The sequence below is a fragment of the Coregonus clupeaformis genome, chromosome 13, assembly GCF_020615455.1.
Source record: "Coregonus clupeaformis isolate EN_2021a chromosome 13, ASM2061545v1, whole genome shotgun sequence".
Taxonomy (NCBI): domain Eukaryota; kingdom Metazoa; phylum Chordata; class Actinopteri; order Salmoniformes; family Salmonidae; genus Coregonus; species Coregonus clupeaformis.
This window is the reverse complement of record NC_059204.1, coordinates 28273437-28417615: the sequence shown is the minus strand read 5'-3', so window position 1 is coordinate 28417615 and position 144179 is coordinate 28273437. Positions and strand designations below refer to the sequence as shown.

The 144179-nt window shown below is 43.8% G+C and overlaps 3 protein-coding genes and 1 long non-coding RNA gene across 8 annotated transcripts; 1 reads left to right on the top strand and 3 right to left on the bottom strand.

Moving 5' to 3' along the window:
- Positions 1–45260: 45260 nt before the first annotated feature.
- On the bottom strand, positions 45261–79383 carry LOC121579210 (septin-8-A). 3 transcript variants are annotated; one of them, XM_041893595.2, is made up of 10 exons: positions 79016–79383; positions 75191–75305; positions 74537–74732; positions 73459–73645; positions 62994–63155; positions 62099–62195; positions 59616–59784; positions 59285–59417; positions 55304–55473; positions 45261–46913 (listed from the first exon to the last, which is right to left on the bottom strand). In XM_041893595.2, exons 1-10 carry the CDS (start codon positions 79043–79045, stop codon positions 46748–46750), a joined length of 1425 nt encoding a protein of 474 aa, XP_041749529.1. In that variant the 5' UTR covers positions 79046–79383; the 3' UTR covers positions 45261–46747. The 3 variants fall into 3 exon arrangements, with proteins under 3 accessions (XP_041749529.1, XP_041749530.1, XP_041749531.1); XM_041893596.2 differs by having other exon boundaries at positions 45261–46910; positions 79016–79382; XM_041893597.2 differs by lacking the exon at positions 45261–46913 and adding an exon at positions 50713–51665 and having other exon boundaries at positions 79016–79376.
- Positions 69099–71820, bottom strand: LOC121579211. Its single transcript, XR_006002880.2, has 2 exons — positions 71037–71820; positions 69099–70545 (listed from the first exon to the last, which is right to left on the bottom strand). It is a non-coding gene; the product is annotated as an uncharacterized LOC121579211 (long non-coding RNA).
- A 494-nt stretch (positions 79384–79877) lies between the features above and the next one.
- Positions 79878–82348, top strand: sowahab (sosondowah ankyrin repeat domain family member Ab). The gene has a single exon (XM_041895222.2). The coding sequence runs from the start codon at positions 79993–79995 to the stop codon at positions 81427–81429; it is 1437 nt and encodes a 478-aa protein (XP_041751156.1). The 5' UTR covers positions 79878–79992; the 3' UTR covers positions 81430–82348.
- Positions 82349–88126: 5778 nt separating this feature from the next.
- On the bottom strand, positions 88127–140329 carry LOC121579208 (protein Shroom3). 3 transcript variants are annotated; one of them, XM_041893591.2, is made up of 8 exons: positions 140164–140329; positions 93974–96767; positions 93754–93806; positions 92787–93425; positions 92028–92636; positions 91559–91664; positions 90245–90517; positions 88127–89453 (listed from the first exon to the last, which is right to left on the bottom strand). In XM_041893591.2, exons 2-8 carry the CDS (start codon positions 96626–96628, stop codon positions 89199–89201), a joined length of 4590 nt encoding a protein of 1529 aa, XP_041749525.1. In that variant the 5' UTR covers positions 96629–96767; positions 140164–140329; the 3' UTR covers positions 88127–89198. The 3 variants fall into 3 exon arrangements, with proteins under 3 accessions (XP_041749525.1, XP_041749528.1, XP_041749527.1); XM_041893594.2 differs by having other exon boundaries at positions 92028–92633; XM_041893593.2 differs by lacking the exon at positions 140164–140329 and adding an exon at positions 113561–113626.
- Between the last annotated feature and the right edge of the window lie 3850 nt (positions 140330–144179).

The window sequence follows — 144179 nt, the reverse complement described above, 5'->3', positions numbered from 1 at the left end:
CCAGAAACAAAATTGTAGACCTGCACCAGGCTGGGAAGACTGAATCTGCAATAGGTAAGCAGCTTGTTTTGAAGAAATCAACTGTGGGAGCAATTATTAGGAAATGGAAGACATACAAGACCACTGATAATCTCCCTCGATCTGGGGCTCCATGCAAGATCTCACCCGTGGGGTCAAAATGATCACAAGAACGGTGAGCAAAAATCCCAGAACCACACGGGGGGACCTAGTGAATGACCTGCAGAGAGCTGGGACCAAAGTAACAAAGCCTACCATCAGTAACACACTACGCCGCCAGGGACTCAAATCCTGCAGTGCCAGACGTGTCCCCCTGCTTAAGCCAGTACATGTCCAGGCCCGTCTGAAGTTTGCTAGAGTGCATTTGGATGATCCAGAAGAGGATTGGGAGAATGTCATATGGTCAGATGAAACCAAAATATAACTTTTTGGTAAAAACTCAACTCGTCGTGTTTGAAGGACAAAGAATGCTGAGTTGCATCCAAAGAACACCATACCTACTGTGAAGCATAGGGGTGGAAACATCATGCTTTGGGGCTGTTTTTCTGCAAAGGGACCAGGACGACTGATCTGTGTAAAGGAAAGAATGAATGGGGCCATGTATCGTGAGATTTTGAGTGAAAACCTCCTTCCATCAGCAAGGGCATTGAAGATGAAACGTGGCTGGGTCTTTCAGCATGACAATGATCCCAAACACACCACCCGGGCAACGAAGGAGTGGCTTCGTAAGAAGCATTTCAAGGTCCTGGAGTGGCCTAGCCAGTCTCCAGATCTCAACCCCATAGAAAATCTTTGGAGGGAGTTGAAAGTCCGTGTTGCCCAGCGACAGGCCCAAAAAATCACTGCTCTAGAGGAGATCTGCATGGAGGAATGGGCCAAAATACCAGCAACAGTGTGTGAAAACCTTGTGAAGACTTACAGAAAACGTTTGACCTGTGTCATTGCCAACAAAGGGTATATAACAAAGTATTGAGAAACTTTTGTTATTGACCAAATACTTATTTTCCACCATAATTTGCAAATAAATTCATTAAAAATCCTACAATGTGATTTTCTGGAAAAAAAATTCTCAATTTGTCTGTCATAGTTGACTGTCACGCCCTGGCTCTGGGGACACTTGTATGTTGAGCCAGGGTGTGCATTTCATTTGTTTATCTTGTATGTGTATTTCTATGTTGGCCTGAGTGGCTCCCAATCAGAGGCAACGAGTGTCAGCTGTCGTTGGTTGTCTCTGATTGGGAGCCATATTTAAACTGTCTGTTTCCCATTTGTGTTTGTGGGATCTTGTTTCAAGTCTGTTTATGTTAGACCGTGAACTGTCACGTATCGTTTGTTGTTTTTGATCGTGTCTCTAATTAAAGAGTATGTTTGCCTGCAACGCTGCGCCTTGGTCCTCATCTCTGTTCGACGAGCGTGACATTGACGTGTACCTATGATGAAAATTACAGGCCTCTCTCATCTTTTTAAGTGGGAGAACTTGCACAATTGGTGGCTGACTAAATACTTTTTTTCCCCACTGTACATATATATATCTTTAAGTGGTATTATGACAACAAGGCACATAAGTAATATTTGGTAACCTGGCAACAGGCATTCATCAGCAGCCGCAGCGTACTCAGAGCAATGTTGGACTCAATCAAATCATGAAAAAAACTAACCTAATTTACTCCACTCACTCAAGGGCCAGCAGATGTTTGTGTTAAGATTTTTAAAATGTCATTTTAACCCAGAGAAGAGCAGTAAAACAAGGTGAAAAGCTCTCTCAGAACTAACCCTTATTATGGCTCAAGGCTGTTACGTAAGTCATTAGTGAGTAGCGGGGAAGGCTATAGTGTTCTTTCAGTCAATTAAGAACAATGACCATTCGTTTTGGAATGTCACAACATAACAGAGTACCAGAAAGACAATGACATCCCTTCAGCCCTGTCATAATACTGTCACCCTCCAGTCTACTCTGATTGGCTGGGCCCGCTCTGCAACCTCAGTGCCCGTGGCTCCAGAGGCTTCTGGGAGCTCCTCTGGTCCAGAAGGCTTGAGTTTCTACTCACTGCTCTCTAGAGAAGGTTGTTTCAGACAGCTCACTTTGGCTTGCTGCCATCTAAAGTGCCTCTCTGAAGGGCACAAATACAGAGGATATCTCCTGGGATGTAAACAAGCAATTCTGAGCTAACTAGAGCTGGATGAAGAAGGAAGGAGTCTCCTCTCTGTTTTCATTCAGATCAAGTAATGACTAGATGATGACAAAGTGATTTCATTTGTTCTTTACATAAACCATAAGGATGAATAACCAGGTTTCCATTCAACCATTTCATGCGGATTAATTACCTCACTCATAAAAAAAGTCACGACAGGGCTGATGGACACAGGAAATGTTGGTTCAATTTCATAAATGACGACAGAGAATTTGCTTGTTTTACATGGTGGGATCCTTTTGTGTCGTAAAAAGTTTTTATGCGAGAAATGGCGGTGGAAATATTGATATAACAACCATCATATCGAAGTAAACTTGGAGTCACGTGATGGTATGATACGTTGTCCTACCACTACGACGTGGGAAAGCATTAAGAGTTTATAGGCAGATGAAATACGTTATGATGAACTTCATGGTGGTGATGAACAGTGGTGAGCTTGATGCACATCACCAAGAAATATCGAGGCTATTATTAGAATTCTGGTGACACGATGATCGATGCTTGGCTCTCAATTATCAAATAAAAGTGATCTGGCTTTTATCCATATCTCATCCTATAACCTTCCCTGTCCACTTTATCAGAGAACTGTTGTCTAGAGAGCATGCGCCAAAACCAGAGTTGAAAATGCAATGGAAACACATTTAACTTACATCGGTACATGGGAAGTTAACAACAAAATAGTTTTTTATGTGCACTACGTCATCATGCACAGCCTTTTATCCTCAACAAGTTTGTTTGATGGAAACACAGCTTTGGTGAGAAAATGCACATATTGTTTTAATTCTGATTTGAGAATATTCGCATTAAAGTCTGTCGCCAATTGGATGGAAACATAGCTTTTGTTAGCCTATCATGAATTCAATAAAACAAGATTCATCAGAGAATATGGGAGTGAAGCCAATCATGCACCAACGCATGTTTTGAGAGGCTTTAGCACAGAACATTAAATACTGAAATACATTACATTAGATGTTTGCAAATATATCACCCAATATACAGCTGATTGGCAACAGCAGGAATTCCAATGCAATCCGAACCAGATTCCATTCCAGTGAAGGTTAATTGTTTTCCAGGGCAGGCAGACGTACACTACCGTTCAAAAGTTTGGGGTCACTTAGAAATGTCCTTGTTTTCAAAAGAAAAGCATTTTTTTGTCCATTAAAAGAACATAAAATTAATCTGAAATACACTCTAGATATTGTTAATGTTCTAAATGGCTATTGTAGCTGGAAACTTGATGCCTCACAGGTCCTCAACTGGCAGCTTCATTAAATAGTACCCGCAAAACACCAGTCTCAACGTCAACAGTGAAGAGGCGACTCCGGGATGCTAACCTTCTAGGCAGAGTTGCAAAAAAAAAGCCATATCTCAGACTGCCCATCTTTTATTTTTATTGGCCAGTCTGAGATATGGCTAACATAATTGCAAAACGGTTTGCTAATGATCAATTAGCCTTTTAAAACTATAAACTTGGATTAGCAAACACAACGTGCCATTGGAACACAGGACTGAGGGTTGCTGATAATGAGCCTCTGAACGCCTATGTAGATATTCCATAAAAAATCAGCTGTTTCCAGCTACAGTGAGGGAAAAAAGTATTTGATCCCCTGCTGATTTTGTACGTTTTCCCACTGACAAAGAAATGATCAGTCTATAATTTTAATGGTAGGTTTATTTGAACAGTGAGAGACAGAATAACAACAAATAAATCCAGAAAAACACGTCAAAAGTGTTATAAATTGATTTGCATTTTAATGAGGGAAATAAGTATTTGACCCCCTCTCAATCAGAAAGATTTCTGGCTCCCAGGTGTCTTTTATACAGGTAACGAGCTGAGATTAGGAGCACACTCTTAAAGGGAGTGCTCCTAATCTCAGTTTGTTACCTGTATAAAAGACACCTGTCCACAGAAGCAATCAATCAATCAGATTCCAAACTCTCCACCATGGCCAAGACCAAAGAGCTCTCCAAGGATGTCAGGGACAAGATTGTAGACCTACACAAGGCTGGAATGGGCTACAAGACCATCACCAAGCAACTTGATGAGAAGGTGACAACAGTTGGTGCGATTATTCGCAAATGGAAGAAACACAAAATAACTGTCAATCTCCCTCGGCCTGGGGCCCCATGCAAGATCTCACCATGAGAACGGTGAGGAATCAGCCCAGAAATACACGGGAGGATCTTGTCAATGATCTCAAGGCAGCTGGGACCATAGTCACCAAGAAAACAATTGGTAACACACTACGCCGTGAAGGACTGAAATCCTGCAGCGCCCGCAAGGTCCCCCTGCTCAAGAAAGCACATATACAGGCCCGTCTGAAGTTTGCCAATGAACATCTGAATGATTCAAAGGAGAACAGGGTGAAAGTGTTGTGGTCAGATGAGACCAAAATGGAGCTCTTTGCCATCAACTCAACTCGCCGTGTTTGGAGGAGGAGGAATGCTGCCTATGACCCCAAGAACACCATCCCCACCGACAAACATGGAGGTGGAAACATTATGCTTTGGGGATGTTTTTCTGCTAAGGGGACAGGACAACTTCACTGCATCAAAGGGACGATGGACGGGGCCATGTACCGTCTAATCTTGGGTGAGAACCTCCTTCCCTCAGCCAGGGCATTGAAAATGGCTCGTGGATGGGTATTCCAGCATGACAATGACCCAAAACACACGGCCAAGGCAACAAAGGAGTGGCTCAAGAAGAAGCACATTAAGGTCCTGGAGTGGCCTAGCCAGTCTCCAGACCTTAATCCCATAGAAAATATGTGGAGGGAGCTGAAGGTTCGAGTTGCCAAACATCAGCCTCGAAACCTTAATGACTTGGAGAAGATCTGCAAAGAGGAGTGGGACAAAATCCCTCCTGAGATGTGTGCAAACCTGGTGGCCAACTACAAGAAACGTCTGACCTCTGTGATTGCCAACAAGGGTTTTGCCACCAAGTACTAAGTCATGTTTTGCAGAGGGGTCAAATACTTATTTCCCTCATTTATAAAAAAATTTACATGCGTTTTTCTGGATTTTGTTGTTGTTATTCTGTCTCTCACTGTTCAAATAAACCTACCATTAAAATTATAGACTGATCATTTCTTTGTCAGTGGGCAAACGTACAAAATCAGCAGGGGATCAAATACTTTTTTCCCTCACTGTACAATAGCCATTTACAACATTAACAATGTCTACACTGTATTTCTGTTCAATTTGATGTTATTTTAATGGACAAAAAAATTGCTTTTCTTTCGAAAACAAGGAAACTTCTAAGTGACCCCAAACTTTGGAACGGTAGTGTAAATAGGTTAGAAACGCCATCTCCTATTAGCATACATGTGCAAGCAGTCGCCACCAGCTCACATCAGCATCACAATTACATTCAGTTGGAAAAACAAAATAGACGTCACGTTTGCCCTCTCTCTCCACTTCCTCCCCCACTCCCTCCCTCCCCCTGCCGCCATCTGCTGGGCCCGCAGCCATGATTAGAGCTCGGTGGGAGGTAATGGTTTAGGACGCGCCCAACAGGTGACCTCCTAATTAGTCGGCGCTCCTGCCCACCCGCAGGTCCGGCACAGTAATTGCTGCTGCCCACCGCTGCCCTCTCCCAACGCGGCCGCCCCTCTCACCTGGCCAGCCGCTCGCCGTCCCACTCCCCTGGCTCGTTAGCGGAAAGCAACGTTAGCGGGCCCATTTAAAAGCACTCAGTGATAGGAGACTCTCCTCCCTGATCCTCACGGCCCTGCAGTTAGTCTCTGTTTGTTTTATGAAGCAAGAGAGCAGCACTTTAGACTGCATTCTACCCCCCATTGGCCCTGACAGTATAATGGACACCATTAAGACATTAGGTGAAAATAGGCCAATTTGGTCAAGCCCATCAATGTGTTGTGAATCTATCACGATCTCAACCCATTTGTTCCCACATTTTTCCCAAACAGGTCACTTTGCAAATCTTATGCTCATTAGTAACCCTCCATATTGCAAAAAAATGTATGTAAAAAAGTATGTAAAAAGCATGTTTTAGGACCGATGGGAACATGCTCTGCCTATACTAAAATTAACAGACATTTACCCCTATTCCTCGGCCCCAATGTCTATATACACTGAATATACAAAAGTATGTGGACACCTTTTCAAATTAGTGGATTTGGCTATTTCAGCCGCACCCGCTGCTGACAGGTGTATAAAATGGAGTATACAGCCATGCAATCTCCATAGACAAACATTGGCAGTAGAATGGCCTTACTGAAGAGCTCAGTGACTTTCAACGTGGCACCGTCATATGATGCCACCTTTCCAACAAGTCAGTTCGTCAAATTTCTGCCCTGCTAGAGCTGCCCCAGTCAACTGCAGCCGCGAAGTGGTAGGCCACACAAGCTCACAGAACGGGACCACCGAATGCTGAAGCGCGTAGGCACGTAAAAATCGTCTGTCCTCGGTTGCAACACTCACTACCGAGTTCCAAACTAACTCTGGAAGCAACGTCAGCACAAGAACTGTTCGTCGGGAGCTTCATGAAATGGATTTCCATGGCCGAGCAGCCGCACACAAGCCTAAGATCACCATGCGCAATGCCAAGTGTCGGCTGGAGTGGTGTAACGCTCGCCGCCATTGGACTCTGGAGCAGTGGAAACGCGTTCTCTTGAGTGATGAATCACGCTTCACCATCTGGCAGTCCGAGGAACTAATCTGGGTTTGGCGGATGCCAGGAGAATGCTACCTGCCCCAATGCATAGTGCCAACTGTAAAGTTTGGTGGAGGAGGAATAATGGTCTGGGGCTGTTTTTCATGGTTTGGGCTAGGACCCTTAGTTCCAGTGAAGGAAAATCTTATCTCAACAGCATACAATGACGTCCTAGACGATTCTGTGCTTCCAACTTTGTGGCAACAGTTTGAGGAAGGCCCTTTCCTGTTTCAGCATGACAATGCCCCCGTGCACAAAGCGAGGTCCATACAGAAATGGTTTGTCGAGATCGGTGTGGAAGAACTTGACTGGCCTGCACAGAGCCCTGACCTCAACCCCATCGAACATTTCTGGGATGAATTGGAAAGCCTACTGCGAGCCAGACCTAATCGCCCAACATCAGTGCCCGACCTCACTAATGTTCTTGTGGCTGAATGGAAGCAAGTTCCCGCAGCAATGTTCCAACATCTAGTGGAAAGCCTTCCCAGAATAGTGGAGGCTGTTATAGCAGCAAAGGGGGGACCAACTTCATATTAATGCCCATGATTTTGGAATGAGATGATCATGAGCAGGTGTCCACATACTTTTGGTCATGTATTGTACCTCAGCCCACTTACACACACACCTAAACCGAATTACCCAAACACCCCAGCTCTGTTACCCACATGCTAATATCCTAATATTGATACAATCAAGTACTGATACACCCATATCCTAGCCCTAAATGCCATATTTGCTACTAATGACCCCAGTTCCTTTTCCAATACACCTCATCCCTGTTACTCGCCTAGCCCTGTAACCCACTTTCCTTACGCCTGTAATCCCCAAGTCACCAACAGTAGTAATCTATATCCAGCTATTCACTGCACATTCGAACTCTGTTATTTGCAAATCATAGTACAGTGGTATAACACATTCACTTTTTTCTTGTTGCCAGAAAGGATTTGAATGGGCAATAGACGTCCATCCAGACCCATTACCTGTATGAGCCTTGTGTATCCCTACACCCCATTACTCATATAAACCAGGTAAATCCATGGGCATACTCATATACAGTGGGGAAAAAAAGTATTTAGTCAACCACCAATTGTGCAAGTTCTCCCACTTAAAAAGATGAGAGAGGCCTGTAATTTTCATCATAGGTACACGTCAACTATGACAGACAAAATGAGATTTTTTTTCTCCAGAAAATCACATTGTAGAATTTTTTATGAATTTATTTGCAAATTATGGTGGAAAATAAGTATTTGGTCAATAACAAAAGTTTCTCAATACTTTGTTATATACCCTTTGTTGGCAATGACACAGTTCAAACGTTTTCTGTAAGTCTTCACAAGGTTTTCACACACTGTTGCTGGTATTTTGGCCCATTCCTCCATGCAGATCTCCTCTAGAGCAGTGATGTTTTGGGGCTGTCGCTGGGCAACACGGACTTTCAACTCCCTCCAAAGATTTTCTATGGGGTTGAGATCTGGAGACTGGCTAGGCCACTCCAGGACCTTGAAATGCTTCTTACGAAGCCACACCTTCGTTGCCCGGGCGGTGTGTTTGGGATCATTGTCATGCTGAAAGACCCAGCCACGTTTCATCTTCAATGCCCTTGCTGATGGAAGGAGGTTTTCACTCAAAATCTCACGATACATGGCCCCATTCATTCTTTCCTTTACATGGATCAGTCGTCCTTGTCCCTTTGCAGAAAAACAGCCCCAAAGCATGATGTTTCCACCCCCATGCTTCACAGTAGGTATGGTGTTCTTTGGATGCAACTCAGCATTCTTTGTCCTCCAAACACGACGAGTTGAGTTTTTACCAAAAAGTTATATTTTGGTTTCATCTGACCATTTGACATTCTCCCAATCCTCTTCTGGATCATCCAAATGCACTCTAGCAAACTTCAGACGGGCCTGGACATGTACTGGCTTAAGCAGGGGGACACGTCTGGCACTGCAGGATTTGAGTCCCTGGTGGCGTAGTGTGTTACTGATGGTAGGCTTTGTTACTTTGGTCCCAGCTCTCTGCAGGTCATTCACTATGTCCCCCCGTGTGGTTCTGGGATTTTTGCTCACCGTTCTTGTGATCATTTTGACCCCACGGGGTGAGATCTTGCGTGGAGCCCCAGATCGAGGGAGATTATCAATGGTCTTGTATGTCTTCCATTTCCTAATAATTGCTCCCACAGTTGATTTCTTCAAACCAAGCTGCTTACCTATTGCAGATTCAGTCTTCCCAGCCTGGTGCAGGTCTACAATTTTGTTTCTGGTGTCCTTTGACAGCTCTTTGGTCTTGGCCATAGTGGAGTTTGGAGTGTGACTGTTTGAGGTTGTTGACAGGTGTCTTTTATACTGATAACAAGTTCAAACAGGTGCCATTAATACAGGTAACGAGTGGAGGACAGAGGAGCCTCTTAAAGAAGAAGTTACAGGTCTGTGAGAGCCAGAAATCTTGCTTGTTTGTAGGTGACCAAATACTTATTTTCCACCATAATTTGCAAATAAATTCATTAAAAATCCTACAATGTGATTTTCTGGGGAAAAAAATCTCAATTTGTCTGTCATAGTTGACGTGTACCTATGATGAAAATTACAGGCCTCTCTCATCTTTTTAAGTGGGAGAACTTGCACAATTGGTGGCTGATTAAATACTTTTTTCCCCCACTGTAAAACAGGTCTTCCCCAGGGCCCACGTCTCAATATTTATACAAACCAGGTCTACACTTGTACTTCAGCCCCAATATTCTTCCAGAACAGGGGTAAACCTGCATGTCTAACCCAATATAGATTTTTTTCTGCTACATGTCAGCCCCAATTGTCATAAAAATAGGTGTACTTCTGTATTTCAGCCCCAATATTCATACAAACCAGGTCTACACATGTACTTCAGCTCCAATTTACAGACCTACAAAGTCTGCACCTGTGCTTGAATCCAATTAGTCAACTAAGCCAGGTCTAAATGTGCCGAAGCCTGAATACTCATAAACTGTAAACCAGGTCTATCCCTGCACTTCAGCTCCAGTACTCCTACAAACCAGGTCTACACCTTTGACTGAGTGCTAATACTAATATAAACCAGGTCTACACCTTTGACTGAGTGCTAATACTAATATAAACCAGGTCTACACCTTTGACTGAGTGCTAATACTAACATAAACCAGATCTACACCTTTGACTGAGTGCTAATACTAATATAAACCAGGTCTACACCTTTGACTGAGTGCTAATACTAATATAAACCAGGTCTACACCTGCATATCTCAGCCCAAATACCCATACGAACCAGAAGTACACCTGTGGCTATGTCCCAATACTCTGATAAACCAGGCCTACCCTTGTGACTATTAAGCAAGTATTTCACAAGTGTGGCTTGTGACATCTGGCATACCTTGACCAAATTTGATGTGGGCCTGCCAATCACAAGCAAGGATCTATGAACCCTTATACTCTTAAATAGATTCAGGAAAGGTCTAGAGGGGTCTTAATTAGTTTACAAATGGATGGATTAAAAGCTAAATATTGCAAATGTTGAATGGTGAAGCAGACAAGATCATTTGTCTTGGTTTTAATTACACAATGGTCAATAACTTTTCATTACAAATGTAATTACAGCTTTAATTTGGTTAAATGGCTTTGTAGACTACTTGGAGAGAAAACCTTGACTTAATTGTCTAAATACTATTCTGAGCATATGAAAAGGTTTTTATTTTTAAATGGCTTCAGAGAGGCACATAATTCCATGGTAACAGAAGGATGCTGAGACTCAGATTTGTCACTTTAAAATGTGTCAAACAAAAACCATTGATTGCAAAGTTAAACAAACCGTACAACTAAACTCAGCAAAAAAAGAAACGTCCTCTCACTGTCAACTGTGTTTATTTTAAGCAACTTAACATGTGTAAATATTTGTATGAACATAACAAGATTCAAGAACTGAGACATAAACTGAACAAGTTCCACAGACAAGTGACTAACAGAAATTGAATAATGTGTCCCTGAACAAAGGGGGGGTCAAAATCAAAAGTAACAGTCAGTATCTGGTGTGGCCACCAGCTGCATTAAGTACTGCAGTGCATCTCCTCCTCATGGACTGCACCAGATTTGCCAGTTCTTGCTGTGAGATGTTACCCCACTCTTCCACCAATGCACCTGCAAGTTCCTAGACATTTCTGGGGGGAATGGCCCTAGCCCTCACCCTCCGATCCAACAGGTCCCAGACGTGCTCAATGGGATTGAGATCCGGGCTCTTCGCTGGCCATGGCAGAACACTGACATTCCTGTCTTGCAGGAAATCAGGCACAGAACGAGCAGTATGGCTGGTGGCATTGTCATGCTGGAGGGTCATGTCAGGATGAGCCTGCTGGAAGGGTACCACATGAGGGAGGAGGATGTCTTCCCTGTAACACACAGTGTTGAGATTGCCTGCAATGACAACAAGCTCAGTCCGATGATGCTGTGACACACCGCCCCAGACCATGACGGACCCTCCAAATCGATCCCGCTCCAGAGTACAGGCCTCGATGTAACGCTCATTCCTTCGACGATAAACGCGAATCCGACCATCACCCCTGGTGAGACAAAACCGCGACTTGTCAGTGAAGAGCACTTTTTGCCAGTCCTGTCTGGTCCAGCGATGGTGTGGTCCCCGAAACTTGCATACTACGTCACAAATATGTAGATAAGTGCACCACGTCATTGCTCTTTCTCTCTCTCGCTCTACTGTGTGTATGTCTTGCTAGCTGTCACTCAAATGGCGAGGGGCTGAAGCTATTTGGCTGAAACTCGAATTGCAAGACCGTAATTCTGCTCATAGATTATGGATGTGTGAACTGCACATTGACACATCCAGCCCAAATACTACTCGCCAAAGTTCCGGAGCATGTCTTTAATAGGCTGTGTCACAAACTACTGAGTAGAGAATACAGAGAGAATAGCATACAGAATAGGGTTTGAGGTGGGCCTCAGATGCTTGAAAGGATACTAAGAACACTTTGTTGGAGATTCAAAGAACTCAGTTCAAAGAACTCAGAGCACATCTTCCCACAAACACAACCTGAGGGACCTACTATCCATTTCAGCCACATCTCTTTCCCATAACCACACAGTGTCTGTGCGTAATGGAGGGGGGAGGAGGGTGGTGATGGAGGAGGGGTGAGGGTGGGAGGCAGGCAGGTAAAGGCCAGAGAACATCTGGGGAATTGCGCCCAGCTATCTGTTTGTGTTTGCCGGCCAGTGCATCTCAGGTGCTAGTGTTGATGTCTGACAGGCAGGCAGATCATCTTCAAGGCAGCTCCAGCAGACCCCAGGCCAAGAGCTGAAAGAGCCATCAGCAGGACCCTGTCTGCGTCTCAAATGGCACCCTATTCCCTACATGGTGCATTACTTTTTACCAGAGCTCTATGGGCCCTGGTCAAAAGTAGTGCACTGTATAGGGAATTGGGTGCCATTTGGGACTCAAGCTCTGTTTGCTGCCTCTGTGCTGCCTGCCTGCCTGGGCTTGCGAGGTGCTGCAGTCTCCACTTTGATCTCCCAGGCAGAGCTCTGTATTAGACTTCCACATCACAGCACAGCCTGTGTGGTTATCATATGAAATGCTGGGCTATCTGATCATTCCACCTCTGGCTGGGCCAGGAGATCCAGCGTGATGCTTAATTGATATAGCGGGAAGATAAACCTGTCAGGGGAGAGTAGAGTAGAGGTTCCTTCTCTCTGTTTTAGTGGAGAGATTTCACTCAGGGGATGTGCTTAATGCCCTGGACTAGTGCTACAATTGCTCTTAAAGAAATAATAACATGGACGCCCATTAGTGACACACAATAAAGCTGGGTTGTATCGTCTGTATCCATATCCGACTCCACTATACGTTAGTGAATACAATGTTTTCTGGAATGGAGAGTTGGTGTTATTGTATTTTGCCTATCTTGGGAAATATAGATCTGTCATTTGAACTTCCCAATAATGAATTGTTGCCTTAAGCAATGGAACAAAACTATGAAGGAAACTATAGAATACTCAAAACATATCCTTTACTCGACTCCAATCCTACTGACACTTACTGACATTCTGATCCTTGATGCATAAGTCTACTAAAGAAAAACAAAACGTAAAAAAAAAAAACATTTGGTTATGGTTTTTCATACATAACATGGCAAGCAATATGTAGTTGGTTGTGTCACATGGGAGCTCAAAATAATGAGATTTCATAATATATGAAACTGTCACTACAAGTATAACATTCCTTTATTAGTTGGTTTCTTGTTGAAAATGTAATTCATATTCTCAAGTGACCACGTACATAGTCTGTTATTTTTAAATTGCTTTTTCATTGTTTGTTCTCTTTATTATGTAAAAAATAATAATAAACCAACAATATGAAAATTATTATTTGATGATGTGTCATATGCATGTCATATTCATTTTATTTTTCCAACAACAGTTATATCAGATAATTGGAGAAATCATTGCAGTGTTAAACGACCCTCTGAATACAATAACGGAATTTCTTCCCCACCAGACAAATACCAAGGCTGAATACAGATTGACAATAGTGAGTGGGGGAAAAAAAGTATTTAGTCAGCCACCAATTGTGCAAGTTCTCCCACTTAAAAAGATGAGAGAGGCCTGTAATTTTCATCATAGGTACACGTCAACTATGACAGACAAAATGAGAAAAAAAATCCAGAAGATCACTTTGTAGGATTTTTAATGAATTTATTTGCAAATTATGGTGGAAAATAAGTATTTGGTCACCTACAAACAAGCAAGAAGAAGTTACAGGTCTGTGAGAGCCAGAAATCTTGCTTATTTGTAGGTGACCAAATACTTATTTTCCACCATAATTTGCAAATAAATTCATTAAAAATCCTACAAAGTGATCTTCTGGATTTTTTTTCTCATTTTGTCTGTCATAGTTGACGTGTACCTATGATGAAAATTACAGGCCTCTCTCATCTTTTTAAGTGGGAGAACTTGCACAATTGGTGGCTGACTAAATACTTTTTTCCCCCACTGTATAAAGAACACTGAGGGGACAAGCAAACAATGCAGTCACCAATACAATCATCTGGAAGAAAATGCTATTTAAAAAGTGCTGGTAACCCATTTTTGAAGCTATAACATGCTCAATAATCAAATTGAAATAAGTGAATGGCCTGTTTCATGTGACTGCTTATTGAGCATGTTTCCATTTGAAAGGATAGTGTCGTATTCTGTCAACACATATACTTCCAGATCACTTTTCAAAATAACCGTGCTTCTCAGCAGCCACTTAAAGGCCATAGAGATGGGAGTAAAATTGCAGTGAACCATCTCTGGCTGGTAAAAAGGAAGGAGGATATGCAGTGCCAGACGCTTTCTGAGCACTGACAACCGGAAGCGGGGGAATAATGTGGCTGGCTCGGTAGGGAACACTGATGATTAGATGCCAGTCAGACGCAGGCTCTGTATGTGTCTTGAATAAGGAACACTGCCCACTGGGCACAGATGTCAATTCAACGTCTATTCCACGTTGGTTCCATGTAATTTCATTGAAATGATGTGTAAACAACGTTGATTCAACCAGTATACGCCCAGTGAGTGATGATGACATGCCAGTCAGACACAGGCTTGGGACTGCCTGTACCTCTTTTAATGAAAAGGCTATTTTTCATCCAATACTGCCAACTGCAATGGTTCCATGCAGAGCAAATAAAACACCTGGACATCAAACCCCAAAACTAATATCTCTGGTCATATTGAACCTCGACAAATGGCAACGAGTTCAGTTCATTTTGTATATGAAAAATTCAGAGTTTGACAGATTGAAATGGCTTTTAACCTCACATTGGATTGCATATAGTGCATTTACATGTTCAGAGTAGTAGGAGCATCATGCACAACGCTGTGGTTGCCCACACACCATCTTCACCTTTACAACCCCCCATTTTCCAGGATTTTATGTGTCAGAATATTTCTAATGTGCATAAACAAGCAGGAAATGTTGCACTGTTTGCACTGACATGAGAGGCAATTTAGCCCAAAACCCTGAATAATGCATGTAGAATGTACTCAAGTGTTTCCCCTATATTCAGCCCACCGCTGCTAAATTGTTGCCATCTCTGCAAAAAATCGGACTTAATTTATTTAGATCGCGTGCCCCTTCGATCACGTGCATTATAATATAATAATAGAGAGGGGAGATGAGGATGATTTACTGTTCAAATGTATATTATATCCTTGTGCAGGAATAATTGTTTAAACTTAATAAAAATATTATGTAAAAAAAAATAAAAAATAAAATTCAATTAAATATATACAGTGAGGGAAAAAAGTATTTGATCCCCTGCTGATTTTGTACGTTTGCCCACTGACAAAGAAATGATCAGTCTACAATTTTAATGGTAGGTTTATTTGAACAGTGAGAGACAGAATAACTACAACAAAATCCAGAAAAACGCATGTCAAAAATGTTATAAAATGATTTGCATTTTAATGAGGGAAATAAGTATTTGACCCCTCTGCAAAACATGACTTAGTACTTGGTGGCAAAACCCTTGTTGGCAATCACAGAGGTCAGACGTTTCTTGTAGTTGGCCACCAGGTTTGCACACATCTCAGGAGGGATTTTGTCCCACTCCTCTTTGCAGATCTTCTCCAAGTCATTAAGGTTTCGAGGCTGACGTTTGGCAACTCGAACCTTCAGCTCCCTCCACAGATTTTCTATGGGATTAAGGTCTGGAGACTGGCTAGGCCACTCCAGGACCTTAATGTGCTTCTTCTTGAGCCACTCCTTTGTTACCTTGGCCGTGTGTTTTGGGTCATTGTCATGCTGGAATACCCATCCACGACCCATTTTCAATGCCCTGGCTGAGGGAAGGAGGTTCTCACCCAAGATTTGACTGTACATGGCCCCGTCCATCCTCCCTTTGATGCGGTGAAGTTGTCTTGTCCCTTTAGCAGAAAAACACCCCCAAAGCATAATGTTTCCAACTCCATGTTTGACGGTGGGGATGGTGTTCTTGGGGTCATAGGCAGCATTCCTCCTCCTCCAAACACGGCGAGTTGAGTTGATGCCAAAGAGCTCAATTTTGGTCTCATCTGACCACAACACTTTCACCCAGTTCTCCTCTGAATCATTCAGATGTTCATTGGCAAACTTCAGAGGGGCCTGTATATGTGCTTTCTTGAGCAGGGGGACCTTGCGGGCGCTGCAGGATTTTCAGTTTGTTTCATTTGTTTACATCCCTGTTAGTAAGCATTTCTCCTTTTACCAAGCTAATCCATCCCCATGACAGGTGTGGCATATCAAGAAGCTGATTAAACAGCATGATCATTACACAGGTGCACCTTGTGATGGGGACAATAAAAGGCCACTCTAAAATGTGCAATTTTGTCACACAACACAATGCCACAGATGTCTCAAGTTTTGAGGCCAAGGACCTCCACATCCGGCTTCTTCACCTGCGGGATTGTCTGAGACCAGCCACCCGGAAAGCAGATGAAACTGTGGGTCTGCACAAACTGTCAGAAATTGTATCAGGGAAGCTCATCTGCGCGCTCGTTGTCCTCACCAGGGTCTTGACCTGACTGCAGTTCGGCATCGTAACAGACTTCACGGATAGATGGCAGACAGCGTGTATGGCATCGTGTGGGCGAGCGGTTTGATGATGTCAACGTTGTGAACAGAGTGCCCTATGGTGGCAGAGGGGATATGGTATGGGCAGGCATAAGCTACGGACAACGAACACAATTGCATTTTATCGAGATCCTGAGGCCCGTTGTCGTTCCATTCATCCACCGCCATCACCTCATGTTTCAGCATGATACTGCACGGCACAATGTCGCAAGGATCTGTAGACAATTCCTGGAAGCTGAAAATATCCCAGTTCTTCCATGGACAGCATACTCACCAGACATGTCACCCGTTGAGCATGTTTGGGATGCTCTGAAGCGACATGTACGACAGCGTGTTCCAGTTTCCCCCAATATCCTGCAACTTGGCACAGCCATTGAAGAGGAGTGGGACAACATTCCACAGGCCACAATCAATAGCATGATCAACTCTACGCGAAGGAGATGTGTCGTGCTATATGAGGCAAATGGTGGTCACACCAGATACTGACAGTTGTTTTGATACACGCCCCTACCTTTTTTTAAAGGTATCTGTGACCAACATCTGCATATCTGTATTCCCAGTCATGTGAAATCCATAGATTAGGGCCTAGTGAATTTATTTCAATTGACTGATTTCCTTATATGAACTGTAAATTGTTGCATGTTGCGTTTATATTTTTGTTCATTGTATATACTGTATATATATTTCTCCCGAGACTCGCATTTTAATGGGTAGTTTTTAATGGGTAGTCGTTGCTTCAATGACTGGAAGTCTATGGCAACAGCTAGCATATCATTGCGCTAACTCTAGTAGCAATGCACCCCACTTGCCACTACTGAAAAAATCCTAGGGGAAACACTGATGTACTTATTTTATACCCTTATACAAATGGTGTTCTGATTGGTCCTGGTTTCCCCTGGTTTCAGGACACTGAGCCATGAGCCATGAGCCATGGCCCCGGTTCATTAGAGGTCAAAGTGTTTTCCTCCCCTGGGGCCATGTGACCCCCTGTGTCATTCCCGCCTACAGCGCACCTGGCTCAACTCCAAATCACCCCTACAACGTCTGCACCAATAACAGAAGCCACCGGGACCATACTTTAACCAGACAGGTTTGTTTGTACAGTTGAAGTCGGAAGTTTACATACACTTAGATTGGAGTCATTAAAACTCGTTTTTCAACCACTCCACAAATGTCTTGTTAACATACTATAGTTTTGGCGAGTCGGTTAGGACATCTACTTTGTGCATGACACAAGTAATTGTTCCAACAATTGTTTACAGACAGATTATTTCACTTATAATTCACTGTTTCACAATTCCAGTGGGTCAGAAGTTTACATACACTAAGTTGACTGTGCCTTTAAACAGCTTGGAAAATGTAAACAGCTTTAGAAGCTTCTGATAGGCTAATTGACATCATTTGAGTCAATTGGAGGTGTACCTGTGGATGTATTTCAAGGCCTACCTTCAAACTCAGTGCCTCTTTGCTTGACATCATGGGAAAATCTAAAGAAATCAGCCAAGACTTCAGAAAACACATTGTAGACCTCCACAAGTCTGGTTCATCCTTTGGAGCAATTTCCAAAACGCCTGAAGGTACCACGTTCATCTGTACAAACAATAGTACGCAAGTATAAACACCATGGGACCACGCAGCCGTCATACCGCTCAGGAAGGAGACGCGTTCTGTCTCCTAGAGACAGAACTTACTTTGGTGCGAAAAGTGCAAATCAATCCCAGAACAACAGCAAAGGACCTTGTGAAGATGCTGGAGGAAACAGGTACAAAAGTATCTATATCCACAGTAAAACGAGTCCTATATCGACATAACCTGAAAGGCCGCTCAGCAAGGAAGAAGCCACTGCTCCAAAACCGCCATAAAAAAGCCAGACTACGGTTTGCAACTGCACATGGGGACAAAGATCATACTTTTTGGAGAAATGTCCTCTGGTCTGATGAAACAAAAATAGAACTGTTTGGCCATAATGACCATTGTTATGTTTGGAGGAAAAAGTGGGTGGCTTGCAAGCCGAAGAACACCATTCCAACCGTGAAGCACGGGGGTGGCAGCATCATGCTGTGGGGGTGCTTTGCTGCAGGAGGGACTGGTGCACTTCACAAAATAGATGACATCATGAGGAAGGAAAATTATGTGGATATATTGAAGCAACATCTCAAGACATCAGTCAGGAAGTTAAAGCTTGGTCGCAAATGGGTCTTCCAAATGGACAATGACCCCAAGCATGCTTCCAAAGTTGTGGCAAAATGGCTTAAGGACAACAAAGCCCTGACCTCAATCATATAGAAAATTTGTGGGCAGAACTGAAAAAGCGTGTGCAAGCAAGGAGGCCTACAAACCTGACTCAGTTACACCAGCTCTGTCAGGAGGAATGGGCCAAAATTCACCCAACTTATTGTGGGAAGCTTGTGGAAGGCTACCCAAAATGTTTGACCCAAATTAAACAATTTAAAGGCAACGCTACCAAATACTAATTGAGTGTATGTAAACTTCTGACCCACTGGGAATGTGATGAAAGAAATAAAAGCTGAAATAAATAATTATCTCTACTATTATTCTGACATTTCACATTCTTAAAATAAAGTGGTGATCCTAACTGACCTAAGACAGGGAATTTTTACTCGTATTAAATGTCAGGAATTGTGAAAAACAGAGTTTAAATGTATTTGGCTAAAGTGTATGTAAACTACCGACTTCAACTGTATATGGCAACCTAATTGCCATTTTCCCCCATCACTAACGGTTCTACAGTTCTGCATGTGCATGAATATAGAATACCCGTTTATTAACAAATTTATTGACAAAATGGAGCTATTGCAAACTCTTTCAAGTAGAGAATAAGTTACATTTAGTAATGTATGCATCCATCCATACACAACACACTTGACAGCTCATGCATGGAATGTTGCAATGTATTCAATGTTTTTCCATTCGTCCTGCATGTGTCATGCAACATGAAAGAAAATGTAATGGGGAAAATGAATACTGCTGTAAAGCTTGCTGTGTTTGTATAGCACCAGCACCAAAGGATATACCAATGAGATAATCCTCATGAGAGTTATACAAATGAGGGCTGTGGTTGGGTATCTAGCCAAGCTAAACAAGGAAAAAGGTTTCTTCAGCCCGTGAAACAAAACAACCCTGTCTGCCTCTTTCAAGCAGCTGGCATCTGAAACCACGTAACACTGCTCTGTTCTACAGTATGCGTCAAATCATTCTGACCTCACAATAGCTAACTCCTCCATATGGACAGCGTTCCATTTTAAATTTGCAGAGCTTCAGAATTCTTTGAACCCACCACTCATTAATATTTATCTCGTTTCACATCGCTTGGTAGGTTATTTTAATGTTTAATTTGGTTCTGGGCCATTAAACAATAATGCTGGAGTGCCTTCTAATTCAAATACAACCTAGACACTATGGCACAACCTGACCCCCGGCCTGTGTTGATGTATACCCCACCTTACAATGTTTACCTCCCTCGCCTCATCACTTTGCATCCAATGCACCTCAAACAGCTGTCACAGAACTACATTTACCATCAGGGGGAGGTTAATACACTGGGAAACACAGGGAGTTATGTAGAAAAGCAAGCTCTCTCCATTCTCTCCAAGCCTGATCCGTATGGTCCCTTCCTGGAATCACTCTATGGTGGAGAGGACCACTTCATGTAACATGGGTATGAAACAACCCTTTGTAATGTGCATACACATTTGCATTAATCAAACACATGTAGGATTAGATCTGTGTTAGCCGGCTGCTACCTAGCCCACTGCTGGCCAGCCTTACCCTGAAACAGGCTCTGAGTAGAGGTTCTCCACAGCCAAGACAAACACGACTAAATTGCATTAGCGGTACATGGCTGGAGATTAGTGCCTGTGTATGATCTGTCCTGGATAGTTTCCATCAGTTCCTAATCAGCCTTTGTAGGGATCCACCAGTGGTGTCCTCAGTGACAGCCAAACAGGGCACGCACCACCAGGATTCCAAATGAACCAAAGTCCCTCTCATCCCCCACAGTTAACCTTGCAGACAATACCGCTGAAACTCTGTGAATACTTCCATTGTGACAATGGCATTGAAATTGTTTATCCAACTTCCCAAAATAAATTCTGCATGGTTATTTAAACGTCAAGCTCTCTATTCAACATGATTCCTGCGTCTGGCTGTCTGTGACAAGTTACTCTTCAAGTGCCGCAACCAACAGCATTTCAGCCCACCCCTCCAAAAAAACGGTCCTAATTAAGAAGGGGATGATTTAAAAACAACTATTTGAGCTAGCAGAGTAAACAGGGTTGTCTAAAGCCTCAGAGTCCATCAGATAATGAATGAGCACCTTGCAGGCAGGTACTGCAATGGTGAGGACTGTGTTGCTCTACTCCATCCACAAAGATGATAAATTATGATGACAGCTGTAGCCTAATTATAAAGTGGGAGTAACATTCATATTTCAGAGACTGTTTTATATGGAGACTAGCTATTCATGTTATAAAAATGTTGTTGGTTCAGTTCTGACACCTCGGTCTCCTCCCACACAGCTGCGTAGTTTATTGTGACCCCAGCTTTGTCTCTGAAAGCTGATGACATCATCCACACAAAGTATCTGTTGTCAGGGTTATTGGAACTAAGCAACAATGCCTGTTCAATTGGTATGTAAAGAAAGAAAGGGTTTTATTTAGAACATGTACTGTACATACTGTTCTGCCATATTGTAATTCATTTTGAGTCGGAGAGAGAACATAACTGTGGTTCGTGGTAGCTTTTCAAGAGCGTAGATGTGAAAGATTAGCGAGACTAGGGGACGGCGGGCACTGTTCCCCTATTTGTCCGTGGCACAGGTTATCTTGACAATTGTGTAGCATTCTTTAGGGGGCTTGGTGTTTCCGATAGGGACTTCTTCTCCCGGGTGCCCGTACCTGGGCTGAGTTTGAGTTGCGGGACGTGGAGATGGATTAGGTCTTGGTTGGGTCGAATGTCTCCCGGCTCCTGTGTGCTCTGTCGTCGGTTATGGGAGGCTACTCGAAGAGAGAGGGCGGCCAGGTTCAGCGGGTATCCCCCTGCCGCCTGTGTCTGCCTTGGTTAAGCATCACTTGCCTTTTCCCAGAAGGGTCCGGGTCACACCTCGGGGGGACTTTCGAGACCAAGCTAGCTAACAAGCTTTGCATATTGTGCTAGCCAGGTTAGCTAACTCGCGGAGGTGAGCTAGCTACCACTAGCTATTCCGGCTTCCTAACGGTGGAATTGCTTGGGTAGCTCTTGTTTAGTATATGTAGCTAGCTTGGTTATTCTAAACGGACCGTGTTGCGGTCAAAAAGGCTAGCTAACTTAGCTTAAACTAGAAGCCTCATCATGGCTAACTGGGAGATTGTTATACACGCACAGTGCCCTATTTGAGGGAGGGAATATCCTCCCGTCTCCAAACTCGGGCAATCCGAATGGGTTCTATGTTGGATCCAGGATGGTTGGTACAGACTGTATTTCCTGGTTCTGAAAAGGGGTCGTTCAAGGCTTATATGACCTCAGAGTCTATGAATTCAGAATGCTCATGAGTAGCTGGATATTACAGTCGACGGTCTGGCTGGGGGCAAGCAGTGTTACATAGTTACATGCTGGTATCCCATACTCAGTCTCTAGGCTTCATAGGAAACCAGAAAAATAGCTGTCTGACTCCATCTCAGCGCATTCTGTTTCTGGGTCTCGAGTTAGAAAAGGGTGATTCGCGAGTGAGTCTACCCCCATAGGGGGTGTCCAGGTTCTGGCTCTGATTAGCCCAATTTTGGCTGGGTCACACAATGCATTTTCGCCAGTGCCTACGCCTACTGGGGATGATGGTTTCTGTGATAGAAGCCATTCCCCTGGGGCTATTGTTGATGCAGCCTTTCCAGCACTAGACGTATCTCACAGGACTAAACCGGTCATTTTGGATGTCCCTGTCGGGCCTACGGGCCCTGGCCAAGGGGTCTTCTATCCAGGTGGGACCCTCTCTCTAAGGAGTGGTGGGTACAACCCTGGGTGGTCTCCCAAACATGGGAATTGTTCGGCAGGGCCGACATAGATCTTTATGCATCACAAGGAAGCGCGCTTTGTTGTCTGTTTCTCTCGATTCGGGACTCAAGCGCTTCATTGGGATCGGACCCACAAGAGCACCAGTGGCCACGGACCCTCCTTTATGCATTTCCCCCCGTGGAGCTGGTTCAGCCCACATGGAGAGGGTGCACCTGGAGGGCTTGTTGTTGATTCTTGTGGCTCCCCGTTGGCCAAAGCAACCTCAGTTCGCAGAGATCATTCTCCTTTTAGGCGGGGACCCGTGGCAACTCCCATTGCGCAGGAACCTGTTGTCCCAGGCGCACGGGCAGGTTTGGCAGGGGCCGGTTTGGCCAGGGATTTAGTTCCTATGGGCCTGGCCCCTGAGAGGGCCAATCTGATGGCTAGGAGGTTACTTCCGAATGTTACTTCTACTATTCAGTCTTTAAGGGTGCCCTCTGTGGGGGGCTGTATGTGTACAGTGAGGGGGAAAAAGTATTTGATCCCCTGCTGATTTTGTACATTTGCCCACTGACAAAGACATGATCAGTCTATAATTTTAATGGTAGTTTTATTTGAACAGTGAGAGACAGAATAACAACAACAAAATCCAGAAAAACGCATGTCAAAAATGTTATAAATTGATTTGCATTTTAATGAGGGAAATAAGTATTTGACCCCTCTGCAAAACATGACTTAGTACTTGGTGGCAAAACCCTTGTTGGCAATCACAGAGGTCAGACGTTTCTTGTAGTTGGCCACCAGGTTTGCACACATCTCAGGAGGGATTTTGTCCCACTCCTCTTTGCAGATCTTCTCCAAGTCATTAAGGTTTCGAGGCTGACGTTTGGCAACTCGAACCTTCAGCTCCCTCCACAGATTTTCTATGGGATTAAGGTCTGGAGACTGGCTAGGCCACTCCAGGACCTTAATGTGCTTCTTCTTGAGCCACTCCTTTGTTGCCTTGGCCGTGTATTTTGGGTCATTGTCATGCTGGAATACCCATCCACAACCCATTTTCAATGCCCTGGCTGAGGGAAGGAGGTTCTCACCCAAGATTTGACGGTACATGGCCCCGTCCATCGTCCCTTTGATGCGGTGAAGTTGTCCTGTTCCCTTAGCAGAAAAAATGTTTCCACCTCCATGTTTGACGGTGGGGATGGTATTCTTGGGGTCATAGGCAGCATTCCTCCTCCTCCAAACACGGCGAGTTGAGTTGATGCCAAAGAGCTCCATTTTGGTCTCATCTGACCACAACACTTTCACCCAGTTCTCCTCTGAATCATTCAGATGTTCATTGGCAAACTTCAGACGGGCATGTATATGTGCTTTCTTGAGCAGGGGGACCTTGCGGGCGCTGCAGGATTTTAGTCCTTCACGGCGTAGTGTGTTACCAATTGTTTTCTTGGTGACTATGGTCCCAGCTGCCTTGAGATCATTGACAAGATCCACCTGTGTAGTTCTGGGCTGATTCCTCACCGTTCTCATGATCATTGCAACTCCGCGAGGTGAGATCTTGCATGGAGCCCCAGGCAGAGGGAGATTGACAGTTATTTTGTGTTTCTTCCATTTGCGAATAATCGCACCAACTGTTGTCACCTTCTCACCAAGCTGCTTGGCGATGGTCTTTTAGCCCATTCCAGCCTTGTGTAGGTCTACAATCTTGTCCCTGACATCCTTGGAGAGCTCTTTGGTCTTGGCCATGGTGGAGAGTTTGGAATCTGATTGATTGATTGCTTCTGTGGACAGGTGTCTTTTATACAGGTAACAAACTGAGATTAGGAGCACTCCCTTTAAGAGTGTGCTCCTAATCTCAGCTCGTTACCTGTATAAAAGACACCTGGGAGCCAGAAATCTTTCTGATTGAGAGGGGTTCATATACTTCTTTCCCTCATTAAAATGCAAATCAATTTATAACATTTTTGACATGCGTTTTCTGGATTTTTTTGTTGTTATTCTGTCTCTCACTGTTCAAATAAACCTACCATTAAAATTATAGACTGATCATTTCTTTGTCAGTGGGCAAACGTTCAAAATCAGCAGGGGATCAAATACTTTTTTCCCTCATTGTATAAAGTGGCAGGTGTTTGAGCTCTGGTGCCAAGATACAGGGTAGTTCATTTTCAGTGCTCTATGAAGGACATCCTTGTGTTCCTACAGGAGCTTTTTGAGCAGGGGTGGGCATGCTCCACTTTAAAAGTGTACATGGCAGCTATTTCAGCATGTCATGTGGGAATTGATGGCGCAACTCCAGGGGCTCATCCCCTCGTGGTGCGGTTCCTAAAAGGGTGTGAACTGTCTCAGACCGGTCTCTAACTCTATTGTGCTCACTAGGGATTTAGCTTTGGTTTTGGTGCTCTGTGTGAGGCCCCCTTTGAACCACTGGAGTCTGTGGATCTGAGTGTCCTCTCCTACAAGACCTCCCTGCTCGTGGCTTTGGCATTGGAAATGAGTGTTGGGGGACCTCCACGCATTATCCATACACCCTTCCTGTACTCAGTTTGCCCGGACAACTCTAAGATGACGTTGCGTCCAAATGCGGCCTCCCCCGAAAGTCATGGCTATTTCCTACAGGACCTTAGCTTTTGAGCTATTTCTCTCCTCCTTTTACTTCTGAAGAGCAACAGAAGTTAGATGCCTTGTGTCCGTTACGAGCTTTATGCACATTCATTGAGCGGTCTCGGGATATCCGGTTATGTGACCATCTTTTTGTCTGTTTTCCTAATCCAGCTCGAGGCAGGGCGCTCTCTAAGTAGCGTCTCTCCCACTGGATTGTGGAGGCTATCTCTCTGGCATATAGCGGTCTACTCTCCCACTCCACCATGGGTCTGGCAGCGTCTTGGGCGTTTTTTAAAGTTGGGCATCACCACACACTTTTGTGAGGTTTTATGCTTGGATGTCACTGCTTCCAGTGTGCTTACAGCTGGGATATGGGAAAGTCACTAGACAGCGCGCATTGGTGTGCGCAATACCCAGACTGCTGCATCTTGCGGGTCAGGTCTGGGTGGTCTGTCATGGGCTGTTTCATTTAGTATCCGTTGGGGTCAGCTTGGGGCTTGATTTTATTTCCCCATAGTATGTTGTACCGAAGTTGACTGACTGAAAGGGAACGTAACGTCATGACTATAACTACTGTTCCCTGAAGAGTAAACACCTATTTGACGCCTTCACCGCCCGTTCCTGGGCTTGGAGAAAAGTGGTATTGAAGGGATGAATCCAAGCCTCATGCTTATCACCTGTGGAAGGTGGGGCTTCCAGCGAGGCGCGGATTTCATTGGCCTGGTCAGGTGTGAATTTAGATACTACAACCGAAGTCGTGAGAGAAATCCCCATAGCATGTTGTACCTCGTTTCCCTCCTTCAGGGAACAGTAGTTATATTCATAACGTTACGTTTTTCATCATCCTTAAACCTCCTTGACATTTTTTATATTACAGAGATGAAGATTGCACAAAGAAAGTACTGAGAAAGGCTTGTAAGGACAGAGCCAGCTGATTTTGAATTGGGGCACATACCTTTGATTAAAACAAATAATGTGCATAGCTCTAAAAATACACCCACTGATTTAGTACCTAAATATCTAAATGTCCAAGCTCTATTGATTCCAATTACCATGACATAACCGAAAAGGGGTAGTGGACTAATTTAATAAACTTGTGGACTAAAAAGGTAGCACTTAAAATCCTCCAGAATACTTTCAGTGTGAGTTATACCCACACTGACAGAACTGGGCAGCGATTAAAGGGATGGTTTGGCGTTTCAGAAGTTCCTCAACGATGCTCCTCTGCATCAGTCATGATATCATTAGATAATATGCTGTTGTATAGCGATGTCCTCAGTGGTGATAATAATGATGAATACCATTAGGACAAGGTTTCTGTGCACCAACATTGCCATCCATTAGAGGAGTGATGTACTGCACTCTCTCCCAAACACTCCTCCGCAGAAGAACTCCACCCTATCTGCATCCATTTTACAGCCATGCTGTGGTGGTGAGGGGTAAGAAATCAAATCTAGACTGGATAGTGTAAAATGACATGAAAAATAAAACACAAACAGGACTATGTTGATATTCACAATAAATGATTGAGGTCATTGGTAGAATTGAGTCTGATTTAAACTTCAATAATATACATAGACTCATGGCTGGAGGGAAATGTAAACATTCCCTGAAAGTAATCAGCATTTTGATAAGGAAAATAACAATGTTAGAGAAACATTATTTACAGGTCCTACTATAAGGTCCTACCTTCTCCTACTATAACATGGGGTAAATAATTTCCCTGTGTACAGAACAACCATCTTCTAAAATTGATTAAATAATTTTTATAAGGCTGTAACGTAACAAAATGTGGAAAAGTCAAGGGGTCTGAATATTTTCCCAATACACTGTATACCCTCCCCAGGAAAGGATGAGTCAGTCGTTGAAAAAAAAAAAAAAAACTCATTAATGACAAAATGACAAACCATTTCGATGAGAGATTTTCCAGACTTAGTGAGTTAAGCAAATGTCTAAGCCTCGCCCCGAGGTTACATTTACATATGCTTCACTGAGGGAAAATTAGCTAAATGTGTCACCAGTCATGATCTTCATCAAACCCTAAATGGAGCGTACCCCCTGGCTGACCTGGCTAATGGACCATCACTAAGTTCAATGAGAAGGCCCCTAGAGAGTCAAATATGTGATTGATAACATTTTTGGAAAACCAAGTTGAGATGTATGGATAGTGTTGAAAAGTTACAGCCTGGTTTTATTGTCTGGATGATGTCTCCCTCAAGTGGTTGGTTGGATGTAGTACTAGTAAACGCTGCCAGAAATAATACATTCTTCATCAAATAATCATGAAATCTACATGACAGAAAGTCCTAAATCAAAGAAGCTTGACAATGAACAAAGTAGGTTGACAATGAGCAAAGAACAATTTTGCTTCACTTTCTTCATCGTGGTGGACCTCTAAGAACAAATGTCTGACATGCCAGCTGGATCTAAAGCACATCTATTAAATGCAGGTCAGCATGCCACCTACGTCTTCCACACAAAACGAATGTTTCATTATTCATATGTGACATTTCACGCTCAGTGCCATATCTGACATGGCAGTGAGCATTTACAGAGTTACTTCAAGGGCAACAGCCAGCGTGAATGTGCGGTAGAGTGAACAAGTGAGCAGCTCTTACAAACTGCCTAGCTGAAAACAGCTCCTTCTAATGTTTCCAACCTCAGGGGACAGGTTGCTTTATAGACTGCCTGCCAATCACCAAGAACCGATAGAATAAGCAGCGTAGTCATGTGATGTGCAGACATCTGCTATCCTGGAATGCGCTTTTCTGTCTACCAGACGCTTACAGAACAGACGGAATTCTACTAATCCACAGTATTACACACAGTAGACCCTCCCCTTTGACAAAAGTAAATACTAGCTATTATTAAAGGTGTTTTTATTTTTTTTATTTTTTTTATTTCACCTTTATTTAACCAGGTAAGCCAGTTGAGAACAAGTTCTCATTTACAACTGTGACCTGGCCAAGATAAAGCAAAGCAGTGCGATAAAAACAACAACACAGAGTTACATATGGGGTAAAACAAAACATAAAGTCAAAAATACAACAGAAAATATATATACAGTGTGTGCAAATGTAGCAAGTTATGGAGGTAAGGCAATAAATAGGCTATAGTGCAAAATAATTACAATTAGTATTAACACTGGAATGATAGATGTGCAAGAGATGATGTGCAAATAGAGATACTGGGGTGCAAATGAGCAAAATAAATAACAATATGGGGATGAGGTAGTTGGGTGGGCTAATTTCAGATGGGCTGTGTACAGGTGCAGTGATCGGTAAGGTGCTCTGACAACTGATGCTTAAAGTTAGTGAGGGAGATAAGAGTCTCCAGCTTCAGAGATTTTTGCAATTCGTTCCAGTCATTGGCAGCAGAGAACTGGAAGGAATGGCGGCCAAAGGAGGTGTTGGCTTTGGGGATGACCAGTGAGATATACCTGCTGGAGCGCATACTACGGGTGGGTGTTGCTATGGTGACCAATGAGCTAAGATAAGGCGGGGATTTGCCTAGCAGCGATTTATAGATGGCCTGGAGCCAGTGGGTTTGGCGACGAATATGTAGTGAGGACCAGCCAACAAGAGCGTACAGGTCACAGTGGTGGGTAGTATATGGGGCTTTGGTGACAAAACGGATGGCACTGTGATAGACTACATCCAATTTGCTGAGTAGAGTGTTGGAGGCTATTTTGTAAATGACATCGTCGAAGTCAAGGATCGGTAGGATAGTCAGTTTTACGAGGGCATGTTTGGCAGCATTAGTGAAGGAGGCTTTGTTGCGAAATAGGAAGCCAATTCTAGATTTAACTTTGAATTTGAGATTCTTAATGTGAGTCTGGAAGGAGAGTTTACAGTCTAACCAGACACCTAGGTATTTGTAGTTGTCCACATACTCTAGGTCAGACCCGTCGAGAGTAGTGATTCTAGTCGGGTGGGCGGGTGCAAGCAGCATTCGATTGAAGAGCATGCATTTAGTTTTACTAGTGTTTAAGAGCAGTTGGAGGCTACTGAAGGAGTGTTGTATGGCATTGAAGCTCGTTTGGAGGTTTGTTAACACAGTGTCCAATGAAGGGCCAGATGTATACAAAATGGTGTCGTCTGCGTAGAGGTGGATCTGAGAGTCACCAGCAGCAAGAGCGACATCATTGATATACACAGAGAAAAGAGTCGGCCCAAGAATTGAACCCTGTGGCACCCCCATAGAGACTGCCATAGGTCCAGACAACAGGCCCTCCGATTTGACACATTGAACTCTATCTGAGAAGTAGTTGGTGAACCAGGCGAGACAGTCATTTGAGAAACCAAGGCTATTTAGTCTGCCAATAAGAATGCGGTGGTTGACAGAGTCGAAAGCCTTGGCCAGGTCGATGAAGACGGCTGCACAGTACTGTCTATTATCGATTGCGGTTATAATATCGTTTAGGACCTTGAGCGTGGCTGAGGTGCACCCATGACCAGCTCGGAAACCGGATTGCATAGCGGAGAAGGTACAGTGGGATTCGAAATGGGCAGTGATCTGTATGTTAACTTGGCTTTCAAAAACTTTTGAAGGGCAGGATGGATATAGGTCTGTAACAGTTTGGATCTAGAGTGTCACCCCCTTTGAAGAGGGGGATGACCGCGGCAGCATTCCAATCTCTGGGGATCTCAGACGTTACGAAAGAGAGGTTGAACAGGCTAGTAATAGGGGTTGCGACAATTTCGGCGGCTAGTTTTAGAAAGAAAGGGTCCAGATTGTCTAGCCCAGATGATGTGTAGGGGTCCAGATTTTGCAGCTCTTTCAGAAAAGTTGCATATCGCGGGGGCTATTTGATGCTAATGCAGTACGCCACAGGATGTTTTTGTGCTGGTCAAGGGCAGTCAAGTCTGAGGAGAACCAGGGGCTATATCTGTTCTTAGTTCTGAATTTTTTGAATGGGGCATGTTTATTTAAGATTGAGAGGAAATTACTTTTAAAGAACAACCAGGCATCCTCTACTGACGGAATGAGATCTATATCCATCCAGGATACCTGGGCCAGGTCAATTAGGAAGGCCTGCTTGCTAAAGTGTTTTAGGGAGCGTTTGACAGTGATGAGGGGTGGTCGTTTGACCGCGGACCCATTACGGACGCAGGCAATAAGGCAGTGATCGCTGAGATCCTGGTTGAAGACAGCGGAGGTGTATTTAGAGTGTAAATTAGTCAGGATGATATCTATGAGGGTACCCATGTTTACGGATTTAGGGTTGTACCTGGTAGGTTCGTTGATAATTTGTGTGAGATTGAGGGCATCTAGTTTGGATTGTAGGATGGCCGGGGTGTTAAGCATATCCCAATTTAGGTCACCAAGCAGTACGAACTCTGAGGATAAATGGGGGGCAATCAATTCACATATGGTATCCAGGGCACAGCTGGGGGCTGAGGGGGGTCTGTAGCAAGCGGCAACAGTGAGAGACTTATTTCTGGAAAGGTGGATTTTTAGAAGTAGAAGCTCAAACTGTTTGGGCACAGACGTGGATAGTATGATAGAGCTCTGCAGGATATCTCTACGGTAGATTGCAACTCCACCCCCTTTGGCAGTTCTATCTAGAAAAATGTTGTAGTTGGGGATGGACATTTCAGAATTTTTGGTGGCCTTCCTAAGCCAGGATTGTTAACACCTACTGACTGTGGTTATTCCTGAGGAGATCTAGCAAACTGAAAGAACATAGGTTTCATCAAAAAGCTGAAACATCTGAGTCCAAGCATGCATCCACATGCAATCTCTATGCAACCAAGTTGCCTCCCAAATGCTTGCGTTGTGAACATAATCTTCTGCACTTTCTCACCCAAAGTCTCTGAGTGGGATTGTATAGCTAGCTCAATGACTTCGTTTTTAAGTCACTCTGTGATGATTTGGGCATGACATTTATAACATGTTAATAGAGGGTACCTGACCCGGCGCCAGGATAAAGTGACTAAGGGGGGAGTTGAAATCGGTGAGGGGGCACAACTTTGGGGGGTTCTTGCATTGGAATTATATTGAATTCTGCTTATATCACGCTATACCACAACAAACATAATGTTCAAATGCTGAGACTGAGACCATTGATTGAGTACTTTTGTAGCTCTGTAGCTCAGCTGGTAGAGCACGGCGCTTGTAACGCCTAGGTAGTGGGTTCGATCCCCGGGACCACCCATACACAAAAAATGTATGCATGCATGACTGTAAGTCGCTTTGGATAAAAGTGTCTGCCAAATAGCATATTATTATATTATAAGTGACAGGTTGGTGTGGAATTTGTAGCCTATCTCTGCTGCGCTGTATCAGCACAATGGACAACGCACTACACACTAAAGCAAGGCCATTTTGGTAATGAATATATGCTACAAGATAGATAGGGTAATTCACCTATCACAAACAGCCTATGTGAATGCAGCCGGACACACAGCTGTCTTACCAAAATAATGCAAACTAAATGTAGTAGCCTAGTTATTCATGCATGCAAACAAAAATAGGGTTGTGGGTTCAATTCCCACGGGGGGCCAGTATGGAAAATGTATGCACTCACTAACTGTAAGTCGCTCTGGATAAGAGTGTCTGCTAAATGACTAAAATGTAAATAAAGGCATGGCACAATCTATATTAAGGCTAATTACGTTAACAAACGCAGTAAACAAAAGGTGAATGGAGATTCAAATAACCAAAACAGCCTACAGTGAGATGCAGCCATGCACAGCTAGCTGTCTTGACAAATCAATAGGCCTATAGAGCCGCTTCAAACATGGAAAATAATGGCGCTCATGAGTTCAGCAACACATTGTGATATGGCACAATACACATATGTGGATCAAATTTGACCCATGTAATCAATTAAGCAATTCCAGCCTACCATAAACACGTTCCCAATACGTACAGTTCCATTTACAACCACGAAAACCAATAGGCTACCAAGAAAACCATCATAGAATGTATCTATTTCTATGATGAAGCATACCGATATGTAGCTATACCCAGGGACGCTATGTGGGTTCTTGCATTGGAATTATATTGAATTGTGCTATACCACAATAAACATAAAAGTTCAAATGAAGAGACCATTGAGTGCTTTTGACCAAGAAGTGACAGGTTGGCGTGAAATCTCTGCTGCGCTCTATCAGCACAATGGACAGCGCCTTTCACAATAAACCAAGGCCGTTGAAAACCTAGGCTGGTGGCTGAGGAAGTCGCTTTGCCATTTCATACCCTAGGTTTTTGCTGAAATGACACCACTGGCTAGACCACCAAGATGTTGATTAAAACCAAGCAGCTAGATTGTGTCTTACCTTTTCAGAAGAGTTGCAGCCTCCTTGATGCTCTGTGGAACTTCCTGAGTAATCTATCATTCCATTCTCCCTGAAATCTTCTTGTAAGATCCCCCTCAAATGCCAGTTGGATTAGTTGCTCTTTCCTCGGGCCCAAATTGCTTCAAACTCGCTGTCACACCTCAGCTTCTAGACGCACTCCAACGCACTGTGGACCACTTTGACTCCAGCGTAAAGATCTGTTGCTTTTGCCTGGAGTAATTTGTTTGGAGGATTGAGAAGACTGAGGATTCTGTGTACCATGGTGGCTGTAAAGTTAAAGCCGGGGTCAGTCACTGCCTTCAGCAGCCCTGTATCCTCAAGTCTTGCTTCTGTGTTGTACGAGCGTGTGCATTAGATGTCAGAGAGGAACTTCACAATGCTGTCACAACTTTTAACAACCACTGACACAGTAGCCAGATGTCCCCTCCTCCTCTGGCTTTGTTTGGGTACTTTGGCAAAGCCAATTTCTGATATCCATCGTGGCAGTGGCAGATTAGATGGTTCGAGCTATCGAAATAGGCTAAGGCTAATAACACTAACACTTTTTACAGCTAGCTAAAAAGCTAACTAAACTCTTGTAGTGGTGGGGCGTGAGGCAGAGTTGAGTAAAGCAGCTTCAATGGTAAACTTGACCCCACCCTTAAAAATCTAAATCAACTATTACAGGCAGAGTCATACCACGTTATTCACTTAGCCTACCACAGATGAGAAGTGTTTTTTCCCGCTTTTTATGGAAACCCGAAGAAGTCATACCTAACCGCCCAGTGTTATTCCATAGCCCTCCTATACACACCATGGTGAGCTCTATCCATTGTGCTGACACAGTGCAGCGGAGATACAGATTTTGTGCCAACCTGTCACTCAATCAGTTTTATATAGGGACATAAAACTACAACTGAAGGGGCACAAGTTTCAGTTGAGGGGACTAAGCCTGTCATGAATCCCGCTTCCTGAGTCTGTTTCTGCCTGTGTTGCCTGTTTTCTGTTTTGGAGTCTGTTTCCTGAGGTTCCTGAACGCACCCTGTCTGGTTGCCAGGCGACAAAGCTAGGCGGGAGTTCTCTCTATTACCCGCACCTTTATCTCATCAGCTATCTGCACACCTGGTCCTGATCATCACCTCTCCACTTCATAAGCTCTGACCTGACATCCATTCCCTGCCGAATGGTTAGCCATGAACAGTATGTTGTGTCAGCGTATCAGCCTCAAGTTTACTAGAGTTAGTTTTGTTGTTCTGTACTTTTTACTTGCTGTGTACTCACCTCCGTTTACTCTGTCTACAGTCATTCTCCCGGAACATTCACCCCACCCCTGCCTGGTCGTCGGTGGCTTCTGTGACACCATTGGATCTGCCTATTCACTCCCACCAACTCAACTCCGCTGCCCGCTCCGTCTCCTGGATTATTCTGCTTCCACATTTGAGTCTGTAAATAAATACTCACCTTCGTTCTACTCACCTTGTCCTGGTCTGCTTCTGGGTTCTGCTTTAGAGAATCGTGACAGAACGATCCGGCCAAGAATGAACCCAGCGGACCTGGACTCCGTTCGCCATGCCATTACCCATCAGGAGAAGATGTTGGGACAACACAGCACGGCGCTACAGGAGATAGCGTTTTCGGTTCGGAACTTTTCTGCTAGTCTGACGAGTATCCAGGCTCAGCTCAGTTTGCCGGCGGATCATCCACCACCTGCTTCACCCCTCTCACCGGCCGCTTCTGGAGCTGTTTCCTTCCGTGAGCCCAAGGTTCCGACGCCAGATAAGTACGAAGGGGATTTGGGAAGATGCCGTTCATTTCTTATGCAGTGTGGATTAGTGTTTGATCTGCGGCCCCACTCTTACGCCACAGACAAGGCTAGGATAGCTTTTGTTATTGAACTGCTGCGTGGAAGAGCTCTGGAGTGGGCTTCAGCCGTATGGGAACGACAGCACACCTGCATGGCGTTATACCAGGAGTTCACAGCAGAGATGAGGAAGCTTTTTGACCATCCAGTCTGAGGTAAGGACGCAGCTAAGCGTTTGTTCTCTCTTCGCCAAGGAGCTCGCAGTGTGGCAGACTTTGTTATCAAATTCAGGACCTTGGCTGTGGAGAGTGGGTGGAATGAGGAGTCACTACAATCAGTTTTTTATCAGGGGTTGTCGGAGCAACTCAAGGATGAGCTGATCTCCTATCCGGAGCCTAGTGACCTGGACAGTTGGTAGCATTATCTATTCGGGTGGATAACAGAGTCCGAGAGAGAAGGAGGGAGAAGCAATGGGGCCCGTCCAATCAATCAGCTACTCGGTCACCATTCGGGTCAGGAAGTGGACCAGAACGAGTCAGTCATTGTTCACCACACGGGATTAGTGGAGAGGTCCTGCCTCCAGATCCTGAAACCATGCAAATGGGGCGACACGGGTTAACCAAGGAGGAGCGCCAACGTAGACGTGAGACCAACAGCTGCCTCTACTGTGGTAGCTCGGGACATTACATCTCTGCTTGTCCCCAGCGCCCGTTAAACTGCCCGGCTCGCTAAGTTTGGGAGGACTTTTAGCGAGCCAGTTTCAACCTCTCAATAGCCCTGTCAGACCCCGTTTTCCTGCAACCCTCATGAACAAGAATCAGAGTTTAGCGATTAACGCTTTTATCGATTCAGGTGCCGATGGCATCTTTATTGATGCCGACTTGGTGGAACAGCTGGGGCTTTCCAAGGAGCGATTACCAGAAGCCATTGAAGCTACCACTCTGAACGGCAGTAGTCTGGCACGTATCACTATGAGGACTGAACCGGTTAAGATGCTGTTGTCAGGGAATCATTCAGAGGTTATCTCCTTCTTCATTCTGCCTTCTCCCCATGTTCCTCTGGTTCTTGGATACCCCTGGCTGAGAGAACACAATCCCACGTTCGATTGGGTGACTGGCAAGGTAACTAGTTGGAGCATTGAATGTCATGCTAACTGCCTTAAGACTGCCTGTTCCCATTCTGTTCCCAGTCAGGTCATTGATTCTACCCCCCCAGATTTGTCCCTGGTTCCTGAAACATATCACGATTTGGGGGAAGTGTTCAGTAAGCAGAAGGCTCTGTCACTTCCTCCCCACCGACCATATGATTGTGCCATTAACCTGTTCCCTGGAGCTGCCTATCCCAAGGGACGGTTATACAGTATCTCTCGACCTGAACGTGAAGCTTTGGAGACCTACATAAAGGAGTCTCTAGCTGCTGCTCATTCGTCCCTCGTCATCACCCCTGGGGGCAGGATTCTTTTTTGTGAGTAAGAAGGATGGCTCTCTTCGACCTTGTATTGATTATCGGGGTTTGAATGATATTACGGTCAAGAACAAGTATCCCCTGCCCTTGATGAGCTCTGCTTTCGACTCCTTACAGGGTGCTACTGTGTTCACTAAGCTGGATCTACGCAATGCGTATCATCTGGTCCGGATCAGAGAGGGGGACAAGTGGTTGACTGGTTTCAATACACCGATGGGTCATTTCGAGTTTCAGGTGATGCCGTTTGGACTGACCAATGCTCCAGCAGTGTTCCAGAGTATGGTGAATGACGTCCTGAGAGATATGATCGGTCTTTTTGTGTTCGTATACCTGGATGACATTCTTATCTTCTCTAAGGATCTTTCCAGCCACGTCCAGCATGTCAAGCAGGTTCTGCAGCGATTGTTGGAGAACCGCCTGTTTGTGAAGGCCGAGAAGTGTGAATTTCACGCCCACACTACATCCTTCCTCGGGTACAAAATCTCCAGGGGAGTGATTAGGATGGATCAAGAGAAGGTTATAGCGGTTCTGGATTGGGCCCAGCCCGGTATGAGATTGCAGCTCCAGAGGTTTCTGGGGTTTGCGAATTTCTATCGTAGATTTATCCGTGATTACAGCCGTGTGGCCGCTCCATTAACTGCCCTGACTTCTACTACCAGAACCTTCAGTTGGAATCCTGAGGCAGACCGAGCATTTCTGGATTTGAAGAGTCGATTCACCAACGCCCCGATTCTCTCTCAACCTGACACTGCCCGTCAGTTTGTTGTTGAAGTGGATGCGTCTGATGTGGGGGTTGGCGCCATCCTGTCCCAGCGAAGCTCCACTGACGGTAAACTCCATCCCTGCGCCTTCTACTCTCGTCGTCTTTCGTCTGCGGAGAGGAACTACGATGTGGGTAACCGGGAGCTTATCGCGGTGAAACTTGCCTTGGAGGAGTGGCGCCACTGGTTGGAGGGGGCGGAGCAACCGTTTATTGTCTGGACTGACCACAAGAATCTTGCTTACGTGCAATCGGCTAGACGTCTCAACTCCCGTCAGGCCAGGTGGGCTTTGTTTTTTGGACGCTTTAATTTTTCCCTGACGTTCCGACCTGGGTCTAAGAACGGCAAGGCGGACGCCTTGTCCCGGATGTTCTCCAAGACGGAGGAGAGTGGGGCCAAGACTGAGACGATTCTTCCCCGGAACTTCGTCGTGGGAGCAGTTATGTGGAGGATTGAGGAGGAGGTTATGGCGGCCCTTCGGACGCAGCCCGGTCCCGGTAACGGTCCACCCGGTTGGTTGTTTGTGCCAGAGTCGGTCCGTTCTGCTGTCCTCCAATGGTCCCATGCCAGCAAGATGGCTTGTCACCCTGGCGTGGCTCGGACGATGGCGTTACTACGCAGACGATTTTGGTGGCCTGCCATGGGAGAAGATACCCGAAGGTTTGTTGCTGCCTATCCAGTTTGTGCGCAGAATAAGAGTGCCAATCGGCCCAGCTCTGGACTTCTTCACCCCCTACCTATTCCCTGGCGACCATGGTCGCATCTGGCCCTGGACTTTGTCACTGGGTTGCCCTCTCCTGAGGGGAACACGGTCATTCTGACTATTGTGGACAGATTCAGCAAGTTCGCCCACTTTGTGCCCATCTCCAAGCTTGCCTCTGAGACGTCCGAGATCCTGGTTAGGGAGGTTTTCAGGGTCCACGGGTTGCCCAGTGACATAGTTTCCAACCGTGGTCCTCAGTTTACCTCTGCTGTCTGGAAATCCTTCTGTTTGGCCATTGGAGCTACAGTCAGTCTCACATCTGGATTTCACCCCCAATCTAATGGTCAGGCGGAGAGAGCCAACCAAAAGATGGAATCCACGCTGCGCTGCCTTGTCTCCTCCAACCCCACCTCTTGGGTCTCTCAGTTGCCATGGGTCGAGTATGCCCACAATACTCTCCCTACATCTGCCACTGGGATGTCTCCCTTCCAGTGCCTGTACGGCTACCAACCTCCCTTGTTTCCTTCTCAGGAGAAGGATCTCTCGGTTCCCTCTGTCCAGGCCCACATTCGTCGTTGCCACCGGACCTGGCATCGGGCCAGAAAGGCCCTCCTTAGAGTTTCTGACCAGTATCAGCTCCAGGCGAATCGTCGCCGTATTCCAGCCCCCGCTTATGCCATCGGAGATAAGGTCTGGTTGGCTACACGGGATCTTCCTCTGCGGACTGAGTCGAAGAAACTGTCACCGAAGTTCATTGGTCCGTTTGTGGTGGAGAGAGTGATTAATCATGTTGTGGTTCGACTCAAGTTGCCTAGAACGCTTAGAGTCCATCCCACCTTTCATGTCTCCTGCCTCAAGCCTGTTCTCCTCAGTCCTCTGTTGCCCCCTCTGCCTCCTCCTCCTCCTCCTCGGATGATCGGAGGTGGTCCTGTCTACACGGTGCGCCGCATCATGGATTCCAGACGGCGGGGTCGGGTTTCTAGTATCTCGTGGACTGGGAGGGGTATGGTCCTGAGGAGAGGAGTTGGATTCCTCGGCGTCAGATCCTTGATGCTGACCTCCTTCGTGACTTCTACTGCCTCCATCCTGGCGCTCCGGGTAGTCCGCCCGGTGGCGTTCGTCGGAGGGGGGGTACTGTCATGAATCCCGCTTCCTGAGTCTGTTTCTGCCTGTGTTGCCTGTTTTCTGTTCTGGAGTCTGTTTCCTGAAGTTCCTGAACGCACCCTGTCTGGTTGCCAGGCGACGAAGCTAGGCGGGAGATCTCTCTATTACCTGCACCTGCATCTCATCAGCTATCTGCACACCTGGTCCTGATCATCACCTATCCACTTCATAAGCTCTGACCTGACATCCATTCCCTGCCGGATCGTTAGCCATGAACAGTATGTTGTGTCAGCGTATCAGCCTCAAGTTTACTAGAGTTAGTTTTGTTGTTCTGTACTTTTTGCTTGCCGTGTACTCACCTCCGTTTACTCTGTCTACAGTCATTCTCCCGGAACATTCACCCCACCCCTGCCTGGTCGTCAGTGGCTTCTGTGACACCATTGGATCTGCCTATTCACTCCCACCAACTCACCTCTGCTGCCCGCTCCGTCTCCTGGATTATTCTGCTTCCACATTTGAGTCTGTAAATAAATACTCACCTTCGTTCTACTCACCTTGTCCTGGTCTACTTCTGGGTTCTGCTTTAGAGAATCGTGACAAAGCCACCTTTTGCCCCCTCGTTGAGCCGGGCCCGGGGGTACATTGACTACATTGATTGGTCATTGGTTGGAAAATTTTAACCAATAGTGGCAATGGCTACATATACAAACCAAAAGTGTGGACTGCACTCTGTCTTTGTCCATGGACTCCTTACAAGGGAACAATTTGGGTGAACCATCCATTTAATATTGTCCATAACCTTTATTATCGTCAGATTTATATAATTAATAGTGAAAATGACACAATATAAATGGTAAATATAAATAATTAATCTCTTTGCACAAACCTTTTTTATTTTTTCATTGTTTCTTCCTAAGGTTATCTTGATGGATTGATACAGTAGGTTGCATAACAGCAAATGCATTGCCGGATGCAGCCGGATACTAAATCTCACTGACGTCAGAGATCAGACCCAACAACAGCTTTACACTAAAAAGAAAGAACATATGTTTTGTACACTAATTTCAGTATCCACAAGTAGGCCTACTGTATGTTCTCCAATGCATGTGAAAGTCTTTACACACAACGAAATAATGTATTTGTTATAACATACAGTATTAACGGCAATGCACCTTTCTTTCACAAAATAACGTTTAAATTGTAACAAAATTGTGTCTACTGACATCTTTTAATTGGGGCCTTATAACAAATATTGACAAATATGCAAGTTACTGTTGTTATCGTTTTCTACTGGGACAAATTGAAAGCTGTTGAGACTGTTGCTGAGGAACTGGAACATTGAAAATGGAGTAGGAAATGCTTGGAGGCCTTCAAGAAAAACACATTTTACTTGGGGAGTTAACCAAAGAGAACATATGCCACCTGAGAGAGCTGTGCCATCAACTGTGGTCGAGGTACAAACTTGTTTCAGTTTCATGGTTAAGAGTGATTTATGAGGTGTATTGGCCCTGGGGGAGGTATTGTAAATACCTACCAGCCTGTGAGTAAATTATTTTGGAGCCATCAGTCAGGCATGTTACCAATGTAGGAGCACTGACCTGACAAATGGTAACATTTCAGAGATCATAGTAGCTAGGCCTACATTTATTTGATTACAGTCATGTGATGCTCTCAACACAAACACTTCATATTTTACCGTTTTTAGTAGAGCCAAGGAGTAAAAGGAACATAAACAGTGTGAATGTGACTGAGGCAATCTTGTCTATCTGAATCAATATTCTATAAAATAATAGTTTATCAACAGAAAATACATTCAGAGACGTTTTGCTGTGAGAAGGACCACATTCTACCCACAGGAGGCCTTTTGCCTTTTGGTAGGCCATCATTGTAAATAAGAATTTGTTATTAACTGACTTGCCTAGTTAAATAAAGGTTAAATATTTTTATTTTTTTAACATTCAGATTTCACATTCCAAGTTTACAATCAAGCCAAATACAGTGTGTTGCTGGAAAATATACATGATCTGCTATTCTTTCTGTTGTGTTGGTACACTGTGTGAACAGGCAGATCAATAGATCAATGGATAGATAGATATTATTTTATCAAATTCAAGGCTGACCTAAACTACAGCAATTTATCTGTATCAGCTGTGTGTTGTGTGAGGAAATCCAGAGATGAGCGGGGGGAGGGAGACCTATTCACTGAAAGCACTGACTGTAATGAAAAGCCATGTTATCTATGGGAAAAATGCATTGTCAGCATTTCTGCAAAAGTGGTATTAGGCCTACTTGTTTTGTGGTATCACTGGTTTATGCAATTTCTGTAGACGGTCAAATTATTTCCTTCCTATGCAGTAGCCTAACAAATCAAATCAAATCAAATTGTGTTTGTCACATGCGCCGAATACAACAGGTGTAGACCTTACAGTGAAATGCTTACTTACAAGCCCTTAATCAACAATGCAGTTTTAAGAAAAATAATGTTAAGTAAAAAATAGATAAGTAAAAACATTTTAAAAAATAAGAAAGAATAGAAAAATAAGAAAGAGCAGCAGTAAAATAGTAGCGAGGCTATATACAGGGGGTACCGGTACAGAGTCAATGTGTAATAACAGTAGCGAGGCTATATACAGGGGGTACCGGTACAGAGTCAATGTGTAATAACAGTAGCGAGGCTATATACAGGGGGTACCGGTACAGAGTCAATGTGTAATAACAGTAGCGAGGCTATATACAGGGGGTACCCGGTACAGAGTCAATGTGTAATAACAGTAGCGAGGCTATATACAGGGGGTACCGGTACAGAGTCAATGTGTAATAACAGTAGCGAGGCTATATACAGGGGGTACCGGTACAGAGTCAATGTGTAATAACAGTAGCGAGGCTATATACAGGGGGTACCGGTACAGAGTCAATGTGTAATAACAGTAGCGAGGCTATATACAGGGGGTACGGTACAGAGTCAATGTGTAATAACAGTAGCGAGGCTATATACAGGGGGTACCGGTACAGAGTAAATGTGTAATAACAGTAGCGAGGCTATATACAGGGGGTACCGGTACAGAGTCAATGTGTAATAACAGTAGCGAGGCTATATACAGGGGGTACCGGCACAGAGTCAATGTGTAATAACAGTAGCGAGGCTATATACAGGGGGTACCGGTACAGAGTCAATGTGTAATAACAGTAGCGAGGCTATATACAGGGGGTACCGGTACAGAGTCAATGTGTAATAACAGTAGCGAGGCTATATACAGGGGGTACCGGTACAGAGTCAATGTGTAATAACAGTAGCGAGGCTATATACAGGGGGTACCGGTACAGAGTCAATTTTTTAATAACAGTAGCCAGGCTATATACAGGGGGTACCGGTACTGAGTCAATGTGCGGGGGCACAGGTTAGTCCAGGTAATTGAGGTAATATGTACATGTAGGTAGAGTTAAAGTGACTATGCATAAATACTAAACAGAGTAGCAGCAGCGTAAAAAGAGGGTGTGGGGGGGCAATGCAAATAGTCTGGGTAGCTATTTGATTAGCTGTTCAGGAGTCTTATGGCTTGTGGGTAGAAGCTGTTAAGAAGCCTTTTGGACCTAGACTTAGCGCTCCGGTACCGCTTGCCGTGCGGTAGCAGAGAGAACAGTCTATGACTAGGGTGGCTGGAGTCTTTGGCAATTTTTAGGGCCTTCCTCTGACACCGCCTGGTATAGACCGTAAAAATGTATGCACACATGACTGTAAGTCGCTTTGGATAAAAGTGTCTGCTAAATGGCATATTATTATTATTATTATTATTATTTATTATTATTATTATTATTATTATATAGAGGTCCTGGATGGCAGGAAGCTTGGCCCCAGTGAGGTACTGGGCCGTACGCATTACCCTCTGGAGTGCCTTGCGGTCGGAGGCCGAGCAGTTGCCATACCAGGCGGTGATGCAACCAGTCAGGATGCTCTCGGTGGTGCAGCTGTATAACTTTTTGAGGATCTGAGGACCCATGCCAAATCTTTTCAGTCTCCTGAAGGGGAATAGGCTTTGTCATGCCCTCTTCACGACTGTCTTGGCGTGTTTGGACCATGATAGTTTGTTGGTGATGTGGACACTTGAAGCTCAACCTGCTCCATTACAGCCCCGTCGATGAGAATGGGAGCGTGCTCGGTCCTCCTTTTCCTGTAGTCCACAATCATCTCCTTTGTCTTGATCACGTTGAGGGAGAGGTTGTTATCCTGGCACCACACGGCCAGATCTCTGACCGGAGCACAGGAGGGGACTGAGCACGTGCCCCTGAGGGGCCCCCGTGTTGAGGATCAGCATGACAGATGTGTTGTTACCTACCCTTACCACCTAGGGGCGGCCCGTCAGGAAGTCCAGGATCCAGTTGCAGAGGGAGGTGTTTAGTCCCAGGGTCCTTAACTTAGTGATGAGCTTTAAGGGTACTTTGGTGTTGAACGCTGAGCTGTAGTCAATGAATAGCATTCTCACATAGGTGTTCCTTTTGTCCAGGTGGTAAAGGGCAGTGTGTAGTGCAATAGAGATTGCATCATCTGTGGATCTGTTGGGGCGGTATGAAAATTGGAGTGGGTCTAGGGTTTCTGGGATAATGGTGTTGATGTGAGCCATGACCAGCCTTTCAAAGGACTTCATGGCTACCGACGTCAGTGCTACAGGTCGGTAGTCATTTAGGCAGGTTACTCAACATCTCTATGCTTGCATGTAGGCCTAAGCAGTTGTTTGCTGCAGTTGTTTTGTGTTGTATTCTTGTGAATCTAAATAATACAAAATGGTGGTAATTTCAGAATAGTGGTTGAGGGAGAACAACCGAAGCAGGTAAGCATAGCCTACTGCCCACTGTAGGCCCCTGATTACCATAGGGGCAGGGGGCCTTTATAATGGAATGTCCCCATTTTCTTTACTCTCAAGACAGTGCTGAAGGAAAACAACCTTATAAGGTTTCATTGTTTGAAAACAATGCCCAGAATAAGAACTTGATTTCATGCACATACAAAAAGTAGCTCAAATAGTATCATATTATTTAATACTTTTATTACAGTACATTTTGTAGGGCCATTTTCGGTGGAGGCCATAATATATAACGGATCTCGTATATTTGACCCCCGACATGATGAAAAGGTAGGCGGAGTCAGGGGCTGGATTTAGTTTCTCTCTTATTGTGGTGGCTATATTTTGTTTTATTTTCCCGTTTTTTGTGTTTAATTGTCCGTATAAGGCTGCATGGAATTAAGTATGAGCTATCCTGCAATATTTTACTGACAACATTCCATCTTGTTTGATTTAATCATTTTGCTATGGTAAACATGGAAGATTAAAACCTGAACATAAATACAACGGTCGTCGAAGAATAACATACCTGCATTTCTTAAGGAAGAGGTAGGAAGACTAATTGATTGAAGAAATAGGTAGAAAGAGCTCAACATGCAATAATTGGCTTCAGTTGCGACCAGCTGCTCACTATTACGCCCATATTGTGTGTTCTGTTTTGTGCATAACAAGCAAAAGTAGCTTTGCGCAGAACTTAGAGTAAATTACTTTTAACACAATGTTGTACACCGCGCGCAATATGCAAAAAGATGAAAATGGCGTGCATTGTCTACAAAAATAAAATGCTAATTTCTTGATTTCCTGTATTCAATACATCAATGGAGCGCTTTATGCGCTTGTAGCTACACTGTTGAAAAATCCCTTCGGCCCTTATCCACAATCCATTCCGTGGGTATATTCTATTCAGAAATCAGGTGTTTAGAATTGTGTATTCACTATCCAAATTAGAAATTTAGAGCCTGGGACAAGTGATAAGATGAACCCTTTGTCAGGAAGAAAACAAATACTAGTGCTATTTTCGTTTGGACACTGCAGCCTAATACATTACAGACACGGTTTTGTTTTGTTACAGTGTTTTTTCACTGCACAGTGTAGTGAAATTACCCCAGTCCAACTCCTAGATGTGATCCTGTGGCTGTGAAATGTGCAGGCTGTTCAACTTCTGTCAGTAAACGTTTGCTCTTGGAGTCTGTGTTCTGAATAGACTGCTAGCGACATTGAAGATATGCTTCTCTTCTCTGTTCTTCACAATAAATCACAGCCTACATTCTGCTAAACTATAGAGGTACTAAATCACCTTCTGTCTTCTGAAGTGTATCGCCTTGACCTCTCTGGTTCTCTGGTTCTCTCAGCAAAAATCTACGAGGAGGATGATGTGGTTTTTATCTCTTGGAAACATAATTGAACGTAGTGAACATAGAGCAAGTGTATTCTTTCTTATAATCAATCAAAATACAACACAATGTTAGTTTAATACAATATGTTTATTGGCTTCCTTGTTGCTGTCTGTTGAAGCAGGTGATTGGGTCAGTCAAGGACCTTGTTGTGCAGAGCAGATGCAACTTTTCAACAGCTGAGATTCTTTGCATGGAGAGGATTATACTAGATGAGCTGAACTGGGACCTGTACGCCACGACACCAATCGACTTCATTTACATGGTAAGTAGACGTTAACACGTCCTCGCTGCTTTGACGGGCTCACACAGCAGTAGAAAAGCACAAGGGAACACACACTTCATCTCGTCAAAGATGCCCATTTTTAATTTCTCCCCCCCATGGAGTATTGGTCCTAGAAATTGTGCATTGATTTGACTTGTGCCCCCCTGTGCTATGTCTCTGTCCACACCTGACACCATTGGCAAGCTGTCATCTAAAACATAGAGATTAAGTGCTCTGTAGATCATAGATCAGGCCAAGGCACTTATCTGACTGTAAAGTAGAACCCTGGTAGCTAACAAACGGAGAGTCATTTGATAGAGAATTTGTCTAACCACTCCCAAGTACAATCTTAACAAAAAACATAACCTAGATCAGTGGTATTCAAACTTTTTCAGCGGGGACCCCATTTTTTTCAGCCAGAATTTCTAGGGACCCCATTTATTTCTGAAGAATTTCTCGCGAACCCACCCCAAATCTAATGACACAACCTTAAAATCGGTATATTACGATTTTTACATCAACAAATAACCTTCAATTCATTACATTTTCATCTCTTATCAAAATGAAAATAACCCAAAATACATTTACTCAATAAAATTGCATTTTTCTAATTATCTTTCTCAAAAACGTTTGTATATTGTCCCATACAATAATCTGCACTCTTAATTTTTTGTTCCAAAAATATATAGAGAATAATTTTGCCGATCCCACTGCAGTTCCCCCTGGGGTTGCGACCCAGACTTCGAATACCACTGGCCTAGATTAATTGAAATATTACCATGCGGTCAGGTATGCACATTTTGTGTAATTAGATTTCATGCTGTATTTCAGATTATGGCACACTGGAATTTGACTTCTTGGAAAGATCCATACTTTATACTACACACTACAAACTGGAAGTCAAATAAGCATTAAATACTAATTGCACTACCAGACATATTTCATCCTTTAGTCTAGTAGTAGTTATTTTCATCTTAAATCTTTCTTACTTTGAATGTAAGACGTCTCTGCAATGTTATCTTCACGAACCACAACCATTGGCCAACACACTCTGGAATAGAATTCTGTCTGTGTGAATTAAAGCATTTAGCGTTGTTTCACACCAGGGCCAAAGGAAAATGTTCCTCAAATTATAACAACATAACATTGTGCTGAATACTGAAACATTTCAGAGGTTGATGAACACCAGTTAGTTGTCTGTAGATTACAGTGTAATACATAAGAACTATTCCATATTGTCCTAGCTCACAATAGTTAATATTATTACAAAATACAAAGTATTGTAGAATTTAAAAAATAAACATGATGCATAAAAAAATTATAGTAAAATACAAATACATTTCCTCTTAATACTTTTCAAATAAATACTTTCCAACAATAACTATTTCACAATTACATTCCCCTGAAAATGTACCTTGCATTGAACAACTTAAATAAAGCATATGCGACCAATAACATTTGATTTGATTTGGTGGAGTCATATCTCCATTGTCTTTCAAACAACAATGGGTACTATCTATAGGGATATTGGCACATACTTTCCACCATAACACATATGATTGAGCTGTGGATTCAAAGACAAGCTCTGTCAACATTTCCACTAGATTCTGTATGTTAAATGACAACCTGAAGTTCTAAACTTTTTCTTTGCTCAAACAACACGGCTTAATATTTGCTAAAGAGCGGAGAAATACAAAAGCAAATGCCTTCACACTTTTTTAAATGGCCAAACAAAAGGTTTGGGCATTACAAATGGGTAGCCCCACGAGTTGGTTTTACAGTAACTCTTAAAACAGGAAGACGGACGAGCACTGCACACAGCAAAGAGGGCATCACACCCGGGGGTGGGGGGGGGTGGATTACTAAGATAGCAATGCAATATGGGAATGGCTGGTAAAGCGAAGAAGTGGAAAATTGTCCATGATCGATATGAATTGGTGATGATTGAATGAATGAAACGGTGGGTGGATATGTAACAATTTTGGTCTCCATTTTTCTGTATGATTGCAGTTCCATGCCCTGTTGATCTCTGGTCATCCCCACCTTCCCTCCATGGGTGCTGAGACTCAGAAGAGGCCTTGCTTCCAGGTGGCATTGTGGACCAGGCAGGTGCAGCACTGTACGGCCTGCCACCAGCTGTCGCATTTCAAAGGCTCCACACTGGACTTGGCCATCATTACCTTGGAGTTGGAGAGATTCACCCCAGACTGGTTCTCAGTCTTTACCGATCTGCTGAAGAAAACACAGTTAAGACACGAAACGCCTCTCTTTGCAGCTATCGCCACTCCTCACACGGTTCAAAACGCTTGAGACTGTTTGGTGTTGTGCTTTAGTGTTTGCTGTGTAATTATTTGATCAAGTTGGTGCTCAGGTAAGTAAATATTAGGAAAGTATGTTAGAGGTACATTTTATATATAAACTCAGCAAAAAAAGAAAAACGTCCCTTTTTCAGGACCTTTTACAAAGATAATTTGTAAAAATCCAAATAACTTCACAGATCTTCATTGTAAAGGGTTTAAACACAGTTTCCCATGCTTGTTCAATGAACTATAAACAATTAATGAACATGCACCTGTGGAACAGTTGTTAAGACACTAACAGCTTACAGATGGTAGGCAATTAAGGTCACAGTTATGAAAACTTAGGACACTAAAGAGGCCTTTCTACTAACTCTGAAAAACACCAAAAGAAAGATGCCCAGGGTCCCTGCTCATCTGCGTGAACGTGCCTTAGACATGCTGCAAGGAGGCATGAGGACTGTAGATGTGGCTAGGGCAAAAAATTGCAATGTCCGTACTGTGAGACGCCTAAGACAGCGCTACAGGGAGACAGGACGGACAGCTGATCGTCCTCGCAGTGGCAGACCACGTGTAACAACACCTGCACAGGATCGGTACATCCGAACACCACACCTGCGGGACAGGTACATGATTGCAACAACTGCCCAAGTTACACCTGGAATGCACAATCCCTCCATCAGTGCTCAGACTGTCCGCAATAGACTGAGAGAGGCTGGACTGAGGGCTTGTAGGCCTGTTGTAAGGCAGGTCCTCACCAGACATCACCGGCAACAACGTCACCTATGGGCACAAACCCACCGTCGCTGGACCAGACAGGACTGGCAAAAAGTGCTCTTCACTGACAAGTCGCGGTTTTATCTCACCAGGGGTGATGGTCGGATTCGCGTTTATCGTTGAAGGAATGAGCGTTACACCGAGGCCTGTACTCTGGAGCGGGATTGATTTGGAGGTGGAGGGTCCATCATGGTCTCGGGCGGTGTGTCACAGCATCATCGGACTGAGCTTGTTGTCATTGCAGTCAATCTCAACGCTGTGCGTTACAGGGAAGACATCCTCCTCCCTCATGTGGTACCCTTCCTGCAGGCTCATCCTGACATGACCCTCCAGCATGACAATGCCACCAGCCATACTGCTCGTTCTGTGTGTGATTTCCTGCAAGACAGGAATGTCAGTGTTCTGCCATGGCCAGCGAAGAGCCCGGATCGCAATCCCATTGAGCACGTCTGGCACCTGTTGGATTGGAGGGTGAGGGCTAGGGCCATTCCCCCCAGAAGTGTCTGGGAACTTGCAGGTGCCTTGGTGGAAGAGTGGGGTAACATCTCACAGCAAGAACTGGCAAATCTGATGCAGTCCATGAGGAAGAGATGCACTGCAGTACTTAATGCAGCTGGTGGCCACACCAGATACCGTTACTTTTGATTTTGTTCAGGGACACATTATTCAATTTCTGTTAGTCACATGTCTGTGGAACTTGTTCAGTTTATGTCTGTTGTTTGCTGAAAATAAATGCAGTTGACAGTGAGAGGACATTTCTTTTTTTGCTGAGTTTATATATTCGGTTCACAATAACACCTTTGTTCTCACTTTATAAAAAAGACAGAGGTCTGTGTATGTTCCTGGTTGGTTCATAACATACTGTATGTCTATCAATTATTATTTATATGTTGTTGTTTTTTTACAGTTGAGTTAACATGGAACCCACACACAATTGACTACATCTGTCATAAGGTGTTTTTTATTTGACTAAACCTGTTTGCCATGTATGACGAAATCACTCATGTAATGTTTGTTTTTCTTCTCCAGAGTCAGAGCACTGAGTTCATCCACTGCAAGGAGATGGTTGATGAATACCTCACCAGCCTGGAGTTCTCCCTGCCAGCCAATGCAGTGTACATATTTAATATGACCAAGCAGCACCAGGATGACGAGGGGGCCTGCATGCAGACTGGGACTCAGACAGACCAGGAGTGGAAAGGGGAGTCGGGAGCAGGGGGCAGGGGGCAGGGGGGGGGGGAGACAAGGCTCTGGAGGTTAGCGGGGACAGCAATACTGAAGTCCTCCATGAGGCCCACCAGAAGAATATGTCCCCCTGTGAGCTAATATCCTGTTGGACTGATTAACCTGCATGTGTTGGGGATTGTGTTTATATTTTGTTGAGATTGAGGACCAAGAATACCTTGTCATGAACTTGGAACTGCCTCTTCATTACCTATTTAGCACTTTGAAATTTAGAGCTTTTTATATACATAGCATTTTATTATTATATTTCTCAAGACTTATTTTTAGTTTTTACTTCCTTGTAGTAAAACATGGTTGTGTTCTGTTGACCTCCAAAACAAGTTATTCACTATAACTACTTTTATAAAATGCTTTATTTACAAATGACAATGTACTGCAAAGACATTTGATTATTGAATTTAAAGGTAGTCATCTCAGAAGCAATGTGTGGAACTGTTATAACCTGTACCTCTTTACTTAACACTAGGATTGAACTGAAGTTTTCACAATTTATGTTTGGGATATAGTGGAGTATTGTACTGCTTTCAACTGTGAAATACATTTTGTTTGTCAAGTTAGAATGGCAATCATGTTCCGTCATTGATGTTACACCGTTTTCCAAATTGAAAAGTGTAAAGATTTATTCTCTTCGGTTGTTTCTGAAAAAGCAGTTACCGTTTTGTTGTCCTCCGATTAAAGCTATAACAGAGAAACATTCCATTTCATGATCACTCATTTTGTTACCGTAAATGATCAATTTTCCCATAAGCATCCATCCCTTTCTACCGATCACAACCTTCTATTTTTCCAAACTGGCAAAATAACAATTCTATACACAAATTATGATTAAGCAATATAAATAGTCTCCCATTTCAATTGGTCATGTTGGTAAATGGATGACAGAGCTCTTTGTTCTACTTTGGGTTGGTTCAAGCCCACAATGTCCAAATGTTTTGTAAATCATGTTTTTGAATTCGGCCTCAGGAGAAAATACAATTCCTGCTCAAACCATTTTTGGAGTCAATTTCCTCTTGTCAAGCCACAAACCTGTTACAATCCAGTAAATCAATTTCCCCCTCCCAAATCCAATAAGACATGTATGAAGCACATCTTTCATCCCTCCAATGTCCCATCACAATGCAACTTGTGATTTGAAAAAGGCAGTAGCTTAAAGCTAATTGCATGGAGTTAAGCCAACAAAAGCCTTTGGATGAAATTGACATTTGCTCATAGTAAAGGCCTTACAAATAATCTCTTTCTAATGAAACTTCAAATAGGGGAGTGCTTTATACTTTAGTGCTGGGAGTATGACAGCCTTTATAGGGTCACCAGTGAGGTGTATCTGTCTGTCTGTGTGACACTGGCACAGCACAGCCTCACCCAGCAGCTGACTGCTAACCCACTGCTGATGTCAGCATGTGGTGGGGTAGAGCACAGAGTAACTTCCTCTTTCACCGTTGTTTACTTTCAATCATTGGTCGGGCCATTTCACAAGAGGAAAGGTTAACGTTAAAAGCAGAAGGCTACACTTTACTGCACGGATACCATGAGCTCTCTCCATTTCTATTGGCCTACACTTAACTACTGTACACGACAGGTGTGCCAACTGAACACAACTGCTCAAAAGGGGGTATTGAGTGAGTATGCAAAAACATTCAACAGCTGGTGTGTGTGTGTCTCTCAAACTACACACTAGTTCTCTTTTAACAATCAAATAAATCATGGGATAGGGACACATGCAAGCCGAGGGTTTATTTCCAATAAAAAGTGAGTACATCTCTCTTCTAGTCTTTCCATGTAAAAATGTATACTGTGAGTCGTGGCCTCTATTAGTTGCCACATTGTATATGGGTCGTGTAAACTGTGACACCTCTCACGTCAATGGCTTACGGTACATGGTTAATGGTACATCACAATTAAACATACAGCATTATGTGCTTTATCATATACATTTTAATAAAGCCAAGTAAGCTCAAAATATTCACATACATGTTTCTGGATTCATATAAAACAGCACCAGAATTTATTGCATATTTTAGGACTAGTTTACTCGATGGTACCTACATATACATGTTTGCAAAAATATAAATATACAGGTATTGTACTTACATCAGTTTTGTTACTGCTATGCATGATTAAGGTCTGGCCTAGTTTGGCACAGAATTCAGAGCCCACTCTATGAGGTGTATGGCCATTGTCTTACATCAGATAGCGTAACCAAACGTCTGCACTGGTGTATGGCTGGTGGTGAGTTGAGTCCACCTACACTACCAGTAAATCCTTATCCATTAACATTACATTAACTGACAACATGGGAGAACAAGGTCATATATGTTAGTACCAAAAAGCATTGAATGTTGAAAGTCCATGATTTGTTGTGCCTTCTGTCATAAATCAGTGATGGTGAGCAAAACAGATCAGTAAGTCTCAAACTAGAAAAACAAAAACAGAACAAAATGTATAAAAAACGTGTCCCAAATCATAACATGAATGATCCTAGAGAAGGGAATGGTCACTCTCAGCAAGTCAGCTCTCGCTCGCTCGCTCTCTCTCTCTCGCTCTCTCTCCCCATCTCCTGTCCCATCAGCGTCTTTGGTCCATGTGCACAATGTCATGAAGGAATGTAAAAATATAACGTTGACGTCACTATGATGATGGTCGGCTTGGCGTACTGGGCATAAATTAACTGAAAGAAAATGACAAAGGAGGTGACAAACGATGACAAAATAAAGTGAACGGAAACACTGTGGAGTGAAATAACGCACAGAAAATTCATACCACGTTCAAATCCTTTCCGAAAAATGTATGACTTCATGAATGTACAGTATAATGAAAGTGAAAAAGAATAGAGACAGAAAAAAGGTCAGAGGAAATAGGTGCCTCAGAGAATCATAACTTCAGTACAGCAGAATAAATGAAAGAGTGGTAATTATCAGAGCTGTCAAGGGAAGGGAGCCCTTCAACCCCATTTTGAAGACCACCATTGTTTTTTTATGGTACTGTAACTGTTAAGTTCTGACGTAAAAATTGGGGTTTCTCAACTGTACAGTCCTTTGGCTTACACTAATGTAGTTGAAAAATCCAAGCACTACCTCTGGAACTATGGAATCTATCAGACTAACCACAAACTGGATGAACTGTTTCACTAAGGGAAAAAAGTATTTGATCCCCTGCTGATTTTGTACGTTTTCCCACTGACAAAGACATGATCAGTCTATAATTTTAATGGTAGGTTTATTTGAACAGTGAGAGACAGAATAACAACAACAAAATCCAGAAAAACGCATGTCAAAAATGTTATAAATTGATTTGCATTTTAATGAGGGAAATAAGTATTTGACCCCTCTGCAAAACATGACTTAGTACTTGGTGGCAAAATCCTTGTTGGCAATCACAGAGGTCAGACATTTCTTGTAGTTGGCCACCAGGTTTGCACACATCTCAGGAGGGATTTTGTCCCACTCCTCTTTGCAGATCTTCTTCAAGTCATTAAGGTTTCGAGGCTGACGTTTGGCAACTCAAACCTTCAGCTCCCTCCACAGATTTTCTATGGGATTAAGGTCTGGAGACTGGCTAGGCCACTCCAGGACCTTAATGTGCTTCTTCTTGAGCCACTCCTTTGTTGCCTTGGCCGTGTGTTTTGGGTCATTGTCATGCTGGAATACCCATCCACGACCCATTTTCAATGCCCTGGCTGAGGGAAGGAGGTTCTCAGCCAAGATTTGATGGTACATGGCCCCGTCCATCGTCCCTTTGATGCGGTGAAGTTGTCCTGTCCCCTTAGCAGAAAAACACCCCCAAAGCATATGTTTGCACCTCCATGTTTGACGGTGGGGATGGTGTTCTTGGGGTCATAGGCACCATTCCTCCTCCTCCATACACGGCAAGTTGAGTTGATGCCAAAGAGCTCGATTTTGGTCTCATCTGACCACAACACTTTTACCCAGTTCTCCTCTGAATCATTCAGATGTTCATTGGCAAACTTCAGACGGGCCTGTATATGTGCTTTCTTGAGCAGGGGGACCTTGCGGGCGCTGCAGGATTTCAGTCCTTCACGGCGTAGTGTGTTACCAATTGTTTTCTTGTTGACTATGGTCCCGGCTGCCTTGAGATCATTGACAAGATCCTCCCGTGTAGTTCTGGGCTGATTCCTCACCGTTCTCATGATCATTGCAACTCCACGAGGTGAGATCTTGCATGGAACCCCAGGCCGAGGGAGATTGACAGTTATTTTGTGTTTCTTCCATTTACGAATAATCGCACCAACTGTTGTCACCTTCTCACCAAGCTGCTTGGCGATGGTCTTGTAGCTCATTCCAGCCTTGTCTAGGTCTACAATCTTGTCCCTGACATCCTTGGAGAGCTCTTTGGTCTTGGCCATGGTGGAGAGTTTGGAATCTCATTGATTGATTGCTTCTGTGAACAGGTGTCTTTTATACAGGTAACAAACTGAGATTAGGAGCACTCCCTTTAAGAGTGTGCTCCTAATCTCAGATCGTTACCTGTATAAAAGACACCTGGGAGCCAGAAATCTTTCTGATTGAGAGGGGGTCAAATACTTATTTCCCTCATTAAAATGCAAATCAATCTATAACATTTTTGACATGCGTTTTTCTGGATTTCTTTGTTGTTATTCTGTCTCTCACTGTTCAAATAAACCTACCATTAAAATTATAGACTGATCATTTCTTTGTCAGTGGGCAAACAACAAAAGTCAGCAGGGGATCAAATACTTTTTTCCCTCACTGTAACTGCCATTGCAAATACACTACATGTAGCTACGCTACATGAACAAAAGTATGTGGACACCTGCTCGTCGAACATCTCATTCCAAAATCATGGGCATTTATATGGAGTTGGTCCACCCTTTGCTGCTATAACAGCCTCCACTCTTCTGGGAAGGCTTTCCACTAGATGTTGGAACATTGCTGCGGGGACTTGCTTCCATTCAGCCACAAGAGCATTAGTGAGGTCGGGCACTGATGTTGGGCGATTAGGCCTGGCTCGCAGTTAGCGTTCCAATTTATCCCAAAGGTGTTCGATGGGGTTGAGGTCAGGGCTCTGTGCAGGCCAGTCAAGTTCTTGCCACAAAGTTGGAAGCACAGAATCATATAGAATGTAATTGTATTCTGTAGCATTAAGATTTCCCTTCACTGGAACTAATGGGCCTAGCACGAACCATGAAAAACTGCCCCAGACCATTATTCCTCCTCCACCAAACTTTACAGTTGGCATTATACAGTCGGGCAGGTAGCGTTCTCCTGGCATCCGCCAAACCCAGATTCGTCCTTTGGAATGCCAGATGGTGAAGTGTGATTCATCACTCCAGAGAACGCATTTCCACTGCTCCAGATTCCAATGGTGGCGAGCTTTACACCACTCCAGCCGACGCTTGGCATTGCGCATGGTGATTTTAGGCTAGTGTGCGGCTGCTCATGAAGCTCCCGACGAACAGTTCTTGTGCCGACGTTGCTTCCAGAGGCAGTTTGGAACTCAGTAGTAAGTGTTGCAACCGAGGACAGACGATTTTTACGCACTTCAGCACTCAGCAGTCCTATTCTGTGAGCTTGTGTGGCCTACCACTTCACGACTGAGCCGTTGTTGCTCCTAGACATTTCCACTTCACAATAACAGCACTTACAGTTGACTGGGGCAGCTCTAGCAGGGCATACATTTGAAAACTGACTTGTTGGAAAGGTGGCATCCTATGACGGTGCCACGTTGAAAGTAACTGAGCTCTTCAGTACAGGCCATTCTACTGTCAATTTTTGTCTATGGAAATGTCATGGCTGTGTGCTCGATTTTATACACTTGTCAGCAACAGGTGTGGCTGAAATAGCTGAATCCACTAATTTGAAGGGGTGTCCACATACTTTTGTATATATAGTGTATATACACACTCAGTGGCCAGTTTATTAGGTACACAACAGTGTATTATCCACTACTAGATGTTTGTTAAAGCTAAAACATTTCTGACTGCCTCACAGAGAACCTGCCTCTCCAACTAGGAGCTGCAAAGTTTAGGTATTTTCCATGTCTACTCATATTCACATAACTCTATTTCAGTGTACAATAAACACTGCACCCTGGTATGGAATTTTGGGGGAGCAGAGGACAATACCCCATATGATCAGGACATGGACTCAACCAGCTCTTTACAGCTTCTCACACAGTTTAAGTCAATCCACTACTCCCTGCGATCTCAATTCACTCCTCTTGGGAAAAAAGGAAGTGAAAGCTAAACCTAGAGTAAGAGAGGTTGATGTTTGGGAGGAACAGAGGGAGAGAGAGGGAGATGAAAAGAGATGAAAGGAAAGCACTTACTTTTTTTTATCCTTGTCCTTCTTGAGTGGCTGGGCTAAGGCCAACGTCTCAGCTGCCACCTTCCTGCGGTTGAAGGCGTTCATTTCCTCCTCCAGGTCCCGCCTCTTCTCCTCCACCTTCCTCTTCTCCTCCTGGTGCATGTGCTTCAGCTGCTCAAACTTGTTGTGCAACTGATAGCGGCAGAAAGAGAAGACATCAGGCCAAGAGATAAAACTTGATCTACAATCCAATCACATATTGAAAGTTATGCACAGGTATAAACATGCAATGTTTTATTTGCCTTCAGAAAGTATTCACACCCCTTGACTTTTTCCAAATCTTGTTGTGTTACAAAGTGTGATTAAAATGGATTTAATTGACTTTTTTTGTCAACGATCTACACAAAATACTCTAATGTCAAAGGAAGATAAATTCTAAAAAATGTAAATTAAATAAAACACTCATATCTTGATTAGATAAGTATTCAACCTCCTGAGTCAATACATGCTAGAATCAACTTTGGCTGCAATTACAGCTGTACGTCTTTCTGGGTAAGTCTCTAAGAGCTTTGCACCCCTGGATTGTACAATATTTGCCCATTATTCTTTTAAAAATTATTCATGCTCTGTCAAGTTGGTTGTTGATCATTGCTATGAAACCATTTTCATGTCTTGCCATAGATTTTCAAGCCGATTTAAGTCAAAACTAACTAGGCCATTCAGGAACATTAAATGTCGTCTTGGTAAGCAACTCCAGTGTATATTTGGCCTTGTGTTTTAGGTAATTGTCCTGCTGAAAGGTGAATTTGTCTCCCAGTGTCTGCTGGAAAGCAGACTGAACCTAGTGTTCCTCTTTGATTTTGCCTGTGCTTAGCTCTATTCCGTTTATTTTTATCCTTAAAAAAAAAATTGTCCTTTCCGATGACAAGCATACCCATAACATGATGCAGCCACCACCATGCTTGAAAATATGAAGAGGGGTATTCAGTGATGTGTTGTGTTGGATTTACCCCAAACATAATGCTTGCCACATTTTTGGCAATATTACTTTAGTGCCTTATTGTAAACAGGATGCATGTTTTGGAATATTTGTATTCTGTACAGGCTTCCTTCTTTTCACTGTTATTTATGCTAGTATTGTGGAGTAACTACAATGTTGTTGATCCATCCTCAGCTATCTCCTATCCCAGCCATTCAACTCTGTGACTGTTATAAAATCACCATTGGCCTCATGGTGAAATCCCTGAGTGGTTTCCTTCCTCTCCAGCAACTGAGTTAGGAAGGGCGCCTGTATCTTTGTAGTGACTGGGTGTATTGATACGCCATCCAAAGTGTAATTAACAACTGCACCATGCTCAAAAGGATATTCAATGTCTGTTATTTTATTTTTTACCCATCTACCAATAGGTACCCTTCTTCGCAAACCATTAGAAACCTCCCTGGTCTTTGTGGTTGAATCTGTGCTTGAAATTCACTGCTCGACTGAGGGACCTTACAGATAATTGTATGTGTGGGGTACAGAGATGAGGTAGTCATTCAAAAATCATGTTAAACACTATTATTGCACACAGAGTGAATCCATGCAACTTATGTGACTTGTTAAGCACATTTTTACTCCTGAACTTACTTAGGCCTTGCCAAAACAAAAGGGTTGAATACTTATTGACTCAAGACATTTCAGCTTTTCATTTTTTATTACATTTATAAACATTTCTAAAAACACAATTCCACTTTAACATTATGGGGTATTGTGTGTAGATCAGTGACACCAAATCTCAATTTAATCCATTTCAAATTCAGGCTGTAACAAAACAAAATGTGGAAAAAGTAAAGAGGTGTGAATAATTTCTGAAGGCAATATAGGCTTTAATGTCGAAGCTCACCTTATCTACATGTACAGGTAACTGCCAAAATAAAGGAAACACCAACATAAAGTCTCTTAATAGGACGTTGGGCCACCACGAGCCAGAACAGCTTCAATGCACCTTGGCATATATTCTACAAGTGTCTGGAACTCTATTGGAGGGATTCTTCCACGAGAAATACCATCATTTGATGTTTAGTTGAAGGTGGTGGAAAACGCTGTCTCAGGCGCCACTCCAGAATCTCCCATAAGTCTTCAATTGGGTTGAGATCTGGTGACTGAGACAGCCATGGCATATGCCAACTCTCTTGCTATCTCTCTCAGAATGACCTTCTTGATCCAAACCAGTCAGGTTTCAAGACTGGTCATTCAACTGAGACTGCTCTTCTCTGTGTCACGGAGGCTCTCCGCACTGCTAAAGCTAACTCTCTCTCCTCTGCTCTTGTCCTTCTAGACCTGTCTGCTGCCTTTGATACTGTGAACCATCAGATCCTCCTCTCCACCCTCTCCGAGCTGGGCATCTCCGGCGCGGCTCACTCTTGGATTGCGTCCTACCTGACCGGTCGCTCCTACCAAGTGGCATGGCGAGAAGCTGTCTCCGCACCACGTGCTCTCACCACTGGTGTCCCCCAGGGCTCAGTTCTAGGCCCTCTCCTATTCTCGCTATACACCAAGTCACTTGGCTCTGTCATATCCTCACATGGCCTCTCCTATCATTGCTACGCAGACGACACACAATTCATCTTCTCCTTTCCCCCTTCTGATCAATTTGTAAGTCGCTCTGGATAAGAGCGTCTGCTAAATGACGTAAATGTAAATGTAAATAACCAGGTGGCGAATCGCATCTCTGCATGTCTGGCAGACATATCAGTATGGATGACGGATCACCACCTCAAGCTGAACCTTGGCAAGACGGAGCTGCTCTTCCTCCCGGGGAAGGACTGCCCGTTCCATGATCTCGCATCACGGTTGACAACTCCGTTGTGTCCTCCTCCCAGAGTGCGAAGAGCCTTGGCGTGACCCTGGACAACACCCTGTCGTTCTCCGCTAACATCAAGGCGGTGACCCAATCCTGTAGGTTCATGCTCTACAACATTCGGAGAGTACGACCCTGCCTTACACAGGAAGCGGCACAGGTCCTAATCCAGGCACTTGTCATCTCCCGTCTGGATTACTGCAACTCGCTGTTGGCTGGGCTCCCTGCCTGTGCCATTAAACCCCTACAACTCATCCAGAATGCCGCAGCCCGTCTGGTGTTCAACCTTCCCAAGTTCTCTCACGTCACCCCGCTCCTCCGCACACTATACTGGCTTCCAGTTGAAGCTCGCATCTGCTACAAGACCATGGTGCTTGCCTACGGAGCTGTGAGGGGAACGGCACCTTCGTACCTTCAGGCTCTGATCAGTCCCTACACCCAAACGAGGGCATTGCGTTCATCCACCTCTGGCCTGCTGGCTCCCCTACCTCTGCTGAAGCACAGTTCCCGCTCAGCCCAGTCAAAACTGTTCGCTGCTCTGGCACCCCAATGGTGGAACAAGCTCCCTCACGACGCCAGGACAGCGGAGTCACTCACCACCTTCCGGAGACATTTGAAACCCCACCTCTTTAAGGAACACCTGGGATAGGATAAAGTAATCCTTCTACCCCCCCCCCCCAAAAAAAAAGGCAGTGGTATAGTGGTTATCCCACTGGCTATAAGGTGAATGCACCAATTTGTAAGTCGCTCTGGATAAGAGCGTCTGCTAAATGACGTAAATGTAAATGTAATATGGTTTACATCGTTTTCATGCTCATCAAACCATTCAGTGACCACTCGTGCCCTGTGGATGGGGGCATTGTCATCCTATGGAGGCATAGCCATGGTAGCCAAAATAATGGGCAAAATAATGGCCTGCCCAGCATTTTTATACATGAACCTAAGCATGATGGTATGTTAATTACTTAATTAACTCAGGAACCACACCTGTGTGGAAGTACCTGCTTTCAACATACTTTGTATCCCTCACTTACTAATTTACCTGTATGCACACCACTGACATATTTACAGTATATGGAACTGAATAAGACAGCAAACCCATTTCCTGAAATACTTCACCCCCCACAATTCCCCATTCCCAATCTCAGCAGCCACACCCTCACCTCTCTCTCCTTCTCTTTCAGCTCTGCCTCAGTCTCCTTCACTTTGTTGACAAACATCTGTCGCATCTCCTCCTCTTTCTTCTGCAGGTCTCCCATGAACTCTTTCCTCTTGGCCTCATAGGTCTCCTGGAGACTGTGGACGGGGCAGAGAGAGAGAGAGAGATGGATTACTACATCTGAGCCTAACTACAGTACACCTCTGACTAACGAACACAGGAATGACAGGTTTTAAATCACTCACAGAAAGAGCATCTTTAAATGCTGAACTGTCTGGGATTAATTGGTCCGCTTTTAGTTTGTGTGTGTTCTGTTCTCAGCCTTGCTTCCTCACCTGAACGGCTGACAGTCGGGGTCTGTATCTGTGAATCCCATCTCCTCCAGTTTGCAGCGGCGGTAGAGCTCGTAGTGTCTGGTGTGAGTCTGCTCTCTAAGGTCTTCCATGTTGACCCTAATCAGCATCTCACGCAGCTTCACAAAGTCACAGTGGCTCTCATTCTCCACTGGAGGGGACAACACAGAGACAATACAGTGTCAATGAGCCTATGTTACTAACATCTGATGTCCAAGGCACCACTTTACCCTCAACCACAGTCAATTAATCTACTTAAAATGGTACACAATTCTATGGCTCCACTGCAATTATTCAATAATAAACTAAGTGCTGTAAGACCACCCTCCTCTCCAAGATATCAACTTAGGAATGCACAGTATGATTGAGGGAAGAACTTTGAGGCTATTTGGCACGAGAGTACTGTACATTAATTATTAAACTTCTGGACGTATTTTATGTTCCACTAACTCTCTGAGAAAAAGCGTTCTCATGCATCTCATCGTGTGGACTGGAGCAGGAAGCATTTCCTGCTTTCTGACGGACATAAGTAGGGGAGAATTTGCCCTAGAGAAGACCAGAGGGAGCACATGGGTTACAGTGGTATACTGTGGGAAAAAGTGGAACTAAATATCAACCCCAGCTGTGAGCGCTGTGCTGGATGTAAGGATGCTGTTAAAAATACTGCCAATTAGTGCAGCATTTCGCGCGGAACATGATTACCTTCCACGTGATAGCCACTACACCGTGAGGGTAAATCATCCTTCAGTACACAGAGAATTTGAAAATACTGTTTGAGGGAGAAATGACACACAAACAAATGACCTCCACTTTGAAGTATTTTGGGAGGAAAAATGGTTGATGACATCGGGCATCTAACAACCTCTCTGGTAAACTCTGCCCACTGAGATCTGAGGTGATGACCCCTGCCCTAAGCCCCCAGAAACCCTGAGCCACCAGGGCAGGGGATTCACACATTACACACACTCTGCACAGAAATAGCTGGGATGGAAGAAATACCAGCAGTCTGCTATGTCATAGTCATCTGGGCGTCACAAAAAACAGCAGTGAGATTAGTAAAAGCCCTCAAAAGTCCTTTTGTTTTTCTCAAGACTTTCTCTGTTTCTGGGTTATCATAGCCCATATCTGACATAGGAAAACTGTTTTGATTGTTTTCCTATGGGACTGACTATCTCTAAGCGACGGAGATTCAATCAAGTAAACACAACATGATAACATGATTTCGACACCCACCATCTCATATACGATTAGCATTCCTGAAACATTCTTTTGTTGAAATATTATTTGATCTCTTATCATTTAAGCAATCAATTGCTCCTGAATTGGCCATTAGAATTTACAGGATTCAGATAATATTTAATAAATATAGTACCAACATCCAATTTGGACCAAACTTCTTCCTACCAATGAGTAAGACATCAAGAATAACAATTTTGGGGGGGTCAAAAGCCACCCACGGACTGGACCCCCACACCAATCTCACCCCAACAACCAGTATACAGTATCAGTTTTCCATGTTTGACAAGTATTATGAAGCTGTGGCTTGGAGTATTGCTTCTCCATACTATGTAATGTATTCCCTGTGAATCTGGTGATGTTATTTTCCCCTGTTCAGGGAGATTAGTAATTGAAGTCGATTGCAGGAACATTGGCATCTAGTGGTCAAAACCTGTTACTTTCACACTACTTTATGGTAAATAATGCAAGTGATTTCAATTACTAATTTCAGTGAACTGGGGAAAAAAACTACACCAGATTCACAGGGAATACATTACATAGCATGGAGAAGCAATACTCCAAGCTGCAGCTTCATACTACTTGTCAAACAGAGAACTGATACTGTGTACTGGTTGTTGAGGTGGGATTGGCATGGAGTGGGGGGGTCTGTGGGTCACTTTTGACCAAAAAAAAATTGATTCCTAATGTCTTACTCATTGGTAGGAAAAGGTTCCGTCCAAATCGGATAAATACTAAATTTCAACAAAATAATGTTTCTAGGAATACCAATCTTACTACAGAAACAATTTCAGAACAGTCTGAGATGGTGGGTGTCATAGTTTGCTGAAATGACATGGAACAACTGATTGGAATGCTCTCCTAGGAGACCAGGTCTACAAATAACACTAAACCACTGTCCTGGGAGGATTGGGGAATGGAAACAAAGGGCACAGCATAATGGAGAGACCGTTCTGAATCAAACTCCCAGCTGGGTTAAAATATTCTCACAGCATTGCTCTGTGACATGATCAAATTATAACGTTTAGCATCCCTGTCGACCACAGCTGAACGTCTATAAACAAAGCAAACACAATGAACTGTAGCAGTGTCCCTGGAGTAACACTACCAATAGTGAATTCATCGGCCTCTGCCATTTCCCCAACACACTAGGGACTCTGTCTGAGCAGCAGTTCTCTCCTGAAATAGAAAGAGGAGCCGAGAGGTACAGAAAGTGGAGAGATACTCACCTTGTACTACTCCCCAGGGGTACTGCCTGGCCCTCACCATTTTGTTTCCCACTTTAACCTCCTCGATGCTACCCACCACAGCGAAGGGGAGGTGAGCCTGAAAGAGTTCAAAGGTCAACAGCTTTGACCAGAAGCTGCTTTCAAAACAACGTCCATCTCTCACACAGGTTACACTTCTTCCTTACAGCAAGGTCAACATGTTTACTAGGCAGGTGTAACTGCTTAGACAGATGGCCATGTTTACTAGACAGGTGTAACTGCTTAGACAGATGGCCATGGACGAGAGGAAAAAGATGACAGGAGAGATAAAATATTAACATTTAATTTAGAATAAAACTTTGGTTGTAACAACGTTGCCATAGACCACACAAGAGTAACTCTAGGCCTAAACAGTGTTGACATATAAGTTACTTCAGGGACTGTGTTTAACATCTGGCCAGCTGTATTTAGAGGCATGTCTTGTGGGCCTAATTAATCATATGGTTACTTATTGCGCCCAGAATTACCCTGGCCAGTGAGATCCTACATCATGAGAAAAACATGTTCACCAAAGCAATCTCAAGAATTAAGTGGCAAGCCAAAACTGTCTAGAGCCCAAGTAATGAGGTCATCTAGCCTGAACACAGAGCTATAGGGTGGGTCTCATAGACACTAGACAGGCCAGACAGACCAGCCCAGTTCTCTCCGTCTGATCAACTGATTAGCTGCTCTACCAACACCCGGATGCAAATTCATTTAAATAATGGGAAATTAAGGGTTTTACATTAGCAGAGAGAAAGTTTGGAAAACGGTACACATGGAGGAAGTTTCAAAGGGAGGAAACTATGTGCAGCTATTAAAACCATATATTCCTATAGTGAGGGAAACACAGTGAGTGAATGAGTGAGTGACTCACATTCATGGAGGAGTTGATCTCTGTGACTGCGTCGTCGTCTGTGGGGAACTGATAGATCTGCACTCCGTTGCTCACCAGCTCACTCATGATCTTGATCTTGAATTTATGGAGCTCGCTCTTGGAGATTGTATCGGCTTTAGCGATGATGGGGATTATATTCACCTAAAGGAGAGAAAGGAGAACATTCTGGCTATTAAGATAAACTCCATCTGGTTTGCTTGAGGTTTTTCTCCAAATTGTATATCTTTAGAAATTCTGCTATGGTTTAGAAAGGATTCATGGCGGTTGTATCTTACAACTAAAGAGCAATGCAAGTAAGAGCATCTGAATTTTTTGGCAGAGTATCATCAACAAATACTTTAATTACTGAATGTCGCAAATGAGGCCATATGCAACCACGACGGGTTGATCTCAGTCAAACCCACACAGAGAAATAAAACAAACAGCAGTTAAGAAAACAAACTGAACGGGGTCCCATCTCAGCACTAAAACAGATGGGAAAATAAATGCATTCATGTGACAGTATTGCTTTGGCTCCTCAGAGTACTAGATTAAGTCACTGACGTCTCATCACCTCCTGGCTACAGGATATAGTTTGTTAGGATAAAAAAAAGGAGGCCTTATTTCGATGTAACCATTCGTCATCATTTTGATACAAAGCAGATGTCATGGTTGTTTTGCATAGATACCTCCATCCTTTACACCATGTGTATTGAGGTAAAACAGCAGAGGCTCATAGCTTCTAGTCCCTAAACCAGACCACCTTACCATCCTCTATTTTAGGCACAGTTCCCTTAGAGCTGTGAAACTGTCAACGTTCCGCCTCAATAGCCTTTATGGAACTATAAGTCAAACCCCGTTGTCTGTTTGCTTTACATCATAGACCTATTGGCTGATTTTCAGTCTGCCCTGTGTCCCCTGTGAAAAAGCTCATTAGTGACAGCTCAGAGAGCGATAGAGCCATGCTGTTGGCTGAGGTAAACTACCATGCGGTTGGCTGAGGTAAACTACCATGCGGTTGGCTGAGGTAAACTACCATGCTGTTGCCTGAGGTAAACTACCATGCTGTTGGCTGAGGTAAACTACCATGCTGTTGGCTGAGGTAAACTACCATGCGGTTGGCTGAGGTAAACTACCATGCTGTTGGCTGAGGTAAACTACCATGCTGTTGGCTGAGGTAAACTACCATGCTGTTGGCTGAGGTAAACTACCCTGCGGTTGGCTGAGGTAAACTACCATGCTGTTGGCTGAGGTATTGGCTGAGGTAAGCAACCATGTATTTAAAAATACAGATATGATTTTCAATACAGTAAAAAAAAAAAGAGAAACAAAAGTTAGATATCACAGTATACATTGCATTCGGAAAGTATTCAGTCCCCCTGAACTTTTTCCACATTTTGTTACGTTACAGCCATTTCTAAAATTTATGGGGAAAAAAATATATTTAATCAATCTAGACACTATACCTCATAACGACAAAGCAAAAACAGGTTTTTAGACATTTTAGCAAAGTATTCACCCCCCTTGGCATTTTTCCTATTTTGTTGCCTTACAACCTGGAATGAAAATGGATTTTTGTGTAACTGTATCATTTGATTTACACAACATGCCTACCACAAATAAAAAAAAATTGTGAAACAAACAAGAAATAAGACAAAAAAACTGAAAACTTGAGCAGGCATAACTATTCACCCCCCCAAAGTCAATACTTTGTAGAGCAACCTTTTGCAGCAATTACAGCTGCAAGTCTCTTGGGGTATGCCTCTATAAGCATGGCACATCTAGCCACTGGGATTTTTGCCCATTCTTCAAGGCAAAACTGCTCCAGCTCCTTCAAGTTGGATGGGTTCTGCTGATGTACAGCAATCGTTAAGTCATACCACAGATTCTCAATTGGATTGAGGTCTGGGCTTTGACTAGGCCATTCCAAGACATTTAAATATTTCCCCTTAAACCACTCGAGTGTTGATTTAGCAGTATGCTTATGGTCATTGTCCTGCTGGAAGGTGAACCTCCGTCACAGTCTCAAATCTCTGGAAGACTGAAACAGGTTTCCCTCAAGAATTTCCCTGTATATAGCGCCATACATCATTCCTTCAAATCTGACCAGTTTCCCAGTCCCTGCCGATGAAAAACCTCCCACAGCATGATGCTGCCACCACCATGCTTCACTGTAGGGATGGTGTTCTCAGGTTGATGAGAGGTGTTGGGTTTATAGGAAAAACGCCAAGGGGGATGAATACTTTTGCAAGGCACTAAGTATTCAGACCCTTTCCTCAGTACTTTGTTGAAGCACCTTTGGCAGCAATTACAGCCTTGAGTCTTCTTGGGTATGGCGCTACGAGCTTGGCACACCTGTATTTGGGGAGTTTCTCCCATTCTTGCCAAAAGGCACCTAAAGGACTCTCACACCATGAGAAACAAGATTATCTTGTCTGATGGGTGGAGAGCGTCGCTGCACAGCTATTTTCAGGTCTCTCCAGAGATGTTTGATCGGGTTCATGTCCGGGTTCTGGCTGGGCCACTCAAGGACATTCAGAGACTTGTCCCGAAGCCACTCCTGCATTTATTTTATTTTTTTGTCATTTAGCAGCCGCTCTTATCCAGAATCGAACCCACAACCCTGGCGTTGCAAACGCCATGCTCTACCAACTGAGCTACATCCCTGCCAGCCATTCCCTCCCCTACCCTGGACGACGCTGGGACAATTGTGCGCCGCCCCATGGGTCTCCCAGTCGCGGCCGGCTACGACAGAGCCTGGATTCGAACCAGGCTCTCTAGTGGCACAGCTAGCACTGTGATGCAGTGCCTTAGACCACTGCGCCACTCGGGAGCGCATTGTCTTGGCTGTGTGCTTAAGGTCATTGTCCTGTTGGAAGGTGAACCTTCACCCCCGCTCTGGAGCAGGTTTTCATCAAGGATCTCTCTGTACTTTGCTCCGTTCATCTTTCCCTCGATCCTGACTAGTCTCCCAGTCCCTGACGCTGAAAAACATCCCCACAGCATGATGCTGGCACCACCATGCTTCACCGTAGGGATGGTGTCAGGTTTCCTCCAGACGTGACGCTTGGCATTCAGACCAGAGCATCTTGTTTCTCATGGTGTGAGAGTCCTTTAGGTGCCTTTTGGCAAACTCCAAGCGGGCTGTCATATGCCTTTTACTGAAGAGTGGCTTCCGTCTGGCCACTTTACCATAAAGGCCTGATTGGTGGAGTGCTGCAGAGATGGTTGTCCTTCTGGAAGGTTCTCCATCTCCACAGAGGAACTTTGTCAGAGTGACCATCGGGTTCTTGGTCACCTCCCTGACCAAGGCCCTTCTCCCCCGTTTGCTCAGTTTGGCCAGGCGGCCAGCTCTAGGAAGAGTCTTGGTGGTTCCAAACTTCTATACAGTGCATTCGGAATGTATTCAGACCCCTTGACTTTTTCCACATTTTGTTACGTTACAGCCTTATTCTAAAATGGATTAAATACCATTTTCTTTCTCACCAATCTACACAAAATACCCCATAATGACAAAGCAAAAACTGGTTTTTAGAAATGTTTGCAAATATATATATATATATATATATATATATAAAAAGGAAACACCTTATTTACATAAGTATTCAGACCCTTTGCTATGAGACTCAAAAATTAGCTCAGGTGCATCCTGTTTCCATTGATCATCAATGAGATGTTTCTACAACTTGATTGGCGTCCACCCGTGGTAAACTCAACTGATTGGGCATGATTTGGAAAGGCACACACATGTCTATTTAAGGTCCCACAGTTGACAGCGCATGTAAGGGCAAAAACCAAGCCATGAGGTCGAAGGAATTGTCCAATGTCAAGGATGGTACAAAGTCACAGATACTTACAGTGAGGGAAAAAAGTATTTGATCCCCTGCTGCTTTTGTACGTTTACCCACTGACAAAGTCAGTCTATAATTTTAATGGTAGGTTTATTTGAACAGTGAGAGACAGAATAACAACAAACAAATCCAGAAAAACGCATGTCAAAAATGTTATGAATTGATTTGCATTTTAAATCAGGGAAATAAGTATTTGACCCCTCTGCAAAACATGACTTAGTACTTGGTGGCAAAACCCTTGTTGGCAATCACAGAGGTCAGACGTTTCTTGTAGTTGGCCACCAGGTTTGCACACATCTCAGGAGGGATTTTGTCCCACTCCTCTTTGCAGATCTTCTCCAAGTCATTAAGGTTTCGAGGCTGACGTTTGGCAACTCGAACCTTCAGCTCCCTCCACAGATTTTCTATGGGATTAAGGTCTGGAGACTGGCTAGGCCACTTCAGGACCTTAATATGCTTCTTCTTGAGCCACTCCTTTGTTGCCTTGGCCGTGTGTTTTGGGTCATTGTCATTCTGGAATACCCATCCACGACCCATTTTCAATGCCCTGGCTGAGGGAAGGAGGTTCTCACCCAAGATTTGACGGTACATGGCCCCGTCCATCGTCCCTTTGATGCGGTGAAGTTGTCCTGTCCCCTTAGCAGAAAAACACCCCCAAAGCATAATGTTTCCACCTCCATGTTTGTCGGTGGGGATGGTGTTCTTGGGGTCATAGGCAGCATTCCTCCTCCTCCAAACACAGCGAGTTGAGTTGATGGCAAAGAGCTCGATTTTGGTCTCATCTGACCACAACACTTTCACCCAGTTCTCCTCTGAATCATTCAGATGTTCATTGGCAAACTTCAGACGGCCCTGTATATATGCTTTCTTGAGCAGGAGGACCTTGCGGGCGCTGCAGGATTTCAGTCCTTCATGGCGTAGTGTGTTACCAATTGTTTTCTTGGTGACTATGGTCCCAGCTGCCTTGAGATCATTGACAAGATCCTCCCCTGTAGTTCTGGGCTGATTCCTCACCGTTCTCATGATCATTGCAACTCCACGAGGTGAGATCTTGCATGGAGCCCCAGGCCGAGGAAGATTGACAGTTGTTTTGTGTTTCTTCCATATGCGAATAATTGCACCAACTGTTGTCACCTTCTCACCAAGCTGCTTGGCGATGGTCTTGTAGCCCATTCCAGCCTTGTGTAGGTCTACAATCTTGTCCCTGACATCCTTGGAGAGCTCTTTGGTCTTGGCCATGGTGGGGAGTTTGGAATCTGATTGACTGATTGCTTCTGTGGACAGGTGTCTTTTATACAGGTAACAAACTGAGATTAGGAGCACTCCCTTTAAGAGTGTGCTCCTAATCTCAGCTCGTTACCTGTATAAAAGACACCTGGGAGCCAGAAATCTTTCTGATTGAGAGGGGGTCAAATACTTATTTCCCTCATTAAAATGCAAATCAATTTATAACATGCGTTTTTCTGAATTTTGTTGTTGTTATTCTGTCTCTCACTGTTCAAATAAACCTACCATTAAAATTATAGACTGATCATTTCTTTGTCAGTGGGCAAACATACAAAATCAGCAGGGGATCAAATACTTTTTTCCCTCACTGTAAGAGGTCCTTTGGAAATAATTTATATGCGTCTTCAAGGTAATCAGCCTAGAGCAATACCAAAGTATTTGATGCAAGAACTGCTAACACCACAAATCGGACTATGAGGAACTAGTGTTGTGGATCAGCTACCACAAACTGAACTTACACTGTGAGAAGAATAAACCATCTGCTCGTTTGGATCGCAGACAGTGGCACAAACCCTAGGATGGAAATTGTTATCTTAAATGCCAAAGTTAGAGAAGTAATGTAAGAAAGAGGAAAGAAGACGTAGTAGTGTAACCAATGACAACGTAGATGCACAAAACGTGCATTTACTTTTATAACGTTACATTCTTTGTTGTATTTATTTGTGTAATTACTATAACTGAAAATATTCCATGTACCTTTTTTAATCATTTGTATAATTACTTCTACTTACAATGTTATGTACCGTTAACATTCTTCCTGTTGTTCCTGTCTGAAAAACTGTATATAGGAATACGTTTTATGGGCTGTGATGTGTACACAACTGCTATAGCCTAGCCTTTTCCCAGTTCTCTGGGCCAACACTGGGAGGAACGTCCACACTTTTTCTACTTTGAAAGTTGTTACTTATTTCATCCAAAAAAAGGCAACTACAAGTTCATTTACAATAAAGTCACAATCCACTGAGCATTGATGTTTCCAAATCTTGATTATTTATTGAAGTCAAGTGAAGGAGAAAAGTGAAAGATTCAAAAATGCTATGGGTGACAGGTCACATCTGGGCCCACTCTACACTTTAGATAGGGTCCAACTGAAAATGAGTATTAGAACAAATATTTAAGATAAATTATTCATTTACTGTGTGTGTGTATGGCATACATTCTACTCTGTTTCCACAACAATAATATCCTAGACTACATACCATAAGTATTTTAAGCAGATGAGACAATACATACAGTATTTATCAACATCACATCTAAAAGGACTGATGTATACACAGACATTTTTGCAAAAGCCCCAAGTTCCTCCCAACACTAAATCGTCATTATAATCATCACTCAAGGTGTTCATCATCCCCAAAAACCTCAGTGATGATATACAGAGCATGGGCAGAGCAGACTTACTTTTCTGAATTGAGGAAAAAATAAGGGAATTGCGCTCAGACTGTTGTCGATGATTTTGTCAGGGTTACCCTCACTGGCTGAGGAGTAATAAACAGAGACTCCCATGAAACACCTGTGTGTGCCATCTCAAGTGCAAGGTCATGTGATTTCTCTCTCAGGTATTGCCCATGCTCTTCACTGACCAGCCTGTGTCTTGGTTGTAGTTGTTGTCCTGCATGCCTCCAAAGGACTTGAATTTCCCTCACATACGTCCTTGCAGTTGCTTGAGGTAGCACAGTTGTCACAGCAGTCATGTTTGGGTGATATTGGTTGCGTGACCTCATCATCAAAGAGCTGTAACAGTTTCACCCGCCTGCAGCTGGTACTGTTTGACACATACAGTCTCATCAACAAGCTGTCTTCCACGGTGCAGGATAAGTGAATGTGAGTTTGTGCCGTCCCTCCCTGCTCTTCCATACGCCTGCATGTAGGACTCAAGGTCTTGAGGTGGTCCATAGCTGACTACATGATGGACACCCTTAAAGTCTACCCCCATTCCTAATGCTGAAGTAGCCATCAGAACTCTGAGATTAGATGACTCATCTTTCAAGGCTGCGATGATGTGCAGTTCCGAGTGGTAAATGTCAAAAAGCCTGTTTTCCTGTGTGTCCTCTGCTCCTGCTGGATGCACAGATTTCTCCAAGGAAATGCTGAAAAGCAGGACAGTAACAGTATATGACAGTCCTTGGGATCTCAGGCCCCTTTGACTCCAACTCTTGTGAGCAACCATGAAAACTTCTCTACAGGGTCAGACGACACCTTCTTTCTTCAGTGCCTGTCTGATGTTGTCAGTGTCAGGACTTTTCACCACCTCAACACATTGCTGCATGCCCAGCTGCTTCATTATGCTCTTCCTTGTAGCCTTGGAAACTGTAGCTGTGACGGCCAATACAGGAACTGGTAGGAGTGACCGCATCTCGCCAACCATTCTCCACCACTTCCGAAAAGCAGCCTCCTTCCCCTGTGCCTTACCCCTTTATAGGAAAAACAAGACAATATGCATTAGTTGTCAAAATAAAGGACTAAATAATACTGCTTCAATGACAACATTGTCATGTTGAAGGTAGAGTGTGGCCTTCATGTTCATTTAAAGGAGTGTCATTTTAAGAGAAGGTCCAACATTTTTCTATAGTGATCTATACTAAAACGCACAGAAACACAACAGATCAAATAATTAGCAGGTTTCACGCATGAGACAGTAGTTTTACAAGTCAAATAATCCAGGGCATATCAAATCATATAAGGGCAATTAACATGTACACACATAGACCACATGGCAATAAAAACCCATGGCATATCCCCCACCCCACATAGCCGCAGCCACATCCACCTTCTCCCCACATAGCTGTACCACCATCACCCCTGTCTCCCCCCTCCTCTCTCTCCCGATATCTATCAGACAGTTTTAGTCAACTTAGCCAAAAAGATGCTCAAAACACATTTTAGTTCCACACAAATAACTCACCATTGAACCACAGTGTGGACCTCTTCGACAGCCATTCCAATGAGATGCTCGCGGATCAATGACGTTTGAAGTAGGCATGGCATTTCTCTGAGCCAACAAAAGTTTCAGGAGTCCCGAAGACAATCGTGTATTCACCCTTGGGAATTTTCTCGTCACTCCTTCCCTCTTTGACCCGTGTAAACGGATTCCTTGAGAGTTCAGAACACGAACCTGATCCTCGATCAGTGACATCAGAGGAGAAACTACTATTACCATCGATTTCTCCACTTTCAATTTCAATAAATCGCAGCCTGTCGGCCACACTTGATACACTAAACTTGTACCATTGCCTGTAGGTAGACACACCAAAATATATATTTTCTTTTGTAGATTGTTCAAGCTGAGGAGTTGTAATGCCTTCATCGACTCGATTTTGTGTTTAGAGCACACTTCTGAATAAACAGAATACACATTTTCCTCCATATTTTCTTATATTTTCTCCAATGTTGAAAACTAACTAGCATACGGAACAACTTCATACAAAATGTGTCCTACCCGGTCGGAAAACAGTGACGAACATAACTTCAACGGGCGTGTGGGGGGAGGGTTCTTGAAATGTAACATTCAATTCAAAACGTTTTTGCAATGCTAAATTCTCCAGACCTCCAAGGGAGGCGTGACAACAACGTGATTTTGGAAGTATGACAACGCGAGACTATACTGCTTATAAGTATAAGAAATCTAAGATGTGTCAAATACATTTATTTGGTTTGCTAACTTGCTAGCTAAGTGGCTAGATTTAAAGATCAAGCTTATTGGTTACAGCAGAGACATTCAATCCACTCCTGGATCAAGATCCCCGTTTCCTAAATTGTTTTGTATGTAAAAAATGTAATATTTTATTTATTTATACACTGAGTGAATAAAACATTAAGAACACCTAATATTGAGTTTCATTCCCTACCTTTTGCCCTCAGAACAGCCTCAATTCGTCAGGGCATTGACTCTACAAGGTGTCGAAAGCGTTCATTACATTTACATTTTAGTCATTTAGCAGATGCTCTTATCCAGAGTGAGTGCATACATTTTCATTCTGGCCCCCCGTGGGAAACGAACCCACAACCCTGGCGTTGCAAGCGCCATGCTCTACCAACTGAGCTACAGGGGATGTTGGCCCAATTTGACTCCAATGCTTCCCACAGTTGTGTCAAGTTGGCTGGATGTCCATTGGGTGGTGGACCATTCTTGACACACACGGGAAACTGTTGAGTGTAAAAAACACAGCAGCGTTGCAGTTCTTGACACCGTCAAACTGGGGCGCCTGGCACCTACTACCATCCCCCGTTCAAAGGCACTTATATGTTTCGTCTTGCCCATTCACCCTCTGAATGGCACACATACACAATTCATGTCTCAATTATCTCAAGGCTTACAAATCCTTCTATAACCTGTCTCCTCCCCTTCATCTACATGGATTGAAGTGGATTTAATAAGTGACATCAATAAGGGATCATAGCTTTCACCTGGATTCACCTGGTCAGTCTATGTCATGGAAAGAGCAGGTGTCCTTAATGTTTTGTACACTCAGTGTGTATGCATATGACGGTGTGAAAATCTGGATACCGCCCAACCCTATCATACCCATACAATCTGTTTGATATGAGTCATCGCATTTCTATACACAAACAAGCCTGGCATTTCCTCTCCACCATTCCTAGAACAACTCTATAGGCCATACAACTGGTCTGATATGTGAGCTCGGTAGGGTCGTAATAGGAGTACTGGATGTATTGTCAGGTTTGTCAAGTGCTGTGACAGGTCTGTCTCAGCCTGAGTATTTCACAGATTTCACCCGCCCTCTTTGGGGTCAATAAAACTGACTGCACTAGTAACTAGACGCGACATTCTCTCTCCCTCAGCCTCGTTCATGCTTCAACTGCAATAGTGACGAGATTCATTCCACCAGTTCACTAATTGAGGCAATGATCATTCATGTGTTTCCAATAGGCTGCAGTCAATTTTAGGGATGGGCACGGTTAATCGATTAATCGAATATCCGAACAGACGTTAGTATTAGATTACTTGAGTGTACATTTTTGGAAAAAATAAATGGTAGGCCTATTTTAACGATTAAAAAGCTAAATTAAATTACAATTATCCTAAACTATGGATATGCTGCCCAATACTCAGTTACTCACACGAAAAACAATGATCTTCATAGACATAACAAGTTACAACATCAAACATACTTGCTTAAGCAGTCTGCCAAATACATTAGGGAACGATATGAACCTCCTGAAATCCTATCCAATAAAATTAGGTCTGGAATGTCTGTCAGCTGCTTCCTTTTCAAGGACATTGTGGGTCCCCACCCCAACATGAAGAGCCAATAGGATGGTGTATGTTTTTTGCCCACAAGGCACTAGTGGTAGTGATCCTTTACCTTGCTGTCCAGTTTCTTCATGGTAACTAAATCCAAAGATTTCAGCGAATGCCCCGTGGGAGAGATGAAGTACAGACAGATGTGGATCCTCCCGTCGTGGTAGTTGAAGAGGGAGCGCTTGATTTTCAGCTCTTCCTGGAGGTAGTTTTCAAACTGTGTGTCGATATAGTCCACTATCGGTTTATAACTGCAAAAGGAAAATAAATGTAGTTTTACTAAGTGGTTATTGGTTTAATTTAGAAGTTAGACATTTGGTCCCACTATTTAATGTTCTTTCTTTGTTTCTTTCAAAGTTGCCAGTGGGGATATCAGATGTCTGTATGTGTACAGAAATAACCTGCATCTACTCAGGTTAATCTGACCTTTAGACTATCAAGCATCACAAATTGTAAATATTTAAGGTCACAGAGGTGAACATTTAATATGCCAGTGTGTTTAGTCTAGCATTCTACAGATGAAGTGAGACAATAAATCACATAGAAAGTCACTGTTAAACCTTGGAAATTAAATCAACCCTGGAAATCTGGTGAAATCAAGAACTTAAAGTATTAGCCATCATTGTGTCCATCATTATACTGTAGCTTGGAGGGCAGGTAAGTGATATGGAGGCTTGCCAAGAACATATGTACAATGTTTAACCTTTCCCTCTTTACATAGCTGAGCTATTTTCCCAGAATGCATCACTGATGACCTTTAAAAGGCTGTTTGGGATGCATCGTTGCAGCAGTATTTTCCCAAACACGATGAGTTACGGCCTGTTCCTCCCACTGTATCATTCAGGGGGCGTGTGAGCCCTCTCGCTGCAGAGGACACACAAACACTCAGTCCCAAAGCTGTAGTTCAAACCAAGAATTTCCTCCTCATCATTCTACACCCCCTCCATTCAGGGGGGAGATGAAGTCCTCAAAATGACATTAGTTTGACTGTGCTCGTCTTGTCTAAATTCCAGGCAACGTAAGCAATTTACTCCAAAAGATGGCATGTTATCACACACTGTGAGAGCATGAACAGGATAAAGAGACTCAATGCTTCAACTACTGATCAGCTGAATATATGATTCTCAGCATCAGCTGCTTACCTCTCCTCTTTGTTGATCTGGTCCCCGAACCCCACGGTGTCCACGATAGTCAGCTTGAGGTGGACGTTGCTCTCCTGGAGGTCGTATGTTCTGGGCCGCATACACACGCCATTCTGGTAGTGGCTGGCCTCCTCGTTCTCAAACATTGTGTTAAAAAGCGTATTCATTAACGTCGACTTGCCAATACCCGTTTCCCCTAGGAACCATGAGAGAGAAAACTGCTGTTAGGTCTCAGTAACTCTCAGGAGGGGCATTCTGAGCCCAGCCTCTTCACAGCAGCACAGTCATTTGTTCTCTTTCATGCCAAGGGCAGAAACAACCCTGGCTGCATATCAAATGGCACCCTATCCCCTATATAGTGCACTATCTTTAACCAGTGCCCTATAGGCCCTAGTCAAAAGTAGCGCGCTATACAGGAAATAGGGTGTCATTTGGGATGCAGACCCTAAGACACACAGTGTTACTGTTAGTGTACTACCATGTCCTCTGTAGCTCAGCTGGTAGAGCACGGCGCTTGTAACGCCAGGGTAGTGGGTTCGATCCCCGGGACCACCCATACACAAAAATGTATGCACGCATGACTGTAAGTCGCTTTGGATAAAAGCATCTGCTAAATGGCATATTATTATTATTATTATGTGGATTGATACTCACCTACACAGAGGATGTTGAAGCAGAAACCCTGTGTCACCGATTTACTGACCAGCTGATCGGGAAGGCTGTCAAAACCAACATGGCCGCCCAAACTGAGGTTACGCTTTTCTTCATTCTGAAAAAATACAAGATTAAACAAATCAACAACGACGGCAAGACTGGAGATACGCGAGGGGAAAAGCACTGAGGAAATGTAGTACTGTGAATCGAGAAGTTAAGGATTATGGAATACCACTACCACATTCAATTTTTTTTATAATGTTCTTATAATGCATTCTACAGACATGTAGCTCATCATAATGTGCCTTAAATTACAAGATGAGCATAACTGGCTGAGGAGCTGAAGTTGGTGGAATAATCCTTCAAAACAGGAGGTGGCATCTCTGCACTGAGAACAGGCAGCAGAGATGCACTAGAGATTCCAACAGTCAAATTACTTCTGATTAATTGAGGTCATACCAAAGAAATCAGTGACCCGCAAAGGAAGTTAGCCTGCTACTCTCATGTGAACAGCCCATCTCTAATTATGGGTGATTTGTAGGGAAGAAATAATGTAGTCCCTTATCTTGCTAATCTCAGATGGATAGCAGAGAGAGCACCTTGAGATCAATGGGTCCTTCCCAGCATGTCTGGCTTAGCCTTTCCCACTAGGGATGCATATTTGGGGGCTGATGTCACCGGACACTGCCTGAGAGCTGAGCTGAGCGGTGCAGGCAGGCAGGCCTATGTGCAACTGGAATCGACAGAGCCACAAAGGGAACGCACACACAAAACCTGCCCCAGAGTGTCATCTGAAGGATCATGCAGACCTGCGGACGTGGACACAAACTCCCCAGATATGAACATGAACGTCAGACAAGCTGAGGCAGAGGCATCCATCCTTGCTATATAGTCAAGGAAAGAGGTCAGTATAGGAGTGCAAAGTATGAGAATAATTAGATGGTGCCATTCAGTGAGCCTCTGTTTTAAAAAAGTCCCCAGGTAAGGAAACCACACTTCCCATGTGAATCACTGGATCACAGAGAAATAGCTGAGCGTAAACGATGGCAAACTTTGTACAGTGCCTTGCTTCATCTGTGACAATACATTACACAAATTACAAAGAACTTAAACAAGGGCAAAACCTGAATCTTTGAACCAGACAGACTGACAGAGAGACCTCCAGTAGAGTAGACCTGAAAAACTCATTTCGATCCCCACCTGCATAGTTTCTCTGCTTCAGTGAACTGATACACGACACAACCCATCAGCCACATCCAGACACTACTACTGCTACTGCTGCTGCTGGCACTGAGTCTAATGGAGAAATCTTAACACAAATATGTAGATGGTTGAGATTTTAGTCATTGCATGGCACCAGGCATCCAAGGAAAGAGACAGAAGAGAAGTCTATATTTTCTTTTGATCAAACACACTCATGCACAGAGCTGTCTGTCTGTCTGTCTGGCAGCAACTCCTCCATCTTTCTCCCATCACACGCCTCTGCCCAACAGGAAAAACAGAAACAAGACTGAGGAGAGAGGAGCCAGCAGAGGCCATTTTACGAGACAGAGGCATACCAATCTGTAGGTGTCACAAAATACATTTAGTTACAGCCAAATGGAGAGCATTATAACACGGGTCACAAAGCACATTTTCATTGGTGTGCACGTGTAGCCGTAACATCAGATGGGGAGTAATAGCCTCCACATGACAACACAGATAATTGACTCCCAACACACACAGCCTGAGCTAATCCATGTTTTCCGACAGTGGATGTGATAGCCCCGCCTCCAGGCTGTCCTGTGTTGTGTGGTAAATATGATGCAACAACAAGAAGCTGTCCTCAATCTTTCTCCAGAGACTGTGTTTGAAACATCATTGGGATATAAGACTGTCAAAGAAAAAGTGGATTTCCAAGACAATAACAGTACCGGTTTTCCAAACGGCAGATTTTCTTTCGAGATTGTCTCATGTCAAAAATCTAGCAACTTGTGGTACATCACATTTCAATGAATCTTGTCTCATATGCATCAATAAAGCCATTATTAAAAATGTAAGGCCAAATTAACTAAGTTCCAAGGAAAATTGTGGCAATAAAACTCATAAGCATACCTTCCACCTCAAGGCAATGTGCGTGGTTCTAATTTTATGCATATTATGTAGGCCTCATGATACATCTGATGTTCTTAGGGGTCAGTAAGCATCAAACATGCTAGAGCCACTAAGGGCAATTCATTACATAATCAAGGCTAAAATAGATCTCTATAGTAGAATACATTTTTACATTTTAGTCATTTAGCAGACGCTCTTATCCAGAGCGATTTACAGTTAGTGAGTGCATACACCCCTACAACTCCTTTTAGATTTACAGTTAGTGAGTGCATACACCCCTACAACTCCTTTTAGATTTACAGTTAGTGAGTGCATACACCCCTACAACTCCTTTTAGATTTACAGTTAGTGAGTGCATACACCCCTACAACTCCTTTTATTGTTTTGACACATTGATTGTTTCACATAGCTGTGTGCACCCTACTGTGTTCAACCTATTGATGCAATTAACCAGACATCCTCCCTATTAAAAACCAGTCATAATGAACAGAGTGCCCTTTAAACAAAGTATTGCGTGCAAAAAGGCCTACAACATTGCCTCAATTGTGTGTTTCATCTCCTAAAACTTGGATAGTCAATGGGAATGCCACAGTGTTTCCTCACACTAATTTCAGTGCATTCCCTACTAAAACCTAAGCAATCATTTCATTCTGTAATCACTGTCTACTGGCTACTGGGAAATACAATGGAGCCTTTGGGGAGTACTGGTCTGCATGCAATCTGCAATTTGGGCAGTGTTATCTCGAGATTGAATTATCTCCCTTCACTAAAACAAACGTTGTGACAATTTGAAGGAGTGGCTCCTCATCTATTTATTCCAGAAACGTAGTGCTTACTGTCCAATTCAACTCAAGGAATCTCCATATGGATTGGCTAAAAGTGAATTAACACTGGATCTTTTATATTTTCTTTTTGTTTAACCAAGAAATGCTTGTGGCATCTTTTTTGTTTTGTTACTATCATACATGCAATCATAAGCCAGGTTTAGTTTTTGGGTTGCATTCTGACAAATATCTACTGTCATCATTTGAATAGTGCTCTGAAACGATTAACACAAATAAAGAGAAAGAAAAACTCATCAACATTGGTATGTTCTGAGTTTATTGAATTACTGAACAGTCTACTACGCAGACTTGCTGTGAGTAAATGGCAGTTAAATCTCCATCACAACGTTGAAAGAATTAGTATGTTGGTTAGCCTATAAGCATAATTTTTGACTACTTAAAACAGGAAGTTACAATGTAACCACATGTCAACACCTTTGTTTCTCAAAGGAACCATGTAAAACATCAAACCAACCAATGATTAGTAAAACAATGTTGCTACATTGTAGCGGGTGTGGGGTAGGCTAAATGCTTGACACAGGAGAATTGGAAAAACTACAATTGTCTGTACCATACCGTGGTAGACTATGTGAGCACCAATAAACAGCTGGTGTGAGGAATTACACTAATGCACATTATTATACTGCCGGTATTAATGATTAACGCAGCAATAGCAATATGCCTCTATATGTAGGCCTATTCATTCAGAAGCTCGCAAATAATTAATGAGCCAAGTCCTGAGCAGAACCCCATCAGGACCAACCAACGTGAATCCCTATTGATAGTCCACACTTCCAGGAATAATTGCAAAGTCCCTTACATAGCTGCATATTACGATATGCTCATAGGCGGAACATTATATCAGTATGTACTTACAGAAAATATGTCTACGTCCGTGTGTACTTACAGAAAATATGTCTACGTCCGTAGCAGCCATGGTGCGAAATGTATGTGTTTTATTGCCGAGCTGGGCGAAAGAAAACTGCCCTCGTCTCACTCTCTCTGTAAGCTAGCTGACACAGTGGAACAAGCTTGGTAGTGCTTCCAATATGGCCACTTCCTGGAAACTCCCATTTGCCTTAGGAATGCCCTCGGAGCTACAGAAGGACAGGACTGCGCGCTGAAAATATGGAACGTTCTAACGGTTGTAATTAAATAATCTTTGCCGATTAAGAAAATATGCAATATTGTATGATTGACGTTTACGCGCTGATGATATGAAAAGCCATCGATTAACTATATTACCTCGCAGGTCGCTCATGGGATTTGTAGTTTGCAGAGCTGTAGCTGGCTTTTTAAAGTCAACGTTTTGTTTTGTTTAGGCTACTTTAAAAACGATTAACCTATCTTGAGTTACAAACTTTTAATGAATATCGAGACATGAACTCAAAAAGATATCGCCTAAAAACGATTCCTCGCATTCTACACTACTTTAGGGAAAGTGATGTGAGCCAGGTCTGAGGTCTTGAAACAGTGTAGCCTGGTATTTCTACTGTTTTTGAAACATTTTATCGCCTTTGCCTAAAATATTGTAACAAGTAATTGTATCAATGTTCATCATTCTATGCATATGATATGTAAAATAAATATGAGAATGGTCAGATACTCCCGGGTGTTTTCGATATTTTTTTCTCAAACTTTTTGTTGGCTACAGTAACAGTTGAATAATGTTAGTCGACTACAGGCTACTCCCCCGGACACCTCTGCGCACCGCTCCAAGACAGAAGACTGCACCCATTATTCAAATTCATTCCACGTATCCCCGGAAACTGCAGGTAGGGCGAAGGTATAGTTTCTGACAGGTATCGCGGATTACAGGTATGATAAGTCTTTTCACTTTCGGTCGTTCGTCCTGAATTGAAATAGTTGGTTATAGGGCTCAAAATGGATTTCACGCAAGAAGCTATTATCTCGCTGTTAATAGAAGAAGGGGGGAAATTAAAGAATTCCGAGTTGCTGAGTAAATTCAAAGATTCCCTGAACTGCACTGATCCCGCAGAGAAGAAACAGAACAGGGATCTATTCAAAAGGTTTGTGAACACTGTTGCTGTCGTGAAAGACATTGAAGATGTCAGGTATATTGTACTAAAGAAAAAATATCAGCATTTGTTACAAGAAACAGAGGATGTTCATGTTCAAAAGTATGAAAGTGAAGAGGTCCCCGAGCCAGGTGAACCCTCTGTATGGAACAGCGAGCACAATGCACATTCTCAAGATGGAGGAAGTGAGTCAAGTCCCGAAAATGTCCAAGAACCTGTTATTACAAGTGTCGGTGAATGCGTCTCAAATTACAGTGACATGATTTCACATATAGAGCTGACATTAACAAATGTGGATTTCAAACCAAAAAGGTCCCTGAATTTCAACATAGACCATACTTCTGTTGCGCAGAGAGAATATATCCCCTCTGGGGGGGCTGTGTATCCAGGGAAAACAAAGAACCCTAGTGTGCAGAAGCCATTTGCACTGCCTTTACGAATGCCTCCAAACTTGACCAGAATAGAGATCCATAAACTCAAATCTGAGGATGATGAATGCTCTCCAAGGAGAGCTGGATCCACTGACCAAGATGCACACCGCTCTAGAACCAAGAGAAGACCATCCTCTGGGAGTGTGGGTTTGAGCTCTCCGCTGCCAAGGAGGGCTGTCAAGATCACCAAACCCTCCGATGAGCCCAAGTACACATCCACAGTCCCTCTGGAAGAGAAGGAGCACGAGTGGCTGGTGAGGTGTGCTGCTGGACACTGGAGACAGGTGTACGGCCTGCTCCTCAGAGACACTCAACTGGCAGAGAAGAAGGACTTCATGTCTGGCTTCACAGCCCTTCACTGGGCAGCCAAGTGTGGCAACAGTGAGATGGTGGGTAAGATCATCGACATATCCAGGCAAGGTGGAATGGATCTCGACGTCAATGCCAGAACATATGGAGGGTACACGCCACTGCACATTGCAGCTTTGCATGACCAGGAGTTTGTGTTGGCCATGCTGGTGCGTGAATACGGAGCAGATGTGAATATAAGGGACAATTGTGGGAAGAAGCCATATCACTACCTGCACAAAGGGATTTCTGCTGAGGTGAAGGAGCTACTTGGTGATATGGTCCAGCCCCAGGAAGTTATCCAACCGGAAAGGGAGGAGCTAGATATCTTCCCAGAATTCTCCAAAGGCTTGCATACGATAAGTCGCCTCTTCAATCCCCATGTGGAGAAAAAGAAAAAGCACAAGCAAAGACCCAGTTTCTATTCGCTGGTTGACGACCCGAGGGAAGAGCGAGATGAGAGTTCATCCAATCACAGAGACGACTCAGATGCATTTAAGTGACATGAGTCTGATGTGAACTATGATAATAGACTTTGATACGTTGCACAAAATCAATTTAGCTTTTTACTCTGATATAGATACGAACATATGGGGTTATGAGAGGAACATTCAGTTGTGTTGAACTTAGTTTTATATAAATTAACAAGAGCAATCGTCATAATTTCAGTCCTCCTTTTTAATCAATCAAATACTTTACCAGTATGGGAGGTATAGTATCAAATGTGCTACTCTGTGTGTCATGTAATTAATATAATTTATAATGTATCTAATCGTGTGTCACATCTGATTTAATATTGAATAAGTAATGCATGACTTCATATACTAGCTAATGCCTTGATTTAACATCAATTTCAACAGATACTTGTTAAACAAAATCTGTACATGACCATTTTAACAGCAGATTAAGAATCCATGAACACATTATTGGATGTGTCCCTGTACTAAAGCTGTAAATAAGGTATGAAGATGGCTTCATGTCTGGACATTTACAATGCCTTCACTCTCAGGGATTGTCATTTGTGTCATATTTTTAGATGGATTTTCTGTCTAAGAAACACATTTGTGTGAAAAAGGTTGTTGTAGTACTGAATAATTGTGAAAGTGAACAATACTATGTGGCCTTACTGTTTAAGATTTTTCTAGTATGAATGTGTTATGATGAGTGAAAATTGATACATTGTGTGAAGGGTTGATTTGGTGAAATGCAAATATATGCTATGAAATATCTATCTGTGATTTTCAAATCACATGCATCTTGTCTTTCTTCCATGTCATTGATCTTATACAATACATACTTTAGTAATAATGTAAGTTGTTAGTGTTAGAAAAAAAACGATGTTTCATATACAGGGCCTTCAGAAGGTATTCCCGCCCCTTTACTTTTTCTACATTTTGTTGTTTTACAGCCTGAATTTAAAATGGATTAAATTGAGATTTTGTGTCATTGGCCTACACACAATACCCCATAATCTCAAAGTGGAATCATGTTTTTAGAAATGTTTACAAATTAATTAAAAATTAAAAGCTGAAATGTCTTGAGTCAACAAGTATTCAACCCCTTTGGTTATGGCAAGCCTAAATACATTCAGGAGTAAAAATGTGCTGAACAACTCATATAAATTGCACAAACTCACTCTGTGTGCAATAATAGTGTTTAACATGATTTTTGAATGACTACCTCATCTCTGTACCACACACATGCAATTATCTGTAAGGTCCCTGAGTCGAGCAGTACATTTCAAACACAGATTAAACTACAAAGACATGGAGTGCGGCAGGTAGCTTAGTGGTTAAGAGCGTAGTGCCAGTAACCGAAAGGTTGCTGGTTCTAATCCCCGAGCCGACTAGGTGAAAAATCTGTCGATGTGCCCTTGAGCAAGGCACTTAATCCTAATTGCTTCTGTAAGTCGCACTGGATAAGAGCGTCTGCTAAATGACTAAAATGTAAATGGAGAAAATCAGACCTCTGAAATGAAAATGGGTGGCCCTCCCTTCAGCAAAATATATTTGACCTAAACCCTTCCTGAATTTTTTTTTTTTTTTAAGTGACCCTCTCCTATACCCAAAATAATAATTAAAACAAAGTGGATAGCAGAAAACATGTCTACAGTTTACCCTCATTTCTTGGACAGACCAGAGCCTTAGATATGCAGTTTTAGAAACTGTTCTTCATTGTGTAAGAATTACATGGCATGGCAATAGCAAGGCCTTTTCTAAACATTTTACATACAATACCACACAAATTACTGAAATGACAGGCTAAGAATGGCCAAAGAGAGAGGCCTACTTGTTCGTTTTATCATATTTCTCCAATGCCAAATCAGTGTGTCTTGTTTGCAACGAAACTGTCCCTGTTAGCAAATAATTAAATCTGAGACATCATTAGGATTCACAGCTTGGTACTTTCAAAAGTTATGCCTACCATTCCACCCCAGACAGAGTATGATGCAGAAAAATGTAAGCTTTAACTTCTGGCTACTCTTCTTTCGTGGCTTAGCCCAACGACAGAAGGTCACAGGTGTTTATTTAAAAGAGGTCTGGGTTTAAACATCTTCTATTGTACAGAAAGTGAATAACGTAATCAATTGATAGTGACAGAATTAGATTACTTCCCAAGCAAAGTAAAATGTTTTTCTCCTCGGCTATAGAAGGTTGTAGCTCAGCCTCTGAATGTCAAAGAAATGAAACAATTATATCCCCATATGCATCTGAGCCACATGCTTCCCGAGAATTTTACAGCTTGTTTCTAGCATAAAGCATCGCGGACCAAAGCGCTGTTATATATCACATTATATAATCGGATCCGTTTTATTTTAATCAAAGTCTTCAGCTAACAAGGGTTAGGCCTGTGCTTTTTGCCATATTCTTTAATAAAAAGTAGGACTATGGCATACCCTCTCATACCCGCTTAATTCGAGTCTTGGTTTTAACTTAACAGCCCTTCACTGCCATGGAGGTAGGCTATTTAAAGAGTGCATAGTGGGTGGAGGAATTGACACACAAATCTATGGATATTTCGTCTGTCCAACAGGTAGGCCTAGCTCTTATTTCTTAAATAGGAAGAACTAGGCTCCAACACATAAACCTCTTGTCGTTAGTAAAGTCTCATTAAAACGAAGATGGTTGAAATGATTTATGCCTACTCGAATGTGCCTACTTTCATCACCATGAGCTGTCCATTTCTGATTGATTGTGCTGCGGCTACTGCTTCAAGTTTCAGCACCACAATGTAAGTTACTCTAATTTGGCTTATTGTGAGGTCAATAACTCTGATAAATAGGCCTACATCACGGGCAAGAAACATACTGTTTTTAATAAGATAAATTATAGTAGTAGCAAGCGATCAAAGTTGACCTCTGGTCTTCTTCTCATCTTCGGCTCTCCTTATCAAACTGAACAAAACATAGGCTATAGGCTAGTCCCCACTCAAGACTAAGGCTAATCAACAACAACAAAATCGGAAGAGGCCTTTGACTCTCCTCCTGAACTGCCATCATAGGCCTACACAGCACAGCCATTGGTTAGGCAGCACACCAAAAAGTATTTGATCAGCAAGAGCAGAGCAGGGCTTAGGGTTGGAATATCCATTGCAGTGTGTAATGCAGCCTAGTTTTATTTACACCATCCCAGCAGCTATCGTAGAAATATAACTTTGCTCTGTGTTTCTTCAAGCATGCACTTGATAGCCTATAGGCTATGGGTCATATGATTGAGACCACACTAAATAGCCTATAGGTGCACTTGATATTGCTCACCCAGTGGAGAATCAGAGATTAGGGGCAGCATCTATACATAGCCTAATAAGCAACTAATTCTAAAACACTGAGAAATATTGACATTTCATCAATTACAAATTACATGACCCTCTCCTGGACTGAAATTGAAAAACATGACCCTCCCCCATTTTCTTCCAGGTACCCATTATGTAAATGTCGATCCGTCCCTAACATGTATTGACTCAGGGGTGTGAATACTTATGTAAATTATATATTTATGTATTTCATTTTTAATACATTTGCAAAAATTTCTAAAAACATGTTTTCATTTAGTCATTATGGGGTATTGTGTGTAGAAAAAAAATCTATTTAATTTATTTTGAATTCCACTAACAACAAAATGTGGAATAAGTCAAGGGGTATGAATACTTTCTGAAGGCGCACTGTACATACAATCATCTACTGAACTCAGGCATCCCAAATATCAGCATGTGAAATGTCTCCCTGTTTGTTGGTTTCCTGGCTTCATACAGGCTTGTGATTCAGCTAACTGAGCGTGGACCCAGAGGCTAAAGCGATACGAACTGAACAGGCTTACTCAAGCTGTGTTCCTGGCCTTTTCATGATGTCACCTCCCTCACAGAGAAATGTCTCTGCGTCAAGCCAATTCTCACCCCGTGGTTGGAGCAAATGTTCCCACTGCAGCAAGGCCAGGGGCGAGAAGGACACAGTCACACAAATTACTGGTTGCTGTTTAATACACAACACTCACAGTCGTAGTACACTTCTGTAGCCAGAATATTCACTGGACCAGCTACCACCACCCCCAGTAGCTTGAATATGAGATCTCAGTCTCTGAAATGTACTGCATCACACAGGTGTTGCCATCCTTGTATGTATTGTGTACGTCAGTGCAGAATCCCATTTAGTTGTATGTCCGGTTTGCTACCGTAGGCCTACGCTTAGCGTGATCTCCTCTGGTAACCATGGGAGTCAGATGAAAGGTACTTTGCAATGGGAAGTGAGCTAGTGGTTGGTCTATTCTAGCGTCTCTCTTTCCCTTGGTTTCTAGAGTGACGTGCCAAAAAAATCATGTTTTTTTTCTCAGACATTCAGTGGCTCATAATAGGCATTTGTTGTTGTTCACAAACAAATTGGGTAGCATTCCATCAGAGATGCTAAGGAGGCCAGAGGACATGGGGAGATGCCTCACTCCAATACCACTTAATTAGAGCAACACAGCTTCTCTCCATATAATAGGTAACATATTACGGAAGAGATACAGCAATAACTGTTATTAACAGCTATTAAGTATGAATCTGTTCAAGTTGTTTCAAACGGTCTAAACTAGTCAAATGTACTTCAGGACATTTTTATTTAGAAATAGCAAACTTACGGTTTGGTGGAAGGAGGAGAACATTTAATTTATTCACAATATAACAAACGTCAAGGAATTCAAAATTCCAAGCAACAAATGAAGCACTCTCCACAAGGCAAACAAAACACAACACAGAGAGGCGACAGTCAGTCAGACACAATGAAGAAAGCCAGAGGAAATGAAAGTACAAAGGCTCATTGTCATCACAAGACTGGGATTGATTGAAAACCAATGAACGTGTCATTCATTGTGATCATCTCTCGCTCTCTAATCGGGTCTCTGTCTCAGTTACAAAACCCTACCCCCACTAAACAAACAATACCTCTTTCAAAACATCGAAACACCCCTTTTCTGGGATATTGAAAAAACACTTTTTGACAAATGGATAAAAATAAGTGATAAGTTAAACAATAATGCATGTTTACATACATAACAGGAAATAGCATGGGTCTGTTAAAAGCAAGAATGTGCACTTCTGTTGGTGCCATTTTGCATCTCTGTTCCCTACTATTGGCCTTTCGCATGCCTCAGGAATTCCTTTAGGCCATTTAAACAAGAAGGCTCTGAGGCAGAGCCCCACTCACTTAAAGTTTGTTTACCAAACTGAAATGGACATCACCGTAAATCTCCAGAGAAATGTTTAGGGTGAGAGTTGAGCACATCAGAATATTTTGTGTATATTGTTTGCGTTCTCTTCTCTCCAATCATTTGACATTTCACAAAATAATTAACACCGTTCTGTTGATGAACAGTACATTGAATGTATTTTTTGTTGTTGCTCAAAACTGGATTTTCAGTTCTGCTACCATCAACGCCTGAGGAAGTCCTCAAACGGAAGATCCACACATGGGTGAACGTGACCTTCTTCAAGCGGATGCCACACACTGTGTAACAATGATCGAGTTTTAATAATTGGGTCATTGTGACATAAACTACATGACCAAAAGTATGTGGACTCCTGGTTGTTGAACATATCATTCCAAAATCATGGGCATTAATATGGAGTTGGTCCCCCCTTTGCTGCTATAACAGCCTCCACTCTTCTGGGAAGGCTTTCCACTAGATGTTGGAACATTTCTGCGAAGACTGGCTTCCATTCAGCCACAAGAGCATTAGTGAGGTCGGGCACTGATGTTGGGCGATTAGGCCTGGCTCGCAGTCAGCATTCCAATTCATCCCAAAGGTGTTCGATGGGGTTGAGGACAGGGCTCTGTGCAGGCCAGTCAAGTTCTTCCACACCGATCTCAACAAACCGTTTCTGTATGGACCTCGCTTTGTGCATGGTGGCATTGTCATGCTGAAACAGGATAGGGCCTTCCCCAAGATTTCCCTTCGCTGGAACTAATGGGCCTAGCCCGAACCATGAAAAACAGCCCCAGACCATGATTCCTCCTCCACCAAACTTTACAGTTGGCACTATGCATTAGGGCAGGTAGGCTTGTGTGCGGCTGCTCGGCCATGGAAACCCATTTCATGAAGCTCCCGACAAACAGTTTTTGTGCTGACATTGCTTCCAGAGGCAGTTTGGAACTCGGTAGTGAGTGTTGCATCAGTAGTGAGTCGTTGTTGCTCCTAGATGTTTCCACTTCATAATAACAGCACTTACAGTTGACCGGGGCAGCTCTAGCAGGGCAGAAATTTGACGAACTGACTTGTTGGAAAGGTGCCATACTATGATGGTGCCACATTGAAAGTCACTGAGCTCTTCAGTAAGGCCATTCTACTGCCAATTTTTCTATGGAGATTGCATGGCTGTGTGCTCGATTTGGCCGAATCCACTAATTTGAAGGGGTGTCCACATACTTTTGTACATGTAGTGTATGAGGAGAGCAATACAATTTTAATCTGTGAATTAATAGGACTGGGAAAACAAACAAGGACCAAAAGAACACAAAGCAAAGACACGGTGCTGTTACGCAACAGGAAAAGGCTCCTCTCATCCTAATCCCCTCACCATGAACACAGACCTGCTGGATCATCATTGAGCACAGAATAATCACAGCTTTCTGTGCTTTCACCTGGTCAAATATTCAATAGAACTGAAAAACAAAACGACGATATTAATCATAGCAGAAACGGAATTCGACATCACACAAGACATTCATTATTATGGAAAATTAAGATTTATTGTAGTGCAGTTCCACACAAGTCAAAACAAATAAATACGCTGCCTCATGAGGAGGGCTTTTGTCTGGGGAAGGCCAACACAGGGACTCCATATTATTAGAGCGAGAACAGATTCACTGCTTCTAGAGTGCTGTGAGACAACCATCTGGTGGAGATGAGGTAGAGGACCGACAGGGAGTTCTTGGACATTTCATTTTTTATAATTTCAAGTAAGCATAGTTTGGGAGATCCAAAGGATATTTCAAGCAAATAATCTGGAATGGAAAATGTAATTGAGACCACAAGACATAATGACATCTGTAGCCTAAATAGCAATGGTAATACTGTACATAAATCGGCCTCGATGAATGTGCTTATGTACCATATAAAACCCCATAATGCGGAAAATTCCTCTACAAATCAGTTGAAAAAATAACATTGGCTGGAGTAAGGCTTAGCTTTTGAAATACGTTTTTTCAAAAGAAAACAGAAATGTACAGTTACATATCAAAGTGCTTTTTTCATTCACCTTTTTGGTTTTTATCTATAGTGCCTTAATTTTAAATGCATAAAAAAAAAAAAGTGAGATTAAATCTACCACCTATTTTGACTGAGATATACAGCATTTAGCACCCTCTTCCAGGCTAGCTTCAATCACCAAGCTCAGACAGACAGACACATACAGTCCAGTATGACTGATGATCAAGACCGCAAGGCCAGAATACAATCCTAAAGCTTATTATATCGGGGGGGGGGTTGGTTTAAGTCGCAGGAGGAGGTGAAAAGTAAGGACATCAAATTAAAGTGATAAAAGGTGATGTACAGGACATTCCACATTGTAGTCCTAACTTCAACACCCCTCTAAAAGGCACGCATATATTCCTTATACTTATACATATGGACAGATGGAGTCTTAGGGACTCTTTTTTTTAAAGACATCCATGTGATTGTGCTGGCTGGTAACAGCCCAGGATGGAGGAAGCAGCGGGGATTCAGGCCTCTATAAACCCAGAGAGGTGATGGATGGCTGGGGGAGATGAGAGAGTAGGATGGGGACCTAGTGGTGCTCCTCATGGAGGGAGGGTGTTGAGCAGGGACTCCAGCTGCTCTTCCCCCAGACGCTGCCTCTCATCTAGGTCCTTCATCCTGATGAGGAGCGAGGCCTTGGTCTGGACAAAGCGCCGGTAGTCCTGGAGCTGCTCGGCTGTCAGGCAGCGAGACAGGAAGTTAGACACCATCCGCTCCCGTCTGTCCAGGTTGTCCTTCAGGTCTTTGGCATCCTCCCGCTGCTTACACAGCAGACGGTGACGGTTGTCCAGAGAATCCTGCCAAGGTATTAAAAAAGGTTGGATGAAATTAAGCACAACATTCCCTAAATGTTTAATCATTATCCAATGTGTACTAGTAGTGTTTTTAGGAAGGCATTTTGCTGCCTGCTGTTATGGAGAAACTGCTAGTCAAGTTAGTTCATGTTGCAGTTTCACAGTAAAGTGGTGCAGTACTTCTTTTTGTCAACAGAGGGCAGGGCAGATAGAAATGTGCATCGAAACTGGTTGAGTTTCAGTGACTCATTGAAAATACCAGCACTGCTGATAGCAGCAGAAAATACAAGGCACTAAAACACGCTCAATACACAGGATGGTCAATGTGATATTCACAGAAATAATTCAACTATGAGCCTATTGAATGCACATCTGAAGATCCAGAGCAACAATAAAACATAATAATTTAGCATTGGTACTTAAAAATGTGAACCACACAAAACTAGAACATCTAGCGAGAAACTTAATCAGATGCTTACATCAGATGCTATACACTGCAATCTAATCATAACATCTTATAAACCATTCTGACTGAAAAGTACATGGCATATCCAGCTGAGAAACACAGTAAAAATGTTAATTACAAAACATAATAATGGCAATCAATAAATACATAATTATATGGTAATACAAAATGTATAATCCCTCTCGATTACGCAAACTCCAAAAATCAAGAACACAATTGCTCAGATAAGGTGCTATTATAACTTTTTCAACCAGCATGTTTGATCCAGAGTAAACATCATAACATCATGCTTATGAGTGGTTCAAAGCATGACTACAGTCTCTCTCACTTTCTCCTCTGAGTCGGTGTGCTGGTCCACGGTACTCAGGGCGTTCTGCACGCGGGCTAGCCGGGCGGACAGACACAGCAGCAGGCTGACCACACGCTCCAGGTCTCCTACGAACAGGCCATAGCGCTCCAGCTCCACGGGCGTACATCGCTCCCGAACCAGGGCCTCCACGGCCTCGCCACGCATCCTGTTCTCCTCCACCTCCACCTGCAGGGCACTTCGGGGCTCCCCCAAGGCCTGCAGACGCTCCTCAATACACGTCACCAGCAGCCTCTGTAGGAAGTGGAGGGAATTGGTGAGTTTGAGAGAGAGCAGTATACATTACAATAGTCTGCTTGTGGGTGTGTGATTTGTGCAGGAGAAAGAGAGGAGACATCAGGCTCAAAACAAACAGGATATGAGTCTGACAGTTTCTGGCATCTCAATAATCTAGTCAGACATTAAGCTGATGCCAAACCTAGTTAAACTGCATCCAGGGCACAGTTTTCAAAATGTTTTATCCAGAATTATACGGATTCTGTCATTCTCTTTTTTGCTATTCAGGATCAGATCGATCTGGCGTTTTGAGTTTGAGAAAATAATCAGATGTGATCATTCTGATCCAGCTACCACATGGTCCTCTGTAGCTCAGCTGGTAGAGCACGGCGCTTGTAACGCCAAGGTAGTGGGTTCGATCCCCGGGACCACCCATACACAAAAAAAAATTATGCACGCATGACTAAGTCGCTTTGGATAAAAGCGTCTGCTAAATGGCATATTATTATCAAGATCACAGAATCCTGATTTTCAGTGCTTTGAACAGGCCTCCACCTCGCCATCTACTGGACAGGTTGTGGTACTACTTCCCTACTCTCATAGGGAAACAAAGCTGAGTAAACCACATGAATAAAGGTTGATAAAAAAAAAAAGACATTCAACCCTGATTAAAACTCAGATTGGATTACCAAATCTTATTCCTATCCAGATGATAAGAATATAACTTTTCAGTTTTGAATAACCCAATTCTAACCTTTAATCCTATCCGATTGCAGAAATCCGATCAGATAACTTTTGAAAAACTGGGCCCTGATGATATTCAGATCACATGAGGTTGGCGACTGGAGCAGAATAAGTGGAATGGTACATCAAACGCATGGTTTCCATGGTTTCCAGGTGTTTGCTGCCATTCCATTTGCTCCGTTCCGGCCATTATTATGACCTGTTCTCCCCTCAGCAGCCTCCACTGATTCAGATGACATATTCAACTGGCAGAGATCAAGCAAATACACTTCTATTACAAAAACCCATAATGCAGAGCTGAAAAGCAATAATGACCATGTTCTCTGTGACATCCGCCTTGCTCAGTGGCTCTGGTTGGGGTTGGACTTTCTCATCAACAGGAGATGTGGGAGGTGCTTCAGGATCATCCACTGTTTCAGAGCTTTATGTAGAGAGAGAGAGAGATAGAGAGAGAGAGAGCGAGAGAGACACACACACACACATTTGAATGACGATATTGATGTATATGGATGAGATATAGAAAAATGTATGCACTCACTAACTGTGAGTCGCTCTGGATAAGAGCGTCTGCTAAATGACTAAAATTTAAATTTTTACATTTAAATTTTTGATCAACCTTGGAAAAATGTTAATGCGTCTTTAGCCATGCATTTGTCTTTACATGGACACGTGTCTTTTAATCTAACCGCAATTTGTAAGCAGATATCCAGGTGCAGTGATGTAACAGGTTGTGGCTATCAGTCACCTGAACCTGTACAGTACAATGTAATAATGAGATAATCACCTGTCAGCAGCATGCAGTGTCTTGCTGCTGTCTCTCCGCTCCTGCTTCTTCTTATAGTGCTCCTCCATCAGCAGAGTGTCTTCTGACAGTAGCTGCTCCATCAGCATCAGCGCCGTCTTACGATTGGTCAACGGGTACAGCACCCGAGCCAGCGATTGGTTCGCTGTGACCACCTCCTCTACCAGCTCCTCCCACTTTGGCTCCTCAGTGGTGGGTGTCTTTTCTGGGCACTCTGTCTCTCCTGCTGGGGTCTCCACCTCCCCCTCCCCCGTTTCCTTTTCTTCCTCTGGTTGCTCGCCCTCCCCACTCTGGCAGGTGTCAGTGTCAGGGACTGGCGTGGTGGAGGAAGTTGTAAGGGGCTCACAAGCTGCTGGAGCAGGGGCTAGCGTTGGAGTCTCTCCCTCTGTCAGATTATCAGAAAGCGCTGGGTCCTCGTCCTCCTCTTGGCTCCCTGGTTCAGGTGGTGTGACCCAAAGAGTGGGGTCTGTGGTGACTCCACAGCTCAGGGAGACTTCCTGAGAGGCCTCGGGCTGAGAAGTCTCACTGGGCTCGTCCACTGACTGCTCTCTCTCCACAGAGTGTTGTACAGGAGGGGCAGTCTTCACTCTGCTGGAATAAGAGAGACATTAGAAAATGGAATTATCCAAATAATATCAACAGTGATAAATAGCCATTGTTCCCTTATACAGTAACACTGATTTAATGATAAGAATGTTGTTTGGAGAGCGAGGGTCACTTTATCATAATATAGTCACATACTTGGAGCCAGTCTTGCTCTCGCCAGTGCCCCTGGGATGGATAGGTATGGAGGGAGAAGTTGAGGTGGACTTGACCAATCTCTCACTGGACTCCTGACCGTTAGGGGACGGTGGTAGTGGGACGTCGCAGGAGATCCCAGTGGTCTCTACCTCATCTTTAACCAAAGGGCCAAAGTCGTATGATCCAGGGGACCCATCTGAGCGAGCCCTGACCTGAGACGAGGTGCTCGATACTGGGGAGACCGACGCACTGGACTCCCTGGTGCTTTTAGTAATCTCCCTACTTTTCTCCCTACTGCCCAGCTGTGGTGCAGAGTCCTGCTTGAAGAGGTGCTTCTTCTGGGTCTGCCCCTGGGCTTTCTCCTGGCCCTCACTGAAGAACGATACGCTGCTTTTTTCCTGGCCTGGTCCTGGGGCCCCCTGCCTGCTGCGGAGCTGGTCCAGCTGCTCAGAGCTCTTACTGAGGACCGAGGAGCTGCTGACCTGGGACACACCCAACTCCTCCAGGGACTTCCCCCGCTGGACCACCATCCGGACCCGCCGACCCATCACCCGGACCCGCTGACCCTCAGGGGCTGACATCCCCTGGTCTCTCCTTATCACCACACTCTCCTCATCCACTGGCCTCGGAGTCTGAGCACTGAAAAGTTATACAGAGATTGTGATGAGATTGAGATGCTTTGGAGACTTACGTTCCTGGTATGCCTTTATCTTACCCCAACCATAGCTGATGAAAAAAAAAACACTTGTTTAAAAAAAAGACTCCCTGAACATAGCTGTAATGAAGTTTTATGTTTTGTCTACATACTTCTCAGAATGGAATGTTGGCACGGTATATGAGTGTTCACTTTCAGTACTGCAATAAATCACGTCTGAGCAAACATCCGTGTTCAACAGCATGGTATACAGTAAAATCTTACAGGCGCAGACACTCCCACTTTCACAATAAACGAGTGAGGGCAAAATACCTGGAAGTGTCCATAGTATTGACTGGTGATGCATCATTCATGTAGTTGTGACCCTGTAGCCAAACATACCAAGAATCAGCATTCATAATACCCTTTGAACCTTTATTGTGGTACATTCAGTAAAGTGACATGGGCCTCTATAAAATTCAATACAATTCTACAAATCCTATTAAATTATTTAAAAAACAATCATATCAAGCGTTCTGATGATGAGGCTTACCTGAAATGCATGGGGTGTTGAGGTGAAGCGGTTTCTGAAGAACTCAGGTGGTTCTGGTTGGTCCAGAAGACTCTCCACAGAGGCAGACTTCCCCTGAGAGGGGCTGGGTGACTCTCTCCAGCTAGCCTGGTGGGGATGACCTCCGGCCTGAGTGGAGCCAGAGCTGAACTGGGCGTACTTCTTGGAGCTGGAGGTCGAGTCCAGGACACATCCAGCGGAATGGGGCCTGTACAGCTTTTTCTTGGGGCCTCCTTTATTTCCAGACTGAGGCTTGGGACCCCAGTCAGCTGGCTTCCCAGCCATGGAGTGCCTCTGGCTGGGGGATTGAGAGGCTTGAGGTGCTAGAGGGGCTTGAGGGGCAGGCTGCTGGGGCTCAGCCACCTTGTGGCCCGTCTTGCGCTCCATGTAGGCCACCAGGGCCTTGTGCTGGAGGTGCTTCAGGGAGGTCTTGGAGAGGCTGGAGGCGGACAGGGCCCTGCCTTTGGTCTCAAAAATCTTCCTCCTAGCCGCCACCAGGCCCTGTTCTCCCAGCTCCTCCTCCTCGCCTGAGAGTACTAGCAGGCCTCCTTCACCCAGCTGGTTCAGCTTCTCCGGCTCTGAGTAGCACAGCTTCTTCTGCTCTGGAGTCAGACGCCTCCTGCCCCCGATACGAGCCAACTGAGGCTGGGCAACATTTGCTGGCCTCCCCTTCTCCTTTTCACTGTCCTTCACCACCACGCTCTCTTTCTCTTTCTCAACCTCCTTCAGCGTTTCCTTTATGTTCTCCTTATCTGTCCCCTCAGAGTGTGTTGGGGAGGGGGTGAGTGTGTCTGCTGAGGTCTCAGAGTACTGTGAAGAGGAGACAGTGTGAAGTACCGTGGGCCTGAGCTCAGGCCTCTGCCTCACTCTGTGGGGCCAGGACAGCTGCAGGTCACTCCTCTTAAAGGAGGTCTCCCTGAGGACCTTATCCTGGGCGCCCTTCAGTTTCTCCTTGTAGTACTTCTTGAAGGAGTCGTCCAGTGTGTTGCAGGGGTGGGCGATAGCTTCCATGCTCTCCTCCTTGGATGTTTCACCCTGTGGTGTCGTATCACTACAGCTAACAGGGGCTTGCCTTTCCTGATGAGCAGCATTGAGGCCTGCATCATTACCTTTCACACTGACCTCAATGTCCTTTTTGGGCTTCAAATTCAAATTTAGCTCTGCCCTGTTGGCTCCAGTGAGGTGGTACAGTAGCGGGGTGTTTTCCTTGTTGATCTTCTTGCTGGCAACGTCTCCTAACGACCGACTCCTCCCTGTGTTGACTTGTTCGTCTCTCTTGTGGTGGGTGACCTGCTCCATGGTGATTGGTGGAGGGACTTCCTGGTTGTGGGAGTTTGATAACGGCGGACAGTTCGCCTCTGGGCCGCAGTAGAAAATGGGGTTGTTGGGGATGTGATGCCTGCCGATCTCTCTGCTCTGGACCTTGAGACTTTGTTGTAAAGCATCGAAACTGCGGGAGCGCTGGTTTAAAATGTGAGAGGGGCCATATGAAATCCTACTCTGAGTCTGTTTCGCCTCATCTTGGCTTCTGGAGTTTACATCTTGACTCTTGGTGTAAAACTCCCTGACATCGGTTGTTGTGGTGTCATGGATGCTGTGGTGCCTCTGTTGGGTGTTCCTGAACATGTTGTCCATGGTGCTGTGCAACCTCTCCCTCTCCACTGGCTCGGACACAGGGCTCTCACTGCCTGCCTCTGACACACACAGAGAACCATGCTTCAGACTGGACTCTGACGACTTACAAACACCTGTAATGAAGTAAAACTGGCCCTTGTGCTGGATGCTGCTGTTGACCATGTTCTGGCCCACATGCAAGGGGATGGCAGACCGCGGTGGCTCCGGCAGGAGGGACCCGTGCGTCTCTTGCGCCCTCTTACGCTGACCCTCTGAATGGCCGCCACCGCTGCTACCGGCCTGCTGATTAGGGTGCTGCTCAGGCTGACTCGTGCAAGGGGGTGATCGGCTTAAGATGTTTGCTGAAGTTTGCTGCTCAGGGTTCTTATCTGTGTGGTCAGAGTTGACTGGGTCCCTGTGATAGGGCTGTGAGGCCCGGCGGCCATAGACTAGGTCAGGCCTGAGACAGGCAGCATCAGGATTAGCGGTCTGGGGTCGTGGAGGTGACCTGTCTGCCAGCTGGCCCTCGGGACTGTGCTGCGCCCTGCAGCTCTCCAGGTTCCTGGTGGCTTTGAAGCTGTTCAGGCGGTCGGGGGGCGGAGGCGGCAGAGGAGGAGGGGGTGGCAGTGTTTCCTGATTCTGATCACAGTACTGTGCAGCACTCAGGCAGCCATTGTTGTTGCGGTTGTGACGATACTGGTTTGAGATGGCCTCCATGGAGCGGTAGAGCTGATCCATGCTCTTGGCGTCAGAGTCGAGGGCGTTGGGGTGGTAGATGGCCTTCACATACTTCAGGTCGGCATAGTGGTGCTGGAGGTCATCTGGAAGGAAGGGGGAGGGGTAGTCTGGGGCGTTGGAGCCCCCAGAGAAGGAGCTGTAGGCCGAGTCGCCCTTGCCATGGTGGTACGTGAACTGGTCGATGCTGCTGGTGGACTTGGTTCGGGAGAGCCGACTCAATGGTAGGCTCAGAGGGTGCAGGTCCAGGTTGCTCATTTTCTCAAAGTTTAAATTATAGGAATCCATCTGGCTTTGGAAATGGAAGCGTGGACACAGGTGAAATGGAAGTGGCACCGACACATTCACCTTCAGTCTTTCACTTCTGAGAATTCAGGTCATTTTATGCCTTCTAAGCTTCTTCAGTAGTGTGCTTCTTCAATAACTCCTGAAAAACAAAGAAAAGCAAATGTTATTTACCATGCTCCTTTTTCTCCTACAGCTGGGAGGTGTGGAAAACCCAACCAAAATATAAATATCGTTTTTTTCTTTCCAACAAAAACTCATAGGAAATGAGCTGCTTTCTCAGCTTAGCTGACTGTGTTGACTACTAATACTATGTTTGTGTTAGATTCTCAACATGGCATGTCAACTGGGGCAACAACACTCAACACCCACTTGATCAAAAAGGTACAACCACAGAGCCTTTAATCTACACGCAATTAAGACATTCTCAGAGGATTGCAGGGTTTTTCTGCATAGAACATGTTTAATAATATTACAGATATATATATATATTTTGTGTGTGTATTGGTGTACCAAGCACTTGGACAGGACACGTTTCTTTCAGGGGTGCAGTGTTTCTCCTATATTCATTTAGCAGTGGCGGGCAGCTAAATCGTTGCCGGCACTCCAAAACATATGATTTTTACATGTTGTCTGCCATCTGCCTGGTACAGTTGAAACCGGGATTCATCAGTGAAGAGCACACTTCTCCAGCATTCCAGTGGTCATTGAAGATGAGCATTTGCCCAATGAAGTCGGCTACGTCAAGACCCTGGTGAGCATGATGAGCATGCAGATGATCTTCCCTGAGACGGTTTCTGACAGCTTGTGCAGAAAATCTTCGGTTGTGCAAACCCACAGTTTCATCAGCTGTCCGGGTGGCTCGTTTCAGACCATCCAGCAGGTGAAGAAGCCAGATGTGGAGGTCCTGGGCTAGCATGGTTACATGTGGTCTGCAGTTGTGATGCCGGTTGGACGTACTGCCAAAAATCTCTGGTGGACATTCCTGCAGTCAGCATGTCAATTGCATGCTCCCTCAAAACTTGACCTGTCGGTGGCATTGTGTTAGAGTGGCCTTTTATTGTCCCCAGCACAAGGTGCACCTGTGTAATGATCATGCTGTTTAATCAGTTTGATATGCCACACCTGTCAGGTAGATGGATTATCTTGGCAAATGAGAAATGCTCACTAACAGGGATGTAAACAAATTTATGCACAACATTTGATAGAAATAAGCTTTTTGTGCATATGGAACATTTCTGGGAACTTTTAGTTCAGCTCATGTAACATGGGACCAACACTTTACATGTTGCGTTTATATTTTTGTTCAGTATATACAGTGCCTTCAGAAAGTATTCAGGCCCCTTGACTTTTTAAACATTGTTACGTTACAGCCTTATTCTAAAACTGATTAAATTGGTTTTTTAACTCAATCTACACACACACACACAATACCTCATAATGACAACGCAAGAACATGTTCATAGACATTTTTGAAGAAAAGAAAAAATGAAAAAAATGAAATATTACATTTACATAAGTATTCAGAGCCTTTACTCAGTACTTTGTTGAAGCACATTTTGCAGCGATTACAGCATCGAGTCTTCTTAACGCTACAAGCTTGGCACAACTTGTCACACCCTGGCTCTGGGACTCATTATGTTGAGCCAGGGTGTGTTCATTCTATGTGTGTATTTCTATGTTGGTAATTCTGTTGTGTTTATTTCTATGTTGGCTAGAGTGACTCCCAATCAGAGGCAACGAGTGTCAGCTGTCGTTGGTTGTCTCTGATTGGGAGCCATATTTATACTGTCTATTTTCCCTTTGTGTTTGTGGGTTCTTGTTCCGTGTTCGGTCATTGATACCGTGGACTTCACGAGTCGTTTCTTGTTTTGTATTGTGTTTACACTTTAACTAATTAAAGTATGTTTGTTCATCACGCTGCGCCTTGGTCTGTTCCTTATGACGATCGTGACAGAAGAACCCACCATGCAACGACCAAGCAGCGTGTCCAGGGGCAGCTCTTGGGCTGGACATGGGAGGAAGCGCCGGGAGAAGAGACGGTGGAGGCGCGCCGTAGAGAGGAGCAACGACGTGTTCAGGGTCGTCGTCGGGCGGTCGAGAGGCAACCCCAGAAAATTTTTAGGGGGGGGCACACGGCATGGACGACGGGACTGACGGAGGCAAAAAAGGGGCGGATTCTGGAGGCCACCAGGTTACGGATACACCGCCCTGTACGTCCTGTGCGGATGCCTCACACAGAGTGTGTGAGGGTAGGCATTCAGCCAGGACGGGTTGTGGCCGCTCTTCACTCCAGGGCTCCTATCCGTCTCCACAGCCCGGTTCGGCCTGTCCCTGCTCCACGCACCAAGCCTACGGTGTGCGTCGCCAGCCCAGTCCGGCCAGTCCCTGCTCCACGCACCAAGCCTACGGTGTGCGTCGCCAGCCCGGTCCGGCCTGTCCCTGCTCCACGCACCAAGCCTACGGTGTGCGTCGACACCCCAGCCCGGCCTGTCCCTGCTCCACGCACCAAGTATACGGTGCGCGTCGCCAGCCCGGCCCGGCCTGTTCCTGCCACTCGCACCAAGTCTACGGTGCGCGTCGCCAGCCTGGCCCGGCCTGTTCCTGCCACTCGCACCAAGCCAGGGGTGCGAGTCGTCAGCCTGGTAAGGCCCGTCCCTCCTCCACGCACCAAGCCAGGGGTGCGAGTCGTCAGCCTGGTAAGGCCCGTCCCTCCTCCACGCACCAAGCCAGGGGTGCGCGTCGTCAGCCTGGTAAGGCCCGTTCCTCCTCCACGCACCAAGCCAGGGGTGCGCGTCGTCAGTCCAGCACAACCCGTGCCTGGGTCACCGGTGCCTGGTAAGGTACCGGTCAACTGCTCCACTATGGAGCTGAAGCTAACCGCTCCTGCAAAGTCCAGTTCGGCTCCTGCCGGCGGGGCCAGACTGGATTTGGGGCGCTATGGGGGGTGTATTGGAGGGTGGTGGTCAAGGCCGGAGCCAGAACCGCCGCCGAGGAGGTATGCCCGCCCAGCCCTCCCCTGTTTTGTTTAGTTGAGGCGCGGTCGCAGTCCGCGCCTTTAGGGGGGGGTACTGTCACACCCTGGCTCTGGGACTCATTATGTTGAGCCAGGGTGTGTTCATTCTATGTGTGTATTTCTATGTTGGTAATTCTGTTGTGTTTATTTCTATGTTGGCTAGAGTGACTCCCAATCAGAGGCAACGAGTGTCAGCTGTCGTTGGTTGTCTCTGATTGGGAGCCATATTTATACTGTCTATTTTCCCTTTGTGTTTGTGGGTTCTTGTTCCGTGTTCGGTCATTGATACCGTGGACTTAACGAGTCGTTTCTTGTTTTGTATTGTGTTTACACTTTAACTAATTAAAGTATGTTTGTTCATCACGCTGCGCCTTGGTCTGTTCCCTATGACGATCGTGACACAACTGTATTTGGGGAGTTTCTCCCATTCTTCTCTGCAGATCCTCTCAAGCTCTGACAGGTTGGATGGGGAGCGTTGCTGCACAGCTATTTTCAGATCTCTCCAGAGATGTTCGATCGGGTTCAAGTCTTGGCTCTGGCTGGGCCACTCAAGGACATTCAGAGACTTGTCCCGAAGCCACTCCTGCGTTTTCTTGGCTGTGTGCTTAGGATCATTGTCCTGTTGGAAGGTGAACCTTTGCCCCAGTCTAAGGTTCTGAGCGCTCTGGTGCAGGTCATCTTTCCCTCAATCCTGAATAGTTTCCCAGTCCCTGCCGCTGAAAAACATCCCCACAGCATGATGCTGCCACTACCATGCTTCGCCATAGGGATGGTGCTAGGTTTCCTCCAGACGTGACGCTTGGCATTCAGGCCAAAGAGTTCAATCTTGGTTTCATCAGACCAGAGAATCTTGTTTCTCATGGTCTGAGAGTCCTTAAGGTGCCTTTTGGCAAACTCCAAGCGGGATGTAATGTGCCTTTTACTGAGGAGCGGCTTCTGTCTGGCCACTCTACCATAAAGGCCTGATTGGTGGAGTGCTGCAGAGATGGTTGTCCTTCTGGAAGGTTCTCCCATCTCCACAGAGGAACTCTGGAGCTCTGTCAGAGTGACCAGCAGGTTCTTGGTCACCTCCCTGACCAAGGTCCTTCTCCCCCGATTGCTCAGTTTGGCCTGGCGGCCAGCTCTAGGAAGAGTCTTGGTGGTTACAAACTTCCTACATTTATGAGTGATGGGGGCCACTGTGCTCTTGGGGACCTTCAATGCTGCAGAATTGTTTTGGTACCCTTCCCCAGATCTGTGCCTCGACACAATCCTGTCTTGGAGCTCTACGGACAATTCCTTCGACCTCATGGCTTGGTTTTTGCTCTGACATGCACTGTCAACTGTGGGACCTTATATAGACAAGTGTGTGCTTTTCCAAATCATGTCCAATCAATTGGATTTACCACAGGTGGACTCCAATCAAGTTGTAGAAACATCAAGGATGATCATTAGAAACAGGATGCGCCGGAGCTCAATTTCGAGTCTCATAGCAAAGGGTCTGAATACCTACAGTGGGGAGAACAAGTATTTGATACACTGCCGATTTTGCAGGTTTTCCTACTTACAAAGCATGTAGAGGTCTGTAATTTTTATCATAGGTACACTTCAACTGTGAGACACGGAATCTAAAACAAAAATCCAGAAAATCACATTGTATGATTTTTAAGTAATTAATTTGCATTTTATTGCATGACATAAGTATTTGATCACCTACCAACCAGTAAGAATTCCGGCTCTCACAGACCTGTTAGTTTTTCTTTAAGAAGCCCTCCTGTTCTCCACTCATTACCTGTATTAACTGCACCTGTTTGAACTCGTTACCTGTATAAAAGACACCTGTCCACACACTCAATCAAACAGACTCCAACCTCTCCACAATGGCCAAGACCAGAGAGCTGTGTAAGGACATCAGGGATAAGATTGTTGACCTGCACAAGGCTGGGATGGGCTACAGGACAATAGGCAAGCAGCTTGGTGAGAAGGCATCAACTGTTGGCGCAATTATTATAAAATGGAATTAAATTAATTACTTAAAAATCATACAATGTGATTTTCTGGATTTTTGTTTTAGATTCCGTCTCTCACAGTTGAAGTGTATCTATGATAAAAATTACAGACCTCTACATGCTTTGTAAGTAGGAAAACCTGCAAAATCGGCAGTGTATCAAATACTTGTTCTCCCCACTGTATGTAAAATAAGGTATTTCAGTTTTTTTGTTAACATTTCTAAAAACCTGTTTTTGCTTTGTCATTATGGGGTATTGTGTGTAGATTGATGAAGATTTATTTTTATTTTTAAATAAATGTTAGAATAAGGCTGTAACCTAACAAAATGTAGAAAAAGTCAAGGTTTCTGAATACTTTCCGAATGCGCTGTATATAATAATAGTAATAATAACAATAAGAAGGAGATCTAGAAAAAGGAGCGTTATTTTTATTATAAATATGATTTTTCGGACAATTTGGAACAGTGTAAACAACAGTAAATAAATTATAAATAATACCAGAGAGGCTGTTCTAACAAACAAAAAAGTGTAAAGCCTTTATGACAGCATAGCAAAGATTAAAAACAGCCACATCTGTGAAATTGTTTATCCGACATGTTGCCTGAGGCTTGGTGCTTATGGAATCAGTAGGCTATTAAACAAACACTCAAACAGGCAACAGAAGCAGGATCTGTCTTATTTCTGTAGATATATATGGATGATTTATAAAGCCAGGCACATGTAACAGGTCCTAAATTATGTCACCATTGCCCTCGAATCTAAGCAATGTTGTGCTGCTATTTTTATTGACTTCACCAAAGCTTTTGATACGGTAGACCATTCCATTATTGTGGGCCGGCTAAGGAGTATTGGTGTCTCTGAGGGGTCTTTGGCCTGGTTTGCTAACTACGTCTCTCAAAGAGTGCAGTGTATAAAGTCAGAACATCTGCTGTCTCAGCCACTGCCTGTCACCAAGGGAGTACCCCAAGGCTCGATCCTAGTCCTCACGCTTTTCTCAATTTACATCAACAACATAGCTCAGGCAGTAGGAAGCTCTCTCATCCATTTATATGCAGATGATACAGTCTTATACTCAGCTGGCCCCTCCCCAGATTTTGTGTTAAACGCTCTACAACAAAGCTTTCTTAGTGTCCAACAAGCTTTCTCTGCCCTTAACACCTCCAAAACAAAGGTCATGTGGTTTGGTAAGAAGAATGCCCCTCTCCCCACCGGTGTGATTACTACCTCTGAGGGTTTAGAGCTTGAGGTAGTCACCTCATACAAGTACTTGGGAGTATGGCTAGACGGTACACTGTCCTTCTCTCAGCACATATTAAAGCTGCAAGCTAAGGTTAAATCTAGATTTGGTTAATTTATAGATCGGCAGGTAAGGGTGCTCTCGAACGGCTAGATGTTCTTTACCATTCGGCCATCAGATTTGCCACCAATGCTCCTTATAGGACACATCACTGCACTCTATACTCCTCTGTAAACTGGTCATCTCTGTATACCCGTCACAAGACCTACTGGTTGATGCTTATTTATAAAACCATCTTAGGCCTCACTCCCCCCTATCTGAGATACAGTGGGGGAAAAAAGTATTTAGTCAGCCACCAATTGTGCAAGTTCTCCCACTTAAAAAGATGAGAGAGGCCTGTAATTTTCATCATAGGTACAAGTCAACTAGGACAGACAAAATGAGGGAAAAAAATCCAGAAAATCACATTGTAGGATTTTTTATGAATTTATTTGCAAATTATGGTGGAAAATAAGTATTTGGTCAATAACAAAAGTTTCTCAATACTTTGTTATATACCCTTTGTTGGCAATGACACAGGTCAAACGTTTTCTGTAAGTCTTCACAAGGTTGTCACACACTGTTGCTGGTATTTTGGCCCATTCCTCCATGCAGATCTCCTCTAGAGCAGTGATGTTTTGGGGCTGTCGCTGGGCAACACAGACTTTCAACTCCCTCCAAATATTTTCTATGGGGTTGAGATCTGGAGACTGGCTAGGCCACTCCAGGACCTTGAAATGCTTCGCGACGAAGCCACTCCTTCGTTGCCCGGGCGGTGTGTTTGGGATCATTGTCATGCTGAAAGACCCAGCCACGTTTCATCTTCAATGCCCTTGCTGACGGAAGGAGGTTTTCACTCAAAATCTCACGATACATGGCCCCATTCATTCTTTCCTTTACACGGATCAGTCGTCCTGGTCCCTTTGCAGAAAAAACAGCCCCAAAGCATGATGTTTCCACCCCCCATACTTCACAGTAGGTATGGTGTTCTTTGGATGCAACTCAGCATTCTTTGTCCTCCAAACACGACGAGTTGAGTTTTTACCAAAAAGTTATATTTTGGTTTCATATGACATTCTCCCAATCCTCTTCTGGATCATCCAAATGCACTCTAGCAAACTTCAGACGGGCCTGGACATGTACTGGCTTAAGCAGTGGGACACGTCTTGCACTGCAGGATTTGAGTCCCTGGCGGCGTAGTGTGTTACTGATGGTAGGCTTTGTTACTTTGGTCCCAGCTCTCTGCAGGTCATTCACTAGGTCCCCCCGTGTGGTTCTGGGATTTTTGCTCACCGTTCTTGTGATCATTTTGACCCCACGGGGTGAGATCTTGCGTGGAGCCCCAGATCGAGGGAGATTATCAGTGGTCTTGTATGTCTTCCATTTCCTAATAATTGCTCCCACAGTTGATTTCTTCAAACCAAGCTGCTTACCTATTGCAGATTCAGTCTTCCCAGCCTGGTGCAGGTCTACAATTTTGTTTCTGGTGTCCTTTGACAGCTCTTTGGTCTTCGCCATAGTGGAGTTTGGAGTGTGACTGTTTGAGGTTGTGAACAGGTGTCTTTTATACTGATAACAAGTTCAAACAGGTGCCATTAATACAGGTAACAAGTGGAGGACAGAGGAGCCTCTTAAAGAAGAAGTTACAGGTCTGTGAGAGCCAGAAATCTTGCTTGTTTGTAGGTGACCAAATACTTATTTTCCACCATAATTTGCAAATAAATTCATAAAAAATCCTACAATGTGATTTTCTGGATTTTTTTTCCTCAATTTGTCTGTCATAGTTGACGTGTACCTATGATGAAAAGTACAGGCCTCTCTCATCTTTTTAAGTGGGAGAACTTGCACAATTGGTGGCTGACTAAATACTTTTTTTCCCCACTGTACCTACTGCAGCCCTCATCCTCCACATACAACACCCGTTCTGCCAGTCACATTCTGTTAAAGGTCCCCAAAGCACACACATCCCTGGGTCGCTCCTCTTTTCAGTTCGCTGCTGCTAGTGACTGGAACGAGCTGCAACAAACACTCAAACTGGACAGTTTCATCTCCATCTCTTCATTCAAAGACTCAGTCATGGACACTCTTACTGACAGTTGTGGCTGCTTCGGGTGATGCATTGTTGTCTACCTTCTTGCCTTTGTGCTGTTGTCTGTGCCAATAATGTTTGTACCATGTTTTGTGCTGCTACCATGTTGTGTTGCTACCATGTTGTTGTCATGTGGTGTTGCTACCATGCTGTGTTGTCATGTGTTGCTGCCATACTATGTTGTTGTCTTAGGTCTCTCTTTATGTAGTGTTGTGGTGTCTCTCTTGTCGTGATGTGTGTTTTGTCCTATATTTTTATTTTGAATCCTCCGTCCCCACAGGAGGCCTTTTGCCTTTTGGTAGGCCGTCAATGTAAATAAGAATTTGTTCTTAACTGACTTGCCTAGTTAAATAAAGGTTAAATAAAACATTTAAACAGTTAGGCTATTGATCATAGACCTAATTATAGTCCTCTCGCCTCACATTTCTTAGACAATTAAGGCAAGGGCTGTTTTCTCATCTCCTAACTCTGCTGTTGTCTACGCCGCGTTGTTCTCAACACCAATATTCTGGTTAACTTTGCTGTTAGGCACATAGCAACATGGTCTAGGAAAAGGCCCCAATTCAACAGCGCACTGATGTGTTCAGAACCGCAGACAGCGCCTGCTATCGAATGCAGGAGAAAGTGCATTTGTTATAAAATTACATTTTTATTGGTGTTGCACCATTGTTCCTACATAATATAACCATATAGCACATCAATAGCACGTATTCGAGTGATGGACTGTGCCATCCCCACGGTCTCCACAATGGATTAGTCCAGTCGGACAGGCGTGAATCAGAGAGGTATCTTGTACACCATAAAATAAAATAAAATGTTTTTGCTACTTCTCGACTAAAGAAATCTCGGTTGACCAACAGCCTATCGACCAAACAATCGACCAGTCGACTAAATGGGGTCAGCCGCTACTAAATTCATATTTGGGAAACACTGCACCCCTGACAGAAACGTGTCCTGTCCAAGTGCTTGGTACACTGTAACACTGAGAAAAAAACACTATCTGTAATAATTAATACAAATCTGAGTTCACCCTTTACTCCATTGATCTGGAATTTCTCAGGGAGAAAGACTCACTGTTCCACTGTCAGGATGACTTTAACTATTAAGTTCTCTAATGGCACTAAAGTCTGAGTTGGGAGGGCTCAGCCTCAGAGAGGAGAATCTGCCTTTTCTTGGCTAATCACGGAAATGGAGGGCCGGGGACTCGAAAAGTTAGCAATTAAGGGGCTCAGAAAAGAACAGTTCTACTGCTTAGTTTTTTTTGCGATGCAAAGATATCGACTGCATGTTTTCATATAGCATGAGGGAGGACCATGAATGTTGACAGAAGTAACAAGTAAAGGTAGACCTACCAATTCGTTATAGTGTTTTTACTGATATCAAGTTTATGAATTTTTAAGTGATTAAAACGTGTAATTCTGTTACCAAAATCGGTAACGGAATTACAGAAAAATCTGTAACAGAATTACTGCAATTGAATTGGCTACAAATCATAATAGTCACAAACCACAGTTGGGTTCAACTCATAACTGTTTTCTTTCTCTTTCAGTCATCTGGTGGTCAAAGCAAGACTGTGAAAACAGTCTGGACAACCCCTCCCTCGCACTCTCTCTCCTCTCTTTCTCCAGTTAATGTCACCTCTACCAGCTCTTAATGACACCTACCATGACACCTACCCTCTTTCTATTTACTGTAACAAGCATCCTCACCCACTGAGCACCGACTGACACCGGACGTCCATAGATGATGTTGAAATTTGGTCAGTCTGCTCTGGCAGTACCACATCTGAACCAATCATCGAAATCTATGTTTCACATGTTTGGACAGCACAGTACAGTAAACAGGTTTTTTTCTGGATCAAAAATCGGGTTTAGGTGGTGGGCGTGGCGGGGGCAGGGCCAATGGTGCAATTGTTGGCCGCAGTGACAGAATGTTGCTGTTTTAAAGCTAATCCTGCAATTCTACACATTTTTGCCATGTGGTGGAGATAAAATGTTGCAGTTTAAAGCTAATTTCTCAATCATAACAAAATCAATGGGGCCTCATGCCATTACAAAAATACTCCTGAATGCATAATATTTTTGAATTTTTCATTCTCCAAGACTGTCTAGCTTTTATTTTGCTGCTTGTTATTTCTCAAAGATTATAAAATATATAGGTCCATTATCTTTTCGACATACTTTATAACTGCTTTTAGTCATTTAAGTTTACACTGAAAACGTTGTTCCCCCCCAATTATTATTAATGTGTGTATATATATATATATATATATATATATATATATATACAGTGGGGAAAAAAAGTATTTAGTCAGCCACCAATTGTGCAAGTTCTCCCACTTAAAAAGATGAGAGAGGCCTGTAATTTTCATCATAGGTACACGTCAACTATGACAGACAAATTGAGGAAAAAAAATCCAGAAAATCACATTGTAGGATTTTAATGAATTTAATTGCAAATGATGGTGGAAAATAAGTATTTGGTCACCTACAAACAAGCAAGATTTCTGGCTCTCACAGACCTGTAACTTCTTCTTTAAGAGGCTCCTCTGTCCTCCACTCGTTACCTGTATTAATGGCACCTGTTTGAACTTGTTATCAGTATAAAAGACACCTGTCCACAACCTCAAACAGTCACACTACAAACTCCACTATGGCCAAGACCAAAGAGCTGTCAAAGGACACCAGAAACAAAATTGTAGACCTGCACCAGGCTGGGAAGACTGAATCTGCTATAGGTAAGCAGCTTGGTTTGAATAAATCAACTGTGGGAGCAATTATTAGGAAATGGAAGACATACAAGACCACTGATAATCTCCCTCGATCTGGGGCGCCACGCAAGATCTCACCCCGTGGGGTCAAAATGATCACAAGAACGGTGAGCAAAAATCCCAGAACCACACGGGGGGACCTAGTGAATGACTTGCAGAGAGCTGGGACCAAAGTAACAAAGCCTACCATCAGTAACACACTACGCCGCCAGGGACTCAAATCCTGCAGTGCAGACGTGTCCCCCTGCTTAAGCCAGTACATGTCCAGGCCCATCTGAAGTTTGCTAGAGTGCATTTGGATGATCCAGAAGAGGATTGGGAGAATGTCATATGGTCAGATGAAACCAAAATATAACTTTTTGGTAAAAACTCAACTTGTCGTGTTTGGAGGATAAAGAATGCTGAGTTGCATCCATACCTACTGTGATGCATGGGGGTGGAAACATCATGCTTTGGGGCTGTTTTTCTGCAAAGGGACCAGGACTACTGATCCGTGTAAATGAAAGAATGAATGGGGCCAGGTATCGTGAGATTTTGAGTGAAAACCTCCTTCCATCAGCAAGGGCATTGAAGATGAAACGTGGCTGGGTCTTTCAGCATGACAATGATCCCAAACACACCGCCCGGGCAACGAATGAGTGGCTTCGTAAGAAGCATTTCAAGGTCCTGGAGTGGCCTAGCCAGTCTCCAGATCTCAACCCCATAGAAAATCTTTGGAGGGAGTTGAAAGTCTGTGTTGCCCAGCGACAGCCCCAAAACATCACTGCTCTAGAGGTGATCTGCATGGAGGAATGGGCCAAAATACCAGCAACAGTGTGTGAAAACCTTGTGAAGACTTACAGAAAACGTTTGACCTGTGTCATTGCCAACAAAGAGTATATAACAAAGTATTGAGAAACTTTTGTTATTGACCAAATACTTATTTTCCACCATAATTTGCAAATAAATTCATAAGAAATCCTACAATGTGATTTTCTGGATTTTTTTTTCTCATTTTGTCTGTCATAGTTGACGTGTACCTATGAGGAAAATTACAGGCCTCTCTCATCTTTTTAAGTGGGAGAACTTGCACAATTGGTGGCTGACTAAATACTTTTTTTCCCCACTGTATATATATACACACATACACACACACACAGTGGGGAGAACAAGTATTTGATACACTGCCGATTTTGCAGGTTTTCCTACTTACAAAGCATGTAGAGGTCTGTCATTTTTATCAAAAGGTACACTTCAACTGTGAGACACGGAATCTAAAAAAAAATCCAGAAAATCACATTGTATGATTTTTAATCAATTAATTTGCATTTTATTGCATGACATAAGTATTTGATACATCAGAAAAGCAGAACTTAATATTTGGTACAGAAACCTTTGTTTGCAATTACAGAGATCATACGTTTCCTGTAGGTCTTGACCAGGTTTGCACACACTGCAGCAGGGATTTTGGCCCACTCCTCCATACAGACCTTGTCCAGATCCTTCAGGTTTCAGGGCTATCGCTGGGCAATACAGACTTTCAGCTCCCTCCAAAGATTTTCTATTGGGTTCAGGTCTGGAGACTGGCTAGGCCACTCCAGGACCTTGAGATGCTTCTTACGGAGCGACTCCTTAGTTGCCCTGGCTGTGTGTTTCGGGTAGTTGTCATGCTGGAAGATCCAGCCACGACTCATCTTCAATGCTCTTACTGAGGGAAGGAGGTTGTTGGCCAAGATCTCGCGATACATGGCCCCATCCATCCTCCCCTCAATATGGTGCAGTCGTCCTGTCCCCTTTGCAGAAAAGCATCCCCAAAGAATGTTTCCACCTCCATGCTTCACGGTTGGGATGGTGTTCTTGGGGTTGTACTCATCCTTCTTCTTCCTCCAAACACGGCGAGTGGAGTTTAGACCAAAAAGCTCTGTTTTTGTCTCATCAGACCACATGACCTTCTCCCATTCCTCCTCTGGATCATCCAGATGGTCATTGGCAAACTTCAGACGGGCCTGGACATGCGCTGGCTTGAGCAGGGGGACCTTGCGTGCGCTGCAGGATTTTAATCCATGACGACGTAGTGTGTTACTAATGGTTTTCTTTGAGACTGTGGTCCCAGCTCTCTTCAGGTCATTGACCAGGTCCTGCCGTGTAGTTCTGGGCTGATCCCTCACCTTCCTCATGATCATTGATGCCCCACGAGAGCCCCAGACCGAGGGTGATTGACCGTCATCTTGAACTTCTTCCATTTTCTAATAATTGCGCCAACAGTTGTTGCCTTCTCACCAAGCTGCTTGCCTATTGTCCTGTAGCCCATCCCAGCCTTGTGCAGGTCTACAATTGTATCACTGATGTCCTTACACAGCTCTCTGGTCTTGGCCATTGTACATTTACATTTACATTTTAGTCATTTAGCAGACGCTCTTATCCAGAGCGACTTACAGTTAGTGCATACATTATTTTTTATTTTTCATACCGGCCCCCCGTGGTAATCGAACCCACAACCCTGGCGTTGCAAACGCCATGCTCTACCAACTGAGCTACATCCCTGCCGGCCATTCCCTCCCCTACCCTGGACCAATTGTGTGCCGCCCCATGGGTCTCCCGGTCGCGGCCGGCTACGACAGAGCCTGGATTCGAACCAGGATCTCTAGTGGCACAGCTAGCACTGCGATGCAGTGCCTTAGACCACTGCGCCACTCGGGAGCATGTAGATTGAGTGTGTGGTCTGTAGTCTGTTTGATTGAGTGTGTGGACAGGTGTCTTTTATACAGGTAACGAGTTCAAACAGGTGCAGTTAATACAGGTAATGAGTGGAAAACAGGAGGGCTTCTTAAAGAAAAACTAACAGGTCTGTGAGAGCCGGAATTCTTACTGGTTGGTAGGTGATCAAATACTTATGTCATGCAGTAAAATGCAAATTAATTACTTAAAATTCATACAATGTGATTTTCTGGATTTTTGTTTAAGATTCCGTCTCTCACAGTTGAAGTGTACCTATGATAAAAATTACAGACCTCTACATGCTTTGTAAGTAGGAAAACCTGCAAAATCGGCAGTGTATCAAATACTTGTTCTCCCCACTGTATATACACACACACACACACACACACACACACACACACACACACACACAGTGCATTCGGAAAGTATTCTGACCGCTTGACTTTTTCCATATTTTGTTATGTTACAGCCTTATTCTAACATTTATTAAATAAATAAAAATCCTCAATCTACACAAAATAACCCATAATGACGAAGAGAAAAAAGGTTTTCACAACTGTATTAAAATAAAAAAACTGAAATACCTTATTTACATAAGTTTTCCCTTTGCTATGAGACTCAAAATATTCTGCAGCATTGAAGGTCCGCAAGAACACAGTGGCCTCCATCATTCTTAAATGGAAGAAGTTTGGAACCACCAAGACTCTTCTTAGAGCTGGCCGCCCGGCCAAACTGAGCAGTCGGGAGAGAAGGGAGGTGACCAAGAACCCGATGGTCACTCTGACAGAGCTCTAGAGTTCCTCTGTGGAGATGGGAGAACCTTCCAGAAGGACAACAACCTCTGCAGCACTCCACCAATCAGGCCTTTATGGTAGAGGGGCCAGATGGAAGCCACTCATCAGTAAAAGGCACATGACAGCCCCCTTGGAGTTTGCCAAAAGGCACCTTAAGACTCTCAGACCATGAGAAACAAGATTCTCTGGTCTGATGAAACCAAGATTGAACTCTTTGGCCTGAATGCCAAGCGTCACGTCTGGAGGAAACCTGGCACCATCCACACAGTGAAGCATGATGGTGGCAGCATCATGCTGTGGGGATGTTTTTCAGCGCCAGGGATTGGGAGACTAGTTAGGATCGAGGCAAAGATGAACGGAGCAAAGTACAGAGAGATCCTTGATGAAAACCTGCTCCAGAGTGCTCAGGACCTCAGACTGGGACGAAGGTTCACCTTCCAACAGGACAACGACCCTAAGCACACAGCCAAGACAACGCAGGAATGGCTTCGGGACAAGTCTCTGAATGTCCTTGAGTGGGGGGCTCAAGGACATATATATATATATATATATATATATATATATATATATATTTTTTTTTATAAATTAGCAAAAATTTATAAAAACCTGTTTTTGCTTTGTCATTATAGGGTATCGTGTGTAGATTGATGAGGGAAAAAAACAATTTAATCAATTTTAGAATAAGGCTGTAACGTAACAAAATGTGGAAAAAGTCAAGGGGTCTGAATACTTTCCGAAGGCACTATATAGCATGGAACACCTGTTAGAGGTGCCTGTGAAACCAGACCCTAATTAGAACCTTGCGGTGCACATCACCGCGCACAGAAAATGCCTGGAATTCCATATCAACTTGGGGATTAGTCATGTGTGTGATAACTATTTTATGGATTATCCACCACTGGAACACTGCATGTGTTGGCTTAACTCATCAGGAAACCAATCAAGCACATACACAGTAAACAATGAATGCGTCTGAATGACTAGACCTAATGAAACATACTGACCACGTTAAAAGGTTTTAAACACCAAAATGATTTATGTTGAGTGTTTGGTGTTTGCTACAGAAAGGATTTAAACATTTTATAGAATTTTATAAAACATACAATCTACCTGCAGTGAAGCCGTTCAACATTTACATTACATTCAGTCATCCAGCAGACACTCCCATCCAGAGCTACCACCAGGGTCAAGCGCCCCACCCAAGGGCACAAGGACAGATCCCCCACCCAGCTGAATCGGGGACCAAAACCAGCGACCCCTCAGCCACCGGCCCAAGCTCCCAACCGCCAGGCCAATAACCATCCAAGATCCCCCCACAGTTCCTCTAGAGAGCTGCCCCTCAACCAGTCCCCCCCTAAAAAATTGGTGGTTTATTTGACATGGTTCAATTTCTCAGTGATACAATCAAGGACTTTTTCTCATTCTGTAGCAGGAAGCAATAACAAGTTCCAAAGAACTTTATCTCCAATAACAACTTAAATCTTTTAGTTTCATGTTAGCCTTGTTTATGTTCCTGCAACGGAAGAGATTCACTAAGCTTTCAGTAACAGTAAAACTTGTCTTTCTGCCCCAAATGGTGTTTACAATACAGATATTACCTAACATCAAAATACTGACAAAGTCCACCAACCTCTGGTGACTACAGTCACACATACAAACAGATCAGTGTAGCCAACACAAAGACAAGCCAATGAGCACCACAGTCCTCCATGCCGACCAGGGTTCACTCCCTCATGGGCTAACACAGACATACACAAACAAATTGGTCAAATAACCACCATTCAAAATGGCTGAGGTAGCTCTGTTCTAAGACCCATTGTACCACATAAAGTGTTATAGATCTCACCCTAGTCCCCTGGTTTGCAGCTTACTGTATGAAAACTTCCAGCTACCAGGCATACATGCACACGTATACTGACCTCCCAGGTCTAGTTAGCGATGTTAAAAGGGGTTTGTTTTTGTATGTTGTGGAGGGACACCCTTTTCTCCATGTGCAGCGGCTGCCTGGGCCTGCCAGGCTTCTCCCCAGTCCTGAACTGCTAGCTAGAGCACATTAATGGGACCTAACAGGGCAGCGCTCATGTGGAAGTGATGGGGAGGACAGCTGGTGACAAAATGTACAGAGAAGACAGAGACTGAAAGTCCCAGACAAATACACTAACACGCACATCAGCAAACTACACCAGAAAACTGAACTGGTTTGCTGGATAAACCAACACAGTGACTGCAATTAGAGTCGACTCAACTCATACCAACAAACCTAAACAGAATTATATTTGAAGAGCACCAGATGGAAACAACTTACCAAATCCACTGATCAAGTTGTTGCTCATGCTTTTGATTCCACATGAGAGAAAAAAACAGACACCAAATTTCCAAGTTAAACATTTGACTTTTAGATAAAACTCTATTAGGATTTGAAAATATCTAATGAGGAAAAATATGCACCAAAACAAAACAAGTTACCAGGACGAGATGTAAAGAAGTGTTCCAGAGAAGAGTCCTTCTCCCCCCAAGACCGAGCCGAGAGTGGCGGCGATTGCATGCCTGTGACGTCTGTCCGCCTTGCTGATTCACAATGAGCTCTGCGGCAGAGGGAATATTTCACCGCAGATAGCTAGTGCCGTCTGAAAAAAAAGGCCTCGCATTCCTGGCTGGCTTCAAAGAAAGACAGGGCCAGGGCGCGATTCATTCCCAGGGTCCTCGGCACATTGAGCAGCCAAGCAGCAGGGGTGGGTGCTGCTCTCGCCCAAACACTCACAAAGGAGGACAGCCAGGGTGACCCCCCCCATCCCACCACTTTCCATCCTCTCCCCGCTACTGCAGGCCCCAAACAACCAAACATTGGTCTTAAATTCCAACACCTTGGGGCTAGACATTAGTTGCGGCTCACTTGTGTCAGTGCAAGGTCATGCAGATGTTATGACATTGTACAACAAAGACATTATGTTCATTGTCTGACTGCTAGACATCTAGACCTGTTTCACCAGCTTTCATCATGGTCAACACAGTGCAAGCTCACAGCTAGTCTGGAGATGTAGGCTTTTTTACTGTACGATAGTGGCCTGTGTGTATTTATCTGATGATAACTTGGTCCTTATGCTTAATGTTTTGGTTCATGCTGGAAGTGTCTGGTCTGAGGCGTGGTGTTAGGTGCTCTGTTGTTATTGTCACCTCTGTGACCTGCTGCCATTCCCACCTGTCAACCCATTGAATGAGTCACAAAGGCCAAACAACACAGGAGGGCTATTCTTAACATCCACCACTCTGACAAACCCAGCACATCTACATGTTGTTTTTGTGCATGTGTGCACATGAGCATTGTATTGAATATTGACACACATGGACATGTGCCCACTGAAGGGCAAGTTCAAATAAAATAAAATCACATTTTAAGTGATGCAGTTTAAGACCCTGCAGTGACTTGATGTGGGACTGATACAGTGCATTCGGAAAGTATTCAGACCCCTTCACTTTTTCCATATTTTGTTACATTACAGCCTTATTCTAAAATGGATTACATTGTTTTTTCCCGCTCATCAATCTACACACAATGCCCCATAATGCCAAAGCAAAAGCAGGTTTTTAGAAATGTTTGCAAATGTATTAAAAATGTAATAATTCAATATCACATTTACATAAGTATTCAGACCCTTTCCTCAGTACTTTGTTGAAGCACCTTTGGCAGCGATTACAGCCTCGAGTCTTGTTGGGTATGATGCTGCAAGCTTGGCACACCTGTATTTGGGGAGTTTCTCCACTTCTTCTCTGCAGATCCTCTCAAGCTCTGTCAGGTTGGATGGGGAGCGTCGCTTCACAGCTATTTTGAGGTCTCTCCAGAGATGTTCGATCGGGTTCAAGTCCGGGCTCTGGCTGGGCCACTCAATGACATTCAGAGACTTGTCCCGAAGCCACTCCTGCGTTGTCTTGGCTGTGTGCTTAGGGTTGTTGTCCTGTTGGAAGGTGAACCTTAGCCCCAGTCTGAGGTCCTGAGCACTCTGGAGCAGGTTTTCATCAAGGATCACTCTGTACTTTGCTCCGTTCATCTTTCTCTCGATCCTGACTAGTCTCCCAGTCCCTGGGCTGAAAAACATCCCCAAAGCTAGGGCTGTTGCGGTGACCGTACTACCGCCACACCGGCGGTCACGAGTCATGAAGGCAGTCAAATTCCATGTGACCGTTTAGTCACGGTAATTAGGCTTCTCCAAGCTCTGATGCTGCTGATGGTCATTAGTAGCCTACCAAACTTGCTAACTGCCCGGTACTCAGCACTATATTGTCCTCTAATCACTCTAACAATCTAATCAAAGAGTTCATGAGAGCCCCTGAGCTCATGTTGCGCAACATTTCAATAGGCTATGCAATTGCGCCAGAAAACAGAGTGATGGCCTCTACTGAAAAGAGGAGGATCAGCTTTCTATAGGCTAGGCCTACTATATTTATTTTTCAACTTTCCTAATATTAAGCACATTGCTTATATTTACAACTGGAGTATAGCCTGCCTGCCTGGCTGGCATGAAAATAAACCATGAGGAAAAGCGTCCTCCATTCACTATTTAAGTGCATAGATTATGTTTTTTTTCCCATTGCCCCGGTTTCGATACAGGTGCATGATAATGGTAAAACAAATTTCACACATATATTATTTAGTATATGTAAAGACAAGATTAAATCAAGAATAGTCTGCTGGGTGACAATATTAGCCCATCACTTGTGAATTATATATTATCACTTGTGAATGATGCCAAGCATAAGAAACAATGCCTACATGCAAACCTCATGTAGCCTAGCCCATAGGCCTATACGTATTAATAAGGTTTGTATCACAACTAAAGTGGCCAAATAACTTCTTAAAATTAAGCACATTAATCCGCTTTATAACGGGTTTAGAGCCTAACTGGCATACATAAGCAGAGCATGAGTTTCAAGTTTGGGGAAGATAATCTTCACCATAAAAATGCACCTTTATAATAAAAAGCTTTACATGCATTATCACATTTGTGGTCACTTTTGATAATGGTGTTTTCCCGCTAATGGAACATTTGCGTTTAAAGCCTACTGCCGTGTGCACATTGCGGCGCTTATAATGTGAAAAAATAGCCTAATAGTTTATTAACATTTTAAGCTAAACGTTCTGATCTGTTGCGTCAGCCTCATTGAGTCAAAACGTTATTTTGATGCTAGTGGTTGTATTAATTTGGGATCTATCGCATCCCACAACTGTCCCAGACTATGTTTGGAATATTTATTTCTCGCACAGAATAGGTCAACTTTTGTACTAGTGGGGGATAGTAGATTGACATAGGCTAGTGCTTTTGCTGTTCGTTAGGCCTACTCATCTTGTTGGCTGACGAAAAGTAAATGTGGACAGTTCTTCCAATATCTACAATATGCACCTCGGAATTGGATAAGAATGCACGCAGTTGCGTCCCCGATGTGTCTGTCTTCACTTGTAGCCTGTGAGAAAGACCCGATCACGTGATGAAGAGCCGTATGAGTGAGATGAGAGGTGCTTCGGAGCGGGCAGCATTTAGGGAGAAGGGCTGCAAAAGGCATGGATTTATTTAGGGTGCATTATGGCCACACAAAGGGGATGCCGCCGGGAAAATCGAGGCATTATCAAGTGCTTCTCAAATTGTGAATGAGAGACTGACGAAGTGTGTACAGCCTGCGCAAAAAAAACTAAGCAGAGCTCATGCCTTTCAAGCGACTTTTTTCAAATCATCATTAGAGTTGCATCATGCAGCCTTACAATATATTAGAAATCTAAACATATAGCCCAACACTTGTAGAACAACTAAAGTTACATTAATAACACGGAATTCTAAGCAAATCCTGTCTGCTAAATGAACTAGTGTAGCCCACAGCCATTTGGCATAGCCAGATCAGGACCTAACATAAGGACAACTCAGAGTATGCTATTCTGTTCTTCTGAAATAGACTACATTTTCTTCATATCATGCTTCTTTAGATCTGTCTAAAATAAATAATGGATTTATTGTGAAGGTGTAGGCTATTTTACATGGATTTATTATACTTTTTTAATGTAGATGTTCCAAAAGGTCAGCATCAGTGGCTTGTAAGCTATGTGTGGAAGCCAGGAGATGCTAAATGTGTTTATGTTAATTAACGGTCAATTACCGTGAGACCGACAGTTATTTGCTTGACAATCACCGGCTGATGAAATTTCGTGACCGCCACAGCCCTACCCACAGCATGATGCTGCCACCACCATGCTTCACCGTAGGGATGGTGCCAGGTTTCCTCCAGACATGAAGCTTGGCATTCAGGCCAAAGAGTGGTTTCATCAGACCAGAGAACCTTGTTTCTCATGGTCTGAGAGTCATTTAGGTGCCTTTTGGCAAACTCCAGCGAGCATTCATGTGCCTTTTACTGAGGAGTGGCTTCTGTCTGGCTCCTCCACCATAAAGGCCTGATTGGTGGAGTGCTGTAGAGATGATTGTCCTTCTGGAAGGTTCTCCCATCTCCACAGAGGAACTCTGGAGCTCTGTCAGAGTGACCATCGGGTTCTTGGTCACCTCCCTGACCAAGGCCCTTCTCCCCCGATTGCTCAGTTAAGCCGGGTGGCCAGCTCTAGGAAGAGTCTTGGTGGTTCCAAACTTCTTCCATTTAAGAATGATGGAGGCCACTGTGTTCTTGGGGACCTTCAATGCTGCAGAACATGTTTTGGTACCCTTCCCCAGATCTGTGCCTCGACACAATCCTGTCTTGGAGCACTACGGACAATTCCTTCGACCTCATGGCTTGGTTTTTTCTCTTACATGCACTGTCAACTGTTGGACCTTATATAGACGTGTGTGCCTTTCCAAATCATGTCCAATCAATTGAATTTACCACAGGTGGACTCAATCAAGTTGTAGAAACATCTCAAGGATGATCAATGGAAACAGGATGCACCTGAGATCAATTTCAAGTCTCATAGCAAAAGGTCTGAATACTTATGTACATAAGTTTATTTATTTATTTGTATTACTTTTTATCGCTGCAACTACCGTACGGACTCGGGAGAAGCGAAGGTCGAGAGCCATGCGTCCTCCGAAACACGACCCTGCCAAGCCGCACTGCTTCTTGACACACTGTTCGCTTAACCCAGAAGTCAGCCGCACCAATGTGTCGGAGGAAATACCATACAACTGGCAACCATGTCAGCGTGCATGCACCCGGCCCGCCACAGGAGTCGCTAGAGCGTGATGGGACAAGGACATCCCGGCCGGCCAAACCTTCCCTTAATCCGAACGTCGCTGGGACAATTGTGCGCCGCCTCATGGGTCTCCCGGTCGCGGCCGGCTGCGACACAGCCCGGGATCGAACCCGGGTCTGTGGTGACGCCTCAAGCACTGCGATGCATAAATTAAGGTATTTCTGTTCTTTATTTTTAATACATTTGCAAACATTTCTAAAAACCTGTTTCGCTTTTTCATTATGGGGTATTGTGTGTAGATCGATGCAGGAACAAATATTTAATCAATTTTAGAATAAGGCTGTAACGTAACAAAATGTGGAAAAAGGGAAGGGGCCTGAATACTTTCCGAATGAACTGTATGTGAACTATACTGTATGTGGCAACATTCAGGACAGACTTAGCCTACTTCACACGCATTCAATTAGGGAAAAGACAGAGCTAGAGAGAGAGAGAGAGCTTAAAGTCATTGTTTTAAAATGCTTATTTGGGAGGTGTCAGGGTTCAAAACATCAGTAAGAAGATTTGATTGCTAGACCGGGTGAGTGCACTTCAGATACGTATTTCTTCAGCGTGACCTCCATTTTAGTGCCACGAGACCACACCACCAGGGCCTCAGCATGCACTCTCTACTGGGCTGATGTCATCGCAGCCAGCTAAGCGAATTAGCCTTGACTCCAGTGATGCAGAGCCTTAGGGATGAATGGACAAACTGCTGCTGACTGATAAGATAAATGGATTCATAGCGAGTGTCCTAAATGGACCAGATAGTGACACTTACAGAATGGTTTTCAAACGTAAGGCAGTCCTAGTTTATGCTAGGTAGTTGGAGGGACCCTGAGGATATCCAAGCATCGATATGGCATGTAGGCTGCTTCAACCAAGTTAGGTTACTGCTGCAAGCCAAATAACAGAGGTTGGAAGGCTTTTAGGCTCTGAATTTGCACATACCCTCTTCAGGCAAGGGGCACTTGGAGCACCAGAATACAGGAGTCATGTGTAAGCAAGTACACTGGCACAAAACATTGACACACAGCCTGAAGTGTCAGTTGAAGAAGCTACTGTAACTTGTTTTGAAAGCTTATAAGCTGAGGTCGAGAATGGGCCCAACAACTGTGGCCTCACAAAAATGGGTGTCAACAAGGGGGAGAAATTCATGACACACGTTAAGAAACAGAAAGAAATAGGAAAATGGAGATGCAGATTTGCTCGTCCTTAGTTCCAGGACTTTCCTCAAGGTCCCAAGGTAAGAGAGAATGTCACCATTAAGACCGATCAAACAAACGTTGAGAGGAAGTGCTTTGTGAAAAGGTGGAGACATTCAGTTATTGCAGGGCAGTCAGTGGGAAATGTCACTAGGCCGTCCACTAAACGTCACCAGACCCTGGGTGATAGTGACAGGCTAACGGGCTCTAATAAGCACCACATTCTCACAAATTAATATTGGAATGTGTCCACCAAGCATGACGGGGGACATCAGCCTGACGCGGTGGGACGATTTCTGCCCACACTTGTATGAGTGCCCAGTACCAGTTGATATTTAACCTTTTTAGCACACAGAGAGCAAGTTGGAACATTCTGCACTATAAAAATACCACAGTTAAGCATTCTGAATCCTCCCAAAGCTGAAGCTAGTCAGACATTAACCTGTGAAGCCTCATCTCCCAGAGCTTATGGATGGAAAAAAGAGCAGGGTTATTACTTATGACATCTTGTTACTTTCATGTACAGAAAAATTGAGTTACGTTTGTATTAAGAGCCCCCGAGGCAGAAAACTAGCAATATGACACTACGAAGGGGGTAAACCTAGACATTGTACTCAGTACAAACAATGTGAAGCTGCGGGGCAGGCCATGTTCAGTGTGTTTATTTAGGGTAACAACCTAGCTAATCTCCAGCTAGCCCTATAGGCCTTGTGTCAGACAGCTGCACAGAATTAGGCCATCTTGGGGGAAATAACACAGAAGGGACAATGGTGTCGGTGAAATGGTGTCGGTGAAACTCAGAAAACACACAACCCTGGGCTACAAGGTCAGATCATTCACCGTTTCACACACTGGATAAAATAATGACAGCATCAACATTAAGCATAACATTTATTCAAGAACTATAGGTGACACAACAGCAGTGAAAGAAGCGATGGAATGTGTGAAGAGAGAGAAAGAAAGACCGGCAGGATGTGGAACACAAACAATTGGTGTTCTTTGTTAGCATTGCAATGTCATGTGCATGATTGCATTCATGGCACCCACGCCTTATCACGGACACTTTACCCAGGAGCACTAGCAGTGGTCTTATTACCCAGGAGCACTAGCAGTGGCCTTATTACCCAGGAGCACTAGCAGTGGCCTTATTACCCAGGAGCACTAGCAGTGGTCTTATTACCCAGGAGAACTAGCAGTGGCCTTATTACCCAGGAGCACTAGCAGTGGTCTTATTACCCAGGAGAACTAGAAGTGGCCTTATTACCCAGGAGCACTAGCAGTGGTCTTATTATCCAGGAGCACTAGCAGTGGTCTTATTACCCAGGAGCACTAGCAGTGGCCTTATTACCCAGGAGCACTAGCAGTGGCCTTATTACCCAGGAGCACTAGCAGTGGCCTTATTACCCAGGAGCACTAGCAGTGGCCTTATTACCCAGGAGCACTTGCAGTGGCCTTATTACCCAGGAGCACTAGCAGTGGTCTTATTACCCAGGAGCACTAGCACTGGTCTTATTACCCAGGAACACTAGCAGTGGTCTTATTACCCAGGAGCACTAGCAGTGGCCTTATTACCAAGGAGCACTAGCAGTGGTCTTATTACCTAGGAGCACTAGCAGTGGTCTTATTACCCAGGAGCACAAGCAGTGGTCGTATTACCCAGGAGCACAAGCAGTGGTCTTATTACCCAGGAGCACTATCAGTGGTCTTATTACCTAGGAGCACTAGCTGTGGTCTTATTACCCAGGAGCACTAGCAGTGGTCTTATTACCCAGGAGCACTAGCAGTGGTCTTATTACCCAGGAGCACTAGCAGTGGCCTTATTACCCAGGAGCACTAGCAGTGGCCTTATTACCCAGGAGCACTAGCAGTGGTCTTATTACCCAGGAGCACTAGCTGTGGTCTTATTACCCAGGAGCACTAGCAGTGGTCTTATTACCCAGGAGCACTAGCTGTGGTCTTATTACCCAGGAGCACTAGCAGTGGTCTTATTACCCAGGAGCACTAGCAGTGGTCTTATTACCCAGGAGCAGTGGCAATTAGCTCAGTTGGTAGAGCATGGCGTTTGCAACGCCAGGGTTGTGGGTTTGATAAAATAATGTATGTGCTAACTGTAAGTCGCTCTGGATAAGAGCGTCTGCTAAATGACTAAAATGAAATGAAATGAATGAATTACTGCACACATGGAAAGGAATGTGCTTGATAAAGCTGACAGGTAGAGCAAAAAGGCTCTATTGGTGCAGGTTGTATTATGTCATATATCTCCATTTAGCATATTATCTTCACTGGGAGATGGGACTACAAATACTGGCTTGGGTTCCAAACATTCCCCTCAGCCTTTTAGACCGCAGAACAGACATCACAGCTAGGGCCGGATTCACTACAACAAGCACAGGAAACAGGTTCCTGTTTATTTCAAAGTCTTCTTTCAAAACTATGCAGGGGAAGGAGTGACAAATTATCAACTGCCAATGATGCAATCATATTTCTGAGAAGCTTAAATATCTGAGATAGGCTAGAAATGTTTGTCTAGTGCGAATCCCAATAGCCCTAATGGTAAAATGGCGCAGGGTAACCCTACCTAGCCTTCATCAAAAAGAGGCCAGTCGCTCAGGTTACCCACCAACAGGTGTCCATCCAGGTGACATCCCCCAGCTACAACTCAAACGGCCACTCCTTTGGATGGCTGAAATTGACCTCTTTCCTCTGACAACGGATGACAGAATGGGATGGACTTCAATGTATTGTTGTCTCCTCCTTCACATATTGACAGGCTGTTTTTACATTGTTAGTCTGCTTCCTGATGAGAAGCAGAATTCCTGCGATTGTCGGCCACTCGTCACGAGGATATAAGCAGGGATTCTGGTGCTCTCATTTGGCCACTGTTTCAACAGTACTTATTCATTAGCGATAAAGCAGTGCTTAATTAGCGATAAAGCAGTGCCCACCCTTCACAACCAGAGGCCTGAAAAAATTACAACGTTGTCCACTTAATTACAGCTCCACCTCCAGCCATAGTCCTGATTCTCAATTGATTCCCATTGTATGCCGCCAACTCCACTGTAAAACCATCATATGATGAAATTAGACTCTTTCGAGCCACATAATGGCTTCTTTAAAATAAATCTTAACCAACGTTCTGAAGAGTCAAGTGATTTGTAATCTCCATTGTGTGCAGTCTGCTACCGTGGTTAATTTTGACTGATCACTAAGGCCACCTATTAGAGCAGGTTCCTTCATACAGAGCCCAGGCAAAGAGGGAGAAGGCTGTGAAACAAAACACACAAAGAGATTAAACTTCACCCTGCAGCCTTGCCACAGTGCAACACTGCCTGAACTGTGTAACCTAGAATGAAAGAAAGAGAGAGAGAGAGAGAACAGATGAGAAGAATGAGATGAGGTTAGAAGAATAGGGGGAGAATAAAATACAATCTAAATCAAATTTGATTTATCACATTGTTGGTAAACATCAGGTGTAGAATAAGCAGTGAAATACTTAATTACTGGTCCTTTACCAACAATGCAGAGTTAAAGATAAAGAATAAAACATTTAGAAAAAATAGAAATAGTGACGAGGAATAACATATAACAATAAAGAGTAAAAATAACATGGCTAAATACAGGAAGTAGAAAATAACATGCCTATATACAGGAAGTACCAGTACTGAGTTGATGTGCAGGGGTACGAGGTAATAACATGGCTATATACAGGGAGTACCAGTTACAAGTCGATGTGCAGGGGTACGAGGTAATAACATGGCTATATACAGGGAGTACCAGTAACGAGTCGATGTGCAGGGGTACGAGGTAATAACATGGCTATATACAGGGAGTACCAGTAACGAGTTGATTTGCAGGGGTACGAGGTCATTGAGGTAGCTATGTGCATATACACTTAGTGTACAAAACATTAAGAACACCTTCCTAATATTGAGTTGCATCCCCCCCTTTTTCCCTCAGAACAGCCTCAATTCGTTGGGGCATGGACTCTACAAGGTGTTGAAAGCGTTCCACAGGGATGCTGGCCCATGACTCCAATGCTTCCCATGGTTGTGTCAAGTTGGCTGGATGTCCTTCGGGTGGTGGACCATTCTTGATCCACACAGGAAACTGTTGAGTGTGAGAAAACCCAGCAGCGTTGCAGTTCTTGACACAAACCGGTGCGCCTGGCACCTACTACCATACCCTGTTCAAAAGGCACTTACATTTATTGTCTTGCTCATTTACCCTCTGAATGGCACACATACACAATACATGTCTCAATTGTACCAAGGCTAGAAAAATCCTTCTTTAACCTGTCTCCTCCCCTTCATCTACACTGATTGAAGTGGATTTAACAAGTGACATAACAGCTTTTACCTGGATTCACCTGGTCAGTCTAGGTCATGGAAAGAGCAGGTGTTCTTAATGTTTTGTACACTCAGTGTAGACAGATAAAATTACTAGGCAACAGGATAGATAAGACAGTAGCAACAGCGTATGTGGTGTGTGTGTGGCGTCAGTATGCATGTGTGTACGTGTTATACACTATATATACAAAAGTATGTGGACCCGTTGATGACAGGTGTATAAAATTGAGTACACAGCCATGCAATCTCCATAGACAAACATTGGCAGTAGAATGGCCCATACTGAAGAGCTCAGTGACTTTCAACGTGGCACCGTCACAGGATAACACCTTTCCAAGTCAGTTCGTCAAATTTCTGCCCTGCTAGAGCTGCCCCGGTCAACTGTAAGTGCTGTTATTGTGAAGTGGAAACGTCTAGGAGCAACAACGACTCGGCCGCAAAGTGGTAGGCCACACAAACTCACAGAACGGGACCGCAGAGTGCTGAAGTGCGTAGTGCATAAAAATAGTCTGTCCTCAGCTGCAACACTCACTACCGAGTTCCAAACTGCCTCTGGAAGCAACATCAGCACAATAACTGTTCGTCGAGAGCTTCATGAAATGGTTTCCATGGCCGAGCAGCCGCAAACAAGCCTAAGATCACCATGCACAATGCCAAGCATCGGCTGGACTGGTGTAAAGCTTGCTGCCATTGCACTCTGGAGCAGTGGAAACGCGTTCTCTGGAGTGAAGAATCACGCTTCACCATCTGGCAGTCCGACGGACGAATCTGGGTTTGGCGGATGCCAGGAGAACGCTACCTGCCCAAATGCATAGTGCCAACTGTAAAGTTTGGTAGAGGATGAATAATGGTCTGGGGCTGTTTTCATGGTTCGGGCTAGGCCCATTAGTTCCTGTGAAGGGAAACTTAACGCTACAGCATACAATTACAATTACGAGCCAGGCCTAATCGCCCAACATCAGTGCCCGACCTCACTAATGCTCTTGTGGCTGAATGGAAGCAAGTCCCCGCAGCAATGTTCCAACATCTAGTGGAAAGCCTTCCCAGAAGATTGGAGGCTGTTATAGCAGCAAAGGGGGGACCAACTCCATATTAATGCCCATGAATTTGGAATGAGATGTTTGACGAGCAGGCGTCCACATACTTTTGGTCATGTAGCGTAGCTATTAGCCTAGCCAACCACCACGGTTTTGGTCGCCAAGCTAAACCCCAACTACTGGAGACCAGCTTGAACACAACTCTACTAAAACATAACCACAGATCAAAGCAAAGAAAGCGCAGAGACTTTCAGATTGATGGCTGGGGCCCATTCCATGGTAAAACATTTTTTAAAGCGTGCAGGCTGAGTTTTCTACCAAAGCCATGGGGAGGCGGGCGCTTCACCGGCCGATGGAAAGTCAGGGAAATCCCAAATTATATAGATTCCAGATGTCCATCAGCTAGCACGCTAGCACTAAGCCAAGGTGGAAAAAGTTACAAAACTCACGTAGCCTACTTCACAGAGAACATGCCGAAAAGTTGACAAAACAAAAAGGAGAACAAACGAGGTACTACACAATTAGAGCAAGCAGGTATGATTTTCTTTCGTTTTGAGCCCACAGGAAGAAGGCACCAGAACCTGTTGTGCTAACGGGTTCCCACTAGATAACACAGCCACAAAGTCCATGAAGAGCACGCCTGGCCGCACGTGCCACATAAATTGAGGTATAATAAGTCTGCTTCTTGTTTACATCACACTTCCTGTGATTGGTGGATTGTTGCTCACCACTGCCAACACTTGGTCTGGAATGTAATTGCATGCTAGCATGGCTAGTGGCTAACGTTAGCCAGTTTGAGCTAGCTACCAAGCTAGCATTCAAACTCAGTAGCACAGAGACGATCCTTCATATGATGTTGAGAAATAGTGCATTGTGGGTAGTTTAGAAGATATCCGGAAATGAGTTAATAAATATGTAATAACCCAAAAACATAACTATGTTTGTACTTATAGATAACCAGATCGTGACTACAACTAAGTTACTAAGTATTTGACCACACTGTGTTGGTACATTGGTGAGTAAAAACTCATGCTTCCTACCTTCTAAAGGCAAACCGAGTTCAAGCCGATTCTGTGTGTAGAAAAGGGTGGAAATGACGTCCGTCAGTCGCTAATGGTGGGTGGTCCCTATAACACACCGCGCCGACAGCAAGCGAACAAACGCACCCGTACTGTGCAGACCGACAATCGTTTTGGTGATTTTTCTCATTTAGAGTTAGAAGAAGCAAAGATTAGCTATTGGAAATAGAGTGGAATGTAGAAGGCTGCTTGTTTGTGAATCCTGTCCTATGTATAATGGACTGGGTCTTTGATGACATGGTTGACACAATATTGATGTACTCACGGCATCTGCCGTTGCACATTACCTGACTGGCATAAGGAGGAAAATCAAGATAAGACAGTTTCAATAGTCCATTGGCAAGATTGATTACGACAGTTGTTAAGAGTGCTCTACTAGCACTCTTAAATTGGAATTGGGATTTTTATTTGATACCTCGTGTCTCATTCGCAGCCAGTCGATTTGTAATAAACTCACTAAAATTATAGGGGAATCAATGTAACTGCCCAAAATGATCTTGTGTGTTGAGGCTTGATATCCAGAGTCCTCTCACTTTCATGACCCATCACTGCAGGAATATGACAGACCCTAACGGTAGCTCTTGCTGATTGGCTCTGACAAGTTGCAGTATGGGGGGGATTTCTCCAGTCTGCCATGTTAAGTGTACCTCCCTGAGAGAGATTGGGACTGACAGAGGCCCGCTGGAGGAGACCTGGATGTCTGACATTCCATACACGCTGCTTGGCTGTGCGCATTAAGGCAAATTCCTGGGGAGATGGGAGAAAGTCTATCACAACCTACAGTGATCTCAGGAAGCACTGTGCTTCTCAAAAGGGTCAGTACCTCATTGATCCCTGCCCCCCTTCCTCTTTTTCTCCTCTTTAAATCATAGTTCCCCTTTCCAGTAGGACTCAGGGCCTCATCTAGACTAAGGCAATCAGTCAGTGGCTGAGTTATTGTCGGATACCCTTTGTGATCTGCAGGGTCAAGCCTCGTGTGACCACAGTGAAGGTCCATTTCTAATTTCACTGCTATGCAGCCCTCCTAGGACCTTGCCAATGGTCTCTGTAAGCCTTTGACTGCCTCACTAACAGTTTCTACTCCTTACCCACAGCTAGACCAAGTGAAAAGGGCCGGACGTTGTTGCTTTTTCTCTAGGACTTTGACTACGAAGCCCATGTCTCAGCCTTTGCAGTGTATTGAGAGCTCCGTGGGGTGTAAGCCACTGTGCTTCCCCACATGCTGGAAGTGGGTATGTCAGGGGAGGTAAGGTTTCATAGGCTGTGATGAAAAGGCGTCCGTGAAGGCCTGTCACTGGGACTTTAGATAACTGAGGCTGAAGTAATATGCTTGTCATATTAGTTTATAAAAGAGGCATTTACAGTATGCTGACATGAGGAGGGCTGGAAGTCAAGACATGGTTTCACTGTGTCTCTTCCGCCAGCTGAATTTGTATAAGCAGCACTATTTGTATTTTACCTTTATTTAACTAGGCAAGTCAGTTAAGAACAAATTCTTATTTACAATGACTGCCTACACCGGCCAAACCCGGACGACGCTGGGCCAATTGTGCGCCGCCCTATGGGACTCCCAATCACGGCCGGTTGTGATACAGCCTGGAATCGAACCAGGGGGTCTGTAGTGACTCCTCAAGCACTGAGATGCAGTGCCTTAGACCGCTGCGCCACTCGGGAGCCCATAAAAGTATGGCTAGCTTTGCCTCATACTCTGAGTACATTGTAACAACACTCCTCAACAATTCCCCCTGTGCCCTTATACATTTACACAGACATTTAACTGTCAATCACAGTGGTCTTTCTTATCTCGCCACTTCATCTTTCTTCCTCCTATTCTCTCTCACTCAACGAGCTGTATAGGGCCGGTGATTTTAATGCATGGAAACTGAAATCCTTTTTACAATTTTTTTACCAGCATGTCACCTGTGCAACTAGAGGTAACAAAACTCTAGATCACTTTTACTCCACACATAGAAACGCATACAAGGCCTTCCCTCACCATCCCTTTGGCAAATCAGACCATATCTCCATCTTCCTGCTTACAAGCTTAAACTCAAACAGGAAGTACCAGTGACGCGCTCAATACAGAAGTGGTCCGATGAAGAGGATGCCAAGCTACAGGACTATTTCACTAGCACAGACTGGAATATGTTCGGGGATTCATCCGATAATATTAAGGAGTTTACCACATCAGTCACCGGCTTCATTAATAAGTGCATTGACGACATCGTCCCCACAGTGACCATACATACATACACCAACCAGAAGCCATGGATTACAGGCAACAGCCGCACTGAACTAAAGGCTAGAGCTGCCGCTTTCAAGGAGAGGGACACTAATCTGGACGCTTATAAGAAGTCCTTCTACGACCTCCAACGAGCCATCAAACAGGCAAAGAGTCAATACAGGACTAAGATCGAATCCTACCACGCCAACTGATGCTTGACGGATGTGGAAGGGCTTGCAAACCATCACGGATTACAAAGGGAAACCCAGCCACGAGCTGCCCAGCTACGCGAGCCTACCAGATGAGCTAAATGCCTTCTATGCTCGCTTCGAGGCAAGCAACACTGAACCATGCATGAGAGCACCAGCTGTTCCGGATTACTGTGTGATCTCGCTCGCCATAGCCGAAGTGAGTAAGACCTTTAAACAGGTTAACATTCACAAGGCCACGGGGCCAATCGGAATACCAGGATGTCTACTCAGAACATGCGCTGACCAGCTGGCAAGTGTCTTCACTGAAATGTTCAACCTATCCCTGACCTGGTCTGTAATACCAATTTGTTTCAAGCAGCCACCATAGTCCCCGTGCCCAAGAACGCCAAGCTAACCTGCCTAAATGATTACAGCTCCGTAGCACTCACATCTATAGCCATGCAATGTTTTGAAAGGCTGGTCATGGCTCACATCAACACCATCAACCCAGACACCCTGCACCCACTCCAATTCGCACACCGCCCCAACAGCTCCACAGATGCCACAATCTCTATTGCACTCCACACTGCCCTCGCCCACCTGGGCAAAATGAATACCTACAGTGCCTTGCAAAAGTATTCAACTCCCTTGGCGTTTTTCCTATTTTGTTGCATTACAACCTGTAATTTAAATTGATTTTTATTTGGATTTCATGTAATGGACAAACACAAAATTATAAAACATAAATAACGGAAAAGTGGTGCGTGCATATGTATTCACCCCCTTTGCTATGAAGCCCCTAAATAAGATCTGGTGCAACCAAATACCTTCAGAAGTCACATAATTAGTTAAATAAAGTACACCTGTGTGCAATCTAAGTGTTACATGATCTTTTACATTATCTCAGTATATATACACCTGTTCTGAAAGGCCCCAGAGTCTGCAACACCACTAAGCAAGCGGCACCATGAAGACCAAGGAGCTCTCCAAACCGGTCAGGGACAAAATTGTGGAGAAGTACAGATCAGGGTTGGGTTATAAAAAAATATCTGAAACTTTGAACATCCCACGGAGCACCATTAAATCCATTATTAAAAAATGGAAATAATATGGCACCACAACAAACCTGCCAAGAGAGGGCCGCCCACCAAAACTCATGGACCAGGCAAAGAAGGCATTAATCAAAGAGAGGCAACAAAGAGGCCAAAGATATCCCTGAAGGAGCTGCAAAGCTCCACAGCAGAGATTGGAGTATCTGTCAATAGGACCACTTTAAGCCGTACACTCCACAGAGCTGAGCTTTACAGAAGAGTGCCCAGAAAAAAAGGCATTGCTTAAAGAAAGAAATAAGCAAACAGGTTTGGTGTTCGCCAAAAGGCATGTGGGAGACTCCCCAAATATATGGAAGAAGGTACTCTGGTCAGATGAGACAAAAATTTAGCTTTTTGGCCATCAAGGAAAATGCTATGTCTGGGGCAAACCCAACACCTCTCATCACCCCGAGAACACCATCCACACAGTGAAGCATGGTGGTGGCAGCATCATGCTGTGGGGATGTTTTTCATTGGCAGGGACTGGGAAACTGGTCAGAATTGAAGGAATGATGGATGGCGCTAAATACAGGGAAATTCCAACACATCCACCACGCTGATCATCAACACGGGGCCCCTCAGTGGTGTGTGCTTAGTCCCCTCCTGTACTCCCTATTTACCCACGACTACGTGGCCATGCACGACTCCAACACCATCATCAAGTTTGCTGACGACACAACGGCGGTAGGACTGATCACCAACAATGAGGCAGCCTATAGGGAGGAGGTCAGAGACCTGGCAGTGTGATGCCAGAACAACAACCTCTCCATCAATGTCAGCAAGACAAAGGAGCTTATCGTGGACTACACAAAACGGAGGGGCGAGCACGCCCCCATCCACATCGATGGGGCTGTAGTGGAGCGAGTCGAGTGCTTCAAGTTCCTCGGTGTCCACATCACTAAGGAATTAACATGGTCCACACACACCCACACAGTTGTGAAGAGGGTACGACAATGCATCTTCCCTTTCAGGAGGCTGAAAGGCTGATTTGGCATGGGCCCTCAGATCCTCAGAAAGTTCTACAGCTGCACCAGTGAGAGCATCTTGACTGACTGCATCACCGCTTGGTACAGCAACAGCAAGACACATGACCGCAAGGTGCTACAGAGGGTGGAGAGTACAGCCCAGTACATCACTGGGGCCGAGTTCCCGGCTATCCAGGACCTCTATACCAGGCGGTGTCAGAGTAAGGCCCCCAAAAAGACTCCAGCCAGACAAGCCATAGACTGTTCTCTCTGCTACCACACGGCAAGCGGTACCAGTGCACCAAGTCTGGAACCAACATGACCCTGAACAGCTTCTACCCCGTAGCCATATGTTTCCTAAACAATACTGCTAAATAGCTAATCAAATGGCTACCCGGACTGCCTGCATTGACCCTTTTTTGCACTGACTCTATGCACACACACTGGACTCTACTCACACATACACACACTATATATACACACACACCCACACATACTGTAATTCACTAAATAGCTAACGTTAGCTGGCTGGCTAAGATAACTGCATATAGCTTACATTCTTTGATAACTGGTTAGACGGCGTTATGCATTTCCAAAACTTTGGTTTACTTTAATACAGCTGTTAGCTAGGATTTGATAGCAACTGGTTGACTCATGTAGTGCTAACGTTAGCAGGCTGGTAGGGCTAAGGTTATCAGACTAGTAGAGCTAATGTTAGCAGGCTAGTTAGCTAGCAACCTTGCAAGTTGATTTGTAACAAATTCATAAAGTATTTGCTTGTAAGTTGGCCGAAAATGAAATTGAAACGTCATTCTAAATTGAGAGGTCACTCTCCCATGGTGATTAGCCCTTTCAGAGGATAGGCCTACTCAACAGTGCAGAATACTGTACTACTGTACTATCCCTATTAGCCGCTGCAAAAGCATCAGCTACTCTTCCTGGGGTCCACATGAAACATTACATAATACATTGTAAAGAAAATTATTAGTCAAGGACTGAAATACATCAATTTAAAACGTCACACATAGCCTACATATCAGTACATACACACAATATCTACAGTGAGGGAAAAAAGTATTTGATCCCCTGCTGATTTTGTACGTTTGCCCACTGACAAAGACATGATCAGTCTATAATTTTAATGGTAGGTTTATTTGAACAGTGAGAGACAGAATAACAACAAAAAAATCCAGAAAAATGCATGTCAAAAATGTTATAAATTGATTTGCATTTTAATGAGGGAAATAAGTATTTGACCCCTCTGCAAAACATGACTTAGTACTTGGTGGCCAAACCCTTGTTGGTGATCACAGAGGTCAGACATTTCTTGTAGTTGGCCACCAGGTTTGCACACATCTCATGAGGGATTTTGTCCCACTCCTCTTTGCAGATCTTCTCCAAGTCATTAAGGTTTCAAGGCTGACGTTTGGCAACTCGAACCTTCATCTCCCTCCACAGATTTTCTATGGGATTAAGGTCTGGAGACTGGCTAGGCCACTCCAGGACCTTAATGTGCCATTTCTTGAGCCACTCCTTTGTTGCCTTGGCCGTGTGTTTTGGGTCATTGTCATGCTGGAATACCCATCCACGACCCATTTTCAATGCCCTGGCTGAGGGAAGGAGTTTCTCACCCAAGATTTGACGGTACATGGCCCCGTCCATCGTCCCTTTGATGTGGTGAAGTTGTCCTGGCCAGAATATGAATGTTTTCTGATGTTAATAAGTTGTCAAATTCATTAACCTTGTTTCTCAGGCTACATATGTTAATATGGGCTATTTTCTGTCCTTTTCTGGGTTGCTTGTTTGTTTTTAGTGCTATTCTGAGAGGCTGATCCGAGGTAGACATGTCAGTGACATTTCCATTTGAGTCAATGGTACAGAGTGGGCTGCCTACAGTGGGCTTCTTCCTAAGGCAGACAGTTTCAGTGCAAACAGTGGAATTCAATTATATGTGCATATGATTATTGCAGACAATACCCTCGGAGCTAACAATCAAATCAATCAATCAATCAAATGTATTTATAAAGCCCTTTTTACATCAGCAGATGTCACAAAGTGCTATACAGAAACCCAGCCTAAAATGTAGAAGCACGGTGGCTAGGAAAAACTCCCTTGAAAGGCAGAAACCTAGGAAGAAACCTAGAGAGGAACGATGCTCTGAGGGGTGGCCAGTCCCCTCCTGGCTGTGCCGGGTGGAGATTATAACAGTACATGGCCATTAAGGTATCCAAGATATTCAAATGTTCATAGATGACCAGCAGGGTCAAATAATAATCACAGTGGTTGTAGAGGTTGCAACAGGTCAGTACATCAGGAGTAAATGTCACTTGGCTTTTCATAGAGGTTGAAATAGCAGGTGCGGTAGAGAGAGAGTTGAAAACAGCAGGTCTGGGACAAGGTAGCATGTCCGTTAAACAGGTCAGGGTTCCATAACAGTTAAAGGAACATAGATTTGGTTACTTACATTGACTGCACTTCTATTTCTCTGGGATATAATAGGATTTCCATGTCCTCTGTTGCGTATTATGCTTATTACGACAGGGAGGACTGGAGCGCTACCAAACCCAGACCGTCAGTCTCTTAAGCAGTTCGCTATGTTGATGGAGATAATCCTGGAACCCCTGCGGTTAGGGTGAATCCCGTCTCTTTTAAAGAGTGTTGGTTGCTCCCACAGCAAGTCAACATTTTCACAAAAGAAGACATTCCTGTCTTTGCAGAGTTTCTTCAGGAACTCGTTTAGGGCAGTGTGACAGCTGTAACGTTCCGAACCCCTTCTATAGCATGGCAGAGGGCCAGAGATGACTGTTCTCTTCCCTGTTTAAACAAGGGTGTTCAAGACAATGTTGTAGTCCTCGGATTGTCGAAAGCGAATGTTGTTAAATCCAACGTGAGTGACAATGGTACCAATGTTAGAGTAGTTGGCTAGAACTGTGGGCAGGAGGCAGTTGATGTCTTGGACACGGGTGCCTTGGTGATAGTGGACCTTGGTCGGACCACAGGCCGCAGGCAGGCCAAAATCTCTCACCATCGAGCTGCCCACGATGATTGTGGTCATGATGGAATCCGATGGGGAAGGAAGAGGGGGAACAGAACGGGCCTGCCCCAGGCAGGGGGGAGGAGGTGTGCTTTGACTCATGCCAGCCTGACTCATCACACATGTACCAGTAGCAGTGGATGGCGTCGGAATCGTCAGGGAGATTGAGGAGGGCCCAAGACCTTGTTTCCTTTGGTCAGCAACCGGCTGACCTGTGGAGGGTGACCCTGGACGGCTGCTGGCTGTTGCTGTACTTCCAGGATCAGAGCTGACTCCCGGGGCCGGTATGTCCGCCTCCAGTGGGGCAAAGCTGTTTAATAGCTGGATCTGATCTTCTAGGATATATGGAGGCCGACCAGACTGCCTCCTACCCGACCTCCTTCGCCTTGCCAGTGTCCAGTCTCCCACTGGCCGCGGAGTTGAGCTTACCATCTGTCCAGTGGATTGGAGCAGGTCAGTACCGCCCGACTCATCGACCCCTTGGCTGTAGGAGGCATTCAGAACTGAAATGATGTGTGCTTGGGTTGTATCAAAGTACTTAGAAAGCACATCTTGTTTTTCCTGCAGCTGAGCTAGCAGCCAGAGAATCTCTTCCCTAAGCTGCTTGATGATGATACATTTGGAACAGACAAAGAATTTATGTTCCCTTATCAGTTCCACCTTATTTTCCTCCTCTTGCGTAGATATCATCTCGCACCTAGCGCATTTGAGCCCAGACGTAGACACAAATACCACTAGTGTTTTGACTCTAGCACTGCTAGCATTATCTTGGTCTGTTAGCATGATGGCTAACCACTAACTATTGTGTTTTTTTAGCATGCACAATGTAGGTAATGTAATGAGACAGAAAATAAGTGCTGGAGAGATAGTGTGGGGTACAAGGAGTATGCTGCATTTGTTTAGCCTACGTGTGTGTGTGTGTGTGTGTGTTCTGTGCTGCATGCAAGTGTGTATGCAAACACATTCCATGGCAGACCTGTGGTTGCAGAATTGTGTCCTGACCACTGCGGAGTCTGCCAGACCGGACAGGACACAGAGAGGCGGTGTTTACCATGCATGAGTGATTCAGTTTCAGCAACAGCACAAAACCCCTGTGTCTGGTCTCCCCCAAAACAGCACAGAAGAGTGGGTGTCATTTTTGTTCCCACTTTAAATTAAATATACAAAAGTAATTAGCCTGAAAGGCCCTCCTTGCATTATTCAACAAACTCTAAGGTGACATCATTCCTTCAATTTGAGATGTTGATAGACTGGCCTATTATTACACAACTACACCATAGTTTAGTTAGAATACAATAGACTCATAATACACTAACAATACACACAAATATAGCTGTGAGCAGCAATGAATGGGGTTCACAGGATGACAGAAAGGACAGAAGATCAGTTGGATAACAAAGCAAGCACTCCATAATGTAGGAACTATCTTCCTTTATGTGCAATCAGTGAAAACATTACCATGTTGATTTCAATCTTAGTTGATACACTCCACATTAGCATTCCAAAATACTTAAATACATTGTGACAGCTGTAATATGCTGACTGCACAAGCAGCAGGACTTCGTCTTTCAAATTTTACAGAATAAAATATCCACTTTTCACTACCTTCAGACCACATAATAGGGCGACAATATGTGATTATACAGATATACTAATCACAATATTTCACATTGTTTGTCTGCATTACTTAAATCTAACATTAATTTGCATGAGACAAAGTCCACTTGATCAATAGTTATTGCTCTAGTATCCTATGGTGCCACTGGTGCCAATGACATCAATAGTGCCACCAACTGGTCTGGTGCAACCACCTAACGTTGCAGTGACTTTATATTCACACAGCTTCTAAGGATACAGTGAGGGAAAAAAGTATTTGATCCCCTGCTGATTTTGTACGTTTGCCCACTGACAAAGAAATGATCAGTCTATAATTGTAATGGTAGGTTTATTTGAACAGTGGGAGACAGAATAACAACAACAAAATCCAGAAAAATGCATGTCAAAAATTCTATTAATTGATTTGCATTTTAATGAGGGAAATAAGTATTTGACCCCTCTGCAAAACATGACTTAGTACTTGGTGGCAAAACCCTTGTTGGCAATCACAGAGGTCAGACGTTTCTTGTAGTTGGCCACCAGGTTTGCACACATCTCAGGAGGGATTTTGTCCCACTCCTCTTTGCAGATCTTCTCCAAGTCATTAAGGTTTCGAGGCTGACGTTTGGCAACTCGAACCTTCAGCTCCCTCCACAGATTTTCTATGGGATTAAGGTCTGGAGACTGGCTAGGCCACTCCAGGACCTTAATGTGCCATTTCTTGAGCCACTCCTTTGTTGCCTTGGCCGTGTGTTTTGGGTCATTGTCATGCTGGAATACCCATCCACGACCCATGTTCAATGCCCTGGCTGAGGGAAGGAGTTTCTCACCCAAGATTTGATGGTACATGGCGCCGTCCATCGTCCCTTTGATGCAGTGAAGTTGTCCTGGCCTCTTAGCAGAAAAACACCCCCAAAGCATAATGTTTCCACCTCCATGTTTGACGGTGGGGATGGTGTTCTTGGGGTCATAGGCAGCATTCCTCCTCCTCCAAACACGGCGAGTTGAGTTGATGCCAAAGAGCTCGATTTTGGTCTCATCTGACCACAACACTTTCACCCAGTTCTCCTCTGAATCATTCAGATGTTCATTGGCAAACTTCAGACGGGCCTGTATATGTGCTTTCTTGAGCAGGGGGACCTTGCGGGCACTGCAGGATTTCAGTCCTTCACGGCGTAGTGTGTTACCAATTGTTTTCTTGGTGACTATGGTCCCAGCTGCCTTGAGATCATTGACAAGATCCTCCCGTGTAGTTCTGGGCTGATTTCTCACTGTTCTCATGATCATTGCAACTCCACGAGGTGAGATCTTGCATGGAGCCCCAGGCCGAGGGAGATTGACAGTTATTTTGTGTTTCTTCCATTTGCGAATAATCGCACCAACTGTTGTCACCTTCTCACCAAGCTGCTTGGCGATGGTCTTGTAGCCCTTTCCAGCCTTGTGTAGGTCTACAATCTTGTTCCTGACATCCTTGGGGAGCTCTTTGGTATGTATACATTTATGAGCTGGATTGCCTGTCTTTGCAATTTGTTTATTTTCATTTGCGCTTTTTAGCATATTTAGCTAGCAGCCTCCATAGAATTTCACTACTACCTATGCTAATTTTTTTAGCATTCCGGTAATAGATACCCAATGGGCTTTTTTGCGGGGTTTTTTGGTGCCCCTTGTGTACTAAACTGGTAATATCGTATATCCCGGGATGAGAGAAAGACAGTATGACAATATGAAACCTAGTGGATATACTGGTTTAGATACAGTTACTTATCGGGATATTATTTTTGACATTATTGTACCGTTTTGACAATATCACAATATTATTTTTGCACTAGTTGGCTGTACTTGCACCAAAACTCCAGTATTTTTCCTTCATAGCTTGTTCTCCATCTTCTTTTTAAATTGGGAGCCAATTTTTTCTTGCCACTTTTATTTCCATGACTGATCAAAACTTGTTTTCTCATGGCTCTCTTTTGTCGCTCTGCAGCAGACATACAGTTTAAGTTGGAGGTTTACATACACTTTGGTTAGAGTCATTAAATGTCGTTTTTCAACCACTCCACAAATGTCTTGTTAACAAACTATAGTTTTGGCAAGTCGGTTAGGACATCTACTTTGTGCATGACACAAGTAATTTTTCCAACAATTGTTTACAGACAGATTATTTCACTTATAATTCACTGTATCACAATTCCAGTGGGTCAGAAGTTTACATACACTAAGTTGACTGTGCCTTTAAACAGCTTGGAAAACTCCAGAAAATTATGTCATGGCTTTAGAATCTTCTGATAGGCTAATTGACATCATTTGAGTCAATTGGAGGTGTATCTGTAGATGTATTTCAAGGCCTACCTTCAAACTCAGTGCCTCTTTGCTTGACATCATGGGAAAATCAAAAGAAATCAGCCAAGACCTCAGAAGAAAGATTGTAGACCTCCACAAGTCTGGTTCATCCTTGGGAGCAATTTCCAAACGCCTGAAGGTACCACGTTCATCTGTACAAACAATAGTACGCAAGTATAAACACCATGGGACCACGCAGCCGTCATACCGCTCAGGAAGGAGACGCGTTCTGTCTCCTAGAGATGAACGTACTTTGGTGCGAAAAGTGCAAATCAATCCCAGAACAACAGCAAAGGACCTTGTGAAGATGCTGGAGGAAACAGGTACAAAAGTATCTATATCTACAGTAAAACGAGTCCTATATCGACATAACCTGAAAGGCCGCTCAGCAAGGAAGATGCCACTGCTCCAAAACCGCCATAAAAAAGCCAGACTATGGTTTGCAACTGCACATGGGGACAAAGAACATACTTTTTGGTCTGATGAAACAAAAATAGAACTGTTTGGCCATAATGACCATCGCTATGTTTGGAGGAAAAAGGGGAAGGCTTGCAAGCCGAAGAACACCATCCCAACCGTGAAGCACGGGGGTGGTAGCATCATGCTGTGGGGGTGCTTTGCTGAAGGAGGGAATGGTGCACTTCACAAAATAGATGGCATCATGAGGAAGGAAAATTATGTGGATATATTGAAGCAACATCTCAGCTTGGTCGCAAATGGGTCTTCCAAATGGACAATGATCCCAAGCATCCTTCCAAAGTTGTGGCAAAATGGCTTAAGGACAACAAAGTCAAGGTATTGGAGTGGCCATCACAAAGCCCTGACCTCAATCCTATAGAAAATGTGTGGGCAGAACTGAAAAAGCGTGTGCGAGCAAGGAGGCCTACAAACCTGACTCAGTTACACCAGCTCTGTCAGGAGGAATGGGCCATAATTCACCCAACTTATTGTGGGAAGCTTGTGGAAGGCTACCCGAAACATTTGACCCAAGATAAACAATTTAAAGACAATGCTACCAAACTTCTGACCCACTGGGAATGTGATGAAAGCAATAAAAGCCTAAATAAATCACTCTCTACTATTATTCTGACATTTCACATTTTTAAAATAAAGTGGTGATCCTAACTGATTTGTACTAGGATTAAATGTCAGGAATTGTGAAAAACTGAGTTTAAATGTATTTGGATAAGGTGTATGTAAACTTCCGACTTCAACTGTATGTTTGGAACATTGAATCAAAATAAAATCACAGTATAGAATCGCAATACATATAGAATCGTGAGAATCGCAATACATATCGTATCAGCACCAAAGTATCATGATAATATCGTATCGTAAGGTCCCTGGCAATTCCCAGCACAAATAATATCGGCGCTTTATCTGTGGAATAAAGACCGATATAAATATTTCTGTGAAAGGCTAATATCATCCGATATTTAGGTTGGGCGATAAGACTTTGCCTCCGGGTATCCTACAAAGGGACATTTCGTAACTCAGCATCTCCCGGAAACTAAGTATTTTTAGCATATTTTTGCATATTAGCGTATGTGCTAATATGCATCTACCGGTATAGTAGACAATGACTGCTGATAACTTATTTTTTTAGGAAAAATGTACTTAACCTACTACTGTGATATGTGGTTGTCTCACATAACTATCTTAAAGGGATACTTCGGTATTTTGGCAATGAGGCCCTTTAACGACTTCCCCCGAGTCAGATTAACTTGTGGATACCATTTTTTTGTCTCTGTGTCCAGTATGAGGTCGTTTCGCGACTGGAAGTTACTCATGGCCCCTAGTTTTTGTGTGGCAAATTAGAAAAAAAGTTACCAATCTATGCTTCAGTTATTTGACCAGGTCATAGGAAAAAAATCTAAAAATAACAGCTTCACTGTGAACCCCAAATAAGTAAATGGTATAGTGAATGAGATCAATATATTGTTTTGGGATAGTTTACAAATACCCTTTACAAATAGCCTTACGCGAACCACGTGACTACACGATAGCTGGTGTCAACCAGACTATTACAAATATGCCTCTCCTGAGAAATTCCTTTGCGCAATCAATTATCGATCTCAAATTCCTTAGCGCTTTCAATCAGGCTATGATCTCAGTCTTATTAAAAAGATACATTCGCATATCTGAAAATACTGTAAGCCATCTGCCTAGATGTAAAACGAAAAGTTTTACTTGGATGGTTACAATTACACAATGTAGTTCTGTAATTTCACTATTTAATAAACATCACTATAACAAAAACGCTACATTGTAGATACAGTTTGGGAAATATTCCCTGTAAATATGCCTAAAGCATTTCACAACTAATGATCCAACAAAAGTGACATTTTGGGAGCTATAATCAAACTATATGGTTAGGTTACAAATCAGATTGTATGACTTTGTGGATGTGCCAGCTAGTGACCACTGCAGAGCTGCCTCCAGAACATGATTCATAACGAAAAACGAACATGATTCATAACGAAAAACGCTAACCTGCAAAGAATTTCCTGGCCAGGAGGACCGTTGAGGACCGAAACTGTAACAGGTTGGTGGAGTACAGCGATACCCACACACCTGCTAAACTTCATAATAATAAACATACCTGGGTGCTCGACGTTGAAGGTATCTGCGAATGCTTGCGTCGCTCAGGTGAGGTTCACCTTCTTATTTTTGACTCAAACTGAATAAAAACAAAACAGTTTCAACTCATTTCAAATATGAAATAAATCGACAAACGGTTTTTGAAAAAGGACCACAGCTAATACGCTTCCCGTATGGCTACTGGCTACCATAATGGCCACACAGGAACGTCTGAAAGGTAATAGATTTCCAGCCCAACCAATGAGCAGATGAGTGGGAGGAGCTTTCTGAATATTAGCCCTTGTATGAAATCTTCCCTTTACAAATTGATTTGAAGTCATGAAGTATGACTTGGAATTGAACTATCTTATTTCAAATAATTTATTCAAACATAAAGGAGAGTTAGTTCAGATGTTCTTTATCTCCAACCCATATAACTAGGTTATAAAAGCTAATGGTTTTATGAAATGCCTAAGGGATGTTTGTATAATAATCAACTACTATAGGTTTCTTACACACCATAACAAAAGACCAACTGTAGTCAAGGTTTCAAGTTTTAATGTCACGTGCACAAGCACAGTCAAATGCCTTTCTTGCAAGCTCTAAACCCAACAATGTAGTAATCAATATCAATGTAGTACTAAAAATAACAAGGTAGAACAAAAACACATGAGAAATAGAAATAAGAAGAACACGAGAAGTAAGTAAGCTATATACAGAGTCAGTTCCAATACCATATTTACAATGTGCAGGGAGACTGGAGTGATAGAGGTACAGTGCCTTCAGAAAGTATTCATACCCCAAGACTTATTCCACATTTTGTTGTGTTACAGCCTGAATTCAAAATTGATTAAATTGATTTTTTTTTCTCACCCATCTATCTGCACAGAATACCCCATAATGACAAAGTGAAAACATTTACTGAAAATGAAATACAGAAATATCTCATTCACATAAGTATTCACACCCGAGTCAATACATGTTAGAATCACCTTTGGCAACGATTAGTCTCTAAGAGCTTCGCACACCTAGATTGTACAATATTTGCACATTATTCTTAAAAAAATTATTCAAGCTCTGTCAAGTTGGTTGTTGATCATTGCTAGACAGCCATTTTCAAGTCTTGCCATAGATTCTCAAGACGATTTAAGTCAAAACTCTATTAGACCCCTCAGGAACATTCAATGTCATCTTGGTAAGCAATTGCAGTGTATATTTGGCCTTGTGTTTTAGGTTATTGTCCTGATGTTAGATTTGCCCCAAACATGACGCTTTGTATTCAGGACATAAAGTTAATTTCTTAGCCACATTTTTTAGTTTTACTTTAGTGCCTTATTGCAAACAGGATGCACGTTTTGGAATATTTTTATTCTGTACAGGCTTCCTTCTTTTCACTGTCATTTAGGGTTAGTATTGTGGAGTAACTACAATGTTGTTGATCCATCCTCAGTTTTCTACTATCACAGCCATTAAACTCTGTAACTGTTTTAAAGTCACCATTGGCCTCATGGTGAAATTCCTGAGCAGTTTCCTTCCTCTCTGGCAACTGAGTTAGGAAGGACGCATGTATCTTTGTAGTAACTGGGTGTCTTGATACACCATCCAAAGTGTAATTAATAACTTCACTATGCTCAAAGGGATATTCAATGTCTGTTTGTTTTTTTACCAGTCTACCAATAGGTGCGCTTCTTTGCGAGGCATTGGAAAACCTCCCTGGTCTTTGTGGTTGAATCTGTGTTTGAAATGCTCTGCTTGACTGAGGAAACTTAAAGATAATTGTATGTGTGGGGTACAGAGATGAGGTAGTCATTCAGAAATCATGTTAAACACTATTATTGCACACAGAGTGAGTCCATGCAACTTATTATGTGGCTTAAGAAATATTTTACTCCTGAACTTATTTAGGCTTGCCATAACGAAGGGGTTGAATACTTATTGACTCAAGTCAAAACATTTAATTTGTAAACATTTCTAAAAACATAATTCCATGACATTATGAGTTATTGTGTGTAGGCCAGTGACACACAATCTCAATTGAAACACTTTTAAATGCAGGCTGTAACACAACAAAATGTGGAAAAAGTCAATGGATGTGAATACTTTCTGAAGGCACTGTAGATATGTATAGGAATAATTTCATTTAACTAGGCAAGTCAGTTAAGAACAAATTATTATTTACAATGACATAAGGTAAGGTGACTAGGCATCAGGATATATGATAAACAGAGTAGCAGCAGCGTATAGGATGATTGCATGGGAGTGTGTGTGTAGAGTCAGTATAAATGTGTGTGTGTGTGTGTGTGTGTTATGTGTGTGTTGGTGTGTCAGTGTGCATGAGTGTGTAGAGTCTTGGGAGTGTGCATACAGTCTGTGTAGACATTTTGTTAGCTATTTAGCAGTCTTATGGCTTGGGGATAGAAGTTGTTCAGGAGCCTGTTGGTGTCTGACTTGATGCACCAGTACCACTTGCCGTGCGGAAGCAGAGAGAACAGTCTATGGCTTGGGTAGCTGGAGATTTTCCGGCCCTTACTTTCACATCACCTGATATAGAGGTCCTGGATGGCAGGGAGCTCGGCCCCTGCCTGGGCTTTTATATGATAGGGAAATAAGTGAGCATAGAATCTGAACATCAGCGTCTATTCCCTTGGCACAAAAGGGTTAATGTTCTCCAACCAGTGAAATGTGGGTTGAAAGCAGCTAATTATTTGAAGAGCCTTTGCACACTACAACTATACAAACTACTGTGAATACTTTCAGTAATGCATGGCCTAGCATAGTTAAACACGCTGTAATGCTGAGGACCCAACAATGTTGTTAAATCACTTACAGAGAAAGTGCAGATGCAGCTCTTTGGCTGTGGATCTGTTTTGGGATTATTCCACTCAGATGATCAGGGGACTTTGTCAGGCAGATCAGAAAGCCCGACATTTAAAAATATTTCTAAGACTTGTTTCCAAGTGTAATTGGTGCTGTGCTGTACTGCATCGCTGTAGCTCTGCTTTGTGTGTGATTGATTGGGACTATAGACGTGGACTTCGGAGATCAGGCTGTTTTAATTAATCAGAATTCTCTCTGCATCCAAAATAAATAAATAAACATTTGTAGAGCACAAATATGTTCTGCCCATTGTCGCCTCTTTCTCTCATAGTGCATCAAAAGTATTTATAGAATACAAAAATGAGTTTTGCCTCTCCTTATAATGTATCAACACATAACATATATTTTACATAGATAAAACCACATACCTGCATCCAAAAGAAAATACAAAACATTTGTAGAGCACAAATATGTTCTGCCCATTGTCGCCTCTTTCTACAACATAGACGCACAATACAAAGTACTGGGATCAGTCCAATACCTTAGTTAGCTAGTAACCACATGTTGAATTCAAAATGTTAATATCATCCTAAAAAGTACAATTACAATTGCATCTTCACAATACCATCCACTTATGAGTAAACTCTAAATATGCCACATTATTCATGAACAAAACACTGTGTGTATGACTTTGTACTTAAAGGCATCAAACTTTTCTGAAGACGACAGAAAAGGCGTGCCTACCTCTCATAGTGCATCAAAATTCTTTGAGCACGCAGGGGCAAAACGTAAGTACACACTCCCCTACTCCAAGGATGCAGGCATGCATAATAACAAATCAACATGTTATATTAATATATGAACCTGGTGAAATTCACAAAGTACTTTAACAACTGTTACACAAGCATAGACATACAATCAATGTAGTGACAATACAATGAATGTCCACAGGGTTGCTACGGTATAAAAGTGACACTTCGTTGTTCCTAGTTTTGTTGGCTAAGAATGAACCTCAAATGTGTATCGTCAAAGTCATGAAAACGCGGTCATTAAAATGTATACGTGTTTCCGTTTACTTACCAAGAAGAAGCGCGAAGGCGAAAAATTACAAGTTTCATTACAACTACAACTCCCACCAGCTGTACATGTCACTCTCGACAGCTTGTCTGTCTACAAAAAATATATATATATATTTTGTATTTTGAAAAAGTACTGGCTGGC

Excerpts from the sequence above, each read along its gene's own strand:
- LOC121579210 (XM_041893595.2), bottom strand. The coding sequence starts at position 79,045 with ATGGCTGCTACGGACGTAGACATATTTTCT. Across the intron at positions 74,733-75,190 it reads CTTCAACATCCTCTGTGTAG|GGGAAACGGGTATTGGCAAG; the intron begins GTGAGTATCAAT and ends CATGGTTCCTAG. Across the intron at positions 59,418-59,615 it reads CCCGACTGTCAGCCGTTCAG|TCTCCAGGAGACCTATGAGG; the intron begins GTGAGGAAGCAA and ends CCCCGTCCACAG.
- sowahab (XM_041895222.2), top strand. The coding sequence starts at position 79,993 with ATGGATTTCACGCAAGAAGCTATTATCTCGCTGTTAATAGAAGAAGGG.
- LOC121579208 (XM_041893591.2), bottom strand. The coding sequence starts at position 96,628 with ATGGATTCCTATAATTTAAACTTTGAGAAAATGAGCAACCTGGACCTG. Across the intron at positions 91,665-92,027 it reads ACACTGCATGCTGCTGACAG|CTCTGAAACAGTGGATGATC; the intron begins GTGATTATCTCA and ends CTCTACATAAAG. Across the intron at positions 90,518-91,558 it reads CGGATGTCACAGAGAACATG|AGGCTGCTGGTGACGTGTAT; the intron begins GTCATTATTGCT and ends CACTTCCTACAG.